At 42.5% G+C, this 107,433-nt stretch overlaps 7 protein-coding genes across 9 annotated transcripts; 5 read left to right on the forward strand and 2 right to left on the reverse strand.

Annotated features, from left to right (window-relative positions):
* The first annotated feature begins 10,564 nt into the window (after positions 1–10,564).
* LOC115107980 (N-alpha-acetyltransferase 30-like) lies at positions 10,565–18,084 on the forward strand. Its single transcript, XM_029631813.2, has 4 exons — positions 10,565–11,628; positions 13,267–13,390; positions 13,570–13,625; positions 14,083–18,084. Exons 1-4 carry the CDS (start codon positions 10,774–10,776, stop codon positions 14,218–14,220), a joined length of 1,173 nt encoding a protein of 390 aa, XP_029487673.1. The 5' UTR covers positions 10,565–10,773; the 3' UTR covers positions 14,221–18,084.
* Positions 18,085–18,267: 183 nt separating this feature from the next.
* LOC115107978 (armadillo-like helical domain-containing protein 4) lies at positions 18,268–30,344 on the reverse strand. Its single transcript, XM_029631810.2, has 8 exons — positions 30,129–30,344; positions 25,440–26,644; positions 22,430–22,816; positions 21,898–22,053; positions 21,613–21,768; positions 21,360–21,391; positions 20,330–20,479; positions 18,268–20,059 (listed from the first exon to the last, which is right to left on the reverse strand). Exons 2-8 carry the CDS (start codon positions 26,536–26,538, stop codon positions 19,985–19,987), a joined length of 2,055 nt encoding a protein of 684 aa, XP_029487670.1. The 5' UTR covers positions 26,539–26,644; positions 30,129–30,344; the 3' UTR covers positions 18,268–19,984.
* Positions 30,345–31,042: 698 nt separating this feature from the next.
* LOC115107981 (actin-related protein 10-like) lies at positions 31,043–40,048 on the forward strand. Its single transcript, XM_029631814.2, is given in 13 exon segments — positions 31,043–31,215; positions 31,682–31,754; positions 31,868–31,950; positions 32,133–32,241; positions 35,710–35,885; positions 36,153–36,232; positions 37,158–37,193; positions 37,386–37,465; positions 37,666–37,739; positions 38,189–38,270; positions 39,353–39,398; positions 39,401–39,553; positions 39,775–40,048. Coding segments are annotated over 13 exon segments (1,251 nt in total). The 5' UTR covers positions 31,043–31,138; the 3' UTR covers positions 39,957–40,048.
* Positions 40,049–45,158: 5,110 nt separating this feature from the next.
* On the forward strand, positions 45,159–60,005 carry LOC115107982 (vascular endothelial growth factor A-like). Of its 2 annotated transcripts, none has more exons than XM_029631815.2 (7): positions 45,159–45,570; positions 57,443–57,476; positions 57,607–57,803; positions 57,975–58,054; positions 58,332–58,358; positions 58,528–58,593; positions 59,118–60,005. In XM_029631815.2, exons 1-7 carry the CDS (start codon positions 45,484–45,486, stop codon positions 59,137–59,139), a joined length of 513 nt encoding a protein of 170 aa, XP_029487675.2. In that variant the 5' UTR covers positions 45,159–45,483; the 3' UTR covers positions 59,140–60,005. The 2 variants fall into 2 exon arrangements, with proteins under 2 accessions (XP_029487675.2, XP_029487676.2); XM_029631816.2 differs by having other exon boundaries at positions 58,531–58,593.
* Positions 60,006–60,831: 826 nt separating this feature from the next.
* Positions 60,832–66,464, forward strand: LOC115107983 (CLOCK-interacting pacemaker-like). The gene is made up of 3 exons (XM_029631817.2): positions 60,832–61,915; positions 62,084–62,256; positions 62,622–66,464. The coding sequence occupies exons 1-3, from the start codon at positions 61,822–61,824 to the stop codon at positions 63,555–63,557; spliced, it is 1,203 nt and encodes a 400-aa protein (XP_029487677.2). The 5' UTR covers positions 60,832–61,821; the 3' UTR covers positions 63,558–66,464.
* Positions 66,465–73,472: 7,008 nt separating this feature from the next.
* On the forward strand, positions 73,473–92,169 carry LOC115107984 (zinc finger protein 410-like). Its single transcript, XM_029631818.2, is given in 13 exon segments — positions 73,473–73,577; positions 74,575–74,664; positions 74,753–74,804; positions 74,947–75,079; positions 75,267–75,317; positions 75,320–75,451; positions 79,331–79,552; positions 85,815–85,977; positions 86,065–86,246; positions 89,868–89,957; positions 90,242–90,361; positions 90,597–90,716; positions 90,887–92,169. Coding segments are annotated over 11 exon segments (1,347 nt in total). The 5' UTR covers positions 73,473–73,577; positions 74,575–74,664; positions 74,753–74,771; the 3' UTR covers positions 90,988–92,169.
* Positions 91,536–100,630, reverse strand: LOC115107985 (ectonucleoside triphosphate diphosphohydrolase 5-like). 2 transcript variants are annotated; one of them, XM_065008895.1, is made up of 13 exons: positions 98,241–100,630; positions 97,869–97,948; positions 97,595–97,738; positions 97,379–97,454; positions 96,911–96,946; positions 96,129–96,217; positions 95,937–96,016; positions 95,746–95,807; positions 95,501–95,602; positions 95,002–95,145; positions 92,599–92,655; positions 92,249–92,364; positions 91,536–92,088 (listed from the first exon to the last, which is right to left on the reverse strand). In XM_065008895.1, exons 1-13 carry the CDS (start codon positions 98,485–98,487, stop codon positions 92,002–92,004), a joined length of 1,320 nt encoding a protein of 439 aa, XP_064864967.1. In that variant the 5' UTR covers positions 98,488–100,630; the 3' UTR covers positions 91,536–92,001. The 2 variants fall into 2 exon arrangements, with proteins under 2 accessions (XP_064864967.1, XP_029487682.1); XM_029631822.2 differs by having other exon boundaries at positions 91,951–92,364; positions 95,937–96,031.
* Between the last annotated feature and the right edge of the window lie 6,803 nt (positions 100,631–107,433).

The following is a 107,433-nucleotide window of genomic DNA, read 5'->3' on the forward strand; positions in this document are numbered from 1 at the left end:
TGTTTTTCTACAATATTATTCCTCTGTATCCCCCAACTGTTAGTCCCACTTATTTCCACCTTTTTAAAAGCACCTTGCGTATAAATCCATCACTTCATAAAATACCATAAGTAGCCTACCATAAACTGTCTTGCACTGTGCTGAAATACCGATCTTTCAGTAAAGCCAAATAATTCCTATAGCTCACTGATCAATAATTCAAGCCCACTCAAAAATGCCCCCTGAACCTCGAGCACCCCTAGCCTGCTGCTCCCCACCCCTCCATTGGTCCTGTCCAGGAGGACATTGATAGGATGTGAGAGGTGTGGTGGCCATTGCTGCCCTCCATTGTGAGCTGGTGCCTGCAGTACGAGCAGAGCTGCCAGACCAGACACTGATGCGGGTTGACACTGCATCCAGGAGGCGAGGAGACTCTTTTCTTTTGCTCTTTTTCTCGCCCCCTAAAAAGTTTTTTTTTAAAGGCCTTTTAGTAGACAGGCCCCTCCCTTTTCTCATTCGCCGATTCCAGCCCTGAACTGGTCCTTGGTCTCACCCACTATCCTTGCCTCTCTCCCTCCTCTCCTCCTTTTCTCTCCTCTATTCTCACCCTCCTCTCAGAGAAACAGAACTGGAACCAAGATGGATATGGAATCCCTAAAGACATTCCCTCTCTTTTCTCTCCCTCTCAATCTCTTTCTTTCTTTTCCTCATTTCAAATCAAATTCAAGTCGTTAGACAAAGAAGCATTTACGCAAATGAAGCACAAGGCAATGAGAAGAATAAGAAGGCAATAAGACCCTGTAACATATTGAGCCCACTAGCTGCTCCTGAGGCTGACACCCTGCCACATAGTGAGCCCTATTCACCACACCTCAGGCTATGACCACACTCAATATTTAATCTGAGTACCAATCCCTGATCCATTCATAATCCTGAGTCTATTCACTTTATAATACCTATTGTTTACAGGGAGTTGCAGGGAGATGCAACAGACTGTCATGTCATTTATTTATCCTAGTGAGAAAGGGAAACTGTCAAAGTGGGAAAGTGAGGACTGTTTATGTCCTCGGACTATGATGTTTTCTGATGACTTCATACTGTACGTATCAGTGACTATATAACTATTTTTGATGTGTCACCTATGCATGTCTCTCCTTGGCGTTATTGTCACACCCTAAAGTGGCACGAAAGAGGAGAGTGACCTGGGAAAACTGAGTGGTGGTCTACACTCACAGCCCACGTCAGGAAGTACTTGAGCCTAAAGGTTGTTCGTGGGATAAGAACAAGAGGACTCATGCGTGGGTGTGGGAGGAATATTATTGGAACGTAATGAATCGATTCATCTCCCTCTCCGATCGCCACAGGAGCACACGGACTACCAATCCCCTTTAATGGAACAGCTAATGACGAGCTCCATTAGTTTAATGTCTGCTTTTATCGGCCTCCTCTTTAGATGACTGCAGCGTTTCATGTCTGACTCATATCTCACTTTAGCAACCCAGAGGAAATTGTGAAGGGATTAATTTTGTGATGGACCCCCTGCTCCATCCCTCCCCCATCACCCCGTCCTCCCTCCGTCTTCATCCGCCTCTCTCTCCCAGCTCCCAGCCAGAGACCCAGGAGGAATAGTCTCTTTGTCGCCCTGCCGCTTTCAGAGTTGAAGAACAAGAGAAGTTTAATCCTCATTGTCCAGGAGACTGGGGGTTCGCCGGCTGTAAAATGATCCAACTGGCCCTGGCTAATTCTCTCCCCAACCCCCAACCCCCCAGGTCTGAACCCCCCCCCCCAGGCCCAGCCCTATACTCCAGCCCAAGCATCAACCCAAGCATCAGCCCCAGTCCTAGCCCTAGTCCCATCATACCACCAAATCGCTCAGATGCACACTCACGTGGAGAGCGAGATCTACACATTGAGAATAGGCCTCTAACAGAAATAGGCCTCGCACACAGTCACACAGACACGCGGCACACCCTATTACGTGGGTGTGATGAGGATATTTTTAAGTGATTTAAGGTAATCACCTGAGCTAATTCTAAGGTCAACACACCAGGGGTATTTATCCTTAGACCCCACTCTGCGTACCAAATGGCACGTATTCCCTACATACGGCACCACTTTTGAACAGAGCCCTGTATATATAGGGAATAGGGTGCCATATGGGACACATCCCATATCTCCCAGGCGAAGTGTGTCTTGTTTACCTGACTGATCTTATGTATACTCTTTTTGAGATATTCATCTCCCCCCCAAGGGAGCCCCGTTTATCTTACAACTAGTTCTACTCCCCTAGGCTGAGAGCAACCTGCCAACATCCTGTCACAAAGAAGCCTGTTATGGGGCTTGGATGTGAGTGTTTGTGAGTAGAGAGAGGGTATTATGCTGCGATAAATCCGGGTTAAGGTCAGTGGGTTGGAGCACAGATTATGGCATGTTTACTGAGTGTATCAACACATCTCTTCTGTTGCCTCTGCAGACTGGGAACAGTAGAGTACCAGTTTGGGATAACGTATAGATAACATATGGAGAACGTATAGATAACATATGGATACCGTATAGATAACATATGGATAACGTCTAGATAACATATGGATAACGTCTAGATAACATATGGATCAGAAGATAATGAAGGGGTGAGACAAAGGGAGAAAGAAGACTTCATCTGACTTACTGACATTCAGATCCCTGACAATGAAAACAATCACCATGGTTCTTCCAACTTCCTCATTATAAATACTACTCCATGTCTGCCTGTTTTCTCACCCCCTCTCTCTCTCGTCGTCTACCTTTTGCTGATTTTCTCACCAATTTTTTCCAATCTCTCTATTTCTATCCCCTCCCCTCCCCTCTCTTTCTCTTTCCATCCCTCTTTCTCTCTCTCCACTCTTTCTCTCTTTCTTTCTTCCTCTCTCCTCCTTCCTGAGTGACAGCTCAATGGCCGTTTCTCCCAGGCTTATCTGTCCTCAGCAGATGGTTGACTTGGATCACTGTTCATACGCCACGATCTGGAGTGCTGATAAAGACTAGCTGGTATAGAGGGAGTTCACCCTCTCTCTCTCTCTCTGCCCCTCTCTTTCTCTGTCTTTCAGCATTCCATCTCTCTCACCCATACCTTCCCTTCCTTTTTCAATCTCACCCTTCTTTCCCCTTCCCACTCACCTCCCTTACTCTCTTTCTCTCCCACCTCATCTTTCCATGTTCCTTCTCTCCCTCCATACTTTCTCCCCATTATCCCTCCATCCATCCCTCCACCTCTGTGCGTGCGTGGAGTCTGGTGCTGAGTGATTGTCTCTCCTCCCTGCTGTGTTGGCGCCCGTCTAAAGAGCCCCAGGACTGTCTCTCCGTGAGGGGCCCCTACGCTGCCAGGGCTGCCCACTGCACTCCTCTCCTCCAACCTTCTCTTTTTCATCTCCATTATCACCCTTTCTGTCCTCTCCTTTACTTCTCTCTCCTCTACATTTTTTCTATCTCTGTATATTACACCAATACGCCCTTCCTCTCCTCACCTCTCATTCCTCTCTTTGTCATCCCCATATCATGCCAATCCCTTTCGCTCCTCTTCAATACTCGGCGATATCGCTTCATCCAATCCCTCTCCTTCCTCCTCTCAGTCAAAGCTCGACTCCACAAGCTTTGTCAAAAGGTCCCACTGTATATCTCTCTCTGTTTCCAGCCGTTGCAGCGTCTTCTTCCCCTTCCTAGTGTTCCTCATTCATGACCGTGGAACACCAGGAAGGAGATGAAGACGCTGCAACGGATGCTTTGTGTTTCAGAGAATGGGATGTGTTGAGGATATCCTGCAGTCCGTTTAGAGTAAATACGCTGATAAACACAGTCAGTAGTCCTAAACCTTACGGAGCCAATCAGTAGTTGAAACAATAACAAAAGAGGCTCCCCACCTCTGTTTTGGTAAAAAAAAATGAGGGATGGGGTTGGACAAATGTAACCACTCTCGAATTCATAGACAATGCTACGGATGGACGGACTGACCATCCATGATATCAAAATGATCATTTTAACGAACTATTGTTTAGAAACAAAGGAGGGAAAAAAAATATATTATGGGTTCTGATGGGGTAGGACAATTGAGCTAAGCTCATGTTATATTCTTCAAGAATCAATGGGCACATACCATTCATTTAAAAGTAATTTTTTTAAATGATGTAGCAATCGCAGATTGACGCTTTAATCATTTGATGTGTGTATCACACCTCTTGCAGAATGGGAAGAAGAATGACTGTCCTTTCGTCTACAGCAGCACTTGGGCATGAAAGGGGCGGTTGGAGGACTGGGGGCGATATAGGAGAACACAGCACCTTGTCGGGCAGGAGAGCAACAGACAGGAAAGTTGGCTAAAGCTGAAGGGGACTGGCAACCAGGCAAAGACAGCACAACTGGCTCATCGGTAACTAATGCAGCATCAGAAGAAAATATAAAACAGCACCACAGGAAAGATACAGTTGATTCCAGCCAACGTGCCTCCGAATTAGCCAGCTCCAATGCCTCTGTGTTATATGTTGTTGTAGAAACATTCTAGTTTCTTTAACATTTCAAGTTTCTCTAAAAAGAACTCATTTTCATAATAATGTATTCCATCCACTGCAGTCTAAAAAGTAAATCCAAAAACCTATTCTAACATTCCTACATTGGGTTGCTGTTACATGTGCGGTGAAATCCTTCCCCAGACAGTGAGTTTCTGGTAGTCTGACAGCTCTCTCCACTCCAGGCGCTGAGAGGCCATTTTAATCTGAACGCTGGAATCTGGCAGCCGCTCCCAAGCACCTGCGTCCGTCCAGTCAGTCTGACCCGCTTTTGTTCGGGTCCGACCCCTAACTTTTCCCCCTTAATTAACCCAACAAACTAATTAAACCCGGCTCTCCTGGACCAGGCGCCAAACAAAGGGAGAGAAGGAAGGAGGGATGGGAGCGGAGCGGAGGGAGAGGGGTGCGAGCCAAACAGACAGTCAGGAGTGGAGAAACAGTAACAGTGGTCCCCATTAAGGCCCTTGTACCCCGGGCCCTGGCCCCTGAGACAGACTGGAGGAGGGAGAGGGGGGGGGGAAAGAGAGAGAGAGAGAGCGACAGAGAGAGAGGAGTGAGAGAAAAGGAGAGGAGAGAGAGAGGGAAAGAGAGAGATAGCAATAATGTATTGTTTTCTGGGGAAAGGTGCAGGCTATTACATGATTGGCCCTCGACTGAAATGAGTAATAGAGGGAGAGTAAGGGAGAGTGAGGGGAGGAAAAGTGAGAGAAGGGGAGTGGAAGAGAGGGAGTGACAGAGAGATTGGCTCAGAGTTTGGGAGGAGACATTTTGTTTCCATTGGGGGAGGCGAGGTGAAGCAAGAGGAGGGGAGGAGAGGGGAAGAGAGTAAAGAAGAGGGAGGAGAGGAGTTAATGCACTTGGCAGTGGCTGGCGTCTCTAGGCGGAGGAGGCAGGCTCTCTCTGGAGGCTTTGTGTGAAACTCATTGTTTTTTTAGTTACTGTGTTCTGAACACACAGTTGCTCAAGGAGTGGTGTGCGGAGAGGCTAATTTTGGCCAGCCCATTTAGCATGCAGCCGTGCACAATTGGCCTCTTTAGAGCAGATGATTGTTTTATTTGAAAGGGGGAGGCATACTGCATTCAATCCACCAATCTAACCTCTACACTATACGGTCAGAACATCATGCAGCTTTTACTAGAGAGGAAGAGACGGAATGAGTGAGAGAGACAGGACGACATAGTGGGAAAGATGGAGGAGTGACACAGGCAAATAGATAGAGACTGTGGTTAGTTGTACTATCTGTGGCCCTGCTCTTTTAGCCCAATCCCAGTCTGCTAAGTGATAGAGAAGGTAATTAAGGGCAGGCTGTTGAAGTAGATAGGCCTGGAAAGGAGATTTAAAGAGGGGAACTGATTGTGCATGTCTGATTCCAGCTCTTCAGAGAGTTCTCAGCCCCAAGGCTTATAGCTTTCAAAGGGTGGGTTCTCTCTGTCTCCCTCTCTCTCCCTTGCTTTCTGTTTTCTGGTCCAAATCAAACACACTTTATTCATACTCATTACAGTACAAGCATGACACACACACGGCCGCATGCACGTGCACACACACACCCTGAAACGTGAGGGTTGGCAAGATAGGAAATATGACCGCGGGCCACAGAGACACTTATAGTCCTCTTTAAAGCAATGGCCTCTTGTAATGAAATCAATTTACAGGGGCAAATATAAATCAAGTGTTGTTGAGAGAAAGATAAGGGGGGGGGGGGTTCTTCAGACCGCATCTCCTAGTGACACATCACAGCTTCATCATGTCAACACTTTGAAACAAGTCCATCAGCTCCACAATTTCAGATCTAATCAGTGTTTACCTTCATCAATGGTTGATGGGAGATCTCTTCAACTATGATGAGAAATGTGCTGAGTCTCACAATGAGCAGCAAGGAGAGTTTGTGGTATCACGGCTGTCCGTTGTGCCTGGGGATATGGACATATGCGTTGGTCATCATAGTGCCGTCCATCATCTATCCCCACACACTGAGAGAAACTCTGAGCCTGAGAGCGCTTCAGATAGGAGAGCGCTTCAGATAGGACTTGACAAAGTTATAGGGCAACACTGCCACCTGTCTTTAAGAGAGCATTACACAACCCAGTTAGTGCATGCATGTGTGTGTGTGTGTGTGTGTGTGTGTGTGTGTGTGTGTGTGTGTGTGTGTGTGTGTGCGCGTGTCAGAGTCGGGATCAACTCTATCTAATTTCCAGTCAATTCTGGAGTTGAATTGCTTTCATGTGGAGAATTCCATGTCCAATTCACCTGACAGGAGTTCAACTGAATGGGGTGGAACTCTGGGGAGACAGAGTGCGTGTGTGTGTATTTACATCATAATCTGGTGAACCCTTATCCAGCCTCTCCAGTGCATCTAATCTCCTCCACCTGCTCAAACACCCAAACAGTCCTGGCCACAAACCCCCCCCCCCCCCCCCCCCCCAACTTCACCCCAAACACACACACACCCGTCTGGGTGGAGTCTCGCCTCCCAGCTTCCTCCTTATCACCCTCAACGGGGAGAGCTCCACCTCCCTCTGATGCCCAGTTGGGCACTGCCACCCCCTCACCGTGCTCCAGCTGGAGTGTGTACCCCCTGCCCTGTAACCTCCAGCATCGCTGCCCCCCACCCCCTACTCTTTACTACCTACCCTCTGTGCCCCGTCTGCTGCCTAGCATTGCCAAGGGCTTCCCCAGTATAGTATTAGGGGTCAGGCAGTGTATGCAATCACTATCTGTCCATGTCTCCGTGAAAATAATATTGCAAGCAGTTGTTATACTGGTTAACGTATTTGCAGAGATATCAGTTTTTTTGTTTTACCTTTATCAAATGCATGACGTCCCATTGAGGTAAAAATACGTATTTTTCAAGGGAGATCTGGCCAATGAGACCAGTCTCTCCATTACACACATACTTTACATTACTTCATCAATAGCACTGCATAATACTTTGCGAGAAACTAGACAATCGCACCATATTTCAACGCACATAACAGTAGCACCCTCTGCTGGCAAGAGAGTATATGGGCTCTGGAAGTAGGCCTGCCTACGTTCATGAACTTGACTTGAATAAAATACCTCGAAATTATTGGTTATTTATCTGGTCACTATTTCATTTGTTATTTGGAATAGCCAGTCCACCTAATAACTTACAAAGCTTTGCAGAGGTTTGAGTTGTATATTTATGACGAAAACAGTGGGCTCCAGTTATTCCAGATAATGCATTGATGTAAAATAATGTGCGATCTTTGCTGATGCTTGAGAGAGCTGTGAAAACCTCACATTGATTTTGATCAAAGATTAACTATTAAATTGACAAGATAGTCAGGTGACCGCCCTAACAACGGAAATACATGTCCTCAAAGATGGAAGGCAAGCGGGAGTAGGCGAGATCAGGTCTACCATTGTAGCCAATGAGAGGGCGGATAATCGTGTGAACAACAGGCACAAGTCGTTTTTCTCAAAGTTGCCGGAATGCAACGTGCATCCACTTATGTTAGTACATTTGTAACAGCCTAAACATAAGCATCACGTAATTCGACACTATAATATGCCTCCATTCAAAAAACACTTGGTCTGCTTCTCTCACCCGCCCAGACTTTGGGCGGAATCCTCTCGCTTCACCTCTTCCTCTCCGTTATGAATTGGTCAAGGCAATCGTCCGGACGTCCCAACTATGACATTACCTTCTTCTTCGATGGGGTTTAACGGCGTTTGGCATCCAATGTTAACGGTGCATTACCGACACCATCTGGACGGGGTATTGAATAAGAAACAACAAAAACATTGTGGGGGAAACGACATCATGCAAAATGAAACACTTCAACTAACAAAACCCATCCCACTTCTTCAATCACAGTCCATTACACAATACATCCCTACACAGGCTCAGGGTCCACCAAGATGATTTCTTGCATGGCCTGATATCCGACAATGATTCCAACACTTCTTCTCCGCTTGTTCTGTACAGTTTACGACCATTGCAATAAATAATACAAAGTCCACCTTTTTAACATGTAGCATTTCACTATCCCTCAGTTGATGAGAAACCTTCACTGGTCGTGGTGGCTCTACTACCATTGTTTCTTCCCCGCCACTCATTCCTTCCAATTCTCTCACCGCCTCCAGGCAGGAGACAAGATGGACACCCCTTACTCTCATTCTCCTTCACCCTAACAGGTCACTAACAGATCTGGCATATGACTCCCTTCCCTTCTGCACACACATGACCAAATATTTTACATTTATGACACTGAAGGGGCTTGCGCACAAAAGCTCTTAAAGCATATCTGATGAATTCTAACTTTATATGAAAATGGGAGACTTCATCAAAGAACAGTAGCATGGACGAAGTTCATTTATTTTTTCCATCCACCATACAGGTCAGTCAAGGTGCACCAACCACTCAATCAATGTCTTCAGTTATATCCTCTGCCTTTATTTCTTGCGCCATCCAATAAATAACCCATTTGACAGGCACCCTTGCTATAGAAATCCACACAGGAAACATTTATACTCCGATATCTTTTTAAGTCTTATAACACTCTTCTTCTGCTCCGTAGACACACACAAAAACATAATTAAATCACTTTTTGTGACTCTCACCGACTCCACACTGTAATGCGGTCTGTGTGTAGCTGGTGTAGAGGAGTCAGGCGCAGGACAGCAGATATGAGTAAATAAACATACTTTACTCAAAATATACAAATGCGATACAATAAAGAGAGCCCACATTAACGGACCGTACTACATACAAACAATTACTCACAAACAGACATGGGGGAACAGAGGGTTAAATAATGAACAAGTCATTTGGGAATTGAAACCAGGTGTGTCAGACAAAGACAAAACAAATGGAAAGTGAAAAGTGGATCGCGATGGCTAGAAGGCTGGTGACGTCGAACGCCGCCCGAACAAGGAGAGGGACCGACTTCGGCGGAAGTCGTAGTAACACACACTTTCTTCCAACACATTCCAGACTTTCCTCGAGACCTTAAACGGATTTCCCAAGTAGCATTGATCCGAAATACTCACTCCGACTAAAAATGAGTCTAGTGGTTTCCTGTTTTCCGCCACAGCTTTGCTTCTCTTGTTTCCCTTTTTATTCGCCACTGTAACCCACGTATTCTCACTTTCTGTACTATTAAGCTTCAAATCAAATCCAATTCTATTTGTCACATGCACCGAATACAACAGGTGTAGACTTTACAGTGAATTGCTTACTTACAAGCCCTTAACCAACAATGCAGTTTAAAAAAGTGTTAAAAAAATAGATAAGTAAAAATACAAATTAAAAATAATTAAAGAGCAGCAGTAAAATAACAGTAGCGAGGCTATATACAGGCGAGACCTGTACAGAGTCAATGTGCGGGGCACAGGTTAGTCGAGGTAAATTCAGTAATATGTACATGTAGGTAGAGTTAAAGTGACTATGTATAGATAATAACCAGATAGTAGCAGCAGTGTAAAAGAGGGGGTGGGGGGGACAATGCAAATAGTCTGGGTAGACATTTGATTAGCTGTTCAGGAGTCTTATGGCTTGGGGGTAGAAGCTGTTAAAAACCTTTACGTCCTAGACATGACACTCAGGTACCGCTTGCCGTGTGGTAGCAGAGAGAACAGTCTATGACAAGGGTGGCTGGAGTCTTTGATCATTTTTAGGGCCTTCTGACACCACCTAGTATAGAGGTCCTGGATAGCAGGAAGCTTTGCTCCAGTGATGTACTGGGCCATACGCACTACACTTTTGCCATACCAGGCAGTGATGCAACCGGTCGAGGATACTCTCGATGGTGCAGCTGTAGAACTTTTTGAGGATCTGAGGACACATGCCAAATCTTTTCAGACTCTCTAGCAGTTTCAAACAAAACCTCAGTTTCAACCATCTTCTACCTGAGGCAGCACTGTCTTCTGACGTTACCCCATTAAAGTTGACATTTAAAATGGTTACGGTTAGGGTTACGTTCAGGGTTTAGGGCATGAACGTCCCAGGGATCCCAGATAGCACTAACAGTCATGATTCCCATGACTGTCGTAAAGTACCACCCTCTTTCAGCTGCAATGGCATTTGCTGCGACAGTACTTTCCGGCAGCGGTGAAACCGAGGAGAAAGCAACGATAGGCGTCGGAAGTAAAACAGAAATTGTTTCTGAAACCCTCGGAATTGCACAATTATCGCATAAGGGAAGTGAGCTTCGTTTATAAACCCTTTCATCTTGTAGATTAAACTTTATTTAGCGTTTTTTTAAAACGTGTATCGCCCCCTTGATGAAGTGGGATGGCTGCAGTGCCGATTGGGCCTAGCAGCGCATTGCCAGCATCCCCGGCTGAAATTATTCCCTTCCCCGGGGATGGGAGTTTCGAACCTGGGCAAGGGGAGCAGTCTGGCTGCGGTCGGGAGGGCTCTGTAGCCTCTGGGGCAAGACAGGAGCAGCAGGTCAGCGAGGACAAACGGTCAAGTAAGAAAAAACTGAAAAACATGCTATCCCATGCTAACCCGGCTGCGCTACACCTCAAAACGCAAGCCCTGCAAGAACAGAAAATTAACGGCTTGGTCTGTCCTTCGGAAAATCGACCCAAAAATCTGAGAACGTCCACGGAGTACTGTGACAACAGCAGTTTTGGAGACGACCCGAACGACAAAAACAATAGCGACCATTGCTGCCAACATGAGGACCACAGTCCGTGTTCGAAAGGCAGCCACCCTCACTTGAACAACAATAGCATGAACGGTATGCTGACTATCATAAGAACTGAGGCTATCCAAAGCCACCCTGTAACGGGAGACGGCCCCTGTGGTAACGTTAGGAAAGGGGAATGCGACCCCACGGAAGCCCCTCGTCCACCGAGCCAGCAGTCCCCAGACTGCGAAGGCCCCGGTGAGCCCCGGGCTGGAGTAGAGAGTGAACCCGACGCCCCAAACCAGCCGCCGGTGTCAGAATTAGCGAGGCTGGATCTTAACTGTTCGCCTTGCCGAGGAGAGGAAGAGAGCCAGGGGATTCATTATGTCCGATACGAATCCGAGTTACAGATGCCAGGAATCATGAGGTTGATTACCAAGGACTTATCTGAGCCCTATTCCATTTATACCTATAGGTACTTCATCCACAACTGGCCGCAGCTCTGCTTTCTGGTGAGTATGACATAGTAATTGATTGGATTTTTACAGCACTTTTGTAGCAACTGAGGTACTCAAAGCGCTTTATGTAGTAAGGTGGAAACTCATCTCATCCACCACCAACGTGCAGCAACCACCTGGGTAATGCACTGTGACCGCTTTTGTGTGTGAACGCTCACCATACATCAGCTATCAGGTGGAGAGGTGATAAATTGCAATTAGGAATGCGGCCAGGTTGGGAATTTAAACATGACACAGGGTTTAAGAGCCCTACTCTTAAGATAAGTGCCATGGGAATTCTTATTACCACAGAGAGTCACGACACCTGTTTAACGTCCCATCAGAAAGACCGCACCCTTTGCAGGGCAATGTCCCCTTCACTGCCCGGTGGGCATTGGGATCTCCTTAGACCAGAGGGAAGAGTGCCCCATGCTGGCCCTCCAACACCACTTCCAGCAGCATCTTGTCTCCCATCCAGGGACCAACCCTGCTTAGCTTCAGAGGCAAGCCAGCAGTGGTATGCAGGGTGGTATGCTGCTGACATGACATTATTTATAGCCCTCAAACTCAACTCTGGACCACTGCATTTTTTCCATTGTTCCCTTCTAATCAGGCACTGATTTAGACCTGCGACACCAGGTGTGTGCAAATCATGATCAGGTTGAATAGAAAACCAGCAGGCTCCGGACCTCGTAGGGTAAGAGTTGAATTCACCTGATCTATAGTAAAACACCTTCATGACTTGACTTAGGTGTGATTGGGCAACATTAGCTAAATAAACAGACCAGTAGTGTCCCATAGCACAGTTCTGATGTAGGCCTATTGTTACTGCGTCTGCTTCTATTGTGTTATTATCCTGTCAGTCTGTAATCTAATCCTACTCATTCGACATTCCTAAAGTTCCAGGTAAGTTGTAGGCTTCTCTTTAGGTGGATCCAGACAAGTGTCATATAGGCTAACTGAGAAGAGTAGCCCTTCCACCCTCTTTCCTCCTTGTTGTTTTTATCTGTTATCTGACAGTGAAACTTGAGTTTGTTTTTAGGTTGGACTAAAAGGGCCGGTGGGTTAGGCCTAGGGTTGGTTCGGGTGTGACTTCTAGTGTAAACGTGCACTATATTTAATCACCTCAAGGTGTGTCACACAGCTACAGTTGAACATGATGTGGCATGTATGCACACACACACACACACAAATCCCATTTGACAGCCTTGGGACTCCTTATAAATAGTGTTGGAGCCTCCGATGCTTTCTGACTGTGAAACTGGTTTCATGTCTCTTTCAAGTCATTCACTTTTTCTCGTCTTGTTTAATGTGTTTTAATTTGGTGTTTTGAGGTGAACTCTTGGCTAATTCGAAAGCATTTTAGGTCGACAAATTCAGAAATGTGTTCTTGATCTGTCTCCCTCTCCATAGAGGAATTAGCCATTGTCATCATTGTGACCATGCTCGTTTATATTCAGCATGATTTCTCAGTCTACTGCCGTCAGTGAACTCTAGGAAGGAGGAAGTGCCATGTGCCCTCTAATCAAACCTAGAGGTCAGGGTAGATGTGTTCTGGATGCTTATAGGCCAGAAGCATAGGTTTTGTTGGGTCAAAAGAAGCTTTAAAAACTTTAGGTTAGACACAGCACAAACATGTTTGTTAATTTCCAGGCCATGGTGGAGCAGGAGTGCGTGGGGGGCATTGTGTGCAAGCTGGACATGCACAAGAAGATGTTTCGTCGTGGCTACATCGCCATGCTGGCTGTGGACTCCAAACACCGGAGGAAAAGCATTGGTGAGAACAGGCGCACTCTTTGTCGTTTTCACATGATGACCTATCACATCTTAACAGTCAACTTCGCAATAATACATTTTTACATTTTTAAATTTTTTCTCAGTGCTTTACCAATTCAATTTTCTCTCTGCAAACTTCTACATGTGCATTCCCACTGAAGTAATTGTCTGTTTTTTCAGGTACTAACCTAGTGAAGAAGGCCATCTATGCCATGGTAGAGGGGGACTGTGATGAGGTAAGAAGATTGGTACCGGCTGTCTGACGGTGATGTGCCAAGGGCCCTGTTGTCCATCTGGGTCCTTCACTCAGTTAGTGGCCCTGACTGCATTGGTACTGATGGATTAAAGGCACAAACTTGGATTCAAACCACCACAAAGTGGTCACCTGCCACTTTTTTCGTGAACAGCTGAGGGATGGGGGAGTTTATTGAAGCTTATTAGGCATTTATAAGTTCTTCTTCAATAATCATTGACTATAGCTATGCATTCATTTTAAAGTCCAAAAATGTATTTAGAAATACTAGATTACCCATTTAACCTGATATTGTATATCCAGACCAGATGGGACGCAAGTATAGAAAAAAAAAATGCTCAACAGCTCTAGTGAATACAATGTATAGAATAAAAAAATAACTTGTGCATCTTATAAAATTCTGACCAGCTCTATTTCCTTCTCTCTCCTCTCTCTCTCAGGTGGTTCTTGAGACTGAGATCACTAACAAGTCAGCTCTGAAGCTGTATGAGAACCTGGGTTTTGTCCGAGACAAGCGGCTCTTCAGATATTATCTGAATGGTGTGGACGCGCTGAGGCTCAAACTCTGGCTCCGCTAGAGAGAGGAGGATGACAGGTGCTGCCCTCTTACTGAACCAACTCCACAGTCTCAGTCACACACATGCACCCTTATGCACATGCACACATATTCACATACATATGCATACACATAGGCACACACACACTACCCGCATCAGACATACACCCCTCCTTTTTTGATCCTCGACATCTTGGATAATGGCTCTTTGGTCAAGGCTGCACTGAAAGGACAGACAGAAATCCCACCAAATGTTTTTATGAAGAGACCCCTGCTGCCTTAGCTGTATGACCCTGTGAGAGGGGGAGGGATGTGTAATGTGGTCTGGTGACCTTTAGCCTCTAAACTTTGACCCCCCCCCCAACGGAGCAGTGTGTGAGGCATGAGGTCAAGTCAGTACCCACAAACCCCCGGAGGGCAACTCATCACGTTGAGTCATCCACCAGAATGCAGGCAAGAAGAAGTGGAGAAAAAAAAGAATAAACGGAGGGTGAAAATAAGGAAGTGGGGGGGGCAGACTCAAGAAATATTTGTCAAGGTTTTTTTGCGTTTCTTTTTTAATCTCATGAGTCAACAGGGGGTTGGAAAAGCTATAGTGTGTGTGTTTGTTTTGCCTTGTGGATTTGGAAAAGTGAGTGTTCAGGCTATTTCTTGTATGCACGTGTAAGGGATGTGGTTGGTGTGACTGTTTGTGAAGTTGTGTAGTGCTTGATGGGAATCCTGAGTTATGCGTGTTGGTGTGCGTTTCTCCCCCCGTCTGTGTTTTTGTTGCCCCCTACGGTGTGAGATGATCACGCCGATTGCTTTGCTCGCTGTTCAGTTTTCACCCCCAGACAAAGAGCTGGAGCCTGTAAAGATATGCATGCATTCATTTTAACAAAAGTGGCGGGATGAGTGTGTGTTGATTAACACTGAGCGTTGCCCAGTTCCAAACAGAACCATAGTCCTAACTCCTAGGCACGTGTAGATCTGAAAGGACTGGACTGGTGTAAGCAGTATGGTGCCAATTCCTCCTGGCCTATCAGAGGGCAAGGTGGGGCTATAACCATTTTAATCATTCCTATTCAATAATTTTAGACATATATGAAGTGCTTAGTGGAGGAGGGGCTATTTTGAGATTGGGCCTTTTTGCAGATCAAAGCAAATTTTCACCAAATGCACTTCCAGCCACTGGAACACTGTTGAATAACCTTTAGAAGGAGAGTTCAGTTTTAATTCAAAATAGTTCTTGAGAAAGGAGTCATTGTAGGTGTGGGAGGGGAAACTATTCCATTATTGCAGTTTGTTCATTCAGATTCCTCCTAACTTGTAGACTCTCGTTCCCAAGTACCACTCTGTCTTTCAATTTATCTTCGTCACAGTTGTCTGTCTGAATGAACCCCATCCACAGCACTCGAGTCCTGCTTCAGCATGGCAAAGTGTCAGGCTGGAATAGTAATATTAAAAATGCTGGACCCCTGTTGGCTTCGCTGTGTGTTTTGAGTATGCTCATCTTTGGTTCACCTCTGGTAAAAGAGGGCAGAAGTATTGTTATCAGTTTTCCTATCAGCAATTTGCTTTCTGAGTTTGTTTAGATTCCTTACTATACGCTCTTACACTCGCTCACTTTCCGTTTGTGTCCGAGCCTTTTGTGCACTTCCCAGGGACCCTACTCTGATGCAGATCACTCCCCAGTAACATTTTAGATCTCCACTGTCCTTCTGGGAATGACTTAACGCACCAGGTGATTTCTATCCACTCGAATTATGGCGAAGAAAATATGCATTTGTGGCTGCTTTAAAAAATTTGAAAAAAATAAATCTATATACATAGTTTTTTTCTTCCCAGAGTAAATGAACAGAGGTCAGATGCACTTTGCTTGGCTATTGCTGCAGTGAGCGTGTGTGTGTGTGTGTGTGTGTGTGAAAGGTACGCGTGTTTTGACAGATTGGTATGGAATCGGTTCTGTTCAGACTCCCACTTCGCCCATTCCCATTTAAGTCCTCTACAGTATAGTGAAGACATGGATCCCGGGAGCTATAGTACTAAGCAGCAGTAAGAACTGAAGAGCTGAATCATGTCCTAGCAGAGACACTACTGTTCTGTACCGCTGAGCCGTGATTGCTGTCACAAAGGCCAAGAGGGAGCAGCTATCTAGTATCTACCCATGATGTGTTCTATGGTATACATTGACATACACAAGTCATTTTGGGCCAGGTTTACTCAGTGTTTGCATCTGCTATTTTACATCTGGTATAAAAACATGCCAATAGTTAGGAACTGTTACCTGAGGTCTTTGTCGGAATAGGCCGGTCTGCTATTCAACTGGCTACGATTGCAGAATGGGAGGTAGGAGCGGATGTAAACCGACGGACTAACCACCCACACATCAGCTTGTGTGTGTTAACAAATACGGATCAGATTATTTTTTTTTCATTTTTCATTGCAGATTTATATACGAGTGTTGGTTCTCTATTGATTTGACATTTGAGAGCAACTTTTTGTGAATTGTGTTTTTTGAGGGATTGATTGAGTGGGTTTTCTGTTTATTTTTCTCTGCTCATTTATTTAGACCGATCCAGCGGTGTATATTGAACAGCGATGATGTTATTAGAGATCCAGAAGCACAGATGGGGAGGTTAACCGTTCCCGAGCCAAACTGCTTCGAACTGTTCCCATGGCACTCTGTTCCATTCACTGGGAAGACTTCCATTTGGCTCCCTGTGTAGAATCTGGACTCTTTCTGACATTACTCTAATCCTGTTTTATTCTAGAGGTGTGAGGCTCTCTCCTGTCCTATTTTCAAATGAAATGGGTCTTTTTAATTTGGTCCGACCCTCGCTCCTCATTCTCATGGAATGGGTCTTTTATTTCCCCCCTACTTTTTTAACATTGTTAACCCCTGGCAGTGCCAGTAGGAATCGTGAGCATTCTAGCATTCCATGATAGACCAGACCGCTCCACTTTGACCATCAACACCAGAGGTCTGTTCAGGAGGGTGCCCTTTTTACAGAAAGCTCATATATAAATGTTTTGTCTAGAATCAATCTGATTCTCGGTCTTGTAGAATTGGGAATTGTGTCGGCTCTATTCACTACATTTCTAGCTGCAATGTTCTGAATGTTGCACCTCATTGAATGAACTCCAGTTGAAGGGCTTCCTCAGCAGTCTGTCATTGGTCATTTCTATAGTCCTTCATATATCTATTTAATGTATATCTAAGGCTCTGGTCTGTTTCGACAAAGGAGTGGTCTAAAGAAGAAACGGCCGCTTCCAGACTAGCTGATAACTTCCCATCCCTTATGGCTTCATATGAAATCAAGTTGATTTCACAAAGGGCCCTTAACCTGTCCTGGAGGACCAGCGTCCCACCGGTTGCCAAGCTACCCTTCATCCCAGAGCCCACCCACTCCTCTCCCATCTCATTGGATGAGAGTTGTCACGTTTTTTTTTTATTGGATGTTCCACTCTGTTTATATCCGCAGCAACTGGCCTGTTTATAAGATAGGCCACGTAGGACTGGAGTTGAGCTGCTCCTCTTGCTAGAATTTCCCTTTAGGCACACCCATCTAGGATCAGCTTACCCTTTCCAAATCCTAACCTTCACCATTTAGGGACGGGGGATGCAAACTGACCTTAGCTCAGTGGGTATATTCTAGGCACCCCCACACACTGTGCCCCCGCAGGACCAGCTAAAGGGGGGCAACATTTGTTGTTTTGGGGTGACCAGCCCTGGCCCCCTCCGATCTGTAAGATGTGCTAAGGGAAGTTTTTTTTGCATTTGAGTTCTGTTCCGTCTTCCCCGGTCACCTCTTTTTTTTATTTCTGAAAGTGTCCGACGATATCTTTTTATTTAATGTGGAAAAAGAAAACAGAAATAAATTATTAGATTTTTTTAATGCTGTAAGGTGGATTGTCATGGTTGACTTTTGGTTCTCTGGTGGTTCTCTTTCTTCCGTAGCATGCAAACAGAACATTTGAAACGTTGTAAAACAATGCAATGTTTCATGTATCATTTCATGAGGCATTTTTGTCTTCCAACTGAATTTTCAGCGTTAGTGTTTAGCAATAGAAACAAAATAAGGAGCCCTTCCCAAACAGAGCTTTATTTGGTAAATACTTCACATTTGATATCTATAGAAAGAAAGACAAATGTTGACATAATTTTACAGAACCCATATGATACAGTATTATTGCATATTCACAGGCTTATCTCAAGCAACCTACCAGGAGACGGTCACACAAAATGACACATTTCACAGACTTGAAATGAGTGCCCTACTATAAATAACAATGCAAGATTACTTAAATACATTGAATTTGATTTTTGAAAACACCTTTGTGATATTTAGTGCTTAAAGGCAGACAGTTTAGATCAACCACAGAACTAAATAAAGAGATGAATTTAGATCCCAGTGGCATCAACGCTGTAGCAGAAAGCGTAAGGGGGGCTGATAGGCTCAGCATCCTCGAGTTTTGGCTTTCACCTGACTTTTTTTTACCATCATGAATCTTGTTCTTGAGGCAGCTTTACAGAGTAGTCACTAGCTGGCACAGCCACAAAGTCCTAAAATCTGATATTTTAACCTAACTTTAACCACACTGCTAACCCTAATGCCTAACCTTAAATCTAAAGCTACATTTTGTTTTCATACATTTTTACAATGGCCAATTTTGACTTTGAAGCTGGCCCAACTAGCGGAAATGGCTCCGTTCCACCTCAAGGGCAAGATTCATGACAAACGTCAACCTGCTGTCCTTTCAGGTACCAGTGCAAATTAAGAACATTCTATTGCTACACTGTTTGGAGAAACAGTACAGTACAGGACAGAAGCGGAGTGAAAAAGACAAGTGGTCTCCCTCTACAAATCTGTCAGCGTGTCTGTAATGACTCCAAATGGCTTGGGCTTTCTGGAGAGTAATGGACTATTAAATGGGAAATGATATAGAGATGATTAATTAAGTATTAGCCTTGTATATACGGTTATGAAAAAGGTTGCTTGCCATGCACTGGAGGAAAAACCTAACGTTGTCAGGAGGAGCAACAAGAGGAAAAATATCAGGATACTGTACACACACACAGTAGATACACAGAGCTGGATCCTGCTGCATGCTTTCAAAGTAGGATGATGACATGCCTTTGGCCTTCAACAATCGACAAGGTTGAATCCAAGAACCGCTGTCAGTATTTTCAATACATATTTACTTAATGCAACTGATGCCGAGAGCTTATGCTTTTTCTTCTTCCAGTGTCTATGATGTGCTATGAACAATATAGTATGTGGCAATATTACTCCAGTAAGTGGATCTCTATAGTCTGAAGTGACATCCTTCCTAAAATGGCTTCCTAAAATGTAGGAAAGGAGAGGAAGCCACTTTAGACTATTGAAATGTAACCCTGCTAAGCTTTATAAACTGAGAGCCTATTGTATGCGATGTAGGTGTCCCTTCTAGCGTTTTAATTAGAGCCAGTCATTTAAAAAAAGGGGGAAAAATGTGGCATCAACACACTGACATCCCTTTATGCAGTGTGTGTTTGAAAGGATCTCAAACTGGTTTGTGATCAACACATTGTGGATCATACAAGAATGTCAATAGCCTGGAGTCTCTTAAAATGTTCTATAATTTTCCCTCTGTGCACCTGTAACTACGTAGGTGTGCAAACATTCTACCATGTTTTACATTTCAAAAACCCACCCGTCTGTCAGTAGTACACCAACTTCTCCCATTGTCTCATAGCCAGGCAGCCCATAGTGATTGGCGATGTGGTAGTCATGGAGATGTGATGCACAGGGTTGTGGGAGGGATCAGAACTCGTCCTCGGAGCTGTCAGCCAATAGCATGGCTTGGTCCTGCCCGTTGCTGCTTGGCTCCCTGGGTTGCTGGAGATGAAACGGACAGATGGCAAAACCCAAAAGTCAGGACATTCATTGCATGGAGGTAAAGGTTATATACAGCTCAATAAGTCCATAGTCTCTTCCTCTCCATCTCCTTTCCTCATCTGCACTGATGTGAAAGAAACTCCAATCAGTGCAGATGAAAGTGAGGAGATGAGGTAAGGAAGCCACTTTAGACTGTTAATGCCAATTTCTGCCGTAAGCTGATTTGTGGATCCTTATTTAATAGTGTAGCGCTAGTGTATTCTTATTAACCTCGGTGTGTCTGACCTTCCTCCTGCGCTGGTGTTTGAAGCTGTTCCTCTTACGATGGATCATCCTGATGCTGTAGAGGGCCCCAACGATAAGCAGGGCCCCTGCGATGCCAATGCCCACCGGGGCCAACATCCCAGACACATACCCTGCCTGGAGGGAGAGGGAACATGGTTGGGGCATGGGTGAAAGAGGGGCCACACACACAGGAGAGACAGACTAGACAAAGAGTAGTGTCCTAGAGACAAACTCTTTCAGTAGATGTTTTACATGTTTTTTTGACTAAACTAAATAGCCAAACGGCCTGAAGGACTACACTTTCTAGCCTTTATTTTATAGTGGAGGACAGTATGGTTCCATCAGGGGAATTTAGCTGAATGCGGTGCAACTGCATATGAGTCAAGGTTGCTACGTCCACGTCAGAGGAACATAGCAGGGGTGAAATTTACTGTACTGTAGGTGCAACTCCATACGATATGATATGTGGCTCTGTTCATGCCAGAGGAATTGAGCAGGAATTAATGAGCACATGATTATTGCGTTTTGGTTTTCATGTGTTGCACTTGCATTCAGAGGCATCTATGAATCACATGAGGAGGCATAGTATTGATGTCAAATAGAAGAACCAAGGACACGGATGGTTCCTGATGTTGTGAAATTCTCTCTGGTGTTTACAGAACAACTAGTGCTCTGAGATTAGGATATCAGGATTCAAGGAAGTTGTGAGATTAGGATATCAGAACCTGTTTAGACAAAGCACTTGTAACAGTTGAGCAAAGGATTGCAATATATGGGAAAATGAATGGCTTCATTATTGCTGTTATGAGTGAATGATGCATGGAATGCTAAGGCATAAATGTATGAAGCAGACTATTCTTATTTTCAGTGTACAGTATGTACTATAGTGCTGTACTTGTCTATAAATGTTATGTATTATGTCATTTTGTGTGGACCCCAGGAAGAGTAGCTGCTCCTTTAGCATTAGCTAATAGTGATCCTAATTTAAAAAAATACCATTAGGGGGCAGTCTTACCTTTTCTCTGATCAGTTCCACCCATCTACGCACTGAAAAAGAGAAAGAGTGGCTTTGAAGAACATTGAATCCACACAAGGGATTTTTACACACCATTTCAATTATACTTACACAATGGATTTGTACCCACTATTTAAATTACACTTCTTTCCTAATTGAAAATTTTTACCTCATATTTGATCGACCACAAAGAGCCAAAGTCAGTTTTACATGTGTATGAATGCATGTGTGTGATTTTTGAGTATCCTCTCACTCAGGCCCTGGTTGCGCTGCACCCAGACAGGGGGTGGGGGGATGAGGCTGTAGGGAGGTCGGGTGGGGGCTGGGATGGGGGTCTCATTCAGGTCCTCTTCACTGTCCTCTTCCTCTGACTCCTCCGTGTTCTCATCCTCATCCTCCTCTGGCTCCTCTACAGGAAGGAAGGAAAACAACCAATGCAACTTCCTGTAAATTTGAACTTTCATCCTTACACTGTGAAAACAATGTGTACATTTGTGTATTAGTATGTATTATGTGTGTGTATTATTGTGACTCCTACCTTCAGACTCCAGTTCCTCCAGACCTGATTTGGCTGCAGGCAGTTTGGTTGTCTTGGTGACCATTGTCAAGATAATCTGCTGGGAGGTGGTGCTTATAGGATTGGTTTCGGATGTTGGCGGGGTTTCCTCTAGGTTCTGTATGGTCTCACCGCCATCTAAATATAACCATCACAGCGGGATCATTATAGTAGATATAGTGAAGTCTAACATCAACACCTATCCTTTTTGTAAAAATAAAAAATGTAAAAGAAGAGACGTGATCATGTCTCAATGTAATGAAATTGTGAAATTATTTTTATATTCAAATACAATCTATTTTTGGGCTTAATTGTGGTCAATTTGCTGTGTAAAATTATTATTTTCTGGCCATTCACTCTAACAAAAATTGTCCCGCGGCTGAATCTAGTTGCCTACCCCTGCTTTAGACACTATTCTAGAAACTTCTAGATCTGAACAGATCGGGTGACTGTAAGCAATATGGTGAAAAGATGAAGCGGACGAATGGAAGTGTGTGGAAGAATGAAGTCTCACCTGTGTCAGACTGGTGTACTAGCTGTTCTGCCTCTGAAGGCGGCGGGTCTATGGGTGAACCAGAGGGGCTGATGGGATCGGAGATCTCGGCCCCGGATGTCTGCCATGGCGACGTCCAATCTGGTAGCACTGGGGACGGAACACGGGATGGCCCTGTGTCATCTGTATCCACAGTGACCGTCTGGTCGAGATCCGCCTCTGACAGCAGCATCCCCGTGGTAACCATGGCGACAGACGTCCGTGAGTTGTCAGGCGAGAGAGTGGCCGCTGCTACCCCCGCCCCTTCGGGTGTGACATCAAAGGGCTCGAAGATGAGAGGGAGGTCCTCCGAGGACATCGTGCCCTCTGTGGCCGCGTCCTGCAAGGGAGGGGCACTGGCATCCATGGCTGTTAGTAAAATACACATACACCAAAAGATGTTGGGTCAGGACTCACTGATTGTCCATAGGCAATTATTACTGGTTTAGTGACTGCAAGAGATCAGCTTGTGGCTAGAAACATTGTGGAATGTGTAATGGTGATAGTAGATCAGTTTCAGGCCCACAACACTGATTCCAGTTCTCAGCTACATTCTAACTGCTCTGACAAATGAAATACAAATGCATAAATCACATATCATATCCATGGATGGAATCCACCATATGGTGTTCAAGTATCCATGATCAGTGCAGCTTTCTGGGACAGGTTATTCTTACACAGTAACTTTTGATTTACTCACCTACTTTTCTATGGAGCTGATGAAGGTTCAATCTAAATGTTTCTTTCTGCATCTCTTTCCGGCATGCCCAGTGCATTCGGATTGTATTCAGACCCTATGACTTTTTCCACATTCTGTTACGTTAGCCTTGTTCTAAAATGTATTTATTTTTCAGAAAAAAAAAAAAATCACACACACAATACCCCATAATGACAAAGCAAAAGCTGCTTAAACTAATCACATTTACATAAGTATTCAGATCCTATACTCAGTACTTTGTTGAGGTACCTTTGGCAGGGATGACAGCCTCAAGTTTTCTTGGGTGTGACGCTACAAGCTTGGCACACCCTGTATTTGGTGTTTCTCCCAGATCCTCTCATGCTCCGTCAGGTTGGATGGGGAGCGTCGCTGCACAGCTATTTTCAGGTCTCTAGAGATGTTAGATCGTGTTCAAGTCCGAGCTCTGGCTGGGCCACTCAAGACTTGTCCCGAAGCCACTCCTGCGTTGTCTTGGCTGTTTGCTTAGGGTCGTTGTCCTGTTGGAAGGTGAACCTTCGTCCAAGTCTGAGGTCCTGAGCGCTCTGGAGCAGGTTTTCACCAAGGATCTCTTTGTACTTTGCCCTGTTTATCTTTCCCTCGATCCGGACTAGTCTTCCAGTCCCTGCCGCTGAAAAACATCCCCATATCATGCTTCACCATAAGGATGGTGCCAGGTTTCCTCCAGACGCAACGCTTAGCATTCAGGCCAAAGAGTTCAATCTTGGTTTCATCAGACCAGAGAATCTTGTTTCTCATGGTCTGAGAGTCCTTTAGGTGCCTTTTGGCAAACTCCACACTTGCTGTCATGTGCCTTAACTAAGGAGTGTCTTCCGTCTGGCCTCATCTACTTTAAAGGCCTGATTGATGGCGTGCTGCAGAGATGGTTGTCCTTCTGGAACTTCTCCCATCTCCATAGAGGAATTCTGGAGCTCTGTCAGAGTGACCATCGGGTTCTTGGTTACCTCCCTGACCAAGGCCCTTCTCCTTGGCCGGGCAGCCAGCTCTGGGAAGAATCTTGGTGGTTCTAAACTTCTTCCATTTTAGAGTGATGGATGTCATTGTGTTCTTGGGGACCTTCAATACTGCAGAAATGTTTTCGTACTCTTACCCAGATCTGTGCCTTGACACAATCCTGTCTCGGAGCCTTATGGACAATTCCTTCGACCTCATGTCTTGGTTTTTGCTCTGACATGCACTGTCAACTGTGGGACCTTATATAGACAGGTGTGTGCCTTTCCAAATCATGTCTAATCAATTGAATTGACCACAGGTGGACTCCAATCAAGTTGTAGAAACATCTCAAGGATGATCAATGGAAATTGGATGCACCTGAGCTCAATTTCGAGTCTCATAGCAAAGGGTCTGAATACTTATGAAAATAAGATACATTTGCAAACATTTCTTAAAACCTGTTTTCGCTTTGTCATTGTGGGGTATTGTGTATAGATTTTTTTTTAAATCCATTCTAGAATAAGGCTGTAACGTAACAAAATGTGGAAAGGGGGAGGGGTCTGAAATATTTCCAAATGCACTGTACATATTGGCTCAGGCAGACTCCTCTAATCCACTAGTCTACTGCATCACACAGTAATAACCTGCCTGGCTGACCCTGCCTAGGTATTTACTGTTCCGCTCAGAGGGAAGGAGGGATGGAGAGAGAGAGAGAAAGGGATAGAGCAAGAGGGTGAGAGAGGAGCACAAAGAGGGAAGGAATTTATATGGATGTTGTGTGAGGAAGAGAGAGAGAGATGGAGGCTGAGTGAATCCCCCAGAGACTTGCATTACAGTCCCTGTCACTGCTGTCTGCTGGCAGTCATGTGGGTTTATTTCCACAGTCAGAAATAGAAAATAATTAGACTGCTTCCCTGGGTCCCTGCCTGCTATGGTTCAAAGTGAAGCGTGGAAAACCAAGGGGACGCCTCCCGTGTCACTCTGATCATCAAAGGAGATCTCTGCTGCTAGACGTGTCACTTTCATTTCCCCTTCTCTTTTGAATGAAACCTCATGAAACCTGGCGAAACGCAAAGAGGCAGAAAAATATGGTTCTCTGCCACTGAACCCATGTAATGGATTTCTATGGTGTGACACAATAACAGCCAGAGCAGCACCTTACCTTGTTGTGAGGCAGAGCAAGTCTGTTTGTGTTGGAATGTGCAAAAACTCAACAGAGAATATCAAGTGCAACTGTAGAGTAGATTAACTCCAGGTGGCCCCCAGTGGCTCTTTAAAATATCCAGTATGTACTAATTGGAACATAGCATACTGCATACTCACCCTCATTTCGCTGCAGTGGTTCAGTCCAGAGGCTGTCAGGGTCATCCTGTCTGGAGGATCCTGTCAGGGCCGGTCCAAGGTCGGCCAGGGAGGGGTTTGAGAGAGCAGGCACTGTCTCTCCATCTTGGTGCCACGGAGTGGCAGGGCCGGTGGCCTCTAGACCACTAGGGGGCAGCAATGAAGCTTCTCCTCTGGATCCCCATACTGACGGAGGGATGGAGGTCAAAGGTGAGTGTTTAAGGATGCTTTGGGGAGATAAGGAGCTTGGTCTGGTCGTCTCTGTCTCCTGGCCCAGAAGAGGAGCTCCGACGTCGGTCAAGCTCTGTCTGACTTCCCCCTCCTCTCCTCCATGGAGGTCTGGTCTCTCTTCTAGGATGAGGTCTCTCCTCTCCCCAGCTGGGTGCGTCCCTGACTGGCTGTCTGGCTCTGGGATTCTGGCTGCTGCGGAGGCATCATGTAAAGCAGCTCTAGATGTATTCACAGCCTCTGTCATCCCGTGCTTCTCTCCTATGGAAGCTAACATTGCCCCAGTGGTGGTAATAGGTACATTCTCCATGGTTTTCTCTTCGGGCCCTACTCTCATCTCTTTGTCTGTGTAGAGTTCTGGAGCTTCTGCAGGCTGTCTGTGAGTCTCCTTCCCCTCAAACAAGCTCTCAGAGGCAGCCCCCGTCTTAGCCTCCCTCCCCTGGCTCTCAGCCCCAGCCACTCCTCGTCCATGACTGTCCCTGTTTCCTACCTGCGTCACTGGCTCTATCCCCCCTAGTTCGCTTCCGTCCACATCTGGGCCAGTGCCTCCCCCTGCTCCTACATTCTCTGATAGGTCAGTCCAGCTGCCAGTCCTGTGTTCTGCCATCCCATATGACAGTCTGCCAGGATCAGAGGGTCCAGATTGAACACTTGTTGATATGACACTGACGGGTGTTGCTGGTGTTAAACAGGGCTCTCCCTCCATTGGCTCTCCAGCTTGTCCATCACAGCCACTGTCCTGTGTGGAGGGTGCGTAGTCGTGGAGGGGCGGGACTGGGGTGCTGTAGACGCAGAGACAAACCCCTGCCAGAAGGAGGTGATGGAGGGTCACAGAGAAGAGCATCTCTCCCATCTCTCACCACAAAGTAAACATGGAGAAGGAGACAGGGGTCGCAGTGGCTAGAAGGGAGGGGTCAGGCGACAGGGGCAGGTCACACCCAAATGGTATGGAGATTCAGCTTAGGAAAGAGAAGGGGTGAAAAACAAAGGGATATATTCAGCTCCTGATAAATGCAATGACTTAGAACTGCTGTGAATATGTGGCACAGTGGCGCAGCGCTATAAGGCACTGCATCTCACTGCTAGAGGCGTCACTACAGACCCTGGTTCGATTTCAGGCTGTATCACAACCGGCCGTGATTGGGAGTCCCATAGGGTGGCACACAATTGGCTCAGCATCGTCCGGGTTTGGCCGGGGTAGTCCGTCATTGAAAATAAGAATTTGTTCTTAACTTACTTGCCTAGTTAAATAAAGGTTCAATTAAACTGGAGCATGTAGATATTGAAGCCAGATAAGGTGTTCGAATTACGACTGTGAGGCACACTGCACTTATAGGAATAGAGAATTTGTTTGAGAATTTCACCACTCATTTATTGCTGAAGCCTAACCTAAGGTAATTGAGGCTGAGAATTATATGAGCTTTTCTGTCAGCCTTTCCTTTGATGCTGCAGACTGGCAGTTTCTTAAACAGCTTTGTGGAACATTTGGACTATCTCTCTACCCCTTGCTGTTTTCTATCCCTCTCTCTGGCTATTGTGCTTCTAGTCCATTCCTTTCCCCACACACACACACACACACACACACACTCAGTACAGCCTGACACAGCAAACCCTTGCACTTTTAAAATGACTATTAATAGCAGGTTTTCTCTCCAGAACTACTCAGTCTTGTTCAGTTGGACTCTGTCGAATACAGCAGGTTAATATGTTTAGATAGATAGGCCTAACCCTCACATAACAGTTTCAGTGAGTGCATTTTCATATCAAATGTACCATACAAATAGATACTGTTTGTTTATCGCTCTGGTGCTATTTTCACAAGTATGTGGTGAATATTCAATACTCTTATGTTCAAAACTCCGAAGTAGTAACACTCAAAACTGTTTACTGTGCATTCATTTTGTTAGGAGACATCATTCACCACATAACCATTGATTCAAAATATGTTTACTTTGAAATACCATGATCACCAACACACAGCATAATGATATCTTCAGTTGCTTTAACAACCAGTTAATCCAATAGCAGAAAATGCAAGATATATTTTTCAAATGTAATATGCTACAGTACTGTACAGTTAGATTAAGTAATAGTCAAATGTATTTTTGTCTTGATGAATCCAATCCTGATGTAACAGTATAGCTTCCGTCCCTCTCCTCACCCCTACCTGGGCTCGAACCAGGGACCCTCTGCACACATCTACAACAGCCATTTCGCTAGCCATTTTACATCGGTTACACTGACATAGATCTGGATTGATGTCATTGCATGCATTACATTACATTTACATTTAAGTCATTTAGCAGACGCTCTTATCCAGAGCGACTTACAAATTGGTGCGTTCACCTTAAGACATCCAGTGGAACAGCCACTTTACAATAGTGCATCTAAATCTTTTAAGGGGGGGGGGGGGTGAGAAGGATTAATTTATCCTATCCTAGGTATTCCTGAAAGAGGTGGGGTTTCAGGTGTCTCCGGAAGGTGGTGATTGACTCCGCTGTCCTGGCATCGTGAGGGAGTTTGTTCCACCATTGGGGGGCCAGAGCAGCGAACAGTTTTGACTGGGCTGCGCGGGAACTGTACTTCCTCAGTGGTAGGGAGGCGAGCAGGCCAGAGGTGGATGAACGCAGTGCCCTTGTTTGGGTGTAGGGCCTGATCAGAGCCTGGAGGTACTGAGGTGCCGTTCCCCTCACAGCTCCGTAGGCAAGCACCATGGTCTTGTAGCGGATGCGAGCTTCAACTGGAAGCCAGTGGAGAGAGCGGAGGAGCGGGGTGACGTGAGAGAACTTGGGAAGGTTGAACACCAGACGGGCTGCGGCATGCCTCATCCATGACCTGAAGTAGGGTGGTAAAACTCATGGGGCAATCATGGCAATCATTCATCTTACATTTACATTTACATTTAAGTCATTTAGCAGACGCTCATTGTATTTTACCGTATTGTATTGCACTTACAGTGTCTTCAGAAAGAAAATCCAAGCAGCGTTGCAGTTCTTGACACAAACAGGTGCGCCTGGCACCTACTACCATACCCCGTTCAAAGGCACTTAAGTCTTGCCCATTCACCCTCTGAATGGCACACATACACAATCCATGTCTCTATTGTCTCACGGCTTAAACATCTTTTTTTAACCTGTCTCCTCTCCTTCATCTACACTGATTGAAGTGGATTTAACAAGTGACATTAATAACGGTACATAGCTCTCACCTGGATTCACCTGGTCAGTCTAAGTAATGGAATTGCAGGTGTTCCTAATGTACATTTTCATTATGAAGTTCTCAAAATCTGTTGTAGACAAACCAGTTCAAAATATATAGGTTTAGCAAATGGTTAAGTGATCATCAATTTAGTAACATGTATTTTAACAAATGAGAAGACAATCATATGAAAAGTAATGTGAGTATTGCATTTTGAAAAGCAATTGCTTTATATGACCATGTGTTACAATGTTTAACATGTGCTTAGAGGTTTAAACAACTATCTTTTTGGTTACATGTTTTGAGTGTGCAAAGGGTGGCTACTTTAAAAAAATATCAAATACATTTTGGTTACTACATGTGTAATTTCATAGTTTTGATGTCTTCACTATTATTCTACGTTGTAGAAAATAGTAAAAAATAAAGAAAAACCCTTGAATGAGTAGGGGTGTCCATATTTTTGACTGGTACCATACTTGGGAAAATTGCACCAAAGCCTTTGGGGGGGGGGGGGGGGGGGGGAACTGTAATACCATTATAATAACAGAAAGAACATGTTCAAATGTGAAGTAATGAAGAGAATAGGACACCGCACTAAAACGTTTTAAATGGTACCATACATTTTTCTAGATTGTAGTTCCCATTGGGTTGCCTGGAAAACACCCTGCTTACCTCAGCCTCCCTGTATTGCTGCGTGTGTCAGACAGGTATCTCACAGACATCAACATCAAATCCTGACACACACACACACACACACAAACAGACACACACCTAACTCTTACCAAACACCACCGACCCCCTGCTGTGTTGCGCACAAAGCTGTCCATCGCTAATCAATGGTAATTAATGCACTCAACAAGAGTCAAGCGAGCAGCCTGCTGCTTGACACCCAGAATACATGTTATGATCCAATTATGAGGATTTTAATAGACCTCCGGTAAACAAACATCATCATCCTGATCCACGCCACTGCGGCGCAGGCACAATCAGCTTTAGCTTACACATCCCATGCGGAGATTTTAGTAGTCTTCTCGTGCATTCAAATCCACGTATACATATGTACGTTTGAGACTATGCAACATAGGCTACAGTAGCGAGAGTGCTTCTCATCCTATCAACTGTTCTAGCAATAATGCAGATCATTTTTATATTTCAAATAAATCAATGAATAAAAATATGTTAGGTAAGATGAAAAGTCTAAGGACAGGTTAGGATGCACGTAGTATAATAATGCATGGTCCTTACCTGCCAGAGTCAAAGAAGGGAATGATGTTTACCTCATTGCAAAGGGCGGTATGCCCCCTTACCCAGGCTTTCCTTTAAACAAAGGGTTGTATATTACAACAGCTTCAATATCATATCAATAAACTGCCAATATCGATCCGGAAGCAAGCTGAAGGAATAGCCTAGTCTTTATTATTGTACTGATCAGCATCAACCAATGTATGCTTCGGAGTGCGTGTGCATGCGCGCGACTGTGGTGCTGAACTGGCAGTGTCTCAATCTTGATCTGTGATTGAGTGCGTGGAGAGATATGATTTATGAAGAACGTTCAGTAATATTTCACGTTTAGTGCGTTGAATATCAGGTAATTGTTTTAGTGGTGGATTTTTTTTCTCTCCAAATTCTATTTGTAGAACCTCAAATGTAGTTTTTGTTCGAGGTGGTGCTAAATGGACAGCTCTTTGGAACCTGTGTTGTGCGTCTCTTAGAACGTTAATACATTCAGAAATGTGATAAATGTGAAATCTGAACAATAGCCAAATGTAAGGAAATTACCTAATAAAAAAGTGTGTCATACCAACTATCTCTCTACTCAAGGCATAACTTCATGGCAAATTAAAAAAAAACACAGAACGTCTCTCTTTTCATCCTTTCATTTCTAGATACTTTGGGCAGTATAGGGATAGGCTATGCCGTTAATTTCAAGTTCTTTATAGACAGTTCATATTCTCAGTGCATATATGGGCTGTACAATTGCCTTTTATACATGTTTGGATGTGACTATAGACCGGTAGATTTTGTAAAATGTATTTCAAATGTTTGTCTGATTTAATTTAAAACATAAAAGTATCATCCCATAAATTAATTTACAGAGGGCCAACTATTTTTAAGCAGGCGAGTTCCACGGACGTCATTCCTCAAACGGAAAGGATACAGCCGAACCCAACAGGAATTCATGTCATCGCACTTGCATGTCGTATATTTAGTAAATTCTCCATATTGGAAACGATTAAATACATATAAACGTTAAAATGCCCTTGTTTGAAGGGTTGGGGAGTGGAGGGGAGAAAACTGCAGTAGTCATTGATTTAGGAGCAGCCTACACAAAGTGAGTATTTAGTTAGCTAGCTATGTTGTTAGCTAGCATAGCTAACTTTGGCTAGCCGACTACGTTATCTACTGTTAGCAACATTGGCCACTTGCAGTTATAACGGCTAAGTAATGAACATCAATCCAAGGTTTCATGGATTTAAGTAAATATAGACCGAGTGTCCACTGTTTAGACCACGTTATTTGGTCAGCCTAAATGTGTTAGTAATATGCTATTGCTGAAAAAGGGCTAGCAATGATGTTTAACGTTAGCAAGCTATCTGGCGAACAGCAGCAGTCTGGCGCCTGGGGCAGGTCATATGAGAAACAGATGAGACCCTCAATGACAACTCTGCTTCTGTACTGTATATTGACACACACTAAGGCCTTTTGTCAATGAATGTGGACTCAATGAGTATTGACACTGTCTGACAAGTGCCAATGATTTCACCCACCAAACTAAATGGTTTTGTATGATGATGCAGATGTGGCTTTGCTGGAGAGACGGGGCCCAGGTTCATAATTCCCAGCGAGATCCAGAAGCCTGGACAACAACAGGTGAGTTAGTTACTGAGCGAATGACTAATTTAGCTATTTAACTTATTGACAGACCCTGTTAAAATGGACAGCCTCGCCTATAACCATTACTGACGGTGTGTGTCTTCTGTCAGTCTATCAAAGTAGTTCAGTACAACATCAACACAGAGGAGCTCTACTCCAACCTCAAGGAGTTCATCCACATGCTCTACTTCAGGTGAGGCTCTTTTGACGAAGTAGTGTGTTCAATGACTGACACATTAATAGAGAGAATCTGAAAGTAACCATGGGGAAGAAGCCATTTTGGAGATGCATCCCAGGTCATAATAACATGGATGATTGAGTGACTGTGTAGCCTAGAATAAATGTCTGTGTCTACTCCCCTCCTGCCCCGCACAGGCATCTGCTGGTCAACCCTCGTGACCGGAGAGTGGTGATCATCGAGTCAATCCTCTGCCCCTCTCACTTCAGAGAAACTCTCACCAAGGTCTTCTTCAAACAGTTTGAGGTACTGTCTGAGACCACTGATCTACAGTTGCAGTCAGAAGTTTACATACACTTAGGTTGGAGTATTTAAAACTAGTTTTTCAACCACTCCACAAATGTCTTGTTAAATCTATAGTTTTGGCAAGTCGGTTAGGACATCTGCTGTGTGCATGACACAAGTAAGTTTTCCAACAATTGTTTACAGACAGATTATTTCACTTATAATTCACTGTATCACAATTCCAGTGGGTCAGAAGTTTACATACACTAAGTTGACTGTGCCTTTAAACAGCTTGGAAAATCCCAGAAAATTATGTCATTGCTTTAGAAGCTTCTGATAGGCTAATTGACATAATTTGAGTCAATTGGAGGTTTACCTGTGGCTTTATTTCAAGGCCTACCTTCAAACTCAGTGCCTCTTTGCTTGACATCATGGGAAAAATCCAAAGAAATCAGCCAAGACTTCCATGGGAAAAATTGTAGACCTCCACAAGTCTGGTTCATCCTTGGGAGCAATTTCCAAACGTCTTAAGATACCGCTTTCATCTGTACAAGCAATAGTACACAAGTATAAACTAGAGGTCGACTGATTAGGATTTTTATTTTTTAAAATGGCCGATTAATCGCTATCTGCTTTTTTTTGGTCCTCCAATAATCGGTATCAGCGTTGAAAAATCATAATCAGTTGACCTCTAGTCGAGATATGCATATATATATTTGTTATAATGACAATTACAACAATAATGAATGAACATTTATTTGAACTTAATATAATACATCAATAAAATCAATTTTGTCTCAAATAAATAATGAAACATGTTCAATTTGGTTTAAATAATGCAAAAACAAAGTGTTGGAGAAGAAAGTAAAAGTGCAATATGTGCCATGTAAAAAAAGCTAACGTTTAAGTTCCTTGCTCAGAACATGAGAACATATGAAAGCCGATGGTTCCTTTCAACACGAGTCTTCAATATTCCCAGGTAAGAAGTTTTAGGTTGTAGTTATTATAGGACTGTTTCTCTCTATATCATTTGTATTTCATATACCTTTCACTATTGGATGTTCTAATAGGTACTTTAGTATTGCCAGCCTAATCTCGGGAGTTGATAGTCTTGAAGTCATAAACAGCACAATGCTTGAAGCACAGCGAAGAGCTGCTGGCAAATGCAGGAAAGTGCTGTTTGAATGAATGCTTACAAGCCTGCTGGTGCCTACCACCGCTCAGTCAGACTGCTCTATCAAATCATAGACCTAACTATAATATAATAACACACAGAAATACGAGCCTTAGGTCATTTAATATGGTCAAATCCAGAAATTATCATTTGGAAAACAAAACATTTATTCTTTCAGTGAAATACGGAAACCGTTCTGTATTTTATCTAACGGGTGGCATCCATAAGTCTAAATATTGCTGTTACATTGCACAACCTTCAATGTTATGTCGTAATTATGTGAAATTCTGGCAAATTAATTATGGTCTTTGTTAGGAAGAAATGGTCTTCACACAATTCGCAATGAGCCAGGCGGCCCAAACTGCTGCATATACCCTGACTCTGCTTGTACAGAACGCAAGAGAAGTGACACAATTTCCCTAGTTAAAATAAATTAATGTTAGCAGGCAATATTGACTAAATATGCAGTTTAAAAAAATATATATATTTGTGTATTGATTTTAAGAAAGGCATTGATGTTTATGGTGAGGTACACATTGGTGCAACGACAGTGCTTTTTTCACGAATGCGCTTGTTAAATCATCCGTTTGGCGGAGTAGGCTGTGATTCAATGATAAATTAACTAATTAAGGCACCACATCGATTATATGCAACGCAGGACAAGCTAGATAAACTAGTAATATCATCAACCATTGTGTAGTTAAGATTGATTGTTTTTTTATAACATAAGTTTCATGCTAGCTAGCACCTTACCGTGGCTCCTTGCTGCATTCGCATAACAGGTAGTCAGCCTGCCACGCAGTCTCCTCGTGGAGTGCAATGTAATCGGCCATAATCAGTGTCCAAAAATGCAGATTACAGATTGTTATGAAACCTTGAACTCGGCCCTAATTAATCAGCCATTCCGATTAATTGGTCGACCTCTAGTATAAACACCATGGGACCACGCAGCCGTCATACCGCTCAGGAAGGAGAAGTGTTCTGTCTCCTAGAGCTGAACGTACTTTGGTGCGAAAAGTGTAAATCAATCCCAGAACAACAGCAAAGGACCTTGTGAAGATGCTGGAGGAAACTGATACAAAAGTATCTATATCCACAGCAAAACGAGTCCTATAGCGACATAACCTGAAAGGCCGCTCAGCAAGGAAGAAACCACTGCTCCAAAACCGCCATAAAAAAGCCAGATTATGGTTTGCAACTGCACATGGGGACAAAGATAGTAATTTTTGGAGAAATGTCCTCTGGTCTGATAAAACAAAAATAGAACTGTTTGGCCATAATGACCATCCTTATGTTTGGAGGAAAAAGGGAGAGGCTTGCAAGCCGAAGAACACCATCCCAACCGTGAAGCATGGGGGTGGCAGCATCATGTTGTGGGGGTGCTTTGCTGCAGGAGGGACTGGTGCACTTCACAAAATAGATGGCATCATGAGGCAGGACAATTGTGTGGATATATTGAAGTAACATCACAAGGCATCAGTCAGGAAGTTAAAGCTTGGTTGCAAATGGATCTTCCAAGTGGACAAAGACCCCAAGCATACTTCCAAAGTTGTGGCAAAATGGCTTAAGGACAACAAAGTCAAGGTATTTGTGTGGCCATCACAAAGCCCTGACCTCAATCCTATAGAAAATATGTGGGCAGAACTGAAAAAGTGTTTGCGAGCAAGGAGGCCAACAAACCTGACTCAGTTATACCAGCTCTGTCAGGAGGAATGGGCCAAAATTCACCCAACTGATTGTGGGAAGCTTGTGGAAGGCTACCCAAAATGTTTGACCCAAGTTAAACAATTTAAAGGCAATGCTACTAAATACTAATTGAGTGTATATAAACTTCTGATCCACTGGGAATGTGATGAACGAAATAAAAGCTGAAATAAATCATTCTCTCTACTATTATTCTGACATTTCACATTCTTAAAATAAAGTGGGGATCCTAACTGACCTAAGACAGGTAATTTTTACTAGGATTAAATATCAGGAATTGTGAAAGACTGATTTTAGATGTATTTGGCTAAGGTGTATGTAAACGTCCGACTTTAACTGTATATGTCTAGAACCACTTTGCCGGAGGCAGGTGATTGCTGATGTAATGAACCTGGTACAAAAACCCGAATCCACCCTGACTAGATGGGTGTAAGCAAAATGGTGAATGCAATAATGCTCCCCTAAGCCAATTGGGAAGCTAAATGGAACCATCTCCATATTGCCCACTCCAAACAGTAGGTGGAAGACAAAAGGGGCAAGGATTTTATATTTTCAGATCAGGCGAGGATGTTTTGGATTTGTCTTACCCATAATGCATCTGTGTTTACAAGGTGCCCTCGGTGCTGTTTGCCCCCAGCCACCTTATGGCCATAATGTCTCTGGGCATCAACTCAGGCCTGGTGATGGACTGTGGCTACACGGAGACACTGGTGCTGCCTGTGTATGAGTGCATCCCCATCCTGCCAGCCTGGGAAGCTCTGCCTTTGGGTGGAAAGGCCATTCATAAGTAAGTAGTGTGCATGTGTTTTAAAAATAAAAATACAATTGGATGGTGTAATCATGTGAAGTATGTTCGCGTATGTGTTACTTTGCTTGCCTCATATACTGAACTTCAGGGAAACAACCTGTTTTTCACCTCCTTGAGAACTGTGTGTTTCAAGCCGTAGTTTCTTGTTTTTCCCGGCCTTGACAGAAGGAAGTGTATCAAGGTGTGTGCTTTCTGAGGTACTTGTCCCCCTTTGTTCTAAGTGGCTGTGTGTTTTCTACCCTTCAGGGAGTTGGATGGGCTCCTGGTGGAACAGTGTACAGTAGACTCAGACTCCAGTACTGGACAGAGTCTGCCTACAGTCATTGGTAAGACCCCCACATCAGAAACCTACTTGTCAATAACACCAGCAACTTACCTCACAACTGAAGCAGTGCTTTGTCATTGTATAAACTGTGTTAGTTTGCTACCACTGTGGATTCTCTTGTTTTCTGTGGCTATATCATGCGTTGTGTGTATAGCTGTTGTTGACAATCTTGTTAATTCATTTTTCAAAATGAGTTTCATAGTGATGCTGGTTTTCCGTTGTTATAAGAAAGGAATGAAAGTTATAATCTCTCTCTGGGTGAATCAATCATGCAACACTTTGTATTCAGAAGTCCTTGTTATGGCGTGATGTGAAAGGAAGGCGATACCCGCTCCTTCTGTCTTTTGAATTATGTATATACACATGGCCTTCTTTCTCTCCTTCTGTACTGCATCCTGGGGGTTCTGTTCTGTTCTGTTCTGAGAGTGAATCATCATGAAGAGCAGCAGTAGCTCTCTAGCTAGCTGACGCAGGGCTAGGCAGTTCGGATAGGCATCAATAATTAAAACAGGCATAGCATAAATTGCCTCTCTCTCTGCACTACTGAACCACACCACTGCAGAACCACGGCACGACTGAATGGAGTATTACAGTCAAATGAATCATGTAGACTATGCGTTGGTTCGACTGTTATGAATGCATACATTAAACTGAAGCAAACATATCTGGAACAGGTAAAAGGTATATATCAAATTGGGACTTAGTGAACTGCACTCACTTTCTCCATAATTCCGGAGTGCACCTCTGTAGTCGATTGTGGTTTCCTCTCTTTGTCTCAGATGCAACCCCCCCCATGGCGTGCCCCGTTCGACTCCAACGAGACTCAGTCGTTTAGTACAGTAGCAGAAGCGTTGAAGTGAAATGAAGGCTTAAGTGGGTCACAGAAAAATAAGTCACTTTCTTTTCATCCTGTCTTTCTTTCCCAGGCGCCATCCCAGAGGAGGTTGTAGAGGATATCAAAGGTATGTTCAAAAGAGACTGAAACCACTTTTCATTTATTTATTGCCTTCATACAGACAAAACAGACAGTGCTGGGACTCGATTCCTGTTTGGCAGTTAAATGGAATGGATTTTTGCTACATTCATGTATGTTGGTGGTGTTTAGTATATTCACATTGACCCTCTAATGCTGTTTGTGTTGTCTTGTTGTCCAGTCAGGACCTGTTTCATCAGTGACCTACAGAGAGGCCTGAAGATCCAGGAGGCCAAGTTTAACCTGGGTGGCACGGCTGAGGTCAGTGACCTTTGACCCCCCTCAAAAACTGGCCAGTCAGTCATGTCTGTGTTTGGATTGTGTCCGGTATTTCAAAGAGTAGTTATTGCTGTGTTCTTCCAATAAATGCCCTTTCATTAAAGTTGGTGTGATGAGTATTATCGTGAGTATTATAGTCCAGTGCATTTGAGACCCTAACATCCATGTTCTTCCCCTTGTAGCGTCCAACACCACCCCCTGATGTTGATTACCCATTGGATGGGGAGAAGATTCTGCATATTAAGGGACCAATCAGGTATCTGTTTGTCCTCCTGGTCCCTCCACCCCCCTGAATAGCTGTTATGCTTTACGAACACTAGCAATGTGGAAAACTATGGATAATATCCTCAAATATGGAACATATCCTCAACTAAATGGGTTGTCCATTTCATTCATGTCCAGTACACTTCCAAACCTAGATATCTGGTTCTGTGTCTCCTCTTTAATATCTGGGTCACCTTCTATTATTGAATTTGGGCTGTCTCTGCAAGGTCATTCATCATGAGTGTCTGTCTGCTCTTCTCAACGGCGGCTAATGAGACGCTGCGATTTCCCCTTGGAGGTCCCAAAAATGTTTATTGAATTGAAATTAGGGTTGTCTGTCTTTTTTTTTTTTTGCAAAGACTTTATTGCAGAGACTCTTTGAGTGACAGGATGGTTCTGTTTTTGTAAGGAATCGTAAAAAACAATTCAGATGTATTGCAGGGACTCTGTGATGGAGATGCTGTTCGAGCAGGACAACGAGGAGAAGAGTGTGGCCTCTCTGGTGCTTGACGCTCTGGTCAAGGTAACATTTGCATTGGTTTGTTTCTGTTCGAACAGCAAAGACATGAGATGCTGCCGAAATATGTGGGTACTGAATTCATAAGTTGCAACACTGTCTTCATCAGTAATTACTAGACCATGTTGCGTCGGTCACAACGGCCTTTCATCAGACATCTGCGTCTTCTCATTAAAATCAGCCGTTCTATAATTCCTTCCTTCCTTATTTTCCATTTTGTGATGACGAACGCTTCCCCCTGAAACGTACGAGAGACTTACTTTAACCATGTTACCATAGCAACACTCCCAGACTCTGGTTCGCCGAGGTGAAATCGGCTTGGTTCCTTTTGAGAGGAGCCTGATCAGACCAACGACAGACCATTAATCTCAATAGGCAGTGCAGCTTCCAGTACTCCTGCTGCTGGCCCAGTGCTTGTGCTGCACTCACACTGTAAGCACAGTACCATAAGCACTCGTTGGTCTCAGTGGACTAGTTTGACAGGCAGTCGCAGGAAGCTAGTTAACAGTCCACTCCACTTCTCTGCAGTTTACAATGTCAATGAGGTTTCTCTCCTGAGAGACCAGCACTTCTGTCCCGCTCAGTAGTAACAGGGCGGCAGGGAAGTCTGCAACCCGAACCTCGTTTATCATGCTCATGTCCAGCTGAGCCTATGTCAGCATTTATACATTTGCGTGACCATTTTCCTCTCTAATTTCAGTACATACTGCATGGATGCTGATCTACTTCTACCTGGCTAGTCAGTCTTGTTCCTCTCTAGGTTTCTTCCCACCCAGGCCCTAAAGAGTTTTCCTTGCCACTGCTTCCTCTGCTTGGCACAGTTTGCTGTGAAGCACTTAGCAAGTACAACTGATTTAGTTGCGCGGAAATGAACAATATTTGAATGATTTGATTCATTGATGCATTTCTGATCATGTTTAAAAATATATATATAATCTTATTAAATCTCAATTTCTGTCCCATAGACATTAATAACATGCTTGGGAGTTTAATTTTGCTGTTCATTTTGTGAACAGGACATTTGAGGAAATATGACTGATTTGATACATTTGTAACCACATGCGTTTCCATCTGAATAAACCCCTTAGTGTCCCATCGACACTCGTAAGGCTCTGTCTGAGAACCTGGTGATCATCGGGGCACGGCCATGCTGCCTGGCTTCCTGCACCGGCTCCTGGCTGAGATACGCCTCCTGGTGGAGAAACCCAAGTACCGCGACGCCCTGGCCACCAAGAGCTTCAGGCTGCACAGTCCTCCAGCCAAACCCAACTGCACCGCATGGCTTGGAGGTGAGACACAGATTAATCTGATAACCAGCCTTTTCCTTAGACACTGTAGAGCTGTATGGATCCTATGTGTGTAGGAATACAATAATAGCCAAGCTGCGAGGTGATGGATACTACAGCTAATGGCCATTAGAGATCAACCCCCCCCCCCCCCCCCCCAGACTGATTAGATCTAAACCAGCTGTGAATAACCCTGTGTCTCCTGCTTTACTCTCCCTGTTTAGGAGCAATCTTTGGAGCACTGCAGGACATCCTGGGTAGCCGCTCCGTGTCCCGTGACTACTACAACCAGACAGGCCGTATCCCTGACTGGTGCTGTCTCAGCTCCCCACCCCCAGAATCAGTATATGATGCAGGGAAGACCCCACCACCGCTCATGAAGAGAGCCTTCTCCACTGAGAAATAAAGTGCCAGATCAGACAGTGTCTACTTCTAGTCTGCATCTGCTATCTATGTCATCCTATACCCTAAATAGTGCACTACTTTGGGCCCTGGTCCTGGGGAAAAAGGTGCCATTTCGGACGTAGTCCACACTAGACACCAGAAACTCATCCCAGACAAAAAAAAGTTTGGCCTACCAGATGTTATAGGTACGTCTCAATAGTCTGTCGTGGCTTCCTCTCATGCTCCAGAGTGGCGCAGCTGTTTAAGGCACTGCATCTCAGTGCTAGAGGCGTCAATACAGACCCTGGATCGATTCCAGGCTGCATCACAACCGTCCGTAATTGGGAGTCGCATAGGGCTGGGGCAGGCCGTCATTGTAAATAAGAATTTGTTCTTAACTGACTTTCCTAGTTAAATAAAGGTTGAAATAAAAAATAAATAAAATGCCCTTCCCCTCATCTGTACTGAACAGAATTGGTGGTGGTGAGAGCAGTATGGAAAAATCCTTCGACAAAGGAGACAAGGCCATGAAGTCACGGTAGACTATGGAGATGCACCCAGCATCTCAACCCCCAGACGGCTGTGGATTATGGGGGTTGTAGTTTTAGTTCTGTCAGTCTTTATGTGCCTGTTCTTGTTCTGTAAGACTCCTCCTCCTGACCTATGCCACACTGCCATCCAGACTCTGCTCACTCTTTTGCTAAACTACAGCTCACCGATACAGTAGTCAGCATTTTATATGAGAGAATTGTGCTATGGCCATGGATTCTGGGGTCAGGTAGATCACTTCCTGGACCAGATCCTTGTAAACAAGGCGGTCTTGATTTGTGGCCATGTGTTTGACCTCCCCTTGAAGCAGAAGTGTTGGTTTGACTCTGCCGAACTGATGCGTTTCGTGTTAAAACATGCCGTTGAGCTGCATTTGAAAACTGTCGGTAAGAAAATGTACTGTAGGTGAACCAGATAAATTGCAGTTCAGTATTCAAATGTTGCTTTGTCAAGTTGCTCTTTATGTCGTCATTGTGAATGCTACCCCAGGCATTGTTGTTCAGCAAATATGAAGTGTTTTATTAGCCATGTATTTATTGTTTCTTCTTTGCCATGTAAAACATTGCAATATCAGTTTCAATCTCCCAAGAGCTCATATCTGTAATGCATCAACTCAAATAGCGTTAAATAAACATTCCTGGAACGTTCCCACTGTTGCTCGTATCCTTTTCCTTAGTGTTGTCTTTCCTGTCTTGTCTGTTTATGTCGCTCTGCCCCCTCAGTCTTTCATGAGGCTTCTTTCTCACTCACCAGAGCCTCCAAGTGATGTTTCACACTGATATTCCCACAGCTTGCTTCACTGTTGAAACGCATACTGGAGAACATGAATAATGTTCACTCTTTAAGGATGTGAGGAGACAGCAGTCAGGGGTATTGTTTGAAGTTAGATTAGGGTTATTTCCTAGCCTCTTCCAAAGTAATGAACACCAGGCCAAGGAAATCATCATGAAGTGCCGGGTACTGCTAAATACTGTGTGACAGCAGTGAGTCTGGTAAGCAAACACCAAGTGGCTTTGACTCTTTTTATGTCAAAGACCGACTTATAAACATTTTAAGGTCTTCATCGTTTTGGGTTGATTTGTTGCGCTGTAAAACAATGGGGCCATAATGCACCAAGTCACTGATACCATTGTGCGGGTGTCTATTCATTATTTCACGAGTTCATTTAAAAAAAACCTAGCACCTGCAAGTCATTGGATGTGCTTACACTACGTTTGAAACACGACTGATCTATTTCTGGCATGAAAAAAGGACGGCACCGTCATAGCGTATGATTGTGTGCAATACATGCAATGTGACTGTTATTGATTACGATGTTCTCTATCCTCCTGCATTCATATCAGCTTACACAGACACGTACACACACAGTTTTGAGTTCCACAATGACATGCAATCATATAGCTGAGATCCCTTTGGTGTCCATATGCCTGTGTTTGACTGTATCATTAAATCAACTCTGAATGTACCTGTCTGATCAGGTTTGGTCATTATAGTTGATTATAAGATCCCATATGGGCATTGGGATCCATATGCTGTCTGGGGAAAATGACCTCAAACACCAAAATGTCCAGGTTTTGGGTGCAACATGTATCGCCCACAAGGAGGCGCCATAGTGAAACCAAAGTGTGTGTGTGTCTGTCTGAGGTTGTGGTTGTTTGCCCTCAGAGGTCACATAAACCATAAACTGTTTAGGTGGTTGCTACTGTGTCTGTCTGGGAACTGATGTGGCGTCATTACTCAAAAGATTGGCAGAGACTAGGGAATTCTGCTGCACCTCAGACTCCGAGTCCAATCACCAGTTTGACTTCATCTGTTACCGATATACACACATGCACATGCACACACCAATAGTGCACGCACGCACACACACACACACAACATGTCTCTCTCTCTCTCTTTCGTCAGCCCCGGAGCTATCTCTGTGGGGGTCTCCCCTGTGGCCCTACAGGGCCACCTATACTATACGTTAGTGACAGTGAACCCAACAGAACTTCCCTGACCCAGACCCCTCAAGGGTCACACTCCTGTTCGCATGTTCTCCTGAGCTTCCGCTCCATGTTAGGAGAAATCTGACTAAGCACTTCTTGGCAAACTATTCTCGAGTTCATGTTCAAGTTTGTTTATTAGTTATATACACATGATAGACACTGAGTATACCAAACATTAGGAACACCTTCCTAATAGTGATGTCCTTTGGGTGGTGGACCATTCTTGATACTCACAGGAAACTGTTGAGCTTGAAAACCCCAGCAGTGTTGCAGGTCTTGACACAAACCGGGCAGCCTGGCACCTACTACCATACCCCGTTCAAAGGTACTTCACCCTTTAAATATGTCCCAGGAAAAAGATTGTGCACAATTCCCCGGCACATATCCGTCTTAATTTGTTGAGTGCCTTCCTACTCTCTCTCTCTCTCTTTAATGTCTCTGTCCACATCTGGGTATATGGAGATGAGTATCCCAGGGAGACACTCATATAGAACAGTCCCACCTAGGGTTGCAAAACTTTACCAAAATTCCCTGCTTTTCCAGAAATCCTGGTTCCGGGTTTCCTGCTTATTCCCTCCTGATTCCAGATTTCCTGCTTATTCCCTAATGATTCCAAGTTTCCTGCTTATTCCCTCCTGATTCCAGGTTTCCTGCTTATTCCCTCCTGATTCCAGGTTTCCTGCTTATTCCCTCCTGATTCCAGGTTTCCTGCTTATTCACTCCTGATTCCAGGTTTCCTGCTTATTCCCTCCTGATTCCAGGTTTCCTGCTTATTCCCTCCTGATTCCAGGCATCCAACTGGGATTTCGGGGAAAACCAGGGAGTTTATTGAAAGTTCCCAGACTTTTGCAACGCTAGTCCCACCTGCTGTTGCTCTATCCTGGGAAACTCCACCAAGCCTGGTCTCCATTTCCCCAGTTTCACTCCTCTGAGACTGGGGAATCACAAGTCACTCAGGCTGGGCTGGGAGTGGGACTTGGGCGTCAACTCCGTTCCCAGGGACAGAAAGTCACAGCTGTTAACTTTGACCCCTGCTATAGGGCCCTCCCTGAGTAAAAAGCTGACCGACTGACTGCTATACTGTTCTTTCATTCATATTGTGGATTTCTCCCAATTCAATGAATTATAGGGCTGTGGTGAAAGAGTCAAACCATTGTATACAGTATACATCACTCAGAAGGATAACAGTGTCTACCACTCTTGTATACACACCAAACACCCCAGAGTATGTGATAAGTGAGATGTGTAAAATGGAGGGATCATCTATCCTGGTTATCTCTCGTCATTCAAAACAAAACTACCTATTTATCTGGTTGTCTATCAGTCTGGTTTTTACAGCAGAAATGTATGATGATTCCACAGGTCCACTACAAGTTACTGCCCACTGGGCAAAAACCGGTTCAATCAATGTTGTTTCCACATCATTTCAAGCAAAAATGTCAATGTGATGACATTGAATCGATGTGGAAAACTGATCAACGTAAGGGAATTTATTCTTTTTTTCACCCAACTTTGAACCAAAATCCAATGTGATGGTGAATTTGTTTGTTGATTTCACATTGAACTCACATTAGTTGACAACTCAACCGAATGTAAGCAAAAAATAGACTGAACTGACGTCTGTGCCCAGTAGTTATATTCATCATCATCGGGTGTGAGAGTTGTTCTTTGAACTAATAACAGAGCTGTACCATTATCATGGACGGAGATGGAAGGTCATCTTTCCCTCTAGGTGTGAGTAGCATGGCCTATGAGTTGCACATGCACAGTGAATTGTGTATGTACACTGGCCCCTCAGAGTGTGGTCCCTGTCTGGTCTTACCCCAGACATGATGAGGTTATCATGGCACCACTCCAAATATGAGCAGAATGTCTGAAAGGGATCCTCCTCCTTCATTCCTGCAGTCGTGTAAACGTACCATCACCATCACACGTCTAGACAGATAAGGTGTGTTTGTGTCTACTGGCAGACGATGGTTCTAATCTACGCACCTTTACCCACTGGAAAGACTCGCCGCTGCGATGGGTCAGAAGCACCAACTCACTCTAACTTGGGTGGTAAAAATTAGCTCTGAGAATACTGCGTAGATTGAAGTCGATGACGTGCTCTCCTTCTGTATGAAGTGTTTTGAGCACTTGAAAGAGCAAAATATCTGTTTCATTATCGTAATTCATTCATTATCTCGGGAAAATAAATGGATGATGAGAATTTGTAGAGGCTGAAGGTAAACAATCAGACTTAAGTGCGAGGGAGGACTGGCATGCTGTCATATCTCTCTTGCACGTGTCTCAATAATGAACTATCATGTTAATTCCTTCATCAAAAATCACTAAGTATCATACCCTATCACTTATAATTACACATCTGCTGTATTAATTATTCTTCACGCAAAGGGATTCGGAGTGAATGAGTCATTTCCAAGAGTGTGCAAAGCTGACATCAAGGCAAAGGGTGGATTTTTTGAAGAATCAAATATTTATAAATATATATATAATACGTTTTGATTTGTTTAACACTTTTTTGGTTACTACATGACTAAAAGGGTAATTTCATAGTTTTGATGTCTTCACTATTGTTCTACAACGTAGAAAATAGTTGTTGTTTTTAATAAAAGAAAACCCTGTAATGAGTAGGTGTGTCCAAACTTTTGACTGGTACTGTAAGTGGGGAGAAAGTGTTCGGGGGGTCTGGGGCAAGACATAACATTATGGGACACTGGAACGCTTTGATAAGCACTTTAGTAAAAGTAACCTAATTGAATTTCACTAATCAGCTTCCGATTAGGCTATGTCCAAGCGCTGCATTATAGTATTTTACAAAAAGTCAGTCCTACTCTGACTGCTCTTCACGGACAGCGATAGTCATCCAAGGTTCGCTCAATCTGTTCTCAATCGCGTCATTTCTACAGTGGTCGATAATACGCGCATCTCTTTACCTTGACTCAAGACTGTCAATGCCGACAGCTACTCAGATTCAGTGAAATTGTTTTGTAAAAATTTGTCTGCAAAAAAATGAACACTTTTTCCTTCAAGATGCACGTTCTCGTCGGCGTCTCGCAGATTTTGGCAACTCTTATGTTCCACTTGGCACCTACTCAGGTAAAGTAGTATGCCTGTTTTATAGCCTGTCACTATCAAGGGACAATAGCGAACATGTGTTGTGTAAATGGTCAATACATTTTGTCATGTTGTGGTGATATCATTCGGCTTTAGTTCTTGATAGACAATGGTTCAGCCTCCTTGAAAACCTCTGTACAAATAATGATAGGCTATATATATATTCCTATTAGTTTTCATATATGGCAAGTAACACCTTATTAATGTCGTACTTTATTGTATGCAATGTTCCAAACTGGACTCTCTGTAAAAGGTGAGTTCATAACTGCTTCACATGTCTGTATCTCCAATTTCTTCTCTGGCCCCAAAATGTGACTCCCATTACAACTTCACGTGAAAAAGTCATTAGAGTCACATTTAGAGCTATTCTTTTCTAGTACTGTAACTCACTTTTTGTCATCACGCCTCACTTTTACAACATTAGGGAGATAGTAAAATAGAATTAATCCTCTCCTAGCGTATATTGACCCCCTAATACTGAAGTGGCATCAAGGTAAATAATGGATCATTCTCAGGGTATTACAGTAGTTAGTCTACAAACGCACTAGCAACACATTCAACAGACACTGAGTGGTGACCACCTGCATTGGGCTGTTGAGGTTTTCTGGGAAATGTAGTTTACACAGGGATACTTTGTGCTGTTTATCGTGACCGCGTGTTGCTAATTAGTCATGCGAGCAGATATTTACAGCAGCAGAAGTCACAGAAACAGACATCCATCTGCAGCTGCTGGCTAGCCCACCTGGGACGGAGCAGATATGTCAACAACAACAAAAAGATGGATGATATTTACATTTCTAAACGCTACAGTCTGAAAGCGAGAACAGCTCACAATTTGGTGCAATATCTTTGTGGACAGGGCGCACCAAATAATGCAGTAATGATGAGTTAATGTTGCAGCTGGGAATGTAAGACACAATGAGTGTGTTGGGGATCGATAGTGAAAGCAAATCATGATATTGTCGGTGGAGGGAGCTGGGATCAGAGGAGAGATAGAGCCCCGTCGATCACACGGTGGAATAGGAGGACGTCCTAAGTAAGAGGGTAAAAATACAAAAAATGTGTTCTTTATTACATGTAAAGTATAACTCTCATACACAATGAAAGCACTATGGTGTTGCAGGCAGGGAGAGATGGAGGGACATGGGTTGGTCCTCAGGGACATAACGGTAAGAGTCTCATTAAGCAGGTGCTTCCTTTTCCTGTAGCAACGCCTGACCCTTATTGAGACTTGGGATGTATCTCAACAATCAAAAATGGCATCCTCTCCTCCTCTCCTTGTGGAACAGCAGGACTGGTGATACTTTCAGCTGACCAGTGTTTTCAGATCAGTACAGATAAACGAGAAGAGATGTTGAACCCACATTATTGCGATGCACTCAGCAGGGTGTGCAGTGTCATTGTCACACTACTGCTCAAGCGAGGAACTGTACCACTGTAGCCTCCATGTATGTGAAGTGTATACGATGGTCCAAAAATAGGGGAGGGTTGTCAATATTTTTGTTTTTGTTTGGGGAGGGTTGTGTGTTTTTTTATTGGGCACGGGAGGGTAGTGCGTTTTTCCCCTGGTATAACATTCTCTATTTTGCAGGTTTTACTATATAATTTCTTCCATCCTAGCCTAAGTTCCTCATCTGCTTACATGCACCGCCCCAATATCATGGTGTTTTGGTACTTACCTTATGCACAACGCTTTTCTGCCTCAAACTTTTACTATACCACATGTCAATATAGTCTACCAGTCTAACTGTTTATCCTGGCCTCTATCCACCATTCATAGTGACAATAGTGGTAGGTGGAGGCCAGGTGCATCATTGCTCATGAAAGAACAGTGAAGACATGAGACACGCAGCTCAAAAAGGTACCCCACTGATCTTGTTTAAGGACAATACAATTATCCTAGCAGCCTACAACCCCACAATGCAATGAATAATTGCATTATTGTTTTCAAGTGAGTACACAATTCTACTCTAGGCTGCAGTGAAAATGTATTTAGAAAAAAAGCGCAATAGCCCTGTGATTTGAATGTTTCATCCCATTTGGATCAGTGGGTGGGTCTACTCTCAACAGTTTATACGATCTAGAAAGGCACAATAGCTGGCCAGCCTGGCTGTATTTAAAAAAAACTTCTGATACTGAGATACGCTGTCTGTTGCAGATCATCATTCTCCCAAGTCGTCCTATAATAACGTGGCCACATATGCTTCTGACAGGCCCAGTTATTCAGGAAAGCTTCAAGCCCCCTCTGCCTCCTCTCCAATCCGAGCAGCTATACCTCAAGCACCTAGAACCTAACACTTCATTATAGCCTAACTATTTATAATTTCACTTTTTAAACACAACCAGTCACAATGTTTTTGTCTGCTTAGGCTACATCAAATGTATCCTGTAGACATGCGCACATTCATCCAAAACATAATTCCAGCATCCTCAAAATGGCTTGACATCCAGTTTTAATGCGAGTAAAGTCGTACCATATAAAATAATCATGACAGCTGTGATGGAAACAGGAGGTTTCGGTACAATTATATGAATGCCAACAGATCATTTGATCGCTAGACATGGTGGGATCTTTTTGCGTCGATAAAAGCTATTATGCGAGAAATGGAGTTTGGAGAACGCCTTTATGTGAACATATCGATATCACAACTAGAGGTTGTCGATTAATTGGAATGGCCGATTTTTGGGCGCCGATTTCCGATTTTTTTTTATATATATATTTTTAGAACTTTTATTTAACTAGGCAAGTCAGTTAAGAACACATTCTTATTTTCAATGACGGCCTATGAACTGTGGGTTAACTGCCTTGTTCAGGGGCAGAACGACAGATTTTCACCTTGTCAGCTCAGGGTTCCAATCTTGCAACCGCACAGTTAACTAGTCCAACGCTCTAACCATTGCACTCCACGAGTAGCCTGCCTGCTACGCGAATGTAGTAGAAGCCAAGGTAAATTGCTAGCTAGCATTAAACTTATCTTATAAAAAACAATCAATCATAATCACTAGTTATAACTACTGATCCAGTTTAGCAGGCAATATTAACCAGGTGAAATTGTGTCATTGCACACAGAGTCAGAGTATATGCAACAGTTTGGGCTGCCTGGCTCATTGCGAACTAATTTGCCAGAATTTTACGTAATTATGACATACATTGAAGGTTGTGCAATGTAACAAGAATATTTAGACTTAGGGATGCCACCCGTTAGACAAAATACCGAACGGTTCCGTATTTCACTGAAATAATAAACGTTTTGTTTTCGAAATGATAGTTTCCGGATTCGATCATATTAATGACCAAAGGCTCGTATTTCTGTGTGTTATGTTATAATTAAGTCTGATTTGATAGAGCAGTCGGACTGAGCAGCAACAGGCCCGTAATCATTAATTCAAACAGCACTTTCGTGTGTTTTGCCAGCAGCTCTTCGCAAGCACAGCGCTGTTTATGACTTCAAGCCTATCAGCCTAATGGCTGGTGTAACCAATGTGAAATGGCTAGCTAGTTACCTGGGTGTGCGCTAATACTGTTTCAAAAGTCACGCGCTTTTAGATTTGGAGTAGTTATTCCCCTTGCGCTGCAAGGGCCGCGGCTTTTGTGGAGCGATGGGTAACGATGCTTCGAGTGTGGCTGTTGTCTATGTGTTCCTGGTTCGAGCCCAGGTAGGGGCGAGGAGAGGGACGGAAGCTATACTGTTACACTGGCAATACTATAGTGCCTGTAAGAACATCCAATAGTCAAAGGTATATGAAATACAAATGGTATAGAAAAAAATAGTCCTATAAATACTATATTAACTACAACCTAAAACCTCTTACCTTGGAACATTGAAGTCTCATGTTAAAAGGAACCAGGAACAAAAAAAATTTAATTTAAAAAGGTAAAAAATAAAAGAACAGGGCTCCGGGCAGCCGAGCGGAAATGGAGGAAAACTCGCCTCCCTGCGGACCTGGCATCCTTTCACTCCCTCCTCTCTACATTTTCCTCTTCTGTCTCTGCTGCTAAAGCCACTTTCTACCACTCTAAAGTCCAAGCATTTGCCTCTAACCCTAGGAAGCTCTTTGCCACCTTCTCCTCCCTCCTGAATCCTCCTCCCCCTCCCCCCCCCTCCTCCCTCTCTGCAGATGACTTCGTCAACCATTTTGAAAAGAAGGTCGACGACATCCGATCCTCGTTTGCTAAGTCAAACGACACCGCTGGTTCTGCTCACACTGCCCTACCCTGTGCTCTGACCTCTTTCTCCCCTCTCTCTCCAGATGAAATCTCGCGTCTTGTGACGGCCGGCCGCCCAACAACCTGCCCGCTTGACCCTATTCCCTCCTCTCTTCTCCAGACCATTTCCGGAGACTTTCTCCCTTACCTCACCTCGCTCATCAACTCATCCCTGACCGCTGGCTACGTCCCTTCTGTCTTCAAGAGAGCGAGAGTTGCACCCCTTCTGAAAAAACCTACACTCGATCCCTCCGATGTCAACAACTACAGACCAGTATCCCTTCTTTCTTTTCTCTCCAAAACTCTTGAACGTGCCGTCCTTGGCCAGCTCTCCCGCTATCTCTCTCAGAATGACCTTCTTGATCCAAATCAGTCAGGTTTCAAGACTAGTCATTCAACTGAGACTGCTCTTCTCTGTATCACGGAGGCCCTCCGCACTGCTAAAGCTAACTCTCTCTCCTCTGCTCTCGTCCTTCTAGACCTATCGTCTGCCTTCGATACTGTGAACCATCAGATCCTCCTCTCCACCCTCTCCGAGTTGGGCATCTCCGGCGCGGCCCACGCTTGGATTGCGTCCTACCTGACAGGTCGCTCCTACCAGGTGGCGTGGCGAGAATCTGTCTCCTCACCACGCGCTCTCACCACTGGCGTCCCCAGGGCTCTGTTCTAGGCCCTCTCCTATTCTCGCTATACACCAAGTCACTTGGCTCTGTCATAACCTCACATGGTCTCTCCTATCATTGCTATGCAGACGACACAATTAATCTTCTCCTTTCCCCTTCTGATGACCAGGTGGCGAATCGCATCTCTGCATGTCTGGCAGACATATCAGTGTGGATGACGGATCACCACCTCAAGCTGAACCTCGGCAAGACGGAGCTGCTCTTCCTCCCGGGAAGGACTGCCCGTTCCATGATCTCGCCATCACGGTTGACAACTCCATTGTGTCCTCCTCCCAGAGCGCTAAGAACCTTGGCGTGATCCTGGACAACACCCTGTTGTTCTCAACTAACATCAAGGCGGTGGCCCGTTCTTGTAGGTTCATGCTCTACAACATCCGCAGAGTACGACCCTGCCTCACACAGGAAGCAGCGCAGGTCCTAATCCAGGCACTTGTCATCTCCCGTCTGGATTACTGCAACTCGCTGTTGGCTGGGCTCCCTGCCTGTGCCATTAAACCCCTACAACTCATCCAGAACGCCGCAGCCCGTCTGGTGTTCAACCTTCCCAAGTTCTCTCACGTCACCCCGCTCCTCCGCTCTCTCCACTGGCTTCCAGTTGAAGCTCGCATCCGCTACAAGACCATGGTGCTTGCCTACGGAGCTGTGAGGGGAACGGCACCTCAGTACCTCCAGGCTCTGATCAGGCCCTACACCCAAACAAGGGCACTGCGTTCATCCACCTCTGGCCTGCTCGCCTCCCTACCACTGAGGAAGTACAGTTCCCACGCAGCCCAGTCAAAACTGTTCACTGCTCTGGCCCCCCAATGGTGGAACAAACTCCCTCACGACGCCAGGACAGCGGAGTCAATCACCACCTTCCGGAGACACCTGAAACCCCACCTCTTTCAGGAATACCTAGGATAGGATAAAGTAATCCTTCTCACCCCCCTTAAAAGATTTAGATGCACTATTGTAAAGTGGCTGTTCCACTGGATGTCTTAAGGTGAACGCACCAATTTGTAAGTCGCTCTGGATAAGAGCGTCTGCTAAATGACTTAAATGTAAATGTAAATGAACCACCAACTTTCATATGTTCTCATGTTCTGAGCAAGGAACTTAAACCTTTTTTACATGGCACACATTTTACATGGCACATATTACTTTCTTCTCCAAGACTTTGTTTTTGCATTATTTAAACCAAATTGAACATGTTTCATTATTTATTTGAGGCTAAATTGATTTTATTTCTGTTTTATATTAAGTTAAAATAAGTGTTCAATTCAGTATTGTTGTAATTGTCATTATTACAAATAAAAATAAATAAATAAATAGTCTGATTAATTGGTATCGGCTTTTTTGGTCGTTGAAAAATCATAATCGGTTGACCTCTAATCACAACCAACATATTGAATTAAACTTGGAGTCACGCGTGATGACATGGTGAGTGTTCCTCCCACTTTGGAAACCATGCATTTTATTAGGCTACAGATGAAATACATTATGATGAACTTCACAGGGTGGTGAAAGTGCAAGGTGATGAGCTTGATGCTCCTTTCAATAAATATTGAGGGTCTTATTCTGGTGACCAGATGATCAAGGCTTGGATGCTATTTGACAAATAAAAATAATATCACACCTTTGTCCATAATAATCTGATCATGTAGTAAACTAAACCTGCACTGTACTGCAAGCTGTTGGCTAGAGCACACGTGCCAATACCAGAGTGGGCACATTTTCTATACATATGCAACATTTTTAGTGACAAAACCATCAGTAGGCCTTGAGTTGAAAATTAGATGGAAACCCATTGAACTTGTATTTTTTATTTGGTGCATGGAAATGTAACCTTAAAAGTATTGTTTTTTTGTACACTACGTATTTACGCACATACTTTTATCCGCAACAAGTCAATTTGATGGAAACACAACACTGAGGGGAAAATGTGCATCGTGTTTTTATGCAGATTTTAGAATATTTGCATGAAAATCTGTTGCAATTTTAATGGAAACCTGGCTATAGACATCCTAAAGCAGGGGTGTCAAACCTATTTTTCCTGTGGGTCACATTTGGTCGAGGTCCGGAGGGCTGCACTGAAAATTGGTTATATTTCCTTGCAGTCAAAATGTGCAAAATTAATTAGTCTTATCCAGTGTTTTTTCCATTTTAGATTATCCCTGACTGTCTAGTGATTATTAGCGAGCTGGACTGTCAAGAATAAAAGTCCATTATTTATTTATTTATTTATTTAACCTTTATTTAACCAGGTAGGCAAGTTGAGAACAAGTTCTCATTTACAATTGCGACCTGGCCAAGATAAAGCAAAGCAGTTCGACACATACAACGACACAGAGTTACACATGGAGTAAAACAAACATACAGTTGATAATACAGTATAAACAAGTCTATATACGATGTGAGCAAATGAGGTGAGATAAGGGAGGTAAAGGCAAAAAAAGGCCATGGTGGCAAAGTAAATACAATATAGCAAGTAAAACACTGGAATGGTAGATTTGCAATGGAAGAATGTGCAAAGTAGAAATAAAAATAATGGGGTGCAAAGGAGCAAAATAAATACATTAATTAAATACAGTAGGGAAAGAGGTAGTTGTTTGGGCTAAATTATAGGTGGGATATGTACAGGTGCAGTAATCTGTGAGCTGCTCTGACAGTTTCAGATATTTTTGTAGTTCGTTCCAGTCATTGGCAGCAGAGAACTGGAAGGAGAGGCGGCCAAAGAAAGAATTGGTTTTGGGGGTGACTAGAGAGATATACCTGCTGGAGCGTGTGCTACAGGTGGGAGATGCTATGGTGACCAGCGAGCTGAGATAAGGGGGGACTTTACCTAGCAGGGTCTTGTAGATGACATGGAGCCAGTGGGTTTGGCGACGAGTATGAAGCGAGGGCCAGCCAACGAGAGCGTACAGGTCGCAATGGCGGGTAGTATATGGGGCTTTGGTGACGAAACGGATTGCACTATGATAGACTGCATCCAATTTGTTGAGTAGGGTATTGGAGGCTATTTTGTAAATGACATCGCCAAAGTCGAGGATTGGTAGGATGGTCAGTTTTACAAGGGTATGTTGGGCAGCATGAGTGAAGGATGCTTTGTTATTATCATTTCTACACAGTTTCGATTTGCTTTTAGTCATTTGAAAGTATATTGTGTTCACCCCCCCTCCCCCAAAAAATAGTTTTTGTTTCAGTTGTATTTTATTTTATAGCCTATTTTTTTTTAAATACTCAAGCTACCCACCGGCTGGTCAATCAATCCAATTTATTTATAAAGCCCTTCTTACATCAGCTGATGTCACAAAGTGCTGCACAGAAACCCAGCTAAAACCCCAAACATCAAGCAATGCAGGTGTAGAAGCACGGTGGCTAGGAAAAACTCCCTAGAAAGGCCAAAACCTAGGAATAAACCTAGAAAGGAACCAGGCTCTGAGGGGTGGCCAGTCCTCTTCTGGCTGTGCCGGGTGGGGATTATAACAGAACATGTCCAAGATGTTCAAATGTTCATAGATGACCAGCATGGTCAAATAATAATAATCACAGTGGTTGCCGATCATTCAGAGTATCTCTACCACTCCTGCTGTCTCTAGAGAGTTGAAAACAGCAGATCTGGGACAGGTAGCACGTCCAGTGAACCTGGTCAGGGTTCCATAGCCGCAGGCAGAACGGTTGAAACTGGAGCAGCAGCACGGCCAGGTGGACTGGGGACAGCAAGGAGTCATCGTGCCAGGTAGTCCTGAGGCATGGTCCTCCAGGAGAGAAAGAAAGAAAGAGAGCATACTTAAATTCACACAGGACACCAGATAAGACAGGAGAAATACTCCAGATATAACAGACTGACCCTAGTCTCCGACACATAAACAGCTGCAGCATAAATACTGGAGGGTGAGCCAGGAGGGGTCAGGAGACACTGTAAAGGCAACATGCAACAATTTCAAAGATTTTACAGTTCATAGAAGGAAATCAGTCAATTGAAATAAATTAATTTCATATGACTAGGCAGGGGCGCAGCCATGGGTGGGCAAAGGCCCACTCATTTGGGAGCCAGGCCCAGCCAACCTGAATGAGTTTTTCCCCCACAAAAGGAATTTTTTACAGACAGAAATACTCCTCAGCATCCCCCCTCCACAGACGATCCTGCAGGTGAAGAAGCTGGATGTGGAGGTTCTGGGCTGGCGTGGTTACACATACTCTGTGGTTGTGCAGCCGGTTGGATGTACTGCCAAATTTTATAAAAACCTTGTTGGAGGCGGCTTATGGTAGAGAAATAAACATGAAATTATCTGGAAACAGCTCTGTTGGACATTCCTGCAGTCAGCATGCCAATTGCATACTCCCTCAAAACTTGAGACATCTGTGGCATTTTGTTGTGTGACAAAACTGCACAATTTAGAGTGGCCTTTTACTGTCCCCAGCATAAGGTGCACCTGTCTAAGGATCATGCTGTTTAATCAGCTTCTTGATATGCCACACCTGTCAGGTGGATGGATTATCTTGGTAAATGAGAAATGCTCACTAACAGGGATGTAAGCACATTTGTGCAAAACATTTGAGAGAAATAATATGTTTGTGCGTATGGAACATTTCTGGGATCTTTTATTTCAGCTCTTGAAAAATGGATGTATGACACATATAAAATCAAGAATTAAATCAATCCAAACTGTGCAGCAGCCATTTGATGAATGGGAAGAGACATCTGTTACTAAACCATGTAGGGAGGGATGTATTTTCTGTTTGTCGAGATTGACAAAGTCTACTTATTGTGGTGTTGAAAACGCAAAATGTGATATTGAAGAGCCCAAAGTCAGTATGCTCTGTTTATTGGTTGTGTGGTGCATTGGCACAGAAACCATTTGGTGGAAAATGTGTAGCATATATTTTATACAATTGTAAATATGGCATCGAAATGTTAAAAATCTGATTTCCCCCTAACTAATCATCGTCTGCATCCGGCTCTGATCGCATTGTCACGAAACAGGCAGGGAGAGTGAGCTCGTTAGTGGTGGTTGGCAAACCCTTAAACTTCTGGCCCGTAGCCCTTACGTGGCATCGACTGTGCCACAAAAGCATGCTGAAGTGGCAAAGTCGAAATCCACGTTTATAAACACAGGGTCACTACAGTTATGGTTATTTGTGGTCGTAAAAATGATTCTGAGTTCATTCTATGCTGCTGAGAGCAGTTCTCCCTCTCTGTCACACTTAGCGACCGTTCTCTCTGCATGGTGTTTTGGGAAACGCATGTTACATCACTCGTAAACCGGGGACTTTCCACTCTTCTACCTAAATCACTACAAAACCTGAACACCGCCTCCGTCTCACTTCAGGGGGTTGTGTGTGATAAAATAACCCGCTGAAACCCGTAGAGAGAAACTAACTCTTAGTGTCAACAGGATACATGTAATGGAGGTCAGTTAAAAAGGAGCTAATGGTGAGATTTATTAGAGCCTTTGAAACCAGCCCAGATGGGACCAATGGATCCAGAGATACAAACTGACATTTATAAAATACAACTTATGAGAGGAGAGAGAGAAAGCGAGAGAGATGAGATGAGAAAAGAGCGAGAGAGAAAGGACAGGAAGAAATCGACTGAGGAGGAGGAGAGAGAGGGAAAGAGAGACCACGTGAGGTCAAGGATGGCTAGCAGACTACTGTGAGAACTCCAAAACTGTCTCTCTCCCATTGTCTCTGTGAGCTGCCTGTTCACTGTCTGGGCTTGTATTTGTGTTTGTTTGTGTTCATAGTTCCTGACCGGAGACATGTCTCTCACTGTGTCCAAACAAAGACTTACAGTAGAGACATCCTGGGATGCCTTTTTGTACTTGTGCTTTAGTGGTCAGTGGGAAGAGACTAATGGTCATGTATCGTTGGCTATGGTTGGTTATGCGGCGTCACTATGGCGACAGTGATGGATGGCTGCAGTTTTGCCACATCACCGCTCCTTGTTGCTGCTCAGCAGCACTGCAACATCGAGGAAAACGTGTCTCCTATAGACAGACATTCTCATTGCATGGCCAAAGGTCTGTTGAAACCATGGCTTCCTTCCATCAACCCGGCTGACGCAAGCAACGTGAGCTTGTGTCAGCAAGACTATCCTTTCCATGGCTTCAAGTTCACAAAACAGCTTGATGATTAACATAATGTAACAGTTTATTAAAACAGCATGGGGCATCATTCTGCATTGGAACTTTGGGTTTATCCAAACCATGGCTTCACCGGAACTGTCAACTCTCATTGGAACTCAAAAAAACCCAGAGTGGGTGAAATCAGTAAGTGAAAATAAGGAGAGAAAATCTCTCTCTCTCTCTTACTGGAGATGATCCTGCTATCGTACAGTATCCTACTGCACTGCTTTAGTCTGGATATAAGTCTATGGTCTGGAGTCTGAGGCCCTGTAAGATTACTATGTCTGCCCCCTCTGCCTTGGTTGAGCTGAAAATAGGCTGTAACAGAACTCTTGCTTGCTCACAGCTGTAGCATTCTCTTTCTACCACAAGAGTACGCTCATCAGCTGCCCAATAAATATGTTCAGAGTCGAAGTTTCTGTGACTGAGTGGGTGTCAACTGACTGAGTGTGTGTCAACTGACTGAGTGGGCGTCAACTGTCGCTATGTATTGGCTATGTTGTTCACAGTGATGTCTACCTGTGATCATCATCTGGCCCCCCAATGGTGGAACAAACTCCCTCACGACGCCAGGACAGCGGAGTCAATCACCACCTTCCGGAGACACCTGAAACCCCACCTCTTTCAGGAATACCTAGGATAGGATAAAGTAATCCTTCTCACCCCCCCCCCCCTTAAAATATTTAGATGCACTATTGTAAAGTGGCTGTTCCACTGGATGTCTTAAGGTGAACGCACCAATTTGTAAGTCGCTCTGGATAAGAGCGTCTGCTAAATGACTTAAATGTAAATGTAATCATTTCCTTCTATCGGAAATATAACATAGCATTTTCCCCCCCTTCTTTTTATTCCAGACTTCTCACTCCCCAGTGGAACCACAATCTAGAGGTAAGTGCCTCTCTTGTTCCTTAAGTTAAGTAACTGTCTTATTAATATTTCTTAGAGACAGTGAAGACATTGGTCCGCTGTCAATCAACCTGGGTCTGAGTGATAGTTCATTGGTCAACTCTTGTTGCAGTGATGCTGTTCCGGGAGGTTTTGGGGCGGAGTTTGTGTCGTTCGATGGAGCGATTGGTGGAGGTGGAGCAGGAGTACCCTGGAGGGGTGGAATATATTTTTAGCCCTGCCTGCGTGCCCCTGTGGCGATGTGCTGGTTGCTGTGGAGACGAGAACCTGGAGTGTCACCCCACCCTCACACGTAACGTCACCATGCAGGTGGGGGTCACTTTGTGTCAGGAGGCCACATATTGCCTTGGGCTACCCTCTTCCAACCTTAAAGATATATATGTTCCGGTAAAACACCCAATGTCAGTCCACATCTTTGAGTGCATGGACACCTCAATGCATGTGTTTGTGTTTTCCTCTGTGTGTTTGTATGTGTGTCAGTTGATGAGGATAACTCCGACTGAGAGGACAGGGCAGTATGTGGAGCTGACGTTTGTGGAGCATCAGACCTGTGAGTGCAGGTAATAAAGCCTAATATCATCTGGCATGTAATGCTATCTAAGTAATTCAAAATATGAACAGCCCTTTCACCCAGGCACATTCTCTTAAAAACTGGGTTGTAAATTCCCTGGGAACGAAATGGAAGCAATCAGGCCAAAACGGGAAGGGACTACCCTGACCGTATTGAATAAGAAATGCTTGTTTTCATTTTCCGTTGCCAAATGTTTTGCTATGGCGCGCACTGATGAATATGAATGACCCTGATGAGACTCATAACACCGGTCCTCTTGTTTTTAGACACAGGAAGATGCATTTGAATGAGAGGTGAGTAAATGAATGATTGCTTCTATGGTCACAGGTCTGATATTGGGTAGCACTTTATTTTACAGTACAGTAATAGTGAAATGGTAATCACATAGTAACTACCTAGGAATTACGTGTTTGTTTCTGTAGATTTGTTAACTCAAGCCCCACTCCTTTCCCTCCTTTTCAGCAGTCCCAGAGTCAGGATCCATCCCAGGAGGAGGAAGCACAGGAAAAGATCCAAAGACTGTGGCAAGTAAGTGTCACTAGACTGCCCTCAGCTGGTGATGGGAAGTCTTACACACACACACACCCACACAGAGATACACACCAGAGAGAGACAGGGAGAAAGAAGAGAGAGGACAGAGAGAGAGACTTAATTGCCTACCCATGATACTGACACTCACGCCGCGGTGGTGGGTTCGAGGGTGGGAGCTGAACTACGCAGCGACCCAGACCTCCCACTGTCGAAGACAACACACACTCCCATTCATATACATGTATATATATATTTTGTTGTTGTTGTTGTTGTTGTAATGTACGTCTTGTATTGTAAATGTTTTGTATGCTTTGGCCATACATACTGCCTGAATTTCATGCCAATAAAGCAACCTTGAATTGAGAGAGTGAGACAGAGAAAGAGAGAAGAGAGAAGAGAGAGAGAGAGAGAGAGAGAGAGAGAGAGAAAAGAGGAATAGAGAAGAGGAACAGAGAAGTGCTTTTGACAGTGTGAGCATAGCATCAGATGATGGAGCATTTACTCTGCCTGTTTCTTTGCAGGTGTCAGCACCCACACAGTTAGTAGGATACTTGGATCCCCGTCCTTCCAGTCCGCTGTCCAATCACCACTCAGCTGTGGAATGAAGACAGCATAGGGCGAACCACACACCTACTTGTTTACCCCCCAGATACACAAATGCCTAAACTCATTGTCCATGAAAATACACTAACCCCAAACTGCAATTTATACCAGAGTAATAACAACTTTAGTTTTCTGATACTGGATACCCAATATCAGCCTTGAGAATACTTTTACGCGTATGATTTCCCACTGTAATAGCAGATACAGTAGCTCCACCTCATGGACATAGAGGAGATGGACAGAGGGGTGGCAGGACAGGAGATAACCAATCGCCAAGGGTCAAAGGGACTAAGCCGCACCTTACAGGCAGTGTTCTTGAAAAGCAGTAGGCCAGCAGTAGGCTTCAATCGAGTATGGAACAACAACGAAGAAGGCTCAAACAGATGCAGAATGGGTGTGGACTGAACTCGGGAGAGAACAGACACCTTCACAGTATACCTCTCCCCATGATGATCGCATTGCAGTAGAGAATGGTCTGAACTGAAGTGCATGATCAAAGGGAGGGATGGACATACTGTAGGTTATATCAAGACCTGTAATGTTTATATCTCTTAACTTTCATCAGACAGAGAAGAATAACACATCCACATGGATTCCACTGTATTATATATGAAAATGAAATATATTCAAATGTAAATAAGTTTATAGCGATCACTGTATCAGAAACGGCATCTGGGAATTACATTTGGAGTTGTTCATGTTAGAATTACATCTTTGTCTTGGGAGTGTGCTGTGTTCATTTACTGAGTGTCATGATGTGTCTGACTGACTCTCTTGAAAAGGAGTAAATATAAGATTTTCCTCAGGTGGGTTGTTTCGATTGTGTGTGTGTGTCCTGATGCCGCCCCTTGAAAACTAGTATGTCATGTAACAGCACACTATGGTCTCACATCACGGATTCCCCATACAGGCGAAATGCCAGGTTTCCACTCGTTACTACAAACATAAAGTCAAAATGAGCTATATCGTGAAAATTCATGAAAACAAAAATGTGCTTTATGGTCAGGGTTAGTCCTAAGGTTAGTAGGGTAAGGCATAAGGTTAGCAGTGCGGTTGGGTTTATGGTTACATTTCTAACAAATTGTAGAAATGGGCGGGGTTTTTGCCTTTGTATCTGTGGTAACTAGTGACGGCCGAAATGCCGGTACTGTGCAACCTAAGATGTTTATAACTAAACCAAGACAGACCACAGCCTGTCGTTTCAAACGGAAACAAATTAGACATAGTGAGAAGAACAAGCAAGGATGTGGCCAGAGCCGAGCACAAGCTAGTGAGATTATATTGGCTCGTTCTAGAACATATCTGCATATTTCCGTTAGGGGACGCCTCCTTTGTAAATTCTCCTTTGCACTCCTTTTAAACAACACAATTTGTATTATAAACGTTTTTTTAAATAAAGGCTAAATAAAGTATACTAAACTTAGTCCACTCTGTTCATAACAGATTTTAGTTTTGAAAACAGAAAACTGTATTGGGATCAAATGTTTCATCGATGAGAACATTTGCGGAAGGTCGGCCAAAATCCATCTCGTTCCATCTTCTCCCACCGCCAGCCAGAGGGCTTCCTCTCACTGCCGTATTTGGAAAGGCCAAGCGGATGCTTCACATTTATACATCCGGTGAAATATATGTGTCATTGTTCTATCTGTGGTACAACTCCCATAGTTCACTGTTGAACACAATTTCGTCAGATGGCAAACTGGTGAAATATAGTAGTGGGTGGGCTAGACAGCACACAACAAATGCTTAGAACACGACTATACAGCCACAAACTTCCAAATATGGATAGGTGAGGTACACAGACTTTAGACGAGAAGATCGTGTCCCATCCGGTTTCTCACTGCCGGGAGAACATTGTTGATCATTCGGAATATTATCTACTCACTCACTCCCTGTGGTGTTGCTGCACCGTCTCGATCAAGAAGATTGCATCGCATCACATCGGATTCTCCTGGAATTCCTCGCTGCATGTGCGCTAGCTGGCAGGAGTGTACCAGAAGCCTAGCCCCGTGTATATGTGTACTACCTTGCCGACTAACGTTACACACTCACACCAGACCGACAGACTGTGGCGGAGAGACTGCGAGCGGACGATAGACCACAAGTTAGGATTGAGCAAGGACACGAAGTTGGGTACATTTGTATTGTTTCAATCATGTCTATGCATTGTTCTGTATTGTAATCGTTGCTAGCTAATACGTCCAAAGGAAAGATGTAACTAGATACGTTGCATTCAGACATGCTAACGTAGTTGGTATAGCTAGCTAGTGGTCTGTGACAATCAAGTAGCCAACGTTAGTTAGCTAATTTCAAAATCCAGAAATTGGAGTAGCTAGCAGTTATGCTAAAACTGCAGCTAGCTACTGAACTATAATCCTAGCAGGAGGGACACAGAAACGGCTAGATTCTAACAGAATGGAAAGCGTATTGCACCCCTAGAACAGTATTGCACCCCTACAACACGGAAGGAGTTGCAATAGATATGTAGTAACGAACCATATAATAATGCAGATTTTTTTTTTTGGGGGGGGGGGGGTGCATCCCAGGTTTCCTATCCATTCTACTACACTGATGTGGGTATAGTAGTCTGAGTGACTGACAAGACCATTGAAAAGAAACAAGATGAGTAGTACCAAGAGGAAAGCAGAAGGGCAATCTAGGACCAGGAAGTTTGGAAGCTCCAGAACAGACTCTGAGAGAGACTCAGGCTTCTCAGGTTAGTCCCTCACTGAGTCCCTTCGTTCTGATCTTTAGCTTTGAAGGGTGCTTTCTACTATACTTCCCTTTGTTGATTCCCAACTGTCTTCCCCCACCATATCATTGAAGTTGTCTTTATTTTTCTTGTCCCGAAAACACTGAATCGATCTTCTCCTTCCCTCCACAGATGCCAGCACCATAGACCTGACAGATTCTGAGGACTCATCTCGCACTGTGTCCAAGAGAGAGGCCCAGCACCCTCCATCCGGGTCGGGGTCTCATCCCTCACAGCTAGCTGTGTTGGGGGGGTCCTACTCCAACATGTCCCCCATGATCATGAAAAATGTCCTCCTAAAACAGGTATGTTAGAAATGTCCCACTAAACCATCAGTGAAGTTGTAGCTATTCATGATTTCTTGGAGTGTCTGATTTTATTTGTATTACTTTGATGGTTAATTATTATTTTATTTTTTTCAAATCATTTTCTGGGTGTAAGAACATTCTGTCTTTGCATTTTCCACCTTCTTTTATCCTAATCATGGATTATTAATCTGTGTATTGGGACTGGTTTCTATGTAGCCTTCTATAATATCTATAGTATTGTTCATGGGCTAGTCTGTATTGTGATTGACTGTGTCCTCTGTCTTGAGCCTTTTGGTACTCTCTTATAGTATTGTTCATGAACTAATCTTTCTGTTTTGTGTCTGTGTCCTCTCTCTCTCCAGCCTGGGAACAACTATCCCTCTCAGAAGCCATGGGGGTTCAGCCCAGCTGTGGAGATGGTCCAGCAGCCTCAGGTGGTCTTCGTCCAGCCCGTTGTCTCCCCTGTGGTCTCCCACTGCACCATATCCAACCCTAAGGAGGCCACTTCCAAACGCCGGCGCCCCAAGAAGAATCTTCCCATCCTCAGGTCCTACCCGAAGATCGCCCCTCACCCTGGAGACAGTTCGAGTTCCTCCGGGGGAGTAAGCTCTTGTTATTTCCCCGCTTCATCCCCCTCTGCCTCTAGCCACCGGGAACACCATCACAACCACAGAAACAAACAGCAGAGGCACCAGTCTAGAAGTTCTAGCTGTGGTTCTTCTGGTTCCAGCACCCCCAGTCTCCCTCCTCCCTCTAGCTCCCTGTCCCCCTCTCCCCAGCATAGGCTCACCCCCTCCCTCACAGACTCCAGTGCTTGCAGCAGTCCTGCAAGATCCTCTCTCGCCGTCAGTAGATCAGAGTTCTCCCCAGCCCCATCCTCTGCCTTAACCGTAACGCCTTCAGACACCCTCACCTCTGAGGTCCCCGAGAAAACCAAGACCCTCTCCCTCCCACAACCCACCGTCACCACAACCAACGACAACAGCTGCCACGATGACAGCAACCACGACGACAATAGCGATGACCATGACATAAAGCGCAAACGTTTCTGCAACACGTACAACATCCTATCCAAGTCTGGCCTGCTGGAGATCACCCTGAGTACCAAGGACCTGATTCGTCAGAACCGCAGGACCCAGGTAGACCTGGACCGGCTCAAGGAGCACACCAACCTCTTCCTGCAGGCCCTGCAGACCGGAGATACCAGCATCTGGAGCAAGCTGCAGACCAGCCTCCAGGAAGAGCAGGAAGAGAAGGGCAGTGGGCAGCAGAGCAGCTTAAAGGCAGATACAGATTAGATCTGAACTAAGTAAAAGCAGGGTTTCATCTGTTAGACTGGGCAGAGACTGAGTTGAAGTGGGGGAGGCTGAGGCAGCTAGACTGGCATTACTATGCCCACAATTATCACACAGACATATAATCTGACCTACATACTAGCAGTAGTCTCTACTAAATACCTGCCTGCCTTACCCAGGCCCGGTTGGATAGGAGGCTCCTGTACATTATGAAATCGCTCTATTCTCCATAAACTGCACTACTGTGATTCTAGTGCACTACTTTGATTCTAGTGAGTCTACACACCCTTTTTACAGCCTTAAAATTAAATCAATTTTCTTTCCCTACCGATCTACTCCACATTTTCATATTAAAAGAAAATGTATAGAACATTTTCCAAATGAATAAGAAAAAAACAAAGATGTCTTGACTGCGTATGTCTTCACATCCCAGAGTTAATACCTGGTGGAAGCACCTTTGGCAGCCATTACAGCTGGGAATAATTTTGAATAAGTTTCCTCTAACTTTGTAAAACAGAGGGCAATATATATCCATTGTTTTTGTCAAAATACTCTACATTTGGTTGGGAATCATTGATGGACACCAATATTCAAGCATTGTCTCTGGTTTTCAAGCCAATTTAAACAGGAAGGAGACTGGACCATTCAGGAACATTCAACACCTCTTGGAAAGCCATTCTGGGGGGCAGTGCTAGCTGTGTGCAACTAGAGATTCTGGTTCGAGTCCAGGCTCTGTCCCACCCGGCCATGACCGGGAGACCCATGGGACGGCGCACAATTGGCCCAGCATCGTCCGGGTTAGGGGACGGTTTGGCTGGCAGGGGTTTCCTTGTCCCATCTGGCACTAGCGACTCCTGCACCTGGCCCGCACGCTGACACGGTAGCCAGTTGTATGGGGTTTCCTCAGACACATTGGTGCAACTGGCTTCCGGGTTAAGTGGGCATTGTGTCAAGAAGCAGTGTGGCTTGGTTGAGTTGTGTTTCGGAGGACGCACGGCTCCCGACTCCGTACGGGAGTTGCAGCGATGAGACAAGACTGTAACTACCAATTGAATACCACAAAATTGGGGAGAAAAAGAGATTATGAAGAAGACATTCTTCGACATTAACATTTGTTTAATTGTCCAGCGGAAAAAATAAAACTCCCAAGCGTAGGTTTTCAGAAGACTGCGGCGGGTTTCCCTCTAACTTTTTACCTGAGCTTTGCTCCTTTAATATTTATTTTGATCCTGACAAACTCCCTAGTCCCTGTCGGTGACAAGCATACCCATAACATGATGCTGCCAAAAAGTTTATTTTTATATTTATTTGCTGTGTTGTCTTGCAGTCTTGTTCAACGTCCTTGTTGCAAACAGAATGGATGATTTGAAGTGGATTTTTAACACAGGCTTCCTTCTTTTCAATTTGTCATACAGGCCAGTAATGTGGAATGAATGCAAATGTTGTTGATCTTCTGTATTTTCAAGTATTGTGGTGGCAGCATCATGTTATGGATGTGCTTGTCATGCTGGGTATCTCTGAGATAAGCCATATGGGGATGTTTTACTGAAATCTGTAAGTGTCCACCAACTGACACTTTAACCAGTTATAGGTATGACTTGAAATGGGGCATGCTGAGTAAAATAGGCCTATTTTGAGGAAAGCTTGCGTGGTATGGCTAGCGAGAATGCTAGAATGGGTACCTGAACTGAACCCAACAAACAAACAACAATTAAAATGTATGGTCTAAATTTAAAATGAAGATCTTTATTGATATGCTTTACAAGAGTCAGTAGGTTTCCACTGTAAAATGTCGAAGAAGAATGGAAAGCAGGCAACACAGAATACTTTTTTCCTCTTTGTGAATTCATGGACCTCTGGACAAGGAAAGACGGTGCTTTACCTAAAGACTCCTTCAGGACTCCATTGAGGATTCTGTTCATCAAAGCATTTTTTTTAAACAACAAAGACTGACGTAAGATAATTTCCAAGGCCTTATCAAAAAGCTGAACTTTATTTAAAACCTTGTATTGTATTTGCATGGGAAGTTACTCCCAAGTAAGACTAAGTTGGCACAATTTATCATGAGGTTTAAGTTATTTTTAAACCTGCGATTGTGTTTTTGTAATAGACCAAGCATCATATCTCCCTGTCCTATGTTACTTTCATGGCCTTATTTAGACAATTGATTATGTGGTGTTCAATTATTTTATTTTTCAAATAAGGAGTTCTCCATAAGAAGACAGACTGTCAGACGTACAGTAGCCCTTAGTGAGATATCTTGTTATTTTGTCCTGCAAAGCATCGGAGTGCCTCGAAGTTGTTACAAGTGCAAAGAAGGTGATATAATTTGTGCTTTACTGCCTAAAATGCAAATAACAGTACATGTTATCTTCAGTGTAAGTAGTAATAGGCCTCGGGGAAGCCATTTTAAAACGTGAGCTTCCTGAATTTCTCATCTATAAGAACTGCATAAAACCTGTATGTGCTTGTTACCACAGTTCAAATAGGTTTAAAAAAAACTGTAAAAGTTTGTCTTATATTTAAATGTTGGCAGCTGTTTTTCTATCATTGTTAACCTGCCTCCTATTCGCAAGGACATAAATGAAATGTAATTATATTAATATTATAAGCTCAATGTTTTAATAGCACAGCCGTAGTAGCTTGTGATTGATAACAAAATGAGAAAATAACGCTTAACAGATTCTGTACCACTGTTTTGTATAAACTATGTAAAAGCTGCAGAAAAATAAATTGATCATGATGTTGACTTCCTAAAACACGTTTTTTTTTTGCAGCTATGCAAATCAGGATAGTTTAATTGAATGATGGTTAGTAAATGCAGTATCTGTGTTTGTTGCTCAAGTGAACTTTTTTTTGTTCATTTTTTAGAAGATACATTGCTTGCTTAATAAACGCTATTTCCAAGAACGTGGTCTCTGTCTGTGGTGATGAAGCACGATAATATCTAAGTCAATATAATTGAGCAGAGTAGATGGAGGAGATCACACACACTGCTGACTCCTTTATATGTTATATTGCAACAACATAAGTAACTCATGATCATGATCGAGGAAACCAAGTGAACAGACCATTGACAGTAAAATAAAACATACTGACAGATTATTGGAATCTGTGTGGGTAGCTAGACAGGTAGGATGATAGTGAAGGTGAACAGGTGGTCAGGTCACGGGTCAGGTGACTGAAAGGAATGGAAGAGACTGAGGCAGGAATTCCTTTAACCAGAAAGTGGTATATTTACTGGGTAGTTTGTCTGTGCTGTATAACAAAGGAAACAGAATAACATGTATCCAATCAAATTCATAATCACAAAAGTCAAATAATAACAATCATTCTCATTAACATAATTAGTTAATTCAGCAATTCAGACCAATAGGAATGATGATTGAGTCATTTAGGATCATAACCATTTATTCATAATCATGAGAATGATAATGCAAATAAATCGAACCAGTTATCAATTATTCAATCAGTAATCTCAATTAGTTTGATATCAGGATTCATCAATTCGGCAAATAATAATTACGTTTCAAATGTCATCCTTCCAGGTTTGTCTTCATATGTACATGTAATTTCGTTACATTCTAACCATACGTCAATGGCATAATTGGCCTGTGATGATCTGTAGGGCAGTGATCATTGTTCATTGTCATTGTAAATAAGATTTTGTTCTTAACTGACTTGCCTAATTAAATAAAGGTTTAAAAAAAAAAATTAAACAGTAGGTTTGAAGCGTGCGCTCCAAGCAGTGCTCCGCAGCCATTTCCACCTGACCCAATTAAAGCGCACTGGGCCAGCAAGTGGCCATGAACTAAAGGACGATTCCACCAACTCCATGGACCTTTTCTACACTAACAATCCAGAGAGAGGATCGGATGTGTTTTACCAAAGATTTGTGATAACTAACCCAAGAAAACCACAGCCTGTCGTTTCCAAATGGGAACAAATGAGCCGTAGTGGGCAGAACAAGCCAGGAGGGGACCCAGAACAAAGCACAAGCTAGCAAGATCCTATTGGCGTGTTCTAGCATGCATTTGAATATTTCCGTTAGGGAACGCCTACTCTGTGAAGTGGGCGTGTCGGCCAAAATCCTTTTCACTCAATCTTCCCCCACTGCCGGCCTCTGGGTTTCCTCTCATCACCATATGTGGTAGTGAGTAGAACCCCCAACCGGATTATTCACACTTACATATCCGGTGAAATATCTGGCTCATTGTTCGATCTGTGGTTTTACTCACTTTTACACACTTTCAACACTACAAGCATGGCACAAGAGGGGAAAGTCCATACTTACATACGAAGGCTGAACTTCTTTCAAAAAGTAATTTACATTTATTTTAGAGCTGACCCAGACAGTAGAAAGGTTAAAAACTGTATTCTGCCTTTGTTGAGATAAAAGTAAAGATGGAGAGTAGTCTCTTCCTCTCTGTTTTTATACATTTAACTAATCAGTGTGGCATCGGAAAGACTGCCTCAGTTCCTACCCTGTCACACATACTGTATGATCAGTTAATAAATACACATCAAATTCATTGCTTTGACAAGACTGTGAGTCGATGCTGCAGTGCAGCCTTGGCAAGGCATCGAGACCTAATCTTTTTGATTCATGTCGTTGTATTTGTTTTAAAAAATAAGCAATTCGCGGTGGCAGCTGCATCCCACAAAAAAGTAAAAAAGAAAGCAGACGAACAAATTTAACAGGCACTTTTCTCCTGAACATTTTGAATTATACTGACTTCTACTGGCGAAGGGAGTGATAGTACAGTATTTAGAACAGCTCTTCGAAAAGCAGCCTTTTTATTAGATTTTTTAATGTTTTTTATTCAAAATACAGATCAACAATTTACATTAATTCTTACATCATACAAAACAGAATGCAGGTATTAAGAAAATACTAAAACAAACTATAAATATTTAAAAAATTAAACATAAACATTTCTAGTGCAATTGGTAATTGGTAAAAAAAATCTTATTGTAATGATTTTGGAAAATGTTATTCTTGTTATTATTTCACTAGGGTTAATGTTTTATAAAATAGTTCAATTCAATATAAAAAAAAGTGTAATTTTGGTATAGAATTATGGAATTTTTGTTTTTGTATAAAGTATTTGGCAACAAGATTTGTTTTAAATCACAATAATTTCAATGGTCTTGTTATAATTGCAATAGTAACATATTATATCTTTCATGTCAAAAACATGGGTAGTGTTCATAATGGTAAATAAGTATTTTGCAAGGTTTTCACAAAATTCTGACACAAATTTACATTCAAAGAACAAGTGAGACAGATTCTCACTTTCCTTTTCACAAAAAAACGCAGATATCATCAATAGCCACACATTTGGATATCATAGAATTACATGGATATATCTTATGTCAAATTTTAATGTGCACTTCCTTAACTTTGTTTGGTAAACAATATTTGTAAGGCCTTAACCAGGAATAAGCATGTTCCATAAAAATGTTCCTCTAGGTGTAAGTTGGTTGTGTGAATGAAGAATTTGTCTTAAATATTTATTACAACAAGATTTCTCAAGTAAGCCCACGCCTTCCAATCTGAGTTCTGGATAAACTTTGTGATCATTACCAAAGCTAAGATGAGTTTTCTTTAGTGTAGTTAGACCACTGGGAACGGCTTTGATCACGTAAATAAACTCTCTGAAAGTTATTGGAAACTCTTTCAATGTTATAAATTGTTCATATGTGAGAATATTACCCTTGTTGTTGAAAACATCAAGAACAAAATCAATATTCCTCTCATGCCAGCTGGAGTAGAACAATGAATTACTCCTTATAGTTATGTCTGAATTATTCCACAAAAGAGCTTTATGTGGGGAAAAATTGTGCAGGAAACATATTTTCCAGGCCATTAAAGCTTGTTGGTGAAACCTAGCCAATTTAGCGGGTAATCTTTCAAGAATATAATTACATTTCAGTAAAAACTGAAGACCTCCCAACTTATGAAACACATTATTTGGAATGAAATACCATATTGAATCAGTACTGATCAAACATCTTTTCAACCAGTTGATCTTGAAAGTGTTATTTATGTCAACAAAATCCAACACTTCCAGACCGCCTTCAGCCCTTTTATTACAAAGGACTGACTTTTTAAGTTTGTGAGACAAATTTTTCCAGATGAAGTCAAGAAAGGTCTTATTGATCTCTTTACAAGTAGCAGGATTTACACATAACGATAATGAGGGGTACACAAAACAAGACAGTCCCTCTGCCTTGGACAAAAGTACTCTCCCAAGTGTAGAAAGATCTCTTTGTAGCAAATTATTAAATATAGTTTTGGTTGTCTTAATTTTAGGAGAGAATTTCAAATGTTGTCTGACTAAGTGTTTTTTTGACAGATGTATTCTTAAATATTTAACACAGTCCTTTACAGGAATATTTTCTATTTCTTTATCATCAGAGTCAAATAAACATTTGATTTCACATTTAGAAACATTCAGCATTAATCCTGATGCAATAGAAAATGCAGTTACAGCATTAAGGGCATGGGCGACCTGGTCTTTGTCTCTTAAGAAAAGAGTAGTATCATCAGCCAGTTGGGACATTTAGATTTCTTTGTTAAAAATGGTTAAGCCATACAAATGTGCATTATTCTGAATATCTAGAAATAGAAGTTCCACAACCAAAATGAATAAAATGGTGAAATTGGGCATTGTCACGTTCTGACCTTAATTTCCTTTGTTTTGTATTTATTTAGTATGGTCAGGGCGTGAGTTGGGTGGGTTGTCTATGTTTGTTTTTCTAGGTTTTGGGAATTTCAATGTTTCGGCCTAGTATGGTTCTCAATCAGAGGCAGGTGTCATTAGTTGTCTCTGATTGAGAATCATACTTAGGTAGCCTGGGTTTCACTGTGTGTTTGTGGGTGATTGTTTCCGTGTCTGTGTTTGTTCGCCACACGGTACTGTTTCGGTTTTGTTCACGTTTATTGTTTTGTATTCATTGAGTGTTCAGTTCATGTTTTTAAATAAACAACCATGGACACTTACCATGCCGCATCTTGGTCCGATCCTTGCTACACCTCCTCTTCAGACGAAGAGGAGGAAAACCCTTACAGGCATCCCTGTCATACACTTCTGTTGATACTGAATATTTTGGAAGTATTAAGGTTTAGTAACACAGAACTATTTATATCTTTGGAAAACATGCAAATTACTTTGATAAAATTTTCACCGAATCCAAAAAGTTTGAGACCTAAAGAGAAATGTATGTTTGATTATGTCAAAGGCTTTACAGAAGTCCAAAAATAAGACAACCACATCTGAATAATCTATAAGGTCCAAGACTAAACAAATGTTAGAGCTTATGTGACGGCCCTTCATAAATCCTGTTTGAGTCTCATTTATAATGGTATCTATTCCTTTCTTTAATCTTTTGGCATAAACCAGAGCAATCAATTTGTAATCAATATTTAATAAAGTAATTGGTCTCCAATTGTCAATGAGAGAAGGGTCTTTATCGGGCTTCGGAATCAAATGAAATAAGGCCCTGTTTCATAGTGGAGACCATTTCCCCACTTTTAATGCAATCTTGAAACATTAAAAATCAGGCCTTCTAGTATCTCCCAAAACTGTCTATAGAATTCAACTGACAGGCCATCAGGGCCAGGTGATTTCCCTTTTTTCATTGAATTCAGAGCCTCTAATTTCTTCAATTGACACAGGTGAATCGCAAACTGAGTGGAAATCATCCTCAATTACAGAAACATAATTCTGAATGTGGCAAATGTAGCTTTCACAACCATCTTCCTGAAATTGAGAGCTGTAAAGGTTTTCATAAAAGGAATTGACAAATGATGATATTGTAATGGGATCTTTGCATAAAACATTGTTCATTTTAAGTGCAGTTACAGATGTTATTTTGTAGTTTCTCTTTTCAAGTGGAAGAAAGAAACTCGTGTTTCTTTCTCCCTCTTCAATCCATTTTGCTCTTGACCTTACAAAGGCACCCTTTGCAATATGTGTGTAAAGCTGTTCTAATACTAGTTGTAAAGACTTGAATACAGACTCCTCTTCTTCAGATAGATTATCTTTCTTTAGAAAACTGTCATGCTTGCTCATCTCTTTTTCTCTAAGGTTCTTTAAGTGCATCAGCTCTTCGCCCGTTTAATGGCTACCACTGACTTTATATTTGAAAAATTCCCATCTACTTCCATGACCCAAGTCATATCTTGCAAAAAATATATTTAGCTAACGATTTGATGTTTTCAATGAGAGTAGTATCTTTAAGAAGTGTGTTGTTTAATTTCCAATATCCTTTGGATTTTTTTAGTAGCTTGTAAACTCAGGGAAATCAAGTGATGATCAGAAAAGGGAGCCAACGGATGATCTACATCTATAACAAATTGTAACAAAAAGGGGGAAATTAGGAATGGTCATTTTGGTCATCTGTAATAACACCATCAATGTTTAACTTATGGATAGTGTTATTTTTAGAGTGAAATTTCTCAAGTCTAAAGAAATAGGATGAATTCTGTTCTCCCTCCTCAATCTATTTTTTCCTAGATCTAATAAAGGCTCCTTCTGCTTTTAATTTATATATATTATCCAGTTTATTTTGTAACTCAATTAGTTCCATCTTCTCCTCCCCCAAGTGGTCGGTTGGGGACCTCTGAGAAAGGGAAGTTATCTTAATGATCACCTTTTCCTCCTCAGCTCTTCTGGTCTTAGCAAGATTACTACCATATTTTCTAAGATATTTGGACACCTCAAATTTAAAGAGCTCCCAGTTCTTGCAATAAGATTTTTCTTCACAAGCCCTTTCCCAAAAGTGTGAGAGCAGATCTTTAACCTCAAATGTAACTATATCATTATTTAATAATGAGCTATTTAGCTTCCAGTAGGATGCTCTACCAAGGTTCGTATCAGGGGTAAATATTTTGATATCAATGTAAATAGCCTTATGGTCTGTGAGGGGTGTAGTACAAATATTTGTAGTAACACACTCACTAACAATACATTTGGATATAAGCCAAAAATCTATTCTGGATTGTCTGGAGCCTGTTTTGTTACTCCAAGTGAATGATCTTTCGGCCGGAAACCTCTCTCTCCATATATCAGTAAGATCAAACTTTTCCATAAAAAGTATTAAACCCAAATTCTGATTGGTTGGCCTACCTGGGGGCCATCTATCAGTTGAATTATCTATTGTAATGTTAAAGTCCCCTCCTATCAATAATAACGAATTGGGAAATTTAGATAACCAATGAAGTATATGTTTCTCTATAGATTCAAGCAACTCATCATTCTCATGTTTGGTGTTGTACCCGTAGAAGTTTACAGTAATGAGCGTAATGTCATTGTAACTGATCACAAGACAAATAAAGTGACCAAAGGGGTCACAGTCCGAGTGTAGAATATTACCACCAAATGTATTTTTCATTGTAGTGACACCAGCGGAGCGTTCAGATCCATGGGAGAGCCAAATATCGTTGCCCCACTGTGACCTCCAGATGTTGGCAATAGCCAAAATTGAGTGAGACTCTTGAAAAAAGCAAAAATCGGTTCGAAATTGTTTAGCAAATAAAAATAAGGCCTTGCGCTTCACACTGTTTCGTAACCCCCTAGCATTAAGAGATAATATAGACAAAGACAAAACAACAAATATTATATAAAAGTATAAACTGTAGTAGGATGAGTCAAAGACGTAGGAGCAGTGAACGTAAACGATAAGGAACCGAGATCTGCACCATTTAAGTCAATTTAAAGTGAAAATAGCTTATTCCATAACATTTGAGCTAGACGTTATCTGGCTTTGAAATTCAACTCAACTGGAAATTATGTTCAAGACCAAACCAAAGCAGGCTTCTCTGAACGGGAAGGGGAGGCATGACGACAGGTTTTTGAGGTTTGGCAACGCGAGACTACAGCTGACCACACAGCAACCAGCGGATATCAACTGCCGTTTCCAAAACTGAAATGCGGAAGTACCAGTTTTGTCTCTCAGGAAGTCCCGTAGAATTAGGTTGGCTGGTACGTTTATTTGATGTACAAATAAGAAAACAAGGTAAAATTTTTAAATTAATCTTTAGTAATTAATGTTTTGTCTTAGTGTTTTGATTATAGTGTAGATGTGCGACGTAGATTGACTGTTGAGAAGCTTTGTTTTGGCATAAGAAGCTAGCAAGCTATTAACTGCAATGTTAACAAACTCACCGGCCAACTAGCTAACGTTAAAATAGCCACAGTTTTCGGTCCAGTTTTTTATATTTTTTTAGCTGCAATGGGAATTAAAAAATATCGTACTGTATGAAGATAGTCAGAAACTGATTAGCCAATAGAAATCACGGTTGTAGGCGATGATTGCTAACTGCTCATGCGCAGTTTTACGTCATCGTGTCTAACGGTCGTCTCGTGCCGAATTTCCAAGTGCAGGCCGTCAAATCGAAGGCACACCTTCGATATATTGTTTTGTTTTTTACGAAATGGAAAACTTGTCAGTTTGTCACTTTCAGGAAGGTGGAGAAATCACATGTTCAAATTCTTAAAACATTGTCTCGAATATAGGTTGTTCCTGTAGATTTTGAGAAAATTACCAACTAAGGAATTTTTTTTTTACTTCTCACATTGATTTCTTAACTCTCCAAACCCCGGCCTGGTCTGTTTGGTCTGTTTCGCAAGCGTTCCCGGAAGTCTCGCGATGTTGCGACTCTGTTTAGAAACTCTGGATTTAGTTTTTACCGTTGTGTTACTTACTGTTCATCTATCATAACTGGTAACATAGCTATATTCTGTTTGGAGAAACAGTAGCTGCTGTGCTGGTGGTAGCTTGCTATGCAGCCAACCAACAACATTATTGATGTTGCATTAGCTAAACATAGAGGCTGTGCTAGTTAGCCAGCTAACTAGTTAGCCTTCACAGATTATGCTAAATTTGTTGTGATTCCTAGTGAGTTGACGGACTAACAGCTCAGTTAACTAATAGACGCACGCACTTTTGTTGCGATGTTGGTTGCTAGCTTCAACAAGTCATTCAACCAAATAGGTTTATATAATCTATTTAGGTTTATGACGACTTCATGAATGGAAACTGATGAAACCGAGATGATAATTCTCACCCCAACCCTAATAGGACTTAAAAGCTAATTTTGGGGGTAAGTAATGGACAGTAAAGTACAATACGTTTTTGTAAGGATGAAAATTCCTCCCCAGTTTAATGCATAGTTTGATTTATCTCAACAGATCTCTCAAGGTGTAATCCATGCTGTCAGATGAGCTTGACTCCAAACCTGAGGTAACAACACACTGTTCACCTGCCAACATGAATGCATGGATGTATTTATTTGGAGTCTTCCATTTGCACTTATCGATCCACCCATAGCTACATAACAGCTTGATAGATTCGCTCTTCCTCACTTCCCCCTCTGCTTCTGCAGCTGCTGGTTCAGTTTGTCCAGAACGCATCCATACCTCTGGGGCAGGGTCTGGAGGACTCGGAGCCCAAACACATCTGCCTTCCCCTGCTGGCTCCCGCAGACAGCTCCCTGTGCACACGGCTGGGTCTGACAGGTCGGACAGATAGCATGAGACAGCTATCGAAGAGAATGACTGGAAATCCTCATAGACCATAAAAAGACCTTGTGTTTTTCATATTATATATTCCCACTTGGACTAAATCTCTCTATGAACCTGCTCTGTCATTGGTCCTCAGGCAACTAACCACTCCACTAATGTAATCTGTTACTTTATTCCTCAGAGGGTGGTCTCAGCCATGTGTCAGCAAGGTCTCCATCCCGTTCAGAGTTTGGGGTGCAGAGCGGAGCCCCATGGTGGTGCACCACCACCCCCGCAGCCCTCACATGCCCCCCAGCCCCCCTCCCGTTCTCCATGACCTGCAACGGTCAGAGAGCACCTCCTATGTCCTTCTGAACCTCGCCAAAGGTATGGAGACGCAGGCCCCAGGCATAAAAAAACAACACTTCTATCACCATATTTCTAAATAGACAGCTACCTTTTCTTCCAGGGCATGCCTGCATGTGGTGCTGTAAAGTGAACATGAGATGTTGATACTCTTTGAAGAGGTAGGGTTTCAGACATTTTCTGGTATGGGCATAGACTCTGCTATCCTAGCATCATGGGGAAGCTGGTTCCACCATTGGGGTGCCAGGACAGAAAATAGCTTTGACTGGTCTAAGTGGGAGCTGACCTAAGTACTTGAACAAATTTCACTTTTAGTGTATTAAAGTAGTCAAATGTAGTATTTGGTCCCATATTCCTGATGCAATTATTACATCAGGCTTGCGATTCTACACACTTGTTGGATGCATTTACAGCTTCTTTTGGTTGTGTTTCAGATTATGTTTTGTCCAATAGGAAGTGACTGGTGAATAATGTATAGTGTCATTTTGGAGTCACTTTTATTACAGAACATGTTTGTGAACACTTCTACATAAATGTTGATGCTACTATGATTATGGGATAATCATAATGAATGATGTAGCCTAGAGGTTGAGAGTGTTGGGCCCGTAACCAACCAGTCTCTGGTTTAAATCTGTAAATATTTTTCACTCATCATTATCTACTCTCATAGAAAGAGAATTACTCCAGTCATCATTCACCATTCATTCCTATTGTTTCAAGTTTAAACGTTTGTACGCCAAGTGCACAGGATACAACCGGTTTAAAACAGTACAGTGAAATTCTTCCCTCGATAGCTGTTTCCCAACAATGCAGTGTTAGTAGTAATAATAATAGTAAATATAATCAAGTGAAAAAAAACACCAGAAGTGCGATATAGGTTGAAGAAACAAGAGAATACAAGTATATACAGGTCAGTGTTAGTACCTTATTCAATGTTCAGGGATACTGGAGTAGTTGAGGTTGGTTTATACATAAAAAGTGACAGGGTAGTAGGATATATACAGTTGAAGTCAGAAGTTAACATACACCTTAGTAAAATGGGGCGGCAGGGTAGCCTCTAGTGGTTAGAGCATTGGACTAGTAACCAGAAGGTTGCAAGTTCAAACCCCCGAGCTGACAAGGTACAAATTTGTCGTTCTGCCCCTGAACAGGCAGTTAACCCACTGTTCCTAGGCCGTCATTGAAAATAAGAATTTGTTCTTAACTGACTTGCCTGGTTAAATAAAGGTTTAAAAAATTAAAAAGCATTTAAACTCAGTTTTTCACAATTCCTGACATTTAATCAGAGTAAAAAATCCCTGTCTTAGATCAGTTAGGATCCCCACTTTATTTTGAGGATGTGAAATGTCAGAATAATAGTAGAGAAGGATTTATTTAATCTTTTCTTTCATCACATTCCCAGTTGGTCAGAAGTTTACATACACTCAATTAGTATTTGGTGGCATTGCCTTTAAATTGGTTAGCCTTCCACAAGTTTCCCACAATAAGCTGGGTGAATTTTGGCCCATTCCTCCTAACAGAGCTAGTGTAACTGAGTCAGGTTTGTAGGCCTCCTTGCTCGCACACGCTTTTTCAGTTCTGCCCACAAATTGTCTGTGGGATTGAGGTCAGGGTTTTGTGATGGCCACTTCAATACCTTGACTTTGTTGTCCTTAAGCCATTTTTCCACAACTTTGGAAGTATGCTTGGGGTCATTGTCCATTTGGAAGACCCATTTGCAACCAAGCTTTAACTGACTGACTAATGTCTTGAGCTGTTGCTTCAATATATCCACATAATTGTCCTGCCTCATGATGCCATCTATTTTGTGAAGTGCACCAGTCCCTCCTGCAGCAAAGCACCCCCACAACATGATGCTGCCACCCCCGTGCTTCATGGTTGGGATGGTGTTCTTCAGTTTGCAAGCCTCCCCCTTTTCCCTCCAAACATAATGATGGTCATTATGGCCAAACGGTTCTATTTTTGTTTCATCAGACCAGAGGACATTTCTCCAAAAAAGTACGATGTTTGTCCCCATGTGCAGTTACAAACTGTAGTCTGGCCTTTTTATGGCGGTTTGCTGAGTGGCCTTTCAGGTTATGTTGATATAGGACTCGTTTTACTGTGGATATAGATACTTTTGTACCAGCATCTTCACAAGGTCCTTCATCTGTATTGTTTGTACAGATGAACGTGGTACCTTCAGGTGTTTGGAAATTGCTCCCAAGGATGAACCAGACTTCTGGAGGTCTACAATTATTTTTCTGAGGTCTTGGCTGATTTCTTGAGATTTTTCCATGATTTCAAGCAACGAGGCACGGCGTTTGAAGGTAGGCCTTGAAATACATCCACAGGTTCACCTCCAATTGACTCAAATTATGTCAATTAGCCTATCAGAAGCTTCTTAGGCCATGACATTTTCTGGAATTTTCCAAGCTGTTTAAAGGCACAGTCAACTTAGTGTATGTAAACTTCTGACCCACTGGAATTGTGATACAGTAAATTATAAGTGAAATAATCTCTCTGTCTAAACAATTGTTGGAAAAATAGCTTTTGTCATGCACAAAGTAGATGTCCTAACCGACTTGCCAGAACTATAGTTTTTGTGGAGTGGTTGAAAAACAAGTTTTAATGGCTCCAACCTAAGTGTATGTAAACTTCCGACTTCAACTGTACATGTAAACAGGGCTGAAAAGTGACTGGAAGCTGGAATATATAAACACTTATGGTAATATATACATGTAAAGAAGAGTAATAGTGACCAGTATTTAGATAACTCAAAACTAACTGTAAATGCATCCGAGTTTGTAGAGTCACAAGCTTGATGTAGTCATTGTGTGTTAGGAATATGGGACAAATGCTAAACTTTTGATTACACTACATGGCCAAAAGTGTGTGAACATCATCGAACATCTCATTCCAAAATCATGTCCATTAATATGGAGTTGGTCCCCCCCTTTGCTTCCATAACAGCCTCCATTCTTCTGGGAAGGCTTTCCACTAGATGTTGGAACTTTGCTGCGGGGACCTGCTTCCATTCAGCCACGAGCATTAGTGAGGTCGGGCACAGATGTTGTGCGATTAGTTCTGGCTCGCAGTCGGAGTTCCAATTCATCCCTAATATGGTTAGCTAGGCGAGGCAGCATTTGCTCCCTGAGCTTGTCTACAAAAACCAACGAGTCCATTCAGATTAAACAGCCTACTTGATGGTTGCTCAGTGTAGCCTACAGTCTGCTCGTCCTCATTTAGCTAACTTTGAATTCCTTAATTTTAATTCCATTTTGCATTGCATCTCTCACTTTACTTTCTACACATGGATCCTCTTTGACTGTAGTGGTGCTTTGATAGGCTGACAAAAACACCTAGCTACACACATGAAGGCTACCGGTATGTGTTTTTTTTTTATATAGGGCACACATCATAAAAACTACATTCAGTTTTTATTAAATCAAGACTTTCAAATGTCATGGTATATAACAATGTCACATGGATATTTTAATTTAATTTAGACAATGCCTTTCATTGTTAAAATAGGCCTATACAACAACAACAAAAGTATTCACACAAGTAATCGAATACTAACGTCTGTTTGGGTATTAGAATAACCGTGGCCATCCCTAGTTTTGAAATGCAGTATTTAACTGTTATCTGTACTGTGGTGTGACAAAGCAGCTTTGAACTGTCATGCAAATACACTGACAAGTGTTTATTATCTCATCTCTGGATGCTCTGTCTTTGCCATGCTCTGTCTCTGTCTGGCAAATGATCACAATGATTCTCTTATGACCTTGTTTTGTTTACTTTGTAGGACTGAGATAACGTGACAAGGACACTTCATCATGCCCTGACAAACTCTCTCTCCCCTCCACCCTCCTTTTTCTGTTCGCCCTCCATCCCTCCCCTCCCTCCCTATTCTCCCAGGTCTAGCAGCCTCCTCTGAGCCCCTAATCTTCTCAGCAGATGGTGCAGAGGAAGAGGAAGAAGAGGTGATCTCGTCCGGGGATTGTGGCGTGGATGGCACTGCCCCCTGGTACCTGAGGGTACAGGAGCTGGCGCACGACAGCCTCATCGCAGCCACGCGGGCACAGCTGGCTAAAGATGCCAAGGCTAGCCAGGACGCTAGGGCTGGGAATGGCACCAACAGTAATGTCACTTCTTCTTTTTTTGAAGGGTTTTTATGGTGGTGGGTTGACTTTAATGATGGTTTACTGTAGGGCTGTCCCTGACAAAAAAAAAATCTTGGTCAGTCAAGAGTTGTCCTGTTCTTTCGACCATTCGATCGGTTGAAATGTTTAAACTTATTTTTCCATATATAGACACACACCCTATTTGAATAAAACCAACTACATATATGTCTGATTAAATAATTTTAAGACACACAAATGACCCAAGAAAAAGCCCGCAGGTCACACTGTGTTAAAAAAATGACAGTGAGTGCCTGTGTGACTGGCGCACATTGTCTCGCTCTCCTCCCTACTGCATCGAAAAGGCACCACAGCACAGCAAGTGTTTATTCCTCTGTCCGTGCTGAAGCTGCAACATAGTTACAGACATTTAGGTTCTTACTTGTTTCTGACTGAAAAGCATCTCCTATTCCCTCAACCCTTGCTCTCTTTACATGAAACATGTAAGAATGGCATGCATGTGACTAATAGGGCCTGACCAATATCCTATCATAATCACATCAATAAATTGGTTATAACAAACTCCGAACACGGTAATGTCGACAGCAGAATGGATACGGAAGATGTGAAAATAAACTCAATGGGCGAATGTTTACTGGTTGCTCAGGAGGGAAGGGGAAGTCAGATCTGTGGAAGACATTTGACTTAGTTGTGGAAACTACTGGAGATCCAGAAAAAGGAGGGTATAGGAGCAAGCATTGCGAGTGTGCCAAAAAGATGCTGTAAGATTACAATATCATTTTTTTCTGACCATTTGGAACAGTGTAAACAGCATTCGGTAAATAAGTGGACCAGAGAGTCTGTTCTAATGAAAAACAAGATATTTAAAGCCTTTGCTACAGCAGACGAAAAACAGTTGCATGCCTTCGTGAATTGCAGTTTATTTATTGTTTAGGCTAATTATTCAAAGCTCCCTTTGTTATTTAACTTTAAAACTAAAATGCTCGATTGCATTTCAAAGCATGAATGTCCCATATGCTGTGTGATGGCATGAATTAATAAATTATTGGTTGATACAGTAGCCCATTAATTAAAATATGCAGTAGGCCTAAGTTAGGTTATTAAGCCTAAATAGGACATGTTCTTAGGCCTACAGCTCGATGGTGGTTATACAAGGCTACTATACTAAGCCTGCTAATGATAACGACATTACTTATTATAATGATGATCATAATAATAATTGTAATAATAAGAAGGAGATCTAGAAAAAGGAGGGTATAGGAGTGAGATCTGCTTGTATATTGTTTGTGACAAACAGGTGCTGTTAGATTACAATATTCTTTTTCTGGTTTGGAACAGTGTAAACAACACTAAGTAGTAAGTAATGTCATTAAAAAAAAAAAAACTTTTCTCTCCCCCAATTTCATGATATCCAATTGGTATTTTTTTTTTACAGTCTTGTCCCATTGCTGCATCTCCCGTTGGACTCGAGAGAGGTGAAGGTCGAGAGTCATGCGTCCTCCGGAACATGACCCCGCCAATTCGCACTGCTTCTTGACACACTGCCCGCTTAACTCGGAAGCCAGCCGCACCAATGTGTTGGAGGAAACGCCATACAGCTGGCGACCGAAGTCAGCATGCATACGCCCGGCTGCCACAAGGAGTCACTAGAGCGCGATGGGACAAGCACATCCCAGCCGGCCAAACCCTCCCCTAACCCGGACGACGCTGGACCAATTGTGCGCCGCCTCATGGATCTCCCGGTCGCAGCTGGCTATGACACGGCCCATGATCTAACCCTGATCTGTAGTGACGCCTCTAGCACTGCAATACAGTGCCTTAGACCGCTGCGCCACTCGGGAGGCCCCATACCAGTCTGTTCTAACGAAAAAATGTGGCTTGGTGCTCAGTAGGTTATTAAAGAATCACTCGGAGGCAACTGAAGCAATAACTTTCTTATTTCTGTAGATATACAGTACCAATCAAAAGTTTGGACACACCTACTCATTCCAGGACTTTTCTTAATTTTTACTTTTTTCTACATGGTAGAATAACAGTGAAGACATCAACACTATGAATTAACACATATGGAATCATGCAGTAACCAAAAAAGTGTTCAACAAATCTAAACATGTTTTATATTTGAGATTCTTCAAAATAGCCACCCTTTAACTTGATAACAGCTTTGCACACTCTTGGCACACTCTTTGCACACTCTTGACATTCTAGGTAGTCACCTGGAATGCATTTCAATTAAGAGGTGTGCCTTGTTATTTTGTGGAATGTCTTTCCTTCTTAATGCATTTGAGCCAATAGTTGTGTTGTGACTAGGTAGGGGTGGAATACAGAAGATAGTGCTATTTGGTAAAAGAAGAAGTCCATATTATGGCAAGAACGGCTCAAATAAGCAAAGAGAAATGACATGTCAGTCAATCCGGAAAATTTCTTGAACTTTAAAAGTTTCTTCAAGTGCAATCTCAAAAACATCAAGCACTATGATGTAACTGGCTCTCATGAGGACCGCCACAGGAAAGGAAGACCCAGAGTTACCTCTGCTGCAGAGGATAAGTTCAATAGAGTTACCAGCCTCAGAAATTGCAGCCCAAATTAATGCTTCACATAGTTCAATTAACAGACATCTCAACATCAACTGTTCAGAGGAGACTGCGTGAATCAGGCCTTCCTGGTCAAATTGCTACAAAGAAGCCACTACTAAAGGACCCCAATAAGAAGAAGATACTTGCTTGGGCCAAGAAACATAAGCAATGGATATTAGACTGGTTGAAATCTGTCCTTTTGGTCCGAGTCCAAATGTAGATATTTAGTTCCAACTGCCGTGTCTTTGTGAGACGCAGAGTAGGTGAACAAATGATCTCCGCATGTGTGGTTCTCACTGTGAAGCATGGAGGTGTGGGGGTGCTTTGCTGGTGACACTGTCAGTGATTTATTTAGAATTCAAGGCACACTTAATCAGCATGGCTACCACAACATTCTGCAGCAATACGCCATCCCATCTGGTTTGCGCTTAGTGGTACTATAATTTATTTTTCAACAGGACAATGACCCAACACACATCCCTGCTGTGTAAGGGCTATTTGACCAAGAAGGAGAGTGATGGAATGCTGCATCAGATGACTTGGCCTCCACAGTCACCTGAGCTCAACCCATTTGAGACTGTTTGGGATGAGTTGGACCACAGAGTGAAGGAAAAGCCGCCAACAAGGGCTCAGCATATGTGGGAACTCCTTCAAAACTGTTGGAAAAGCATTCCAGGTGAAGTTGGTTGAAAGAATGCCAAGATTGGACAAAGCTGTCATCAAGGCAAAGGGTGGCTACTTTGAATAATCTAACATCTAAAATGCAGTTGAAGTCGGAAGTTTACATACACCTTAGCCAAATACATTTAAACTCAGTTTTTCACAATTCCTGACATTTAATCCCAGTACAAATTCCCTGTTTTATGTCAGTTAGGATCACCACTTTTTATTTTAAGGATGTGAAATGTCAGAATAATAGTAGAGAGAATGATTTATTTCAGCTTTTATTTCTTTCATCACATTCCCAGGGGTTCAGAAGTTTACATGCACTCAATTAGTATTTTGTTGCATTGCCTTTAAATTGTTTAACTTGGCTCAAACATTTCAGGTAGCCTTCCACAAGCTTCCCACAATAAGTTGGGTGAATTTTGGCCCATTCCTCCTGACAGCTGGTGTAACTGAGTCAGGTTTGTGGGCCTCCTTGCTCACACACGCTTTTTCAGTTCTGCCCACATATTTTCTATAGGATTGAGGTCAGGGCTTTGTGATTGCACTCCAATAGCTTGACTTTGTTGTCCTTAAGCCACTTTGCCACAACTTTAGAAGTATGCTTGGGGTTATCTTCCATTTGGAAGACCCATTTGCAACCAAGCTTTAACTGACTGACTGATGTATTGAGAAGTTGCTTCAATATATCCACATAATTTTCCAACCCCATGATGCCATCTATTTTGTGAAGTGTACCAGTCCCTCCTGCAGCAAAGCATCCCCACAACATGATGCTGCCATCTCCGTGCTTCACGGTTGGGATGGTGTTCTTCGGCTTGCAAGCCTCCCCTTTTTTCTCCAAAGGTAACGATGGTCATTATGGCCAAACATTTATATTTTTGTTTCATCAGACCAGAGGACATTTCTCCAAAAATTACGATATTTGTCCCCATGTGCAGTTGCAAACTTAGTCTGGCTTTTTATGGCGGTTCTGGAGCAGTGGCTTCTTCCTTGCTGAGCGGCCTTTCAGGTTATGTCGATATAGGACTCGTTTTACTGTGGATATAGATGCTGGAGGAAACAGGTACAAGGTCCTTTGCTGTTGTTCTGGGATTGATTTGCACTTTTTGCACCAAAGTAGGTTCATCTCTAGGAGACAGAATACATCTCCTTCCAGAGAGGTATGATGGCTACGTGGTCCCATGGTGTTTATACTTGCATACTATTGTTTGTACAGATGAATGTGGTACCTTCATGCATTTGGAAATGGCTCCCAAGGATGAGCCAGACTTGTGGAGGTCTACAATTTTTTTTTCAAGAAATTTGTTTTGTTTTAAAACGAGTTTAAATGACTCCAACCTAAATGTATGTAAACTTCCAACTTCAACTGTATATTTTGATTTGTTTAACGCTTTGTTTTGGTTACTACGTGATTCCATATGTTATTTCATAGTTTTGATGTCTTCACTATTATTCTACAATGTAGAAAATGTGTACAAAATAAAGAATTCTCACGGGACTAGTATTACTAGAGAAAGTTGGTTACGTAATTATTACCCCATAATGTTCGTTATTCCAGAGGATGACTCAGATGGGATTATATTTTATCCAAACTGCCCCCTGTTATTCTTTTCCCCCAATAAATTGACAGTTATGATTAAGCCTGGAGGTTTTTTTCTTGGTGTGAAGATAGTTCAACACCTCCAGGCGATAACAGGATACACTGATAACTCCAGCTTGTTTCACCAGTTTCTAAACTGTACCAAACCAGCTTTTGGCATAGTGTCTCCATAATATTTGAATTGAGAAAATGTGATCATAATCATTAGGATATTTTAGCGATCTGCAGTAGACGTCCTTTATGTCCCCCCAGCCATCAGATGTGAGCTAAACCGTGTACTTGCACTTGAGATGCGTTTTAAGGCTATGGATGTGAAAGTGAACTACAAACGTTTAGGTCAGTTACATTAAATATCTGCAATATTTTTTACTGATGCGTTTGGCAATATTCAATTCATAATTCATACACACAAAACAGATGAACAACAGCATTCACTGTAAACATTGATACATGGAGGCCCTTCATATATAGGCTATGTGCAGCACTTTGTTCAATTTATCAAATCACTTATTGTTTTCTTCTCAAACCTTGTGCAACCCCTGTCAAACAGACATTTCTCTCAAAACACAGAGATGGCGATTCGCACGGGACTAGTATTATCGCCAAAAAACAGTAGGTTATTCTGGCTGGAATTGTTACTCTCTTGCAATGTACAAATTACTGACATGGCAGATTGGTACAGGACTAAAATTACAGATGTGGTGTTTTGCGCTGGTACATGTAATTACATTCCCCTCCTCAGTAAAACTAATCCAGTCCGAATAGGGTTTAAGGACAGGGCCGTTTCTGCTTGCTGCTGCCTCTGCCGCATTGTTCTTAATCCCAATATGCTGGTTAATTTAGATATTATGCACATAGCAACATGGGGTAAGGCGCCAATTCTACAGTGCACTGAAGTTTGTTTCAGAACCGCGGACAGCGACCATATCCAACGAGGGTGAAGGCACATTTGTTGTAAAATTATATTAGAGTGCACCATTATTTTTTTACATACAATAACCATATACAATTTCAGCATCACATATTTTAGAGTGATAGACTGTGCCATCCCTGTGGTCTCTGCAATTGATTAGTCCACGAGACAGGCGTGAATCAGATAGTTGTCTTGTGCACCATGGGGAAAAATAAAGTTGTGACTGCTCGACTAAAGAAACCTCGGTTGACCAACAGCCTGTTAACCAAAAAATCGACCCGTCGACTAAATGGGGTCAGCCCTTATTTACTGTCACCAACTAACCACTGAAGAGCAAGTGTTATCGCTGATAGCTGATACTTTAGCTGATACTGGGTATTTGGTATGTATTAAGATCCCCATTAGCCGCTGCAAAAGCAGAAGCTACTCTTCATGTGCACTATAATGCAAAGGAAGACATCAGTATATGGTATCGCATCCCATTTCTGCTTTTGTTGTCTAGGTGACCACCTGCCCAGCTTCCTATCGGAGGGGGCAAAGAGAGATCAGCCGGCGAGGCCCAATCGTACACTGTCGTCTAAACAGATCCTCCGCTGCTCCTTTGAGGGCTGCTACAGAACCTTCACCTGGCCTGCTCACCTCAAATACCACCTCAAAACACACAGGTATACACACACACACACACACCATATTCTCCATATTCTCAAATATCACCTCAAATGTTCATATATGTGCGTGTGTGTGTGTGTCAGGAACGATCGCACGTTCCGGTGTGGGGCAGAGGGCTGTGGGAAGAGTTTCTACGTGCTGCAGCGTCTGCAGGTCCACATGAGAACTCACAATGGCGACAAGCCCTTCATCTGCAAAGAGAAAAACTGTGGCAAGAAGTTCACCACCGCAGGAAACCTCAAGAACCACAAACGCACACACACAGGTGGGGACAGTCAGAAACACACACACCACACACACACACAGAGGTACACAGCGCTAGAGCTCAAGTGCACATATGCAGGAAGGACATCTCTTTTAGTCTGCTCTGTATCCAGTAGTAGGGCATAGAAGTAAACTGAATGTATATTATGTGTTTTCAGTGCTGTTTTCAGTCCTGTGGGAGGACATGGGATAAGTGTATTTGTGTGGGAGAGAGTGGTATAATGCTTGGTCTGAGAAAAAAAGTGTAATCATTGTATTTGTATTTATTATGGATCCCCATGCTTCTTGGGGTCCAGCAAAATGAAAGGCAGTTTATACGATTTTAAAAACATTACAATACATTCACAGATTTCACAACACACTGTGTGCCCTCAGGTCCCTGCTACACCACTACCACATATGACCAATACTAAATCCATGTGTGTGTATAGTGCGTATGTTATCGTGTGTGTGTATGCATGTGTCTGTGCCTATGTTTGTGTTGCTTCACAGTCCCCACTGTGTTTTTTCTGTTTTTTAAATCTAATTGTACTGCTTGTATCAGTTACTTGATGTGGAATAGAGTTCCATGTAGTCATGGCTCTATGTAGTACTGTGCACCTCCCATAGTCTGTTCTGGACTTGGGGACTGTGAAGAGACGTCTGGTGGGGTATGCATGGGTGTCTGAGCTGTGTGCCAGTAGTTTAGACAGACAGCTCAGTGCATTCAACATGTCGATACCTCTCATAAATACAAGTAGTGATGAAGTCAATCTCTCCTCCACTTTGAGCCAGGAGAGATTGACATGCATATTATTAATATTAGCTCTCTGTGTACATCCAAGGGCCAGCCGTGCTGCCCTATTCTGAGTCAATTGCTATTTTCCTAAGTCCTTTTTTGTTGCACCTGACCAAACGACTGAACAGTAGTCAAGGTGCGACAAAACTAGGGCCTGTAGGACTTGCCTTGTTGATAGTTTTGTTAAGAATGCAGAGCATCACTTTATTATGGACAGACTTCTCCCCATCTTAGCTACTACTGTATCAATATGTCATGCCAGTTTACAATCTAGGGTTACTCCAAGCAGTTGTCATCTCAACTTGCTCAATTTCCACATAGATTTAGGGTGTAGTGAATGTTTTTTCCCTAATACAATGCTTTTAGTTTTAGAAATATTTAGGGATAACTTATTCCTTTGCACCCACTCTGAAACTAACTGCAGCTCTTTCTTAAGTGTTGCAGTCATTTCAGTTGCTGTAGTAGCTGACGTGTATAGTGTTGAGTTGCTATGTATGAGGATGACTCAAAGTCCGTGGCATGTTGTTAGTAAAAAAACATACTTTTTTTTTAAACCAAGGGGCCTAAACAGCTACCCTGGGGAATTCATGATTTTACCTGGATTATGTTTGAGCAACTTCCATTAAAGAACACCCTCTGTTTTCTGTTAGACTAGTAACTCTCTATCCACATTATAGCAGGGGTGTAAAGCCATAACACAAGTTTTTCCAGCAGCAGACTATGATCGATAATGTCAAAAGCTGCACTCAAGTCTAACAAGACAGCCCCCACAGTAATTTTATCATCAATTTCTCTCAGCCAATCATGAGTCATTTATGTAAGTACTGTGCTTGTTGAGTGTCCTTCCCTATACGTGTGCTGAAAGTCTGTTGTCAATTTGTTTACATTTACATTTACATTTAAGTCATTTAGCAGACGCTCTTATCCAGAGCGACTTACAAATTGGTGCGTTCACCTTAAGACATCCAGTGGAACAGCCACTTTACAATAGTGCATCTAAATCTTTTAAGGGGGGGGGGGTGAGAAGGATTACTTTATCCTATCCTAGGTATTCCTGAAAGAGGTGGGGTTTCAGGTGTCTCCGGAAGGTGGTGATTGACTCCGCTGTCCTGGCGTCGTGAGGGAGTTTGTTCCACCATTGGGGGGCCAGAGCAGCGAACAGTTTTGACTGGGCTGCGCGGGAACTGTACTTCCTCAGTGGTAGTTTACTGTGAAATACAATGCTATCTGGTCAAATATTTTTTTTTTTCCAGAAGTTTACTAAGGGTTGGTAACAGGGTGATTCGTCGGCTATTTGAGCCAGTAAATGGGGCTTTACTACTATTGGGTAGTGGAAGAACTTTCGCTTCCCTCCAGGCCTGACTGAGGGCACACACTTTCTAGTAGGCTTAAACTGAAGATGTGGCAATATCGTCTGCTATTATCCTCAGTAATTTTATATCCAGATTGTCAGACCACGGTGGCTTTTCATTGTTGATGGACAACATTAAAAAAATTCCCCTCTTCCACACTGACTTTACGGAATTCAAAGTACAATTCTTGTTTTTCATAATTTGGTCCGATATACGTGGATGTGTAGTGTCAGCATTTGTTGCTGTCATGTCATCCCTAAGTTTTCTTATCTTGCCAATGAAAAAAATAATTAAAGTAGTTTGCAATGTCAGTGGGGTTTGTGAGCCAGCTGATTCAATGAATGATGGAGCCGAGTTGGCTTTTTTCCCCAAAATTTAATTTAAGGTGCCCCAAAGCTTTTTACTATCATTCTTTATATAATTGATCTTTGTTTCATATTATATTTTATTTGTATTTTTGTTTAGTTACATGATTTCTTAATTTGCAGTACGTTTGCCAGTTGGGCTGCCAGACTTATTTGCCATACCTTTTGCCTCATCCCTCTCAACCATACAATTTTTCAATTCCTCATCAATCCAAGGCGATTTAAGTTGTTACAGTCATTTTCTTAATGGGTGCGTGCTTATCAGTGATTGGAATAAGCAATTTCATGTGTCAAGTGCAGCTTCTGGTTGCTCCTCATTACACACCATAGACCAGCAAATATTCTCTATATCATCAACATATGAATCACTACAAAACTTATTGTATGACCTCTTATACACTATATTAGGCCCAGCCTTTGGAACTTTGGTATTCCTAGATATGGCTATTATATTGTGATCACTACATCCTATGGATTTGGATACTGCTTTAAAGCACATTTCTGCAGCATTAGTTATCAAGCATTTCACACATATTATCCAGATACCGACTGTTAGCACTTGGTGGTCTATAGCAGCTTCCCACAATAATGGGCTTTAGGTGAGGCAGATGAACCTGTAACCATATTACTTCAACATTATTTAACATTAGATCGTCTCTAAGCTTTACAGGAATGTGATTCCTGTACTGCAAAATCGCCCCTTTTCGGGAGATGTCATAACCATGTATTGCTACCACTGTACCATCAAAGGTATTATCTAAGTGAGTTTCAGAGATAGTCAGAATATGAATGTCGTCTGTTAACAAGCAAGTTATTGACTTCATGGACCTTGCTTCTTAGGCTACATATGTTAATATGGGATATTTTCTTAGCACATTTCTGGGTTGCTTGATTGTCTTTAATTCTTTACTGGAAGCTTATCAGAAGTAGACTTACTCATGTTATTTACATTGGAGCTGATAGTGCAGGGTGAGCTGCACAAAGTGGTCTTCCTGCTAGGGCACACCACCTCAGTGCTAACAGTGTGTGTTGTCTACAGGTGAGAAGCCTTAAAACTGTATGTGCCTTCAAGCGTGTGTGTGTGTGGGAAACATGTGATCATTCATAGGTGTGTGTGTTGTCTGCAGGGGAGAAGCCCTTCTTGTGTGAAGCAGATGGTTGTGGTCGGTCCTTCGCTGAGTACTCCAGTCTACGCAAACACATGCTCGTACACTCAGGTGAGAACAACACGCCAGTTTCAGCTTTTCAGTCTATATATAGTGAAATTACAACAGTTAGCTTCGTTTATCTATGTCAACTGAATATGTGGAAATCGAGTTTTACTGTCTACAAACACATAACTTTAGCTTCAGTGTGTGTCACTGGTTGTCTCTCATGACACCCTATTCCCTATATAGTGCACTCCTTTTGACCAGAGCCTTATGGCCTTATGTGCAAAGGTAGTGCACTGAATAGAGTTCCATTTAAGATGCAACCACTGATATGTGTTATCATGTTCCAGGAGAAAAGCCCCACCAGTGTGGGATCTGTGGGAAGACGTTCTCTCAGAGCGGTAGCAGGAATGTTCACATGAGGAAGAGACATGGAGAGGAGGCTCAGGGGAACGAGGGCAGAGAAACGGGTAACACACACACACACACACAAACTAGGCTAGTGGTCTCCAAGCCTGGTTACGAGCGTTCTTTCTTCCAGTTCCAACCCAGCACAAACGCACCTAATTCAGCCGCAGCCTTGGTGTGTGTGTGTGTGTGTGTGTGTGTGTGTGGAACCAGCCCGTTGTTTTCCATCTGGAAAGTTCAATATGGCACACAAACATACCTGTAATGTACAGTATGTCCCCTGTGTGTTATTGACAGGGGAGGCTTTGACACACAGCAGTTTACTGGAGGCCGACGGGTCGCCCGTCGACACCATGGTCACCATGACTACAGGGGTTGATCCAATTAACGTCCACCATGCCATGCTGCGAGCCCAAGGTAGACACTCTCACACCTTGTCATACAACCCGTCACAAATGCAAAACCCAGATACTCTCCAACAGTTAGCGACGCTGTTATATTCTTGTCCAAAACCATGGGAACAGCCTATGACCATGTTAGTTATTTAATGCCTTCCATCCTCCTCTTCCTTTCCTCCTCCTTTCTAGGCTCGGCAGACTCGGTGGTTGTTCTCTCTCAACCCCATGACCTGGTCACCATGACAACAGCAAGCCACACATACCCAGAGGATGTGGTGGCCCTATTGTAGTCAAGTCTGTTGGGCAAATCTCAGGCATTTGAGGCAAAGCTCTCTGTACATAGATGCATCCTTCACTTTTAGCCCTGTAGATATCTGTAATTAGCTACTAAGGGTTTTATTTTGAGAAAGACAGTATGAAATGTTCTAGAACTTGTACAAATATGTTTTCTGTAGTTTATAAATACAAATAACTATCAGGTGACTTTCCAAAGAAATAAGACAGATATACAAATCGTGAGTTTTATTAAAAGAAAGTAGCTACCTGGATTTGTCATTGTGAAACGTACTAAATCAACTGTGTAAGCTCAACATGCAGTGTTTGGTAAAACAATATTAAGGCTGTTGCTTTTAGCTTAATTCATAAATGAATCAAGTTGATAGCTGACGTAAGACTATTTGAAAAGGTCATTAAATGTGCTCCACCCTCCATCATTAGTAGAAAGGAAACGTTGAAATCAGTTCCAAACTCCCAAGCTGCTATTGGAACTAAAGCACAGTAATATTTGATGCACAGGGGGCTGCATGTAGAACAATTGAACACACTTTTTTTGCAAAGCACACACTCATACCAGTTTATTTTTTTAATGAAAATAAAGATCACACCCAAGTGATATTAAACAGACGGTCAAAATATCCACCTTTTATACAGTAACACAACTAAGTGGCGTTTCAGTCAGCGACAGCCCCCAGTGCTTTAATAGAGATGTAAATAATATGAGACCACTGTGCTATAGCAACCAGTCACATGAAAACAACAGACCTACTGAACTATAGGACCAACCATTTAGGTGTTGGGTAACAAAAATAGTTGTAACAATTGTAATGTTATCTCAGAAATGTCGAATCTTGATAGTCAAATAGTAAGTCAAAGATGCAAGGCATATTTTTAAGACATTACAATTCACAATAAGGCAGGGTCAAAGGCTGTTTAAAACAACAATAGTTCCTCAGTCCATTTATTTTTGAGCACCATCTAATCCAGTGGTTTTCCCCACCTGCCCACCCAGACCCGTGGCTCCTTGTCTATCTGTGGATCTTTAGGTTCTGGAAGTGGTTGAACGTGGCACCTAAAGCCCAGCTTGTCTCCACGTTGTTGACTTTCTTAGTCAGCTAGGGAAGAGAGACAACCCACACCAAATCACTCAACATGTCTTTTTGTATTTATTTAAATAAATAAAACATTTGAACTGATCCTGTCTTTAAAAAGTGTTGTTTTGCTTTACTGACTTGCCAAAAAGGACTATTGTGCATTACGGCTTTACTGTCTCACCTGCAGTACAGTGTTCTCCTTGAAGCCAAAGCCGTCTTTGAGCAGACAGGTGATGTAGGTCATGTCCATACACAGGAAGGGGCTGATCGGACGGTACTTAGACATCTTGTTACACACTGGAATAAGAAACAAAAATCCATTTCCAGATCAGTAAAGGAAAGAGGAGAGGAAGACACTTTCAGCCAATGAGACTTCTCCAGTACACAGCGCAGTAAGTCTGATATGGGTATAATACATTGCCATGCACGGCACGTCTGAAGTGCACTGCGCAGAGAAGCAAGTCTCTCACTAAATAGTAATGATAAATCCATTGCTATGCATATCATGATATGGGCTTATCTGGTTCTCACCCTCTTTAGCTCTCTTCTTGAAGTCCCTGACCTCCAGCATTCCTCCTTGGGTCCTGTCTGAAAGAGAGGAGCGATTGGGGTCGTTAACCTTTCCATCAGAAAGAAACACCTATCACACTATCATTCATAATGACAGCAGGGCTACACAGTACATCCCCATCATACTAACAATTGGGCCTGCAACCTTTCTCATCTCACTCACTGAGTCGACAACCAATGACACCACTGTAATAACTCCACATCTTTAACGCACCACTGAGTCCAGTATTTCCCCTACAGTTTAAGTCGGACGTTTACATACACCTTAGCCAAATACATGTAAACTCAGTTTTTCACAATTCCTGACATTTAATCCCAGTAACAATTCCCTGTCTTAGGTCAGTTATATCACCACTTTAAGAATGTGAAAGGTCAGAATAATAGTAAAGAGAAGGATTTATTTAGGCTTTTATTTCTTTCATCACATTCCCAGTGGGTCAGAAGTTTACATACACTCAATTAGTATTTGGTAGCATTGCCTTTAAATTGATTAACTTGGGTCAAACATTTCAGGTAGCCTTCCACAAGCTTCCCACAATAAGTTTGCTGAATTTTGGCCCATTCCTCCTGACAGAGCTGGTGTAACTGAGTCAGGTTTGTCGGCCTTGCTAGCACACGCTTTTTCAGATCTGCCCACAAGTTTTCTATGGGATTGAGGTCAGGGCTTTGTGATGGCCACTCCAATACCTTGACTTTGCAATCCTTAAGCCATTTTTCCACAACTTTGGAAGTATGCTTGGGGTCATTGTCCATTTGGAAGACCAAGCTTTAACTTCCTGACTGATGTCTTGAGATGTTGCTTCAATATATCCACATAATTGTCCTTCCTCATAATGCCATCTATGTTGTGACGCGCACCAGTCCCTCCTGCAGCAAAGAATCCCCACAACATGATGCTGCCACCCCCGTGCTTCACGGTTGGGATGGTGTTCTTCGGCTTGCAAGCTTCCCCTTTTTACTCCAAAGATAACAATGGTCATTATGGCCAAACAGTTCTATTTTTGTTTCATCAGACCAGAGGACATTTATGCAAAAAGTACGATCTTTGTCCCCATGTGCAGTTGCAAACCGTAGTCTGGCTTTTGTTATGGCGGTTTTGGAGCAGTGGCTTCTTCCTTGCTGAGCGGCCTTTCAGGTTATGTCAACAGGACAAATTTTACTGTGGATATAGACACTTTTGTACCCGTTTTCTCCAGCATCTTCACAAGGTCCTTTGCTGTTGTTCTGTGATTGAATTAAGTATGTTCATCTCTAGGAGACAGAACGCGTCTCGTTCCTGAGCGGTATGACGGCTGCGTGGTCCCATGGTGTTTATACTTGCGTACTATTGTTTGTACAGATGAATGTGGTACCTTCAGGCGTTTGGAAATTGCTCCCAAGGATGAACCAGACTTGTGGAGGTCTTGGCTGATTTATTTTGATTTTCCCATGATGTCAAGCAAAGAGGTAATGAGTTTGAAGGTAGGCCTTGAAATACATCCACAGGTACACCTCCAATTGACTCAAAATATGTCAATTAGCCTATCAGAAGCTTCTAAAGCCATGACATCATTTTCGGGAATTTTCCAAGCTGTTTAAAGGCACAGTCAACTTAGTGTACATAAACTTCTGACCCACTGGAATTGTGATAAAGTGAATTATATGTGAAATAATCTGTCTGTAAACAATTGTTCGAAACATTACTTGTGTCATGAACAAAGTAGATGTCCTAACCGACTTGCCGAACTATAGTTTGTTAACAAGAAATTTGTGGAGTGGTTGAAAAACGAGTTTTAATGACTACAACCTAAGTGTATGTAAACTTCCGACTTCAACTGTAAATGCATTTAGCAGCAGCACGCCACTGCAAAATCGTTGCCACCAATGCAAGAAAATATATATTTGGGGATGGTAAAATATTGAAGTGTAAACTTAAACTACTAAAACCAGATATAGTATGTAGAAAATATAATGGCGCAATATATTTTCAAATATGATTTCAAACTGAAATTTGTCTCTCAGCCTCAGGACAAAACCTGTAGAATTGCAGGAAACTAGCTTTAAAACTAAAATGTCCTCTGCCCAATGGCAAAATGTATAGAATTACAGGAAATGTGCCCTAAAACCATTCATTGGCCCCTCCCCCTACCATGAACCACCAACCCTCTAACTTTGCCACTGCTGCTGAAAGAAATCCTAGGGAAAACACTGGAGTCAATCACCTCAGCAATTAGTATTTTTTTCTCTGTTGAGAGGGAGGTGAATAAATCTAATTCTAGCAGTGAGTAATTATACTAACTGTGTGTGTGTGTGTGTCCTCTCACTGAAAATTCCACTGCTTGGTTGAAGTATTGTGTGTAAGTCATAGTGTGTGCTTCCTCTCACCAATAAGGCCTGCATCCACGGCTAGGTCAAAGTAATAGGAGAAAGCGTAGAACACACTGGTGTCTTTCAACTCATAGGGCTGGTGAACTATTCCCTTTACCACCTTCAACACCTCCTGGTAACACAGCTTGTATCCCACATAACCTGGGACAGGGACAGAAACAGGATACTATTATGACACGTTTTCAATCAATCAATGAAATGCATGTGTATAGCACTTTTCACACACATTTGTAACAAACTGCTCCACAGCACCCGAGACCTAATACCCCGATGAGCAAACTCAGGTAAACCTTACCATCCTGCATAGAGGACACATTGATAGGTACCTCAGCATGCTATGTTTTGTGTTACCATCCAAAGAACCGTTCCAAGGTTGATCTACTATGGTACATATTTGACTGTACTTCAATTTGTAAGTCGCTCTGGATAAGAGCGTCTGCTAAATGACTTAAATGTAAATGTAAATGTAGCAGTGATAGTGAGTTGGCTGACTCACCATCAGGTATCCCACTGACTATGTAGGTGAGTCCTCCAAAGCTCCACTCCTTTCTGAACTTCTTAGGCAGGCAGGAGCTTTTGAACACTCTCCACTCTAACCCTGGGGTGTAAAGTAACAAAAAAATATATGGGGGTCTATGAATAACATGGTAAAGTAAACATTTTATACATGTTCTGAAACCTATATTGTCTAAATGGAGATAACATGCTGATGATGATATGTAAAATATGTAATCCCTGTACCGTCTGCCCCCAATGCTCCTAGGGCTGCCAGTCTAGCTGCCATCAGTCCATTACCCAGGTAGCTGTCAATTCAATCAATCAATCAATCAATCTTACTTGGAAAACAGTTTTACAAATACCTACCTTACGGATTTGTTACAAAGAAATATTACTGTTTATACTTGCTGCATCAGTGGATATAGATTGTATACCTGTGAGTGTAGAGTTCATATGTCGAGTTGAACATGTCAATTCTGGCAATGTAGTCATCAGGAGAACTTCCAATGGTTTTCTGCACAGGAAAAATCTATCAATAAATGTTATTACCATTCCAATAAAAACTGTTAACACAATATAGAAACACAATATTGAAAATGAATCAACTTGTACAAATGGACACTAACCTTGGATTTAGGAAGAAAAGTGATTTGAGTCGATCCTCCCCCCAGATCCAGAATCCCCACTGTCTTCCTGGTCTCAGCATACAGGTGACCTAAAATAACATGCTTCACATTTGAACCAACTTTATTGACAAGTTCCCTCTGAAGACGGTGGGAGTTAGCTGTCTGATTTATGTGTATATACAAGTAACTGCCAAAATAAACGAAACACCAACATAAAGCGTCTTAATAGTGTGTTGGGCCCCCACGAGCCAGAACAGCTTCAATGCACCTTGTCATAGTTTCTACAAGTGTCCGAAACTCTATTGGAGGGATGCAACACCATTCTTCCATGAGAAATTCTATTATTTAGTGTTTTGTTTGTGATGGAAAACCTCTCAGGTGCCGCTCCAGAATCTCCCATAAGTGTTCAATTGGGTTGAGAACTGGTGTCTGATAATGCAATGGCATATTGTTTACTCGTGCCCTTTGGATGGGGGCATTGTCATCCTATGGTGCCATAACCATGGTAGCAAAAATAATGGCCTGCCCAGAATTTTTATACATTACCCTAAGCATGATGAGATGATAATTGCTTAATTAACTCAGGAACCACACCTGTGTGAAAGCACTTGTTTTCAATATACATACTTTGTTTCCCTCTTTTACTGTGTTTCCATTATTTTGGCAGTTACCTGTTTATAGCTGACCCTACAACCTGATAATATAATAGCCTAAACAAAATTTTTGAAAAGTGACAATAATGCATTACAATATGTACTATGACAAAAAGTTACAAGCTTCACCTGTCAAAAAGTTCACAGTAACCCACGCCAAGATTCCTACAAGAACAAAAAAGTATAATTCAAGTGAGGGTAATACTGATCTGACAGTGCAGTTTAGTGCAGTTAACTCATCCCTTGTTTGACATGCATAAGCATTAGTTTGACATTAGTTTGTGTAAGAGGGCTATCATTTGAGACAAAATGCTGACAAATCAATTACACCACACAAGGTTTGGTAAACCACGAAATCCATTCACCACATAATTACACCTTTTTGAGGTGTAACCAAGACAGACTAACAACAACAACCCTCTTTTTCTACAGCGTCATCATAACAGATCGGGGTTAAGAAAGTGTACAGCAAGCTGTCGAAGGAGAACAGTGACTGATGCCACCAAGACGCGAGCACTGCTGAAGCCTGCCTCTGGTGTGCTGATGAATAGCTCTGACTGGAGGAAGAGTACGGGTTATGGGTAGACGAGATTTTACCTTCATTTGTACCATTCATTATGCTGACGCTATCGTCTGGGACGAAGAAGGGAGATTCATCAAAAACATCCTGCACCTGTGGGGTGGAGTGGGAAGACAGTGAGATGACAGTAGAAAGGGTGAATGCGGTGTCAACACCTATGGCAGTGCCATACCTGATTTAGTAGTGCTCCAGCCCCCTATCAGATCTAGGAGTGGCCTAGCTCCCACCCCTACCTGTTCCAGTAGAGCCTGGGCTTTCTCTGAGGGCAGCAGCCTGAGTCCTGCTGTAGCTTTCAAGACCAGCGGGGTTCTCTTCCATTCTAGCCGGGGGACGGTTTTCTTAGCCACTTTCAGAAGCTGCCTCACTGTGTACCCACCCTGGGGAGATAATGTGGTGGTGGAGATGATGATTATGATGTGCATTTTAGGGACTCAAGCCATTTTAAGTGTTTTTGAAATATTTGAATACCACTTGCTGCATCGACAATTACAACCACTGCTGTCTCACCATTTCAGGCATGTCTGCATATGCTGACAGACCAGGCTTGATGGAATGGAACATCTCATTATCCAACACTGGTAACTCCTCTGTCAGACAAAGTTACACATGAACGATCCGTCAACAACAAAAAAAAACATACAATTGAGATGACAAAATCCACTTGGAGCAATAAGCATTTAATTTACAATTTGCCAACATGAACAATGTTTTATGAAGATGTGCATAGAGTTATGTTTATGGATGAGCATTTAATAATATACCAATTCAATTTTGCTTGAACTAAACGGGCAATTCAATAGCACTACATTGCGCAGAGTAACACATCAGGGAGCATCTAAACACCTCCTCTCTCTCCAGTAGAGTTTTAGCATAACTCACCAGGGTCTTTCTGTATGAAGGTATAGACGTGGATGCGTGTGCCAGTGCTGCCAGCGTCAAACATTACCCCGTAGAAGATCCGGCTGGAGTTGGCTGGTCGGCTGAGGCTTGGGAGGAGGTTACCCAGGCTGGCTGAGAAGTCCAGGACAGAAGCCTTGGGCTGGGCATGGGTCAGCCCTGTCAGAGCCCACACAACCAGAACCAGTGACAGGACCACCGCAGGTCGGAGAGAAGCTTGGGAAGACATCTCTTGGGAAGGAGTAGGAAATGAGTGTCCCTCTGATGGGTACGAGGCCAGGAGGATTAGGCTAAAACTGAGGGACTGAAGGGTATCTTAGTCAACTCAACTAACAGGAGAGTGGACACTGAGGCAGTCATGCAGAGGAAAGTTTAGTTTAGCCAACAGCACGCTAGATAATTGACACTGCTCCTGAGTCCTGACCTAACTGGATAGATGACACAAGGTCCCAACTAGAAGCAACAACCAACAGAAGAGCCCCAAAGCAATAGCATACAGTTATATGCACTTTAACCACACCCTAACTAGCCATTCACCAATCAGAAGGGAGCCTTCTGGAGGATGACGTTGACACTTCCACCAAGCAAGATTGTTAGACAAATGTATAGTACTCCCCTTACAACTGTTTCGCCCAAGTGGCTCAGCGGTCTAAAGGCACTGCATCTCAGTGCTAGAGACGTCACTACAGACCCTGGTTTGATTCCAGGCTGTATCACAACCCGCCGTGATTGGGAGTCCCATAGGGTGGTGCACAATTGGCCCAGCGTCGTCCGGGTTAGGGTTTGGCCGGGGTAGGCCGTCAATGTAAATTAAAATGAGTTCTTAACTGACTTGCCTCGTTAAATAAAGGTTAAATAAATACAAATAAAATAAAAAGAACCAACTATCATATGTGTGACAAATACTATAGACTATTGTGAGAAATTCAGATGCTCTCTCTCCTGTCCATGCAGTCCATCTTGAAAAACGATCTGGCCACGTATACTGAAAACGGTTCCGGTACAGCCAGAAAAGCGGGCCTGGTTCCTCTGTAGGTTTCTTCCTAGGTTCCTGCTTTCTAGGGATTTTTTTCCTAGACACTTTGCTTCTGTCTGCATTGCTTTCTCTTTGGGGTTTTAGGCTGGGTATCTGTAAAGCACTTTTTGACAACTGCTGATGTAAAAAGGGCTTTATAAAATACACTTGATTGATTGACCTTGTTTAAAGGAATGTGTTATTGGTTTTTAATAGTGAATAAACATGTTATAACCTCATGTTATATAAACTAACCCCATGGAAAACCTACAGTATTGCAAGTGAAACCACAACGCTGCAGCTGTCAAAAATATAAACAGTTCTGTACTGATCCTGTTTAAAAAAGGAGGTTAAAAGGCTACTCTGTTCAAATTTCCAGTGCAGTGCTGTCAAATTCCCAAGACTATGATAGCTAGCTGCTAGCCACCGTTCACCAGAGGGCTTCCTCTTTGGTTCTCAGTTGATGCATTGAAGACTGCATGGGATTGTGTACAATAATCCCGAAATTTTGTCTACACTTTAATAATGCTTGTTTCCAATGCGATTTTGAAAACCTTTGGAAATTTACTATAATCCAGAAAGATTTTTCATTAAACAAATTGTTGAATTACGACACACACCTGTATAGCGTTAGGGTTCCCACATGTCCATGTTACAGCGCTTGTTGACCCGTTCTAGTAAACTATAGCGTCACCAAACGCCTGTGTGTAATGAAAGGACGCCAGAAGTGTTGTAACTGAACTGAACTAAAACAGAGCACAGTAGTGTATATTTTGCATTTGTGAAATTATTTTTCGACGTGTTATGAAAGTAGATCTTATGTTTCTAGAACCATATCGCAATTGAGAATCGATTTATGTTTAGAGGGAGCATTTGACTGTTTTGGCTGCCAAAGCCAGTTTACCTCTGATAATGTCATGGTCCTGCCTTGTCGACTCGCCTACATTTCTTTATTTAACACATTTTTGTGCTAGCTAGCTAACTTACACTGCATGCAAATAAAGAAACGATAGCTGCTACCTATATAGTGGCATGTTGTGTAAATAAATGCTGGGAATAAAATAGGCACAAAAGTTTATATTGAGCTCATTTCTGACAGCAGTTGACCCATGCCGTTGCACGATTTACCAATTGACAGCTAAACGTGCTAGCTATCTAACTGGGCTAACCAGTGACTTTTTCCCGAAGAGACCACAAAATGTACTGCAAATAAAACAAAATGATAAACATTTCTTCTCGGGCAATACAGGTCGTCACAGCCATAAGAAAAAATGCATATCTAGCTAGCTAATCATTTTACTATTCATGTCAACATCCACCTGCTACAGCTAAACTGGAGGGCGTACCTACGTCATCAATGTTGTGCTCATGAACGTGACCTCATGGCTCCACGCCCTATTGATGCTGCAAAACAACAATGTTGCAACACACGTACCTACTTGTGAACAAAATTATTCATAAATATTATCCTGCCAACCACTACATGAAGAAGTTTAAGGAAAACATCAACTCTAATTGCTCCTTTTGTAATGACCACCCAGAAACAGTGTTGTATCTTCTTTGGCATTGTATTCATGTAAGAAAACTATGACAAAACATCAGTAGATTTATAATTGAACACATTTATGAAAATCTTACACTGTTGTGGAGAGATGTACTGCTTGGATTCTTTGCCTACGATAGAAATAAGCTGAACATTGTTTATGTAATTAATTTCATTATTCTTTCGGCCAGATTTCATATTCACAAATGTAAATTTACAAACAAAACACCACATTTTCTTACCTTACAAAAGGAAATTGAACTGTATTTTAAGACAATTAAATACTCTACTAACAAAAAAGCTGTTAGAATAATAAGTGTATGTATGTCCCTTAAAGGTCCTTGTGTAATGTAATATTTTACCCCCTAGCCCAATTGTCCTTTGTATATTATTTATATATACTTGTGTTCCCACATGTACTTCCTGTATTGATTTGTTGTTAATAAAAATATATATATTTTTAAAAATCAAATATAAAACAACATGCTGCAAAACAATTGGGAACTCAAAGAAAAAAAAGCAGGTAAAATCATGACGTTGGTGATCTTCAGGTCGGACAGTTAGAGCTCCAGAAAGATGACAGAATTTCCCTCTTGGAATTCCGAGTTGGTTGACCGTTGAAAACGATTTTTCCCCAGTCGGAGAAAAGTGCCCCCCCCCCCCGCGGCATCTGTCAAACCACTGATCAAAGAAAACTGTATAATTCTCATGTAGATTGTTGTTTTCCATACATTAAGGTAATCTTGCTGACAATGTAAATAAAGACCGTAAAGGTTAATCCCGAAAGAATGAACATGCTGAGGAAACGAAATAATCAACCCACAATACCAATTTTCAGCATGTTCAATGCAGTCAAGGGAAACTCACTGTAATTAGTTTTGTGCCAGCACAGCAGAAGCATATTTCTATTGTTGGGATTTTGCAACAAGTACCATGGTCTGTCTGTCAAAACATAGGAATTTCTTAGCCAGCCAATTACCAGTTTTATTGCTTAAAGTTTGAAACTCTGCCGCTTTACTGTTCACAATGTCTACATGAAAGGGTTTTCACAACCAAAATAGCCACCAGACAGCAGATTTAGGATTGCTAGGAAAATCTCTGTGCCCTGGTCAGGACTCCGCTATTGATGAATAGAAAAGCAAGCTCTGTAGCCAAAAAAACATTGCAAACCCCAAGGTAATCTGACTACCTAGTGTTGTCAAATGTTTATGATAAACATTTACATCCATGTCTAATTCTGTACTTTAACAACAGCAAAGCCTTGTCAAAGCTTGTTTATGAAGTTCCATTTATGTAAGTTACAAAATGCAAACATCCATATAACCTACCAGTCGCATGTGTTATTCTGTGGCCCAAAGAACATATAATCAAGAACTTCAGGGACCACAAAGCTTAACCACTCATCAAAGGGTGGCTCTAAAAGGTGTCTGACTCGTAAATGTACAACTTCTCAACAAAACTTGTTTCCCCCAGATTCATGCTTGAGAGAGCATGAATCTGTTATACTTAGTTATAGTTGCAATATCGATGAGGCATAGGAAGAAGTGTCTTTAGCAGCAGTATTCAAGGGAAATCTTTATTCCATGTAAAACAGGGTGCATCATTGCATCATGTTTATGTTATCTTTATTTAACTAGGCAGGTCAGTTAAGAACAAATTCTTATCCCGGCCAAACCCTAACAACGCGGGGCCAATTGTGCACCGCCCTATGGGACTCCCAATCACGACCGGTTGCGATACAGCCTGGAACAGAACCAGGGTCTGTAATGACACCTCTAGCTCGGAGAGGCAGTGCCTTAGACTGCTGCGCCACTCGGGAGCAGAAGTCTAGGCACTAAACATCACAAATTGTATTATTGTAATGTATACTCACTGAAATACTAACAGAGACCTGTCAGCACAAAATACATTTGTAGAAATCCCATTAAACATTTTTATGTGAATAATGCACATTTCGGATAAAAAACATGATGGAAACAGCAAAATGTCAGTAAACTTTCCAAATGTCGACAAAACAAAATACACTGGTTAAGGTGAGATGTTTTCGTATCTGTACAATTAGTTATATTAGAAATGCCGGTGGAAACGTCTTTATGCGCAAATATGAATATAATAGCCATTATATCGCAGTAAACTTGGAATAACGTGATATGTTGCGTGGTCCTTCCACTACCACTCAAGAAAACATGCTGTTTACAGCAGTCGCGCAGCCAGTGACAGGCCTAAAAAAAATGTCATACGATGGTTTACCGCAACAACCTGCCAACGTCACATGGCTAACCTTTGTAGCGCATAAGCTAGTACACTCTACCACGCTAGTTTACTCGAATCGACTCACCAGCTAAGGCAATTTAGTAGTTATATCAATGGTAAACCAAATGGAATGTGTAAAAGGAGTGTGTGCCAGAAAATAATTTGGATCAATCTACCGATAGCTTCCAGAATGAAACATTTAACAGGTGGCGCCAGGATTGAAACAACCGCAATCACAACCGCCAATGCCACGTTGAGCCAGGCATGCTTGCCTACCCCACGGTCTCCTCTCGTTATTGATGCTGCGGTGAACCAGCAGTAGGTCCACCGACAGATTTGTCTCCCGTTGATGAACCAGCCTGTCAACCAAAAGCTAGCAAAGTTCCCAAAAGCTGGCAAATTATGCAGCTTCTCTTCAAGATGTTATGACCAGTTCGTGTGGATTGAGTATAGTAAAGTGAAATATATAATTTATTGTAAGTTTTATAGGCACTTTCCTGGGGCAAATGTCGAATTCAGATTTATATGAGAAGGATTTAAAAACTGGAAACTCGCAAGAAATGTTTGCTGCAAACACGAGAATAGCAAATTACATGTTCGTGCCCTTTCAATATGTGAATCCTACAAGGCGACCCATGGGCCTAGAAGTCGTGGGACTGTGTTGAACCAAATGCATGGTGATGCAAACATGGATTTTATAGAAAAAAGTGCACGTTAAAGTGGTCATAGATATTGTTTTAATGTGTGCAAAGCAGGATATTCCACTCAGAGGGCATAGAGAAACTGAAGAGGCAATCTATGGTAATTTTTTTGAAATCTTAAATTTCATCTCAAAGTATGACTCAGAAATAGAAAACAGGCCTAAGGATCTGCCCCTTTTCCCCAATTTTCACCTAAAATGACATGCCCAAATCTAACTGCCTTGTAGCAAGTATATGCATATTCTTGGTACCATTTGAAAGGAAACATTTTAAAGTTTGTGGAAATGTGAAAGTTATGTAGGATAATATAGATCTGGTAAAAGATAATACAAAATAAAAAAAAACAGTTTTGTATTGTTTTGTACCATCTTTGAAATGCAAGGGAAAGGCCATAATGTATTATTCCAGCCCATGTGCAACTTAGATTTTGGCCACTAGATGGCAGCAGTGTATGTGCAACGTTTTAGGCTGATCCAATGAACCATTGCATTTCTGTTCAAAATGTATCAAGACTTTTGTTTATTAATAACTTTGTTAAAAAATGTGCACTCCTAAATCAATAGCATGGTATTCTTTCACTGTAATAGCTACTGTAAATTGGACAGTGCGTGTTAGATTAACAAGAATCTAAGCTTTCTACCAATATCAGCTATGTCTATGTCCTGGGAAATGTTCTTGTTACTTACAACCTCATGCTAATCACATTAGCCTACATTAGCTAAACCGTCCAGTGGAAGGGACACAGATCCCAAATAAGTTTTTAATGGGCTACCTCGCAATGCCACGCTTATGAGCCCCGAAATTCAGAATGAGTTACAGCATCATTGTTACTGTGGAGGATAAAAGATTAAGTTCATTCTGTGCCTTCCACGTATTTTGCCATACTAGCAGATTAATGAAGATCAACCTAAACGAGAACTTATTGATGTGTGCATCCGATACATTCATTGTAGAATGATTAAAGAAAATGCTGTTGGGTTTATGGAAACCGCTGATTACAGTGTAGTCAACTTCATTAGGGAAAACATTCAGCATCAAGAGTGACAGTGACCTGAGGCAACTTTGTAACAATATTCTAGACAGACAGATTACCGAGTTGAACTCAAGATTTCAAGAATACACATACAAATCATGCAAGCGGCAGCTTTTTCCAAAGACTACCAAACCTGCGGCCTTAAAGAGCAGCTGCAAACCACATGCGATCATTATGCAATATCAATTGAGGATTCTGAATTCACTGTTTTTATTCAGCAGTTGAGTCGCAAAATGAACATGGGAAAGAGTGACTTTTCCTCCATAATGAGTGTACTCGACAGCTGCCCTGATGATATTTTCCCTAATATAAACTCTGTTAAGGATCATTGTCACACTTCCAATGACATCATGCAGTGTGGAGACACAACTAGGATTTTAAAAATCGTCTTCGCACATCAATGACAAGCGGCTGGCTGAACCACTTCAGTTTGCTGTCTTTTGGAGGTGGAACTGACAGATACATTGGATTATGATGAAATCATCACCATATTATGATTTTTCAATACCGATACCGATTATTGGAGGACCAAAAAGTCTATACCGATTAATCGGACAATTTTTTTTATATATATATATATAGTTGTAATAAATGACAATTACAATACTGAATGAACACTTATTTTAGCGTAATATAACAGTGTCTCCTGACCCCTCCTGTCTCAGCCTCCAGTATTTATGCTGCAGTAGTTTATGTGTCAGGGGGCTAGGGTCAGTTTGTTATATCTGGAGTACTTCTCCTGTCTTATCCGGTGTCCTGTGTGAATTTAAGTATGCTCTAATTCTCTCTTTCTTTCGCTCTCTCGGAGGACCTGAGCCCTAGGACCATGCCTCAGGACTACCTGGCATGAGGACTCCTTGCTGTCCCCAGTCCACCTGGCCGTGCTGCTGCTCCAGTTTCAACTGTTCTGTCTGCGGCTATGGAATCCTGACCTGTTCACCAGACGTGCTACCTGTCCCAGACATGCTGTTTTCAACTCTCTAGAGACAGCAGAAGTGGTAGAGATACTCTTAATGATCAGTTATGAAAAGCCAACTGACATTTACTCCTGAGGTGCCGACTTGTTGCACCCTCGACAACTACTGTGATTATTATTATTTGACCATGCTGGTCATTTATGAACATTTGAACATCTTGGCCACGTTCTGTTATAATCTCCACCCGGCACAGCCAGAGGAGGACTGGCCACCCCTCAGAGCCTGGTTCCTCTCTAGGTTTCTTCCTAGGTTTTGGCCTTTCTAGGGAGATTTTCCTAGCCACTGTGCTTCTACCCCTGCATTGATTGCTGTTTGGGGTTTTAGGCTGGGTTTCTGTACAGCACTTTGAGATATCAGCTGATGTACGAAGGGCTATATAAATCAATTTGATTTGATGATAAATAAAATCTATTCTGTCTCAAATAATGAAACATGTTCAATTTGGTTTAAATAATGCAAAAACACAGTGTTGGAGAAGAAAGCAATATGTGCCATGTAAAAAAGCTAACGTTTAAGTTCCTTGCTCAGAACATGTGAAAGCTGGTGGTTCCTTTTAACACGAGTCTTCAGTATTCTCAGTTGAGAACATTTAGGTTGTAGTTATTATAGGAATTATAGGACTATTTCTCTCTATACCATTTGTATTTCATAGACCTTTGACTATTGGCACTATAGTATTGCCAGCCTAATCTCGGGAGTTGATAGATTTGAAGTCATAAACAGAGCTGTGCATTGCGAAGAGCTGCTGGCAAATGCAGGAAAGTGCGGTTTGAATGAATGCTTACCAGCCTGCTGCTGCCTACCATCGCTCAGTCAGACTGCTCTATCGAATATCAAATTATAGACTTAACATAATAAAACACAAGGTCATTAATATGGTCAAATCCAGAAACTATCATTTTGAAAACAAAACATTTATTCTTTCAGTGAAATACGGAACCGTTCCGTATTTTATCAAACGGGTGGCAACCCTAAGTCTAAATATTGCACAACCTTCAATATTGTCATAATTATGTAAAATTCTGGCAAATCTATTACGGTCTTTGAAGAAATGGTCTTCACACAGTTCGCAACGAGCCAGCCAGCCCAAACTGCTGCATATACCCCGACTCTGCTTTCACTGAACGCAAGAGAAGTGACCATTTCAGGCACAGCATTGATTATATGCAACGCAGGACAAGTTAGTTAAACTAGTAATATCAACCATGTGTAGTTAACTATTGATGTTAAGATAGTTTTTTTATAAGATAAGTTTAATGCTAGCTAGCAATTTCCCATGGCTCCTTGCTGCCTGCACTCAGTAACAGGTGGTCAGCCTGCCACGCAGTCTCCTCGTGGATTGCAATATAATTGGTGTCCAAAAATGCCGATTACCGATCGTTTTGAAATTGTGAAAAATCGTCCCTAATTAATCGGCCGACCTCTACTTATGATTTATGTCTACTAAAGGTTCGGTACCATTTTATAATACTACTGCCCACCGTGGTATACATTGTAACATCAAATATAGGCTGTTTTCCCATCGAGATTAAAGTGTGTCTGAAGAGGAGTTTGTTGTTGGCAAATTGGCAACTGTTCTAAAGTTAGTTTTATTTTAATATGCTGGGATAGGTCATTATTTGTATATGCAACGAGGTTGCTCTAGGTACTATG

Source organism: Oncorhynchus nerka, linkage group LG24 (genome assembly GCF_034236695.1).
Source record: "Oncorhynchus nerka isolate Pitt River linkage group LG24, Oner_Uvic_2.0, whole genome shotgun sequence".
In the NCBI taxonomy this organism is placed as follows: domain Eukaryota; kingdom Metazoa; phylum Chordata; class Actinopteri; order Salmoniformes; family Salmonidae; genus Oncorhynchus; species Oncorhynchus nerka.

Bases quoted from the DNA above. Each gene is read 5' to 3' on its own strand.
- LOC115107980 (XM_029631813.2), top strand. From the start codon at position 10,774: ATGGCTGCAGTGCCGATTGGGCCTAGCAGCGCATTGCCAGCATCCCCG. The intron at 13,391-13,569 runs GTGAGAACAGGC...CTGTTTTTTCAG, and splicing joins ACACCGGAGGAAAAGCATTG to GTACTAACCTAGTGAAGAAG. The intron at 13,626-14,082 runs GTAAGAAGATTG...TCTCTCTCTCAG, and splicing joins TAGAGGGGGACTGTGATGAG to GTGGTTCTTGAGACTGAGAT.
- LOC115107985 (XM_065008895.1), bottom strand. From the start codon at position 98,487: ATGTCTTCCCAAGCTTCTCTCCGACCTGCGGTGGTCCTGTCACTGGTT. The intron at 97,455-97,594 runs GTAGGGGTGGGA...TCCACCCCACAG, and splicing joins CCCAGGCTCTACTGGAACAG to GTGCAGGATGTTTTTGATGA. The intron at 96,947-97,378 runs GTAAAATCTCGT...TTGTTCTTGTAG, and splicing joins AATGAATGGTACAAATGAAG to GAATCTTGGCGTGGGTTACT.
- LOC115107983 (XM_029631817.2), top strand. From the start codon at position 61,822: ATGAGTAGTACCAAGAGGAAAGCAGAAGGGCAATCTAGGACCAGGAAG. The intron at 61,916-62,083 runs GTTAGTCCCTCA...TTCCCTCCACAG, and splicing joins GAGAGACTCAGGCTTCTCAG to ATGCCAGCACCATAGACCTG. The intron at 62,257-62,621 runs GTATGTTAGAAA...CTCTCTCTCCAG, and splicing joins AAAATGTCCTCCTAAAACAG to CCTGGGAACAACTATCCCTC.
- LOC115107982 (XM_029631815.2), top strand. From the start codon at position 45,484: ATGAACACTTTTTCCTTCAAGATGCACGTTCTCGTCGGCGTCTCGCAG. The intron at 57,804-57,974 runs GTGGGGGTCACT...TATGTGTGTCAG, and splicing joins CACGTAACGTCACCATGCAG to TTGATGAGGATAACTCCGAC. The intron at 58,055-58,331 runs GTAATAAAGCCT...TCTTGTTTTTAG, and splicing joins CATCAGACCTGTGAGTGCAG to ACACAGGAAGATGCATTTGA.
- LOC115107978 (XM_029631810.2), bottom strand. From the start codon at position 26,538: ATGGGAGAGATGCTCTTCTCTGTGACCCTCCATCACCTCCTTCTGGCA. The intron at 22,817-25,439 runs GTGAGTATGCAG...TTTTACTAACAG, and splicing joins ACCACTGCAGCGAAATGAGG to CCATGGATGCCAGTGCCCCT. The intron at 21,392-21,612 runs GTGAGAGGATAC...TCTCTTTTTCAG, and splicing joins GCAGCGCAACCAGGGCCTGA to TGCGTAGATGGGTGGAACTG.